At 40.7% G+C, this 121896-nt stretch overlaps 4 protein-coding genes across 5 annotated transcripts; 2 read left to right on the plus strand and 2 right to left on the minus strand.

The window, feature by feature from the left end:
* Positions 1-18586: 18586 nt before the first annotated feature.
* Positions 18587-30917, minus strand: mmp16b (matrix metallopeptidase 16b (membrane-inserted)). The gene is made up of 10 exons (XM_070918206.1): positions 30789-30917; positions 28682-28830; positions 27972-28088; positions 26604-26908; positions 23746-23907; positions 23163-23380; positions 22914-23052; positions 21442-21592; positions 19491-19606; positions 18587-18948 (listed from the first exon to the last, which is right to left on the minus strand). Exons 1-10 carry the CDS (start codon positions 30915-30917, stop codon positions 18587-18589), a joined length of 1848 nt encoding a protein of 615 aa, XP_070774307.1.
* Positions 30918-37969: 7052 nt separating this feature from the next.
* egfra (epidermal growth factor receptor a (erythroblastic leukemia viral (v-erb-b) oncogene homolog, avian)) lies at positions 37970-75471 on the plus strand. The gene is made up of 28 exons (XM_070919071.1): positions 37970-38051; positions 57866-58017; positions 58932-59118; positions 59233-59364; positions 59501-59569; positions 60178-60296; positions 60686-60827; positions 61333-61449; positions 61915-62041; positions 62138-62211; positions 62299-62386; positions 62539-62738; positions 62922-63054; positions 63507-63597; positions 64284-64441; positions 65188-65226; positions 65365-65527; positions 65677-65799; positions 66989-67087; positions 68329-68514; positions 68914-69069; positions 70491-70566; positions 71384-71530; positions 71684-71781; positions 71882-72049; positions 74285-74332; positions 74448-74541; positions 75126-75471. Exons 1-28 carry the CDS (start codon positions 37970-37972, stop codon positions 75467-75469), a joined length of 3612 nt encoding a protein of 1203 aa, XP_070775172.1. The 3' UTR covers positions 75470-75471.
* Positions 75472-78708: 3237 nt separating this feature from the next.
* Positions 78709-93460, plus strand: npc1 (Niemann-Pick disease, type C1). The gene is made up of 25 exons (XM_070918477.1): positions 78709-78786; positions 81117-81245; positions 81404-81510; positions 81938-82083; positions 82311-82478; positions 82642-82891; positions 83036-83118; positions 83236-83606; positions 83816-84042; positions 84437-84537; positions 85078-85180; positions 85283-85472; positions 85607-85789; positions 85931-86045; positions 86222-86349; positions 86663-86797; positions 86995-87084; positions 87274-87464; positions 87694-87809; positions 88488-88617; positions 88814-88999; positions 89543-89774; positions 90217-90330; positions 90597-90759; positions 90881-93460. Exons 1-25 carry the CDS (start codon positions 78709-78711, stop codon positions 90961-90963), a joined length of 3819 nt encoding a protein of 1272 aa, XP_070774578.1. The 3' UTR covers positions 90964-93460.
* A 3878-nt stretch (positions 93461-97338) lies between these two features.
* Positions 97339-117274, minus strand: cables1 (Cdk5 and Abl enzyme substrate 1). Of its 2 annotated transcripts, XM_070918611.1 has the most exons (11): positions 116971-117274; positions 116636-116913; positions 109848-109919; positions 109607-109699; positions 108372-108449; positions 104909-105014; positions 103700-103856; positions 103479-103582; positions 100353-100459; positions 99995-100202; positions 97339-99119 (listed from the first exon to the last, which is right to left on the minus strand). In XM_070918611.1, exons 1-11 carry the CDS (start codon positions 117217-117219, stop codon positions 98979-98981), a joined length of 1593 nt encoding a protein of 530 aa, XP_070774712.1. In that variant the 5' UTR covers positions 117220-117274; the 3' UTR covers positions 97339-98978. The 2 variants fall into 2 exon arrangements, with proteins under 2 accessions (XP_070774712.1, XP_070774711.1); XM_070918610.1 differs by having other exon boundaries at positions 116636-117274.
* Between the last annotated feature and the right edge of the window lie 4622 nt (positions 117275-121896).

Raw genomic sequence — 121896 nt, forward strand, 5'->3', positions numbered from 1 at the left:
CAAATGTTATAGATTATAAATATTATTATTATATTATTATGCTCTGCTGCAGTTTTCAGAAGGTCAGAGGTCAAAGGCTTTCATGCTGGAGGTGGAAAAACATTATTAATTACTTATAATTTGTCTATAAAACATTAGTGAATGATTTAATAACCATTTATAAAGCAACTGGTTACAACTAATAAACCCTTTATACAACGTTCAGCCCTGTAGGCACAAATCAAGTCTTATTACACAATTAAAAGCAAATAGATAACATATAACTGTAATTAGCTGGCATTTAAAAACTGGATGATATCAGTCTTGAGATCATGTGAAGATGATGCAGAGCTTGAGAGACAGACTGTGGCTCGTTCTGTTTCTGTGCTCCTCACCCAGCAGATGGTCTCCACAGCAGCATTTGGTCTGCTGTTGCAGGGAAACTGCCCTGTGAATAGTCACCATCGCACTGACCATCCCTGCAAATGGCCGAGCAAATGAATATCCACATACTGTGGAGCCTATGCCGTCCATTTGTCAGCAAGATGACTGGATAAAACTGGTTTAATTTGCTACACCATGGTGAAATTAACCTGCCAGGAGGAAGAACTGTAGGACTCTTGTGCACCCATCTATGGTCTTCTGATCAGGGCGTGGTGTTCCTCACTCCAGGCTCAAAACTAAAAGAGGTCTTTTGAAGTTGTGGCTCCTAAACTGCAAACACTTTTAGTAAGAAGCAGCTCAAAACCCACCAGTTTAGACTTGCTTTGTTAGGTTTTTTTAATATCTGTTCCCTTTATAACTCTGTTATATGTCTGTATGTTATGTCTTGCTTTTGTTCTTTGTTGTAAAGCACTTTGTGATGTTTAATGTATATGTAAATTAACTCTCTTTCTTATTAACCTACCTTTATTTTGCTGTGTGTCAATTATAGTTTGTAGGAATTTGTCACAAATGACATCAGGAATATGTACAAAATATAAAACTTCACAATCACGAAGATCTGCAGTACTAATATATTTAAAAGAATCAAGCTACACTACCGATGATAAGCTGAAAGACAAAATCAATCCAGTCACACAGAAAAACACAGACAAACAAAGCAATAGGGATGCAAAATTGATTTGCCAACTCAAAAATGAGACAGAGGTCTTATAGTAAATGAGTTTTTGGAGTGCTGTTATTCATACGTCCAGAGTACCATCCCACTGCAGGGTTCCTCATTAGTGACAAGAGATTGTCACTCTCATTCATCTGTGTGGCATGTTTCAGACGGACTGGAGATTCAAAAGGAGAGGGATGACTAAAACCACCTCTCCCATGTGGACAGACCTCCTGAGACGCAACTCAGGCGTTAACAAGAATTTGAGATTGATGCATAGTCCGCATACTATGGAACCATGTTATTATTTATTGGTATGGGTTTATTTTTCAGGCCTCTTATAAGAGCCATTAGATTTGATAACTAAACTCACCACTGAACTCACTTTAAACACTTCATTTTCTTTGTTCCTTTCTGCATTTATATATTTTAACATTTTTCTTCTGCAATGCACATCTTCATCCAGGTAGACAAAGTTTGCAACCTGAAGAGAAAGAGTCTGAATGTCCCAGTGACTGCTAGAGGGCCTGCCAGGATTTCAAGGCTCGGCCGAGTGTTGTGGTCTGGTGCCCTCTGCAGACAGAGAGGAGGCATATATTTTGCAGTTGCAGTTTTATGTCGCCCCTAGCAGTAAAATATCAGATTTTTCAAGTGACACAGTGTAGCCCACAGTTGTACTTAAAAGCAGAAATATGCACATAGTACATCATGCCTGAGGGGTGCTTTCAGTCAATCTAAATGACATGAATGACAATAAAAGCCAGTGGTTGACTGTGGTGTTCTGGTTGTTGTTCGTGGTCTTTTATCTAATTTTCACGCTGATTAGGCCGTCCAGAGCCTCAAGCGTTGGGAATCAAAAGGCGTGTTTGTTTCAATAAATAACAGTGAGATAATGAATTATGAGAACAATGAACCCGTGATGATTTGCAAACATCTCCTGTAATTACTACAGCATTTAATCAGAGACACATGTTTCCAGACAGGAAAATGTGACTAACATTACGCTTCAATTCCAGATTTATACAGTTAAAATGTGGGAGCATTTAAAGCAACTCTACTGTAACTTTCTGCTTCTGTTAACTACAGAGAAACACATATAAAGACTACAACGTACAAAGATTATACAGTAAAAGAAACAACAGATATCAATCAAACATCAGCCACAATTAGAGGGGAAGAAATCTGTTTATTGTCAGACAACTTAGCTTATACACTTCACCCCAATACATCACACTTACATGTGATTGTTGACCATCTAATTCCAAAACCATGAGCATTAATCTACTGCGATAACTGCCACCAGTCTTCTGGAAAGGTTTACCACCTGATTTTGGATCCTGGTTCAGCCACAAGAGCATTGGCCACTGATGTTGGGCGACAATGCCCCGCTCGCAGTCTGCGTTCCACTTCATCTCAAAAGTATTAGATATGGTTGAAGTCAGAGCGTTGTGCAGGCCAGGTGAAGTTCTTCACCAAACCCCTTTTCTGGATTTCTACACGGACCACACTTTGTGTAGAGATCTGTGGTATTTTAGTGGTGAAACAGGAAATGATTCCTCCCCAATCTGTTGCCACTATTTTCAGACATTTTATAGACTTGATTTTAATCAAGAAAATAATCTCGATAATGAAAATAGTTATCAGTTGCAGCCCTAAAACAGACATATTTAAAATGTCTTATTTTATTTGGCTCAGAATAAAGCAATGTATTGCAGTAGTAGTATCATTATGTTTAAAATGTCTAAAATGTTTGAAAGATGAAGAACTTCAGACAATTAACTCCAGTTGGAGGATGATCAAACAAATAAATGACAAAATAAAGACGTTTTTTTTTGTTTTGTTTTGTATATGTTCCTGAAAGTACAGACATACATAGGCTTTTTTTCTGAATTCCCAGAGACCTGTGCTGAATCCAATCTTGTTGGTGTGAAAGACACCATGCAGTTCCTGCGAAGTGTCATGCAAATCACTTTTCCACGGTTCCACATGACAAGCCAATGGTCTTCAAGTGGCTCCTCTTCATGAAGTGTTTTATATAAACCCTAACCGCAGAAACCTACACACAGCCCTGTGAGAACTCTGGAACAAGAAACAAACTTCATCATGGCTGTGAGGACTTTGGTTGTGGTCTGCGCTCTCTTTTTGGGAATGTGCATCATCACGAGCGGCAAACCAACTGAAATAACACACGCCTTCTGCAAGATTGTCTGGTAAGACTTCAACTATTTGTGATCAAGTGTTAGTTAGATTTGTTCCTTTAGCCGTGTTTCACACAGTGTGGACGCGGAGGGGAAATGAGATATAATAAGCCAAAAAAGTATATAAAAATACAAATAGATAGATAGATGGATTTACAATGATAAATTTTACTCTTTCTGTTCCCAGGTTGCTTGGAGTGCCGTGTGATCAAGTTAACATGGCCATCGTGACTCAGATTAAAGCCATGGGCTCGTACAAGGTGAGAAACTCGAAGAGGAATTTAGTTTCACATGGATTTATTTTGGGCCATGCAACTATAGTTTATACTGATTTGAAAAATCTTTTTCTGGTTCTAAACCAGCTTGGCCCAGTGACTCCAGCCCTCATTCAGGCCAACCACAGCTCTGCAGTCGGCCAGATGGAGAGTGTTAACTTCACCATGATCCCCACAGCTATGGCCCTGGGCTGCCGTGTAGAGGTGAGTCAGATACCTTTGCAGCTAATGCGCCTTAATTACCGTCTGTAAAAAGATATTCATTTTAGAGGCAATACAAAGAGTAATTTAAAGACATCTGTTAGTCCAAAATGTCATGAACATGTTTTATTTGGTTGCTGTTCAGGGTTCATCCATGTCTGCATTCTGGTACAGCCTGTTTGATAACGGCACCAACTACTGTAACCTCCACAACGTAATACAAGGTAGGTGGTTTTCACACACTGAGCAGGGATATTATTGTTGACTACTACTGCTTACTCAATTCTATATTTTATATTTATGCTTCCTAACTTGCAGTACCTTCTTTATCTTTCTTTATATTTTCTACTTACTAAGTTTATTGTTATGCACCAATATACCACGGCCAATTCCTTGTATGTGAAAACCTACACTGCAATAAACTTGATTGTGATTCTGATGTCGGCAATATTCTTACTCTTACATGGTTGGAAGATTTTCTAATCAGAGTCAGACTGTCTGAGGATTGTTAATCATTGTCTTTCTGTTTCCTGTCCCTACAGGAAGTGGACTCACCAAAGCTCCAGGCTTTGCGGAGTTCACCAACGAGTGGCTCTGCCTTGGATTTGGACTTTCTGCCTGTAAATAGAAACCGCTGTGAAATCTGAAATGCGTGTTGTGTCACGGTTGAAATTTCTGTCCTGTCATACAAATGAAGAGAATGGATTTACTAAATAAAAGCTTTGTTTGTGATGAAAAATGTTGTGTTCTGAATGCATGGCATTATTTCTGTTTTTAAATGATCAATTTGCTCATGGGACACATAGGATATAATAATATGAACACATGGAGCTGACCTATAGTGGTTAGATGTAATGATTAAATGTAATTACAGTACATTGTTTGTGAACTGAATTGCAAAATAAGAATTTACTAATTTTACATAAGTTTTTTGCTGACAACATCAGCTGATGGTGATGGCAACAATGATCGCACATCTAAACTTGCAACTCTGTAGCAGTTAATATTTGGCACCCATGATATGCTACTCAAGGAAGTGACTCACACAGGCCGCTATAATGTAAGTTCAAAGCGAGCCTATAAAGCGTGCAGACAGGAAACGTTACTGTTTGAATAAATGTTGGACTTTGAATACGACACCATTCTTGTTGCAAGACCTGCCAACGTCTCTAAGTTTGTGGTCGAACTTTCATGAACTTTACAGAAAATGGTGCAAGAGGCTAAACAAAAAAATAGTCCAGATGTGTGAGGAAGGAAAAATGTGATCAGAACGCTAATCGAGCAAAACATTTCCAGGGGCTTATCATGAAAAAGGTACTTAGGTAACTACTACTACTAAGTAAAGGTAGTAGTAAAGAAAGTAAATACAAATATCATTATATCAGTCTAAAAATCTCCAGTAATTCCGTCTGCTTATCAAGTCAAGGTTGAATAACTCTGTTCATAGGTACTTCCATTTTATCTTCATTTTTTAATGGAATCTGGTGTGATCATTTCTCTGTCCTTTCTTCTTTTTAACTAGACTGTAAAACAGGGTTAGACAAAAGGTCGCCCAGAGAATGACTGTTAAGTGATTATTCATACAAAATCCATGCTTTTGTCACGCTATCCACAAGACTCTTGAACACTAAAACTATTATTCATGCTCCATTTTCACTGTTTTGCTTCTCAAAAGAATTCCTGTCACCTTTAGGCCTCGTTGAGCTCGCTGGCTGCCCCAGCATGTGGAGGAGGTTGATCAACCGCACAGGTGTGTTACAAAAGGTAACTACTCACTCTTCTCTCTTTCTCTCTCTCTCTCTCTCTACTCTCCATGTTGAAAGACATTATATATATTTAGCTCATTTTGAAATATCAATCCTTGTTGTCCACAATAACAATATCCATACTACATTATGCAATTAGTTAATTTTTTTTATTTTTGCAAACATTCAGGCACATGTTTCCAGTTTACCTATAGTTGTTTTTATTGTTTTCACATTGAGCGGGTTTGAAATATCTATATATCTTTTAGCCATTATGTCCAGCTGCACAGGCTTTCTGTTTGTTGGTGATTCACTGGTCCTGATGTGTCTCAGGGGGAATAAAGAAATCATTGAATGTTACAAATCACATGTTTTTATAATCCAACATATGTAGACATCCGCTGCCGTCTTCTGCTGACTGTCAAGCCTCCTGATTCTGTGACGTTCCGCTTTGAGTCCAGCCAGCAAGGGAAAGTCATCTGACTTGTAAATGACCATCATAGATTTCACCATGTAAATCAAGAATATAGTGATTTCACAGAAAATATAAGAGGGTGGAAAATTTTTGAGAATGCATTTGTTGTTATTACCTCATGATGTTGATGATGATGCATGAAACAACACTTGCTATGTCAACAGGCCTATATATGCACACATGCTTGTTTTTAGATCTTATTTTTTTGTTTTGTTTTTATGCACTGAATTACATTATTTTCATGAATTGTATATTATATAACAATATGTGTGTGAATTAATTACATTTAACTGTATTCAATAAGAACTCTTACATTTCACATATCAATGACAAAAACATGAGTCAGACGTGCAGAACAGAGTCACAGGCAGAGGGTCTAATCATCAGCATGGATTAAATGTTTGCATACATTTTCAAAAGCGTAAAGCACGATGCAGCAAATGCACCATAAGAAATATATATTCAGTATAACTGCCAGCTTGTTAGTTTCTGCAGGTGGCGAATCCGTAGCCAAGGCAAGCCCATTCATTGGTCATTTCCATGAAGCCTGGAGCTAAGTTGAGGCCACTCGCTAAAATCAAAAGATTCATTCACATAAACATTGTTCAACATTCATGTAAAGTATTTCGTTTTCATTTGCACACACAGTGCATCCACAAAGAGAATAAACTAAAGTGTTTAAAGGCTCATTTTGGAATGATAACAGCATGCAGATAATTCATCTCTTTTAGAAAAGGACTCTCACCTGTCAACAGGTCGTAGAGGTTGCAGTAGTTGAGGCCACCATCAACAAGGCTGGTGAATGTGAGAGAAGAAGACTCAGCCTGTTTCATAAAAACAAAATATTTGAGTTTATATGTTATACTCTTAGTGATGGCTTGAATATTAGTGTGACTTACAGACACGCGGCAGCTGCTGGTCAGGATGGTGGTTTGAAGGCTGAACTCTATGCTCTCAATGTGCAGGTTGTCTGAGGAAGTGTGGCGGGCCTGGATAGATGCGTTGGTGGCTGAAACAAGCTGGAATGGAGGACAACACGGGTAAATATAAGTGGACGAGAGTGTCCACATATGTTTGGCCATACACTGTACTCTATGTTGGATACGTCAAAGGGAAAATCTCTGGCCAACATATTCTTTAGAAGAAGCAATATCACAGCGAAGACTTAAAATAGAGATTAAAGATTCATAGATGTGCTTTTAAAAGACTGTCCCCTGCTGTTATGATTAGTATCAGGAACAGTTTACATCCTCAACAGCTAACCTTAAAAACACAAAAGAAAGACCCACTGACAAAAATGTAATACACAAACTTGACCTTAACTTGAAGTTATTAATAACACTTATGATAATAGTTTTTTCTCATCTTAATTAAGGGTCTAAGGATACAGGTTGTTGTATGTTGTATAAACCCCTTTGAGGCAAATTTGTCATCTGTAATTTGATTTTCATTCAATAATTCAATAATGTTTGCAAGCACAGGCTAGTATCTTAAATTATGATGAGAGGAGAAACAGAAAAAGGAATGTTTCAACATCTGTATAAGTAAAGTATAAGTATATAAAATGACTTAAAGCCTCCAGAAAAACAATAAAACAACCAAACTTACTGTATAGTGACATTTTTCGCAGCCATTCACAGGACTGAAGGCTCGAATCTGTTCCAACAGTTTGGTGCCGACGTCAGCACAAGGCATCCCAAACAGCCTGGAGCAATTTTCACAGGACACATTATTCTTGCAGCAACAATTTGCCTCTGGCTGATGTTTTTATAGACTCTAATGTTTGGCATTCCTAGGTGACAGCAATTCTTTCTGAGCTTGAATACAAAGACACAAAGAAACCAGTGATAAAGGCAGATAAGTGAGTCTTACCAGAGAGTCCTGCAGAAAGCATGGTAAGGAACAGGTACGGGGCTGGCAGCTGGAGAGCCAAACAGTCCTGCAATGAGAGCAGAGGCCAGCAGCAGAGGACTCATGGTTGCAGTGAAGCAGGTTTCTTCAACTTGGAAAGTGAAAGTGTGCTGGTTGCTCGCTCTACAGAGTGAAGTATCACAAATCTGAGCTTGTGACTGAGCAAGTGGATACATTTCCAAAGAAAAATTAGATCTAAAAGGCTCGTCACGAGGGCCAGCGAGGCGGATTGAAATTGATCAGATCAAAGATATGAGCGATTCGTCTCTCCTCATGCCTCAAGTCACAGTGATAAGAGGTAACGCAAAGTTATGTGTGTTTGTTTGTTTGTGTGTTTACAGTGTTACATCATTTATAAAGGCAATAATGAAGCCCTGGGTCTGAGATGCAGCCCTGATAAAGAACTGGTATTGTAGCTTTTATACTATGGTTAAAGCACCAAAAATATTTTCTCTAAAATAATAATTATGTGACTTAATGAGCAAAAGAACAAAGCCAAAGTTAGAAAAAAAACACCAATGAAACACAAATAAAGGCACCACTTAAGACAAGAGGAGGCTGCCTTTTATTATCATCAGGATTTTACAAGGTATTCATTCAGTTTAGTTTTGTCTCCATAAGAGGCCATTTACATAAAAAAGACAAGCCTGGTAAATAAAAACTGTTTGTCGGCCCGTCATCTGATCGCTAACTTCCGTACAATCAACTGCATGTTACAGCGTGTCGTCTTGAGGCCGCTTGTCAGTGAGCAGAGAGGGAGGAGTTGTGAGAGCCGCACTTTAACTGGATGACATGCTGTTCAATCAGCGTGTCATTGATGTCATGTCACCACAGAGTAAAGCCAGGTCCTGTCCCGTATTACTGAATACCAATGCTTAAATATGGAGCATTGGCTACTTTTTCCTCTTGATTTTTGCCCTTACATCTTGTAAAACATATAAAATTAGTTTTAGTAAAATATTCAACCCAACTAAGTAATTTACACTGGAAATCAGCAGTGTGGCATGAAAACCCTGCGATATTACTTTGTACATGTTGTCAGGATCATAAGAGGACACTAGTGCAGCAACAGTCTAAACGATCTTTCCAAACTCTGGTAAAAATGAAATGCACACATGAAGAGAGCAAAATAAAGTTGAAACATTTTATTTGTGTATTTCTAGGGTACATACATCTTCTACAACAGAGTCTACTTAGAGGGGAAAGTTTCTAAAGGTTTCAAATTCAAATTGAACAAACAAGTAATCTCAGCATCGAAGCTTGTTAGGCTTTACAGGTGGCGAGTCCGTAGCCCAGACAAGCCCATTCATTGGTCATCTCCATGAAGCCCGGAGCTGAGGTGAGTTCACTCGCTGGAATCAAGACATTCATTCGCAAACACAAACGGATGGAAATTAGATCATTTCACGTTCATGCTTGGCATTCATAAAACAAAGAAGTCTCTGAAGTTTATATTTCAACAAAGCAAAGTAGAAGCACACTGATATAAAACATGAAAATACATCTGAAATAGTGTCAGCAGTCAGTTCATGTTGTCAAGTGATCCTGGCTCCTGAACTCACCTGACAGCAGGTTGTAGAGGTTGCAGTAGTTGAGGCCGTCATCGAGAAGGCTGGCGAATCCAAGAGAAGAGGACTGTGCCTAATAAATAAGAGAGTAAATTAAAAACAAAGACATGGCACCAATTTATACTAGGGTGTATGCATTGTTGCTAATGATTTCATCAGTGGTTTTCAGTTTTCAAGTGGAAGTTAAAATGAGCCAAAAGGTCATCAAGCCTGCAGTTATATTAAACATTAGAACAACAGTAACATGTAACATGTGTGCTTATTGTCCAGAATTATGTGACGCCCTCTTCCAGACAGAAGGAAGGTAAAGTGACAATGGTTGTTTTGTTGGCAACACACCAACTAAAGGAATTACTTAACTTTTGCAATAAAACTTTTCTGAGCAAAAGAGTGAACCCTTTATAAATACATCTTGTTACAACTACAATTTTATAAAAGCAACATACTGGTATATCCCTTTATATATACAGTATAATGGAAGTCACTGTTAGCCTCACTGATACTTACAAACACCCGGCAGCCTCCACTCAGTACGGTGGGGTTGAATCCGAAGATGATGTTTTCAGTCTGGAGGCCGTCCGGGGAAGTGTGGTTGGCGTTGATAGAGTTGGGGTTGGCTGACACAAGCTGAAACAGAAAACAACAAATCATTACACTAAATGTATTCATTCATTTTATACTGATATTAGACTTGATTTCTGTTCTTTTTACCCATCTGAAACATCATTTACATCAACAGAAGAGAAGTTCTTACCATATACTGACATTCAACACAGCCAGCCAGAGGGTTGAAGGCTTGAATCTGTTGAACCAGTTTGGTGCTGATTTGAGCACAAGGTGTTGCAAAGAGCCTAGAAAAAAAAGAGAAGTAATGTGTCAAACTTTCTTTTGAAATCATAGTATACTGAACATTCCTGACACTCACGTTTAATAACTACACATGAGACATAAAATGACTTTGTCAGAACCAGATCAGCAATCCTAACTCACCACAGTGTCCTGCAGGAGGCATGGTAAGGACCAGGAACAGGAGCAGAAACAGGGACAGCAGCTAAAGAGCCAAACAGTCCTGCAAAGAGAGCGGAGGCCAGCAGCAGAGTCCTCATGGTCACAGTGGAGCAGGTTTCTTCCTCCTGTGGAGCAGTGCTGGAGTGTGAATGAGTGCTGAGAGGATTGGTTGAGTGGATGCCTCCCTTGCAAGTCAATTTATACAAAATATCAAGCTTGTCATGAGGGCCAGTGAAGATCCTTGAAATCGATTTGGTGAAGGGTATGACTTGTGTCTTGTGTTGTCCCTGTTATTGTAAATGCTGCCTATTCTCCGGTAGAGAGTAGTTCAAATGAAAACTGCAAAAAAACCCTCTTTCTCTGTCTCTTATTGTTTCTGAATGCAGCACTTGAAGCAGCTCAGCATATTTGATGAGGTCCATGTACTTGCATGATTCTTGAAATTTTAGGATGGTATCCACACTTATTGTAAGTCGCTTTGGATGAAAGCGTCACCTAAATAAATGAAATCTAATATCTCCAAACCGGGGCAGAAAAAAAACAAAACTATCGGCATGACTTCATATCACAAGAGGGAAGTGTGAAATGTTTTTTTTACATTCATAACAATAAGAATAAAAATCCCACCATTTGCAGACAGAGGCCTGCACAGTAAGAAAAAACACCAAAGAACACAAATACAAAAAGTAGCTTATATTATCATCAGGATTTTAAAACTTATTCATTCGGTTTAGTTTTGTCTCCTTAAGAGGCCATTTACATGAAAAAGACAAGCCTGGTAAATAAAAAGTGTTTGTCGGTCCGTCATCTGACCGCTAACTTCATTACAATCAACTGCATGTTACAGCGTGTTGTCTTGAGGCCGCTTGTCAGTGAGCAGAGAGGGAGGAGTTGTGAGAGCCGCACTTTAACTGGATGACATGCTGTTCAATCAGCGTGTCATTGATGTCATGTCACCGCTGACTAAAGCCACATCATCATTTCCTGTAATTGGTTACCAGCATCAGTGAATACCAATGCTATTCAAAGTCTATTCAAATCAACAAAGCTAAACAGTCACCTGTTTTGTTAATGACCATCAGGCACTCTATCATTTGATATTCATGTGGTCACTGTGACCAATAAGCACTCGGATGTAAAGCAAACAAAAGTCTTTTGATCTGTGAATGACTATAATGACTATTGTGCAAACTACTGTGTAATCGAAGAATCTCTGGTCACTGAAAAAAGCACACACACACACACAAACACACACACACACCTCACAAGTATACGCACGCATAAGAAATCACACACAGAGACATAAAACCCCAGCTCACTAATCCAATTCGAAAAAAACTAACAAATTTACAGGGATGACCCACTTTTGCACTGTGTTCTATAATGTACAACCTTTCAGCAACTGGACTCAAAAATGGTCACATCTGCTACACCAATGACCATAAATACATGAATAAAAAAACTACAGAGCTGCTTATGTAACTGCCCCTCCAAAAACCACTACGGTGGTGGATCCCAGGTGACGGGCCGTAGCTAAGAGTGATTCAAGACCCCTGATGATTGGGGCTGAGCTGGTACCAGAGGTGGTACGATACCAATCAGATATTGTCGGGCCGATTGCCAAGAACCAAGCTCCTGAGTAGGGACTGGACTCCTTCTTTTCCAGAGTGTGTCAGGCAGGTGTGTCGATACTCACAAGAGCAAGTTAACTTAAATTAAAGCTGTACTGATTCCTATGTCTCTTCATAGCTGTTCAAAATATGATCTGCCAATCAGGGGTTGACCCAAAGAAAAGTTTAAAAAAAATCACCTTTCACATGACTTTCCTGATTATTGTGTTTGGCCACTCAAATCTCTCTGTGCTTATTTATGTCACAAGTTCTGTGATTAACTTTTTGTCAGTAGGACTCTTGAACTGTTAAAGATCCCATGAACGCAGCCATATGAGGCATCTCTTGCCGTTGGCCATCTCCTCATGATCAGCTCGCCACCAGCTGCTCAATTTATCTGCCCACAGGCAATAATAGGCAATAAGAGTGGAAAGTATTTGCAGTTATTGGTGGCTTCTCTGGATTTTGCGTGTCTCTGCCCTCACTGTAACTAAAAAGTCTGACAAATGAAGTCATCACAAAAGTTTGTGAGTTTCATCAAATCAAACTAACATCCTATTGGTTAGTGACCTCTTGGTACCATGGAGCCTTTAAATGTCTAATGAAATGATATAATTACTTCTTTTACTAAGTATGTTTAGGGCCATATTAGAGAGCACACAGGAAATGAAGAGAGAGAGAGATGAGAAATAACATGCAACAAACGTCCACAGCTGTAATCTAATGGGGGAGCTGTGATTACATGGTCATCACCTTAAGCCATTAGTCCACCAGCGTGGGACCATAAGAGCTGATAGTTGTGAAAATAAAGGCTTTATTAGTTTCACCTCTTAGTTACACCCAGTGGTGGGGCATTAAGTAACCACTGAAGATGCACTGTTTTCTTGTGTCTTGTTCAATTGTCAATTTCATGGAAATTTTTAAATGGCTTGAATTTTTGCCCTCATGTCTTGTAAAACATTTAAAATCCTGCATTACCTTTTCAAATTGTCATTTTAAGGAAAGGTTATGTTTAGATTTAGTAAAAAAAATCAATGCTCTTATGTATCAGCAGCATGTGGCAGCTGATACATAAGCAGCCACACGCGGAGGGCAGCAAAGTCACTGTTCACTCACTCATGTCTTAATTCTAGAAGAATAAAAACTAAAAACCTAGCTTTTGTGCTGTAGCACTGAACACACACACACACACACACACACACACACACACACACACACACACACACACACACACACTTTTAGTTTAGTGAACTGACCCTTTCATGGATGTTATTTTCGCCCCTCTTTAATTTCTTTTCACTGATGTACATACATATCTAATTCAACAAAGAACTAAATAGTCACCTGTTTTATGAAAGACCATCAGGCGCTTTTCACTGTCAATGAAGGATTTAATGATTTCATGCACATGTGGTTGTGAGTTTTAGGAACAGGAGGTGGAGCCCCCTTGAAGAGGGGTGGCCCCGGGAGGGGTCATTTATCGAAAAGAATGTATTATATACATTTATTCTAGTAATTACTTTCAAATGGATTATCAGCAATCACATATCATTGTTCTCTTAGACCTGAAGTTTCTTGATGAACATATGCACAAGCATATTTTTTAAATGTGTTACTGAATTTAACGCATAATAACACATAAATAGGAAACAACAACTACTTTCGGTAAATCTGTTAAATTGATAAATAATTAAATATTACTATAATAAATTAATATATACATATAGTAGAGTTTAAATGTATTAAGACAAAGACATACATGTTAATTTAAAAAGGAGAAGAAAAGAAAAACCCTGAAATGCATATCAGGCTTATTGTATAATATTACATTATACTGACGCTCACATATGGCTATTTCTACAAATCAGCACATTTCAGTCTGTGCCCCTGATTTTAAAAAACCTTGAAGGTTTGAAGGCTTGAATGTTTATCATAAATCCACTGTATTAAAAACACGTCATCTAGCAGCAAACAAAACAATGAGCAGTTTTTAAATTACACAACTCAATTCATTCATTCTTTTGTGGAAATCATCTTGATGCTGTTGAGGGATGGGACCTGATAATGATATTCTGGAAATGTTTTGTGACCAAAATAAAACGCATGATTTATGAGCTGAATGCTGATAGTGTGAGAATCAAACTCAGCATTCAAAAGTGTCCAAATGACTACTTCCTCCTCTAGAATCGAATGGATGGTATAAGATTCATTTTGCATACATATTTACAGCAGCATTTCAGAATAAAATCTAAATAATTAAACTGTGTGACTGTGTTGTGGATATACCAAGAGCTGGATGACTGAGAATCTTCACTGTGTCGTGTACCTTATCCATTTTTGAGCACTTATGTATGTTGTTACTCAAAAAGAAAGGGGACTGACCCAGAGTTGATCAATATGCAGGTATCAATATCAAGGATTTATCTCTAGTTTCCTTAATATATAAACATGTGATATGTACTTTCTTTCTGAGATCAAGGCCCACAAGAAATGGTTGAACTTTATTGTTTGTGCTGCTTGATTTCTCATTTCTGGTGTGTTTTGGGGTTGATTTGTTTGTGTAGTCCCCTCCCCTTGCCTATTGTCCTCCTGGTAATGGATTACAGTCTCAGACCACATGGGACAGGACAGGCTTAGGGTCGTGTACAAGCTGTCTCAGCACGTCAAGCCCAACCAAGCTCCTGCTAATGGTGTAGTAAAAGCTGCAACCAGTACAACATTTCATTTCATCAGCAGCGTGAGACTGGCCTATGTTCCTCAGGGAATACAAAGGCCCAAGTAAGTAAGTATGTATATTGTACTCTGCTGTATCTGTTTGTGCTGAACATTGACAAAATAATATGGTGTTCTCTGTCTATAAATAAACTGTATGTTGTGCAAGAATGAATCCAAGTTTGGTGAATAAATAACTTCTTCAGTGTTGCATCTTAACCGGCTTGTTGTTGTTGTGCATCTTCAGGCTGCCACTTTGTTGGAGAGGATTACTCGGGGTGATGAACTATAAAACTTTTCACCAGCGTCTGACTTGAATGTTTGTGTGTGAGAGCATGATACGAGGACACACTTCTTATGCACTTGTTTTATTTACAACACACAGCATTTTCTTTATCCATTGAATGGACGGATTAAAAACAAAATTCTCCCAAGCAGACAGTATACACTCTTTATGTACATATTACGCAATATGTTTACTTCTCATAAACTATGCCTCGGACTATGCTGCACGTATCTGTGTATGAGATCTTGACTGCAATGATTGCTCCTCGTCTCTTCTTCCGCACCCTCGCCTCTTCGACGTATCGACTGCTGTCTAATCGGCCCCATCTACTTCCTTTAATGACTAATGCTTAGCAGCGTGTGTCAGTGCAGACAAGAAAAGCACTGAGGAGTCTGGAGATAAAGAGGGACAGGTCAGAGCATTGAGACTTCCCACTTACACTCAGCCCACATTTAAAATGTCAGGTATTTCAAGTGATTTAAATGTCAGAGACCTGCGTAAATGTAACCTTTTCAAGTGATTTACCTCTCAAAGATGGAAAAAACACTCACACCAGATGAATTGTTTGTTGTTGAGGCAGCAACAGAGGGAGGAGGATTACTCAGTAGTGACTAGAAAAAGAAAAAAACATTGCATTTCAAACCCACTTTATTGACAGCTTCTTGCCCTCAGTACAATGCAATGCAAGATTTGAGGTGCTGAGCATAGAGGAATAAATACGGCAATAAATATAGTACCGACTCGCCTCACTGGTCTGTCTTTAATTCACGCTCGCTGGAGCCATCAGACCCTCAACACAAACACACAAACTGATAAGACATCACACACGACACTGAGCCAAAGGTTTTTTGCCTCCACCTTGAATTACAGTGGCCATGGATCAACACATGGACTGATATGCGATTCAGCACAGCTTTAGGAAATGTTTGCTCTCTTTTAAAATGTGCACATTTTCTTTCATCATTTTGACATTCGCCTGAAGATTGGAGCGCGGGGAAGGACAGACTGGAAGCTAGCAATTTCACATGGTTCATAAAAAGATGACAGTTTGGAGCTGTCAATGCATCCAACAGAAACCTGCAACGCTGATCACTTCATTTAACCCTAATGAGAAAGACTGGAGAGTACAAGAGCATCTGAAATGATCCAGCAGCTCTGAAAGAATTACATCTCAGCTTAACAACGGCATGCATCGCCCTTATGTAAGATAAAACCACATCTAATCAAGGTTCAACCCGTCACTCTCCTTCTGTAGATAATTCATAGATAAGTACATTTTAAAGTCGCTAATTCCTTCTGTGATATGTTATAAAATGTCATTGCCTTGATATCAATGGAAGATTATGTCAGATATCCTGTACAGTTGATGTTGATGACCATTTAAAGTAAAAGAAAAAAGGAAAATCAAGGAGCACAAATATATAAAACAAAACCACGAATGCTCACAGGTCATCTCTGCCAGATGACACAACCACATTGTCACGTGTATGGCAGCATTCAAAGGCAATTGCAGGGCAATATATTTCATTAAGATCCAGGCAACACATGGGCTCCTGCTCAGTTTAGCTCCATCTCACCTCATAGAGAGTCTGCCTCTTGTTATGTCATCAGTTAATTGTTTCTCAGCTGATTAAACTCTTTGAAACATATTGTGGTTTATGTATGATGTCATATATATTTGTAACATCATAGATCATGATATATACGTGACATATTTGTCATCAGACTTAATTTAGCTGGTTTTGGTTGTCCAATACACCTGTTAATTCCAACAATGTTAGAGTAGTTTTTATAAACATTTATTAGTAATTTGTTAATATAACATAAGTATATATTTTTGTGTTGGATAATTACAATTACAGTGCATATAACAACCTGGTTCCATTATTGAACACACAGGCAAAAGCGGTTTAACTTGTTTTTTTCCTGACATCCAGAATTCAGTAAGTTTCTTTATTTCTACAGATTCATTCTTGTTTTTGTTTAGACATGTTTTCTTCTTTGCAACTTTTGCATTTCCTTGAAAATTATTTGCAATAACTTGGTGAGAAGATGGAGCAATCTGGGCAAAAAGCACTGGCCACTGATAGAAGGTTGATGTTGAGATACAGCAATGACTATTTTTTTTAACGAGAAATACTGTATGTGTCTCATTTTAAAAATGGGTACATGTAGTAGTTTTTTTTCCCTCCTTTCTCTTTTCTCTCCTCCTTCTCTGCATCCCGTGCTATGTGAAATATTATGTAAACTTACAAACATTGTATAAAAGTTGGGGGAAAAAATATGGATTAGTAAAGCTGTTTAAAATGTATGGACTGACACTGTTTGGAGTATTAGTGTCCAAACTTGGCAGGAAAAAAAAGAGGGGAAGCAGGATGTTAGCTGTTCAATAACTGACACTACAGTACAGCACAGTACATATACAGTGTGGGTAATTACTGTCTCTTGCACACACACACAACTAACCTTCCCTTTCTCTCTCATACCCTCCGGTGAGGCAGTACATGAAAGCTGATAGCCTACTTGCCATCAGGTATTTAGCACAGCTTAGCACATTTTTCAAGCGCAATGAACCCATTGTGGATCAAACTGTCCTTAATTACTGGTTTTGAAATTGCATCATGGACAGTAATTAATGCCTTCATACGCTGTTCTTATTCCTACTGTGTCATTCAGCATCCAGCTTCCTGACCAGAGAAGCAGAGAGAAAGAGAAGGGAGTTTAAGCAATCTGTGATTAAGGCAGTCTCATAAATATTGCAGAGAGGTTTTTGGCCCCTGTTTTGGAGATAGACTGCCACCACAGTCTTGAGTTCCTAGCTCTTACTAACGGCTGCTTCCTATCCCCACAGATTACAGAGCAGACGGGTGGATGTGAATACCAATGGCGAAAGAAAATCTGAGTATGATGCCACAATGTTCGATCCACGGAGGAAAAATATCCCATCAAAAACAACATCGAGCAGTAATCCTCTTTGGAAGAAAAGGTCATATTTGGTTTGTGTATCAGTCCTCCACACAATGAATAATCTTTTACAGGGACCCAAATGAAAAAAAAAGCACAGCTCAGAGCGATTTAATTAAAAAATGAAAGTAAAGTAGAAGCCTATATCTAATTTGTCCACTGAAGTTAGTGCTAAGGGCTTTTTAAGCGGCGTGCAGAGACGGGGATAGACAAAGGTCCCACTTACAGTAGCTTAACTCTGTCTCACTTAATTGAGTTCATTCCAAGATACAGAAAAAAAGTCAAAGCAGATACATACATATTAGTTGGACATAGGGGATGTGGCTCCCTCACTGTCTTCAGTGACGCAGAAACGTCCTGCTGATCGTTTCGCTTCCTTGCAGCTTGCACGTTACGAGTTCAAGCAGTTTTAAAATCTGCCAACACGGCGGTCCTTACAGTATGTACTGTACCCTTTACAGTGCTTCCAATTACTGTACTCAGGGCTTCAAGTAATAACTAGACCTTTATCAGAGCTTCACACCCCTCGCTATACAGTGCAGTAACAGTCCCTCAGACCCACTCCTGCATGGAGCGCTTGCAGTACAGTATGTGGCGCTGTGTGCTCTTCCTCCTGAACTGGAAAACGGTGTAGAGGAGGACCATCATGCACAGCGCCAGGACACAGGGGATAGCGATGGCCACTGCTTTCTCCGTGCCCCCCGCGCTGTCCAGTTTGATGACAACGTCCACGTCGCCGTTGTCGTAGTGGCGCTCCTCCGCCACCGGGGGGCTCCAGTCCCAGTCGGGGTCGGCAGGCAGGCCGTCACAGCCCATGAAGTCTCTCAGGATGGACCTCGGGTAGCTAGGCTCCACGCGAAGCAGCTGGTTGTTGAACTTCCAGTACTCCTTTCCCTTGTAAAAGTAGGTAAAGCCTGGAGGGAGGTATTGTTGTTGTTATTGTTATTGGACACAACAGCTTAACTAAAGAGCATAAGTATTGTGCAGTCGCATGTATCACTTTATCGTGCAGCCAAATCAGTGACTATGTGTTAATGTTTCTCTATATTCTGTCCATGTTGTGTGCTTTTGCTTGCTTATAAATGAAGCTGCAATGAAGGGCTGCAACTATATTGTCATTATTGATTAATCGTTTAGTCTAAAAAACGTCAAAAAATATATAATTTACAATCATGTATGATACAAACAAGCAGCACTTCCTCATATTTGCGATTGCATACATATAGTTTATACATTTAATTGAATTAGGAAATTACAGCGGAAGTTATGGTAAATGGCTGTTAGAGAAGTAGACAAGTAGGCATTCAGGACAACACATTTGAAACCAAACCAGGTCTCTCTACAGTATTTGAAGTTGTTTCTCTTGACCTTTTATAAATGTCAATAGTTATGTGATGCCAGTGTGTCAAACTACTGATCTCACTGACTAGTTACATGGTCCATAAAGCTGGCATACCATTGGCCTTATCCACAAAAGCCCCCTGTGGAGAGTCAGGGATGCCCTTCCAGATGGTGATGGGTTTGGGATAACCTGGATCCATGGTCCTCATGTCCTCATTGTACCTCCAGTATCTACAGACAGGACAGACAGAAATAGCTTTATGAGCACAGCTGGTCTGTGACATGTACTCCTATCAGACACCTGACCCTGCAGTAACAATGTGCTGATTTAGGTCAATCCCAAGTAGGAGGAAGTTACACATTCCTGCAAGTATGCACAAATCCACACAAACACAAATCAGCACAGAGTTTAATTAATCCAACACATGGACACAGTTACCAAATCCACCTACGCTGAAGCACAAGATCTATTTGTCAATCTTCCAGAGTATAAAGAGGCTATTAACTTCCCTATTCTATTCTGTCAACCATCATCAGCATCCAAATCATCCTGACAGACCGCCTCAGTGTCCCTTGAACAGGACCTCAAACTCGGGACAAAATCAAACATAGTTAAGAGAAGCAAATGTGAAAAGGGTGTGCATTCTTGAATCCAGGCTTTTCAAGAAGTAGTGCCAGGTGTGTGTGTGTGTGTGTGTGTGTGTGTGTGTGTGTGTGTGTGTGTGTGTGTAGCCAAGATAAAAAGTCCCATCGCACGGGAAAAAAATGATCACACACTGACAAAGACGAAGGTGACCAGATGTGAAAAAATATCAAAGTCAAAACGTCTGCGCACTATGTTTACAGTGACTGTCTGCTGTCTGTAACTTGTAGTCAAACTTAAAAAACAGTCATCACTACAGTGGCCCTGAGAGCTCGACGCACTGCAGTTTAAGAAAACACATGCAAATAGATAAAACGCAAGCAAATTAGGAAAACACCTTCATCATCTTCATTTGACACCACATGCACACAATAGAGAAAAACCTTCTTCACCCTCAATCTGACCATTTAATTATAAGCAACTGAATTCGAACGACCAGAGAAAGCGATCAATCAATCACCCGTACTGTGTTTAACGGCCAGGTGAATTTTTTTTCTGCAGGTTGCTGTGATTGATCTGCTTCTCACACGCCGGCGCTCACACACATAAATCTTGCCACACTGTGTCATTTCTTTGAATAAGAACAAACACCACCCTGTCACACAGAGAGAGATGAAATCACGTTTGGGACGATGGACAGAACGTCCTGTTTGTCATGATGTGCAGCAGCAGGTTGAAGGATGACAGTATCATGACAAAGCATTTTGTCAGCTTTCACCACAGGGTCCCCTGACCTCTGAGGACATGATTTATCATGACAGCTGAACAAACATGTGAGTCACACTGGCATACTCTCAAACTTTAAGACCCTTGCAACGCAAACAGATAAACGACAGATTCTCTGATTTGGTTGTTTTGGAAAGAATCCCTTGTTTCAATTCACCAACTGCAGGTAACTAACTAACAAAACAATATAAATATTTGACAGAAGAAGACTTAAACTCTGAAGGAATGTAATCTTCATTACAAATGTTGCTCTAACATTCTGTCATAATGGGTTGAATGCCAATAAGCAGCATTTGTCAGCTGTTAAATAGGCAATCAGCATTTTCAAAGCAACATGTGACAGCTTACAGCTAATCTGTGACAAAATTGACGACGCATCGATCAACAAACCTGCAAAATTATTAAATATCTCAAGGAAAACAGTCCCAAAAATAATTAAATGTTCCAAATACAGACAAACTGCATTGATAAAGAGGATCAGAAGGGAAGGAGCTGACAAATATGTTTTATTTTATTCTTTTGTCTGTGGGATCCACTCCACAACGTGCTGCATTTGGTAACACAGAGTCAATTCATTGGCTTTAACAAAAGACTAATAGAGATTTCAGCCATAGATGGTCTTCATACTTGTTTTTCGGTTTCAGTTCTTCCCAACTGCTTGACTTCATAACAGTACTAATAATCGTTCCTCACAGACCTGTCTCCTTTGAAGAAGTAGGTTTTGGCGACATCCTCCCACCAGACAGCTGTCTCGATGCTCTGAGTGGGCATGCCGCTCCCGAACAGCGAGATGTCCTGAGGGTATGAAGGCTGGAGAGTTGTGTCCTTGAAGACCCAGAAACGGTTTCCTAAAATACACACACAAAGATATTATCATAAAGATGACCTCAAAAATCGCGCTAGACAAAACACTGCTGGGCTCTCAACTCATTTGAAGCCCTCTGAGTGTGTGTGTGTGTGTGTGTGTGTGTGTGTGTGTGGTTTTTTTTCCCCAGCAAGTCTATTTATTTCTATTCCTGTGATTTCAAAGGTCAGATGTATCACCTCGTTTACAAAATATCTGCACCGCAGAAAATCTATGCAGTGTTATCTATAATACAATAAACAGCAGGATGATGCTCTGAAGGCAGCTCCGCCGAGACTCGTTGTTTTCAGTTTTATTGGAGCTATTGTTGCATTTAATTCAGTTTGATCATAAGTGCCTGAGGCATAGCAGGGAGAGCTGCTGTGGTGGTGTGCTTGCAGTAAGTAGCAAGACACTCACACTCACACTCACACTCACACACACACACAGTTAAGTCCCCCTGAGTGAATAAATAAAGCATGAGGCACTCTGATCCCACTGGGTGACAGATGTCATGTTAATCTGCCTGATGGACGGATGGCTGTACTGGACCTGCACCCGTTCTGTTGCCGTACAGAACCAAAACAACCTCAAAGTCACCTGGTCAGATGCTATACGATGAAATATTACTGTGTGTTTAGAGCGCTCACATACACACATTCATTTGTAGTGGTGGTATGCAATAAAAGAACACTTCTATTACTGTCTTTTTTGTAACTTCTCAGTTATTACATTATAGTTTAGAATTTCAGAACTGCTATATATTTGTAACTATGGATAAATTGTTAAAGATAATTTGTGTAATCTATTTTTATTTTGTTAGAAATTTTTTTCTATTTTTTTGCGGATTAACTTAATCTATTTTAAGATTGTGAATTGAATCTAGAAAAAAAATCAAAAAGAAAAAATAAGGGTATCCGAATGTACTTCTAAACAAAAAAAAGTTATGTTTACATTCAGCGTTTTCACTAAAATGCATTGTGTGTTTGACAAATGTGTAGAAAGCATTTCCTTCCTCATAAAACATTTTCAAAGCTGATTTTTTTTTTTAAATATGTCAAATCATTGTTTGCATCCATTTTTGCTAGCTGGCAGTCTTCTTCATCCTTGCCTTTGTTGGTGCATTGCTACATTTCTTACCACCACCAATTGTCAATCAACGAAATAACATGAAACCGCTGGCAGAAATGCGCATCACGTCGCCCGTGTACTCTCGTGTGTGCATGTGCGTCCTACTGAGTTTACTAGTGGTCAAAAACTCCACAGTGTACCATTAATAAATCAAAAAGTTATCCAAAAACAGAAAATTCTCTTGCTTTTGTTACCTTTGAAAAAGACGAACTTCCCTTCACTGTTTTCATACACGGCATCAATTTTGGGAGGCAAGCCTTTCCAGAAGTAGTTGATCTGCATGGGGTAGCCAGGGACGACTGAATTGTCCCGTACCCTCCAAAACCACTGGTCCTATAGAAATGGACAAGGTAGAATCATCATCATCATCATCATCATCATCATCATCCCAAACTGCTTTAAAACCAGCAGCCATGTTCACTCAGGCGGATGATCTACTCTACCTTGAACACAAAAAGCTCCTGCCGGAGGATGGCCAGGGTGTTGAAGCCTCCATCACAGATGTTGGGTTTGGAGTTGGGGTTGGAGGGCTTGGCCCCCTGTGGAGGGCGATGGGGTCTGGCGGGGCGGTCATGCTTACGGGGGTCTGATGGAGGGTGGAAGCGAGGTGGAGGGACCGTGGGTGGGGGCCTGGTGGGCTGGGGTGCTCTATCTGGTGGACCTAGACAGAAAGAAATATTACTTCATCCTCCTTCAACACTGTTCCTTTTTGTCTGTGCAGTTTAAGTTTACAGTGTCGATGTTTTGATGAAATGGTGTTTTCTGACATTCAACCCAACATAACTGGATGTTACAGCAACATTTGTAATGGTGGCCAAGTTACCTTCAGGGATTCATTATTTATAATATTTTGGAATAGAGCTTCAATTAAGTGTTGGAACGATATAATACATATGCAGCATTGCTTCAAGGGCTCCATCTCACCACTTTCTAAGTACTAGAATTTAGTTTTTCTTTGTTCAACTTCTTCATCATCTCTGCTGTACTTACTAAAGAGAGAGACTAATGCATGAAGCAGAGGGTTACCATAGATTTTCTGGATGCCCTGCAGGTCATCGTGAGGTAGTTTGAAGTTCTCTGTGTCCATGTACTGGTAGAAAGGAGCCATGATAGCCGTGGGGTCATTAGAGTGTTCCAGACCGAGGGCGTGGCCCAGCTCATGCACAGCAACCAAGAACAGGTCGTTTCCTGGAGAGGGGAAGAGGGCAATGTGAATGCAAAAACACTCCATCATATATGGCATACAGTACAGTACATACAGTAGATACAAGAGGTGGAGAAGAATGAATGTGACTTTATGGGTGCCATGATGAAACAGAGGAAGAAGAAAACACACCCATGCACAGACACACTCATTAATACAAGAGACATACACTAAGAAATAAGATTAGTATGGAAATATTTTTAATTACTAGGCATCTATATAACCAGCTGTATATTCTATGAATCATTGTTTTCCAACTGAAGCTGAGCTCATGGCTAAAATGTGTTCATTCCAAGAAATGTAGACATGTAAGATAAGACATGTGGGAGCATATTAGGCAGGCACATTAAAATCAACTTTCTCTCAGGTCTTGTAGTGATTACTTGATTAGTCAAGACTAATAGATACTTTGTGTTCTCAGAGCTTGTGATGTCATTTTTTTTTTGACATTTCATAGACAAACCATTAAACACATAATAATTGACAAATAACCGCTCGATTAATCAACAATGAAAATAATCATTACTTGCAGCCCTCTGGTCCAGACTTAACTTCCATTGAGCTAATGTGGTGCAATGTAGTGCAAGTAAAGATTACTGGAGGTAAATTGCAAAGCATGAGCACTTTTCCTCTTTTGCTCAATAAGAGAAGATAAGCCACAGGCACACACACACTCACGCTGCCCAGGGCACCGGAAATATAATGCACCTGAACACATACAAATGTCGGCATAGCACAGGGAAACATTGTGGGTCTAGTTCGTATCACATTCAAAGACACACGGACAAATGAAAAAAGGAAAAATGTCGCGGTCAGTGTCTATGGTCAGCACTCAGCTCATAGTGTCAACCTGATTTAGAAAAAAGTACACCATTTATGTACAGCTTGTGACTGAAGCTGTCCCCAGGAGATTGTTGCCCTTTAAAACATGATATCCACTCCTGCCAGCAGCACAGCACAGAACAACCACTGACCCTGAGCCAGCATCTAAAAGGTTACACCTCCCCCTCCTCCATTTATCTAACACAACCAGCCTCTTCCACCTGACCAAAAATGTCCCATAAGGACTCCCAGGAGACAGGCCACAGCTACCATTAGCGCACATGTCAACATGCAGCATTTACAATTACACTGCTGTGAAAGCCCATTAAAGGTTGCACAGCTTTCCAGACACATAAACTGAGACAGGAGCTTTTCAAAATCAGCCTCAGCACTCAACATGGATAACCATGGGACACTGTGCAAGGGTGAACATGAATTTGACTTGGGAGTCTGAGACAATTACCATTAGAGTACGAGAACAAAAGAGAGGGAGGGAGGGAGGGGAGCTGATGGGTGGCAAGCAGTTTCCCAGAACAAACACAATGTGAGCTGTTACCCTACTCTTCCACTAATGGGAGGATAAAATGTAAGCATATGGCATGGGTATTAGTGAAGTAGCCTGGTGGTGCTCTGACAAGCCTGGCGCCCTGTAGGTAGGGTAATTAAAGTGTGTGTGGATGCACGGTAAGAAAGGCATCTTCTCTCCCTCTCTGGTCTGCTGCACCCTGCCAGAATCCACAGGGTGGCCCTAATGTGGGCCACCCTGTGGATAACCTAACCATAATCTATCATAACATTACCCAATATTAACCTATCATATTCATAACAGTTTAACATAACACAGCACAACACAACTTAAAATCACATCACATACGATGAAACAATATCACACAACATAACTTATTTTAACCTAACATAATTATGTGATATGAGAGGTCATAATTATTATTATAACATAACATAATTATGTGATATGAGAGGTCATAATTATTATTATAACATAACATAGCATAACGCATCCCAACACAACATAAAACAACATAACATAATATAACATAACACAGCACAGCCCAACACAACATAACCAAGAATAAACAAACCTAACTTTACCTAATATCCTCACAACAACATAGCATAACACAACCCAAAGATATAAGACAAGACAACGCAAAGACATGACGTGTTGTTAAGACATGACATCATTTTTTTTTTTCAATTTTGTAATGATATGATTATACAGTGTATTGGGCACTTTTCTGTTGTACTTCTCTTGAAGCACACCACTGAGCTACATCAAATCCACTAAAAACAGAATAGCCATAATCATGTGCCAGCAACCAATGTCTTAAAATAGCAAAGCTTTCTATCCTGTCATCTGAAGAGCTTATTATGCAGAAAAAAAGCATCAAAATCCTGACAGATGGGGTGATGCGTCTTTACAGAGCACAGCCCGATCAAAGACATCGCTGCATTCTTTGTTTTTGGTTAAGCATCCCTCATACCCTGCCCTGTGATACCATCTCTGTCACGTTGCCCTCCTGCCTAGCCATCTGTATTTCCACTATTTGCTTTCCATCAGTCCTTATCTGTCTCCCCTGATGACTGCCCATTTTTCGGTTTCTCAGTGCTTTCCTCACTCCTTTTTATTTACTCGCCAACATTCTGCATTTAACAAAGTGTCTTCCTCTACTTTCTTTTCCTTTCTTCCCCAATAATCTTAATCTCTTCCTTTGATAATTTTCTGTCCACTCTCCTGCTGTACTTTTTTTCCTTGGTGGCTCTTTGTAACCATCTTTTCCCTACCACCACGTTCTCTTTCTCTAGATGTAAGTTTACACCTACTCTTTCTTTCACTCACCATCATGGTTGGGGTTCCCCAGTGTCCAGGGTTCATCTGAGTCAAAGTGTGTGTCCCCTCCTATGCCTGGGCCCGGGAAATAGGCGTGGGCGAGGAATCCCCCCTCCCCATCGAAGGGCGAGCTGTCGCCGTGAAAACCCGAAGCGAAGATGATGGTGATGTCCACGTCACGCCTGCCAGTCTCCAGGGCGCTGTATGGAACAGCCTCGAAGCGTAGGGGAGTCACACCCTGCCACACATCAAATGCCCGCCGGATGGCATCGTGAGTCTCCCGGGCACCCACCTTTGGCGTGACATTTTTTATGCTGTGTAAAGAGCAAACTGATTTAAAAGGCTGCTGAGAGGTAGAAGCTATAATGCTCTGCAGGTTGTAGTTTACATACTGTGCTCATAGTAATAAAAGACATGGATGTAAATGGCGCAGCAATCATTTGAAACTATGGGGGAACAAAACATTCAGGAGAAGTGGAAATAAAATACATACCGCATCAACCCAGTGCCTCGTTATCCCATTAATTTCGAGTGAACATTTTTGCTTTTCAAAATGAGGAGACACTAAAAAGAAAAGTTGCACTTGACACAACTATTTCAAGCCCAGCAGCTTTTACTGAACTTTTAACACAGCAGTCGTTATCAGTCCCTGGCAGGCAGAGAGGAATGGGAAATCTTCTCCCTCTCTCTCCACTCATTTTCATGAATAAAGTGCAGTCAGCAGCAGCACTGGCTCAGCACTGATTGACATTCCATTAGGAGAGGTGGCTCATCAATTCAAATTCATGGAGGAAGGAAGGATTTGAATAAATTGACAGTGTTATCGTCTATTACTGCTGTAACCTGTCAATTTGCAGTTGTGCCAGAGTCCCGTTTATCAGTCCTCCTCAGAACCTATTAAAAACTGGAGCTTAATCAGGCGAGATAAGATGAGAGTTTGAATATTTCTGCTGAGATTACGGACAATTTACACTCAGGATCTTCAAACATATTATATGAGGGAGAGGAAAGCCTTCAATCTTCACGCTACTCAGCTGAAATGGTTTGTTTTGTTTTATGAAAAGGACAGAATAAATGGAAGAGGGTTAAAATAACTGCCAGCAAGCTATTTATACACTGGAAAGTAAACATAGCACACATGGGCTGTGAGTATGTGTTAACTTGGATGTGTGATGTTGACTACATTTATGTGTGTGTGAGCCCACATATGTGACGTATTTGTGCAGTCCCTATGACAACAAAGAGCATGTGATCGCGGGCGGTTAAAGAGGAGCGACAGAGGAGAGTTGAGAAAATGAACACTGGCACATCTGAACCCTACAATAAGCGCTCCAAAACTGAATGGTCGCTATGACAACTGCCTCCACTATCTCTCACCTGTAGGTGATGTGTGTACGCTGCCACTTCTGTCCCGTCAGCGCGTATCTCCGCTTCCGCGACCTCGCAGCACTTTTAAATTTGTCCGGAACTCCACAGCGAGGCTTTTGCATCCAACTTAAAGAGGAGAAGAGAAGAGAAAAGACGAGAAGGGAGGGTGACTCTAGTTTGCTTGATAAAAGTTGGGTGGCAAACACCATCACAAGACAACATAAAGCACTGAAGTGAACTCAGTAGTTCTCTTCCTGACAGGTGCCAGATAATCACAGCCGCAAAAAAAGTGCACAGTACCACTAAACTACTCCAAACTACAATCAATACGTAGATCAGAATCTCAATGGCAGCTGAGAGGAAATCATAATGTTTTCTCATTCATACCACAGCAGATCATCACAGGTACAGAACACACATAATACATAGGCAAAACATCAATTCTCACCTCAGCGTGATATCACTGCATCATCATGCAAAATGAGAAGAAGGAAAAGTGTTAAAACCTTCACCTGAGGTTGTTTCAGGCAAGGTGATGGGGGGGAGGGGGGGGTGAAATGAATCTATTTCTGTTCCTTCACTAATTCATTGAAATATTGATAGCCATTCCTTCTGCATTTTAAATGAATGAGCGTTTGCATTAATGTGACATCACTGGCCTTGTGAAAGTGCATGTGCACCTCAGCTAGTGTTTGTCCATGGCATGCGTGTATACTCACTCCTTGGTTTTCTCATCCAGTGTCCCTGTGACATTGAGACCATAGACGCGCTGCATGGCAGCGATGGCTGAGTGCATGGTTTGGGCCGAGCGCAGGACAGACATTCCCGGTTCTGTGCGGGGAAGGTAGCCATACCTCTGTAGCCATCCCTGCGAGGGCGAAGAAGAAGGAAAAAGATTTGGGTCTTCACATCGTGGCTATTTTAAGACTTGTTTTAGACTCTTTGCCCTTATTAGAAAACTCAGGGTAGAGAGAAAACGAAAGGAAAGACATGGAGATGACATGCGAAAAAGGTCCTAGGCTGAATCACATCCAGGTCGTTGAACATTCACATTTTGCAAGTTTGTTCGGATAATAAATGAGTTAATCATCTACTACAATGTTCATGTATCAGCCGAGCTGTTGTGTTGTGTGCAATACATCAAAAGTGAAAGGCTATAAAAGACATTCTCTTCTTGTCTTCCCATTAGCTGCAGCTATAAACTTGAATCTCCTTCATTTTGTGTTTGATTGAATTTGGTCCCACATGTAACTATTCCAATATTTCCTCTTTTTCACCACTCATATTTCACTTAACGCTTTGAGGCTGTCTAGCACAAACACAGACATCCCTCCACAGCAGTGACTGGGGTACCTTGTTCAAGGGCACCACAACAGAAGCTGTTTAATGAGGACAAAGTATTGTTTGTTGAGTTACCCTACCCACTTCTTCCCAGTAAATGGCCAATCCCATAATAAAAATCAACAAGAATATGGCTGTGCGTCATTCATTCTGCTCCTCACAAAAGGCTGTAAGGTGACTAACCATTGCTACAATGCATTTTTTATTATTGCAAGAAAACAAACTACACTGAGAACAAGCTGCTGTGGTTATATTTATATTTAACGCCACAGTGTGGATGAAGCGTTGAGAAGCTTTAAAGTGGTACAATTTGCATGTAAATAGTCTATTGTTTGCAGAAATTGTCTATCCAGCAGTGGTTTAGGTTTAAATATGTCTGTTTGCTCAGAGGCTCCCTGGACACCAGTGCATCTGTTTGTATTTGAATCCCTTCTAGTGACCTTAGTCAGTGTTTGTGTCTTGCGGCTGCCGGTCAGTATACATGTGCAGGACTGTGGCCCTGCCTCCTCTTGCCCTACAAACCGAGAGTGCGGCTTGGTACAGAGGGGAGAGGTGAGACCGAGCATCATCCAGGGGTCACAGCCGGACTCAATCCTGAAGCTGAGCTGCCACGAGGTGCCCACGCTTACCCACAGCTGTCCACACGCGAACCAGCTGCCTCCTCATCACTACACAGCCTATGAGATATGCTCCAGCTAGCTAATCTGACTAGCTGTCTCCTCTGTCCGTCCCTCCCCCTTCTGCCTCTATCCCTCTTTCTGCTGAGCTAAACGCCTTGTTTATCCTTCCTTTTTTTCCCCTCTCTCCTGTGGGTGTGTTTCCTGTGTGTGTTGTGTTAGTTCAAAGGCACAGATCTTAGAGAGATATCGGGCAGATTTCAGTAAGCCATAAAATTGAATAATGGTGTGTGTGTGTGTGTGTGTGTGTGACTGTCAGCCTCAGCATTTAATTTCTTCAGAGTGGTGGGAGGGGAGCCTGAGGTGAGGATGAAAATGACATCAATTAATAAGGTACAAAAAACAAATCCTATTATGCAACTTGTGTCTGTTATGTTATGTTTAATCCCCTCCAACACTATGATGCTGCCAAAGCATGTCTGACTTCATGACGGCCTGTCACAAAAGTATATCTAGCAATCAAAACATGATGCTGTAGGACAGCTCTGTTGAAATAGACCAATCATATCTAGGCTGCACATTTGGGATCGGTGGGCTGGAGCGGCTCAGCTCATGGACCGCAGTGTAATAAAATGAGCATCCTTCTGTTTCATTGCACTCTACAAATGAGGAATGCTCGATATTTTCGCCGTTAAGCGCGTGAGCCTTCCTGATAGGCTTACAATGTATCCATGTTATGCGTTATGGTAATTGTGCCCACGGATAGCGTGGGAAGCCAATATATATGTTTTTCACGCTGAGGCAGATGATGTGGAGGAGAGAGCTCGGTCATTTGTGATAACCGGGGAGGGAAGGCCATTTATCTTACCTCAACGCTGAACTGATGATCCTCCTCTCCGGACACGGCACACGAAATCCAAAGCAAAAAATGCAAGCAGAATGCTGCCGCGTAAAAGCTATCCGATGGTTTTCTTTTACTGGAGGATACTAAGGTCATAATGACCTGTTTTTCCCGAGTGTTTATTAGAAGAAGCCGCCCGTCTGCTTTTGGCTCTTGTGTCAAATGAAAATCATCAGGCGAGCTGTCAAGGCAGGATTCAGATGAAAACGAGAAAAGGGCCACGCGTTTTATAAAATCCCGATGGCGGCGTACAATGTTCCGATGTCAAGCAGAGATAACGCGGCATGTTAGACCCGCTGCCCTCGCCATTCTTATTTACATCAGGGGCTACATCTATCCAGCAGCATCAATGGCCATGTAGTACCCAGTCTGCGCAAGATAGGCTCCCTCCCGACTCGACGCCTGCGCTTTGATTTCTCACACAGCGCAGCGCTGCTTGGCAGCATCATGAGAGCTGCCCTACAGAGTGCATGAGAGATGAAATGCCATTCTTCAGAACTGCCTGTACGTTTGACTTTTACACTGCAAAGGCCACGGCTCTGTGCAATTTGAAGCGCACATGTGCAGTCAGATGGTTAGATCTTACATTCCTGATAGTAAACAAAGGCCTACATCCAGATTATGGACTGTAGCCTAGATTCCTCTGCTAATGCCTTTGTAAACATAAAACAAAATATCTTTATGTGCACTGGCAACACTGCGTAGTAACCCTATAATAAACAAAATAGTGCCTGCGCCTTATTAATAATGGATGCATGGATCAATTATCTGATCTTCATTATCATTAGCCTGCAAAGTTAGACATCAGGACAAAAGCCGGCCATTAGACTTATTACGCTCACTTATCTTCAAATATCTGTCCAACAGTTTACAGCTGTGTTGATCTCTGGCCTGAAGACCAAAACAGACGAAGCTGACAGCTTCCCAAGACATTTGTGGCTCTTACAGCTCTTTACAGCCCAGACATGCTACAAAGTGAGCCACAAGATGGCGGTGTTTCATTGGGGACTGTGGCCTCCAGCTGTTTTCCTTGCAAACCCCTGAGGACACAGGACGCACTGGAACCTGAATCCACCCCACATGAACTAATGAGCCAAGAAACTGATCTGACATTGATTTGATGTGAGAGGCAGGAAGGGCATATGGAAAGGAGTGAAGAAGAAGTTCATGAGATCATCTTTGTCACACTAAATGTTTATGTTTACATGCAGCAATACATTCAGGAGAGAGGTTTGGGCACTAATATGCCAAATAAATCAGGAATTGATAACATAAATAACACACTAACATTTTCCATCCGCCCTCCCATTTTCCAATCATTTATCTGTTTATAGTGAGGAGGAATCAGGGGAAACTGAGTGGCCCGGTTAACATTTAAGCCTTACAGTGTGTCAGTTGGGTCTATCCTGTCATTGGACCAAGCATTTCAAAAAGGAGCCATCACAACTGTCCCTGCCTCTGACGTTCCCCTGGAAATAGTCTGGCTACCTGCAGGGAAATCTACATTTTAGCTGATTACACCCATGGTCTCATTCTATCAATCACTTGTACAAGAGAGAGTTGGAGTGAATATCATCTGCCAAGCTGACACATTTGTGGCTTGGCAGTTTTTTCGTGACCGCAGTCCAATTCAAAAATCTGCAGCCAGTTTGCTAACGGTCAATCCTTTGATCCCTTTTATTCCCACTTGTGAGTGACTCAGGGATTCCTGTAGTGGGGGGGGGGGGGGGGGGGGGGGGGGGTTCTCATCACTGATTTGAATGGATTTGATGGAATGGGCCAAAACCAAAAGAGAGTCATGGCACCAGTCTTGGGAATGCAGACCCTCACCCCAACTGTGCCACAGCACCAAACCACTTCAGCGCACTCAAAGCCCCATCAACCATAAGGACCTCATCAAAGATTAGAGACACCTTAATGAGATTAAACTCTCCTGACCTTGATGGTGGATCGTTATCCTGTCCAAGAACATCATAAAAAGCATTTTTTTGACTGAGTCTGATGCCCACATTTTCTCTAGATGACTGGGGACCAAATGTATTGCAGCACCTACATCACGCCTGAGGGAGAATGACTCCCTTTAATGACCCCTTTAAAGATCCTCAAAACACATGAAGAACTCTGTCATGAAGATTTCTATCACTTATAATAATTGTTATAATAATATACAGTTATAATGACTGTTACATGTATTTATTTATTTATTTATTTATTTATTACTTTTTTAGCACAGCCGTAACAAGGATGCACACAGCATTTCATTTCAGATATTATGTGACAAATAAAACCCTTCAATCCTTGAAAACTCTGGAAAGACCTGCCTGATGCACAAAATCAGTATCTTCTTTAAAATCGCTCCTGAAAACCCATTTTTTTCTAAAGGCTTTTATAATTCAATTTCGACTGGCTAACATTAGGGATCTCTCTTTATATGTACATATATGTGTCTGTGTGTGTGTGTGTGTACTGTACATGTATGTGTCTGTGTGTGTGTGTGTACTGTACATGTATGTGTGTGTGTGTGTGTGTGTGTGTGTGTGTGTGTGTGTGTGTGTGTGTGTATTGGTAGTTTATTAGTCCTGTCCCTGCATTTTCTTCTTAATATTTGATTAAACTTTGCAATACATTTTTGTTTTATTGCTTTATGTTTGACTTTTTAAGTGCGTTATAAATAAACTTAATTACTATAGTTATCATAAGCATGACATGCCAGACACATTTTTTTAAAACCAAAATTGCTAAATTACGTACTCTTTGAAACCTGAACACACACAAAACTCCAGGAAATGATTCACATTACTCATAGCTGCGGACAAGGTGTTCCACGTTATGGAACAGGACGTGACTGGTTCAGAAGTTGAGAAAGGGATTCCTATTGGATTAAAACAGGTTCATTCATTTACTTTGAGGTGTTTACTGTGTAACCCCACAGGCTGCCATGGAGACTACATGCTCTGGCAAGTGAAAATGGCTCAGAGCCAAAGACCCGGGGCCTCATCAGGAAACGGCAGCAATAAGGAATGCCCATGTTTTATCATTCTTCATAAGACGAGAAAACAAAGTGTGTGTGTGTGTGTACTCGCTGTTACAACAACAATCCATTCATACATTCAAATATTTGCCTTTACTATTTAAGTTTAGCTGAAGGAGAATTTCCTTCAGGGGGGCAGATGGTGAGATACAAGGTAATCTTGCTGGCTTCTCTAATTAAACCTAATTAATTGGTACTTGACAGTTTGTTCTCAACGCCTGAGGCTTTTCAGCCATACCGCTGAAAAACAGGATTTACAAAGCTATTATTAAAGCTTTAATGGATCCAGTCACATCTAATCCAAGTCTTATCTCACATGTCAGCGATATGTCAGCCATGATGAGTGCCTAAAATAGTGCAAAATAGTTCCAGCAAGGATGTTTGGAATTTAACATTTAATTTAGTTATAAGTTTAATTTGATCCATTTTGGAAACAACATCACTCAATATAACGTACAGTTTAGTGGATCTGTACGAAGGCGTTGTTATTCTTCCAGGCTTCAGCATTTTGTTTTATTTTTTTGTATTAATTGTTCCTCTGAGCAATAATGAAATACCTTTGCTAAGTACCTTTCAAGATACACCGAAATACATGAACATAATAAATGTTCAGCCAACATCAAGTTAAATTTTTATCATGTTTTATATTTCCATAACGTTGTTAGGATCAAGGTAATTTTGTGTATGCTGATTGTTTTCTCTGGTGTTTTCTCCTTTCTTCTCCTTTCTTCTGGGCTGCAAAGCATGTTGTATCAAATGTGTTTTTCGCTTTTTCATCAAGATCTCTTTCATCACAATTCTTCAAAATCATAAGATTTATTATTGTGATATAACACCGTCCCATTGCTGCTTATTCCCATGGCTGATATGCACTTTAGATCTCACATATTTGTTTTCTGAAACACAAGTAGTGCGATGTCTGTTTGGGTGGATGCAGCAGATGTAGCACCTTTGAGTGACAGTGAATCCTCCATGATCCCATATGGTGTGCTCTTTTTTCCTGCTTCTGCAGCTCAGTCGCATCTCTGCAAGACACTGCAAGTGGTTGCGTTGTTTGTGGGGGTTGGTAGTTTTCCCCCCAAAAAAATGTCCTGAGATGTTGCTGGTCCATCTGGACCCTGTCATGCAGATCAGACTTCAGACCTTCGGGATAACGAGTTATCTCCCCTCACAACATGGTCACATAACCTTTCTGCCTCACTGAACCACTTAATAAGACTCCTTGTGTAAACAGTATCCTCCTAGAAGTTGTGTCTTATATTGTTTGGCTCTTACTGTACCTGAAAGAACTCGAGTCTCAAAAATGAGCTGCATTCATTAACACTTACCACTAATCCAAAATGTCCCTTCAGGTACGGAAGGCCAGTACTTACTGAACACAAGAGATGGAAAATGTGAGAATATTGCAAGGTGGGTATGTATTTACTTTGCCAGCCAGTAGCTGTCATCTCTCCTCTCTCTCTTTCACACACTTTCTTCTTGCCTCTCGTCTTTTGTTCCCCTGACTCTCTCTTTTGAATCCCCAGCGGTCTGGCCATTATTCTGGGTTTGTTTAGTGTTTCTACTCGGCTGACAGACAGCTGTGGAGTGAGGCTCTGGTTAGGCCTGCACAGAGCCTCAGGACAAGCGATGGATGGCGATATGAAACACCATAACAACTGTGACTTCTTTCTTTCTTTCTTACTGTGGAACGTTTCAAAATTGAGACATTGACCAGTGGTGGAAATCGGCTGCTGGTGAGAGGCCAGAGTGATTTCTTTCCTTTTTTTTGTCCTTTAACGAGCCTCCATTGTGGCTTAGTATGTGGCAAACCTTGGTTTCAAAACAAATCAAACCAAACCCTGAGTCAGATTCAAGTATATGACCCTGAAGTGACGAAATTAGGTTTTCACTAAAAGTAAAACTACAATAGACGTCTCTTGATCCTCTTTATGAAGCTTGGACCATTTAAAAATGTGTAACCTTGTGAGGGGAATAACCTCACTTAATGGTGCTCTTTCAGTTTCCATTTTTCCCCCTGACTTACTTAAATAACAAAGGCCATGTTTTTTTTTTTTACTGTTTCCCAACAGTACTTTCAACAGTCTAACTGACAGTTGCATTGCATCCACAGCACACTGAAAATAGCTTTCCGTGCCGTCTCATGTGAAACGTTACCCTCACATTAGGTAATTTCTCCTCGAGGAAAATGGTCATAATTTCACCCAACACAATAACCTCTTCCTCCAACAGTACAACCAAAGACGATTTGCTGAGCCATTAGGCTGCCGTAATGAAATAAACACCAGCGTGAAAAATGATTTCTATCACTCCTGTCCCCATAGAGTCTGATCTGTGTACAACAACAAACACATTTAAGCAGCTTGACATCCAATTAGACTCGGCTCCGATCAGACAGACACTCTGTCAAAAGTCTAGACGTTTAGTCCATTCAACCCCTGTATGACACTGTATGACACTGATACTGTGACGCATGCACGTCAACAAAAAAATAAGGGTGAAAGGGTGATTTTAGGGTGTCAGAACTGACAGTTCTGAGCTTTGCTGTTCATGGGCCAAATTCAATGAAACCTCTAGAAGTTAGGTTTGACATCCCGGGATGAGTCATCGTCATCCTTCATCGCTAACTTTCTATATCTAGGTGTTCACCTAAAATAGCTCCAGAGACACTTACATCTGATTTTGTGGAAAAAAAAGTGACGAAAATCCAACAAACAGTCGATAATTGTTTGTAAAATGACCCTGTAGTTACATCTTTAAATCTCTGGATATTGATCTCAGCTGTTTGTGTTGTTTTTTTCAGTCCTTACAGTACATAGACTTGACCAGTCTGGATCATTGTCTAAATAACACCAACTAGGCTTTTTTTCACAGCAGATATTTTGACATGACAAAGCAGGAAAAGCACAGGTGTAATTAATAATATTAAAAATTACTCCATTCCATTTAGGTGTTCCTGCTCCAGGGTCCTGACCATTAAAAGCAGGAAGAGAAGCAGGAAGAGAAGGAAACACAGTTAATCCATCTTTGTAGCAGCATAAAATGTTTTTAAATCTTGCATTCATGTTTTTGAGTTCATTAGTAACTCAGCAAGTAGCGTTAAACCCACAACTTACTGTATGTAAGTACAAGAGCTAGACAGATAGATTGATCTAGAGCTGGACCTGTGTATCGGCCTATATTAGCTTTTTGCATATATATATATGTATCAGCATGTATGTCGGCTGATAAGTAACAAGAAACTGCAGTACAGAAAGACAAAATATATGTTTCAGATAATAATAGGGACAGTTTCTCCATACATTGTTTGTCCAGTAGAGAGGTATAAACTAGGTACAGAATTTAAGGGACCCTTTCCAAAAAACTTTTATGTAATATATAAATGTATTTGTTGACACATCTTTAACAGATATCTAAACTCTTAAATATTGGTGTCAGCCTCAAAATCCACCAACAGATGGGATCTACATCCATACTCAAAAAGACTTGATATAAAACCAGAAACTTTTTCTGCAGGTAAAAAAGTTGGACAGTGTGTTTGTCTGGCTTGTCCATCCTTCACCCAATTTACTATCTGAGTATCTAAGTTGGATGATTTAAGGAAACAGACCATAAATTCATGCCTTTCTTCGAGACCTATTGATTTTTGTTTACTATAGGAAGTTCATCCAACTCTTCATCAATCACTGGTCACTGAGGGATACGTAAATAACTATATCTGTATTAATTGAATGTTCCAGACGTTTTAATACACATTTTGTATACTTTTCCATTCTGCAGACCATTTCCCAAAAATAGCGTTACTATATAACTGTACATAATGTTTTTCCCTCTAAAAGCCCTCCATGCTGCCTCTACCTGAGCAGTCTGAGAGGCGCATCTGTCCTCCCTCTTGCTGACGTCAGTCAGCCAGTAGTTTGTCCTCGCGCTGCACGAGCTCGGACTGCTGGAGATATCTGCGAGGAGGAGGAGCTGTCAAAGTTTCCCAGAGAAGGGGAAAAGTCTTTTACTTAACGAGAAAAACCTGAAGATTTTTTTTTTGAAGTTTTCATAAAGCGGAATACCGCGCGTGGTTGGCATGGACTGACACCTTCTCACCACGAGCTCCAAAGTCACAATGGCAACCCGTTTTCTGAAGAAGTGGATCAGTATCAGCTCTCTGCTCTGCCTGGTCTGCTGTGTTCTGGCGGAAAAGAAAGGTATGTCAGGGAGGCTACCACAACACGTACGTGGCTGGGCTGTAATGCTAAGCGGGTTTTCGGTTTCCTCTTTGCTCGTGCGGCATTTACGTAAATCTCACAGAAATCTCAGTCGGCTCCAATAAACGCCGCAGAGAAACTTGATCCAGCGTGGGAGAAAAGTTTCTCACTGTCTCGACATTCAGCCTGTGAGCTCATCCAAAGCGACAGACAGGCTCCGATAAAGTTTCGCGTTCAGGATCAATGCGGGATAGTTATTGATCATGAGTTTGAGTTAAAGTTGAGATTGATTGGCCAATTAGAAAACTGCGCAAATACGCAAATCTCTGCCACATCCCGTGTGAAATGTCGATGACCCAAAGTACGCACATTTGCACCACGTTGATGATGATGATGATGCTGCAGGGAGGGGATGTGGATTGTGCAATTTACTGGCATAGTTTATTTTCTAGTTCCTTTAATGTTTCTTTTTTTCCCCTTTTTTATTTTGATCTTTTTGTGAGAAGTGTGAGCATTTTGTCTTTAATGCTTTACGCAGTGTTTGACCTATTTGTAGACAAAATTAGACTTAAAATGAGGTCGATGCTGTCACCCTGAAACACACACCAAAAGCTCATTTGATGCATTTATTAACCATTTCTTATACACAACACCTAACATCAATTACTTTTCTAATTTGCCTTGCTTATCCCTCTGTTGCCCATGTGTTTATTTTTATATGTGTTTTGAGCATCCTGTAACATGAAAACTGGTGCATGCTCCCAGTGTGCATCTGGCCTTCAAAGGAAATTAGATCAAAATGTGAAGACAGTCACTTCATCCTACTTGCACAAATGATATGAAACAGAGAGTCTGGAAAGTGGTGAAAGTATGAAAACAAGGGCTGAAGTAGCAGGAACAAGTTTCTTGGTTTCTCTTGCTCGGCTTGTTTTGGTGCTTTCTTTTGGCCCTGAAGTAAATGACATGCAGTGTTGTGACTGTGACTTCAATACTTTCTCGCCATCCTCCACAAATGATGACTTTTCTCATTTAATAGCTGGAATGTCAGTCTCTAAATGAACACCTCACTACAGGCCAAAGTGATATTTGACATAGATTAGTTGCTGCATCTTGGTGGTTAAATGAAATGTTAGTGTAAGATTAAAAACTTAAAAATGCTTAAACATTCCACATGTAGTTCGAGTGATTCAGACCTCATAAAGGCCAGATGTCAGGAGAGAAAGTGACCAGAAGTATCACTTTACTCCCTAATGACTTTAACTTCCTACTCTCATGAATCATCAGTGTTCACAGTCATTGCAGCGTTGTTCCTCCTTATAAGCAGATAAGCACAGTGTGTTCAGTGCCAGCAACACACGTGCAAGTTGCATCTTTCCTGTCGGCTCCAACAAGTAACAACCAGTGCCGGTTTTCAGAGAACCATAACAAATCAAAAGTGTTTGGGAGCCAAAAAGACAGAGTCCCTAAATATTTCTGGGCTTCTAAACAAACTGGACAGCCCACATTTCACGCAGCAGCAAGTCTCCCACAGTAAATAAGGATTTTTAGAATTTTATTAAGACAAGAGAAGATTAGAAATGAGCAGCTGTAATGATAGTTTTGCTATGCGGTGCAATTTAGTTTAATTACTGTTCATTTTTTGCGAATGATCAAATCCATTTCCAGGGAAATGCGTGCTCGGCCATATGGTCTGACAGTTTTAGAAGTAGTTGTTGTTGTTGTTGTTGTTGTTGGTTTTTGTTTTTGTTTTTGGCCAGGGGCTAAGACAGATGTTTCTATGTTTTCCTAGCACACGGTGTCCAATCATTGTCAAACTTGATTTGAACAAGATGTCAAACTCTTTTAATTATGTTTTTATGGCATCAAAACTCTGAAACTGAAAAAGCCAAATAACAAATGCTTGGATATGATAACCACATATATTAATTTTTGTTATTGATGAAAGACAGAGTAGCTGGAGGGTGCCACAGTGTGTTCCTGGGGTTGTGCCATCCAGTTTGCTGTTCGTTAACTCTAAATAAAATACTTAATAATTACACTTTGACTTCTTGAAATACTTCAAGTGTCGATTTGATGATGACAAACACTCTTGTAAGACTGTCACTCTCATGACCTCCATACATTAATGTCAAAAGTGAGCCTAATTTTTTCTAAAACTAACAGAAATATTAGATAGTTTTCAAAAAAACATCTGTCCTTATCTAAACATATGAAGAAAGCCACACAACATTCTGCTGAGAAAGTCTATGCTCCACAGCTGTATTTGTAGGTATTAGCGTTGTAACAAATGTTACAGGTTTTGAATTAGGTTTTACTTCCTGAACATAACCCAGAAGTTCGAGTTTCACTTAGCCTTTCTATTGGATGTTGATGTTACTGGTGGGCTGATCATGTCTTAGTGAGATTTGGATCGATATCTGTAAAAAACACAACAATACTAAGTGAATTAAGAAATTATTGTCCAAATAGACATTAGATAACTTTTATTTTGAAAATCCAAGGTGTTATTTTCCTGTCTGGCAGAATAATAAAGGATTACTGGTGCTGACTGAACCTGTCTGTGTGTGTGTTAGCTGCAACCTGCCTGAAATGAAGAAATGTAAATAAGATTTCTTTTACATTCTTAAAATTTTAAGTAATTAAAATGGTACGGTACATGAGGTACTGCAATATAACATCGCTTTTCAGTGAAAACAAAGTATGCCCAAAGTGTCAAAACAAAAAGAAAAACAGTCTTGATCTAAGCTTAGTGACAATGCATTTCTGAGATAATCCAAAGGGGTTTGAAAGGGTTTTATAAGCATTAAGAAGAAGGATAATTTTGTCAGCCCACAAAGGAGCATGTAATCCTTCGACTTAATTTAAAATCACCAAACCGGGAGATACATGGTTTTCAGGGATGGACGACTGTTCAGTCTATGTTAGTAGAGTCTGTTTGACCTGAAAGTGTTTGTGTTGCTAGGAAGCAAGTGAGAACATCTGGTCAGCTGTTTACACCAATAAATGGCAAAAGATTTTCAAACTGAGAAAAACTTGAAACTGATGGAAGTCATGGGTGAAAAATAAACATGTGCATATCGTTGTGTATTTGGGTGTTCTCTTGGGAAAAATGAAATTATTCACCATGCGTGGATCAATGAGCTGAAGAGAGAGGACACCATCGTCACAGATACTCTTACAGAAACTATTAGTGGAGTGAAATATGTACACACATTAACACAAACGCTAATTTATCACTTTATAGCTATTGTACAACAACTGGCAAGGCAGACCAGTCAAGCTTTGGGTTTCTCCACATGTGGAAACAGTGTGCATGGAGCTGTGGTAAGAGTGATTTAAAGAGTTTGGAGGGTGGTGTCGATGAGGGTTGAAAAGTGTAAGTTTACGGGTTACAGTTTACAAAAAAAACCCATGTCATGATAGCACATCCACTGTGTAGTGTTTCCCCGATGTGTGGAAGCTGGTAGTAATGGTAATGTTAGCCACTCTCTCCTGCTCTATCATGTATGTAGCCATCAAGTGCATTTTCATGACCACTTTCACAACATTATCATTTTAGGCAAGCCAGCTGAAAACTTTAAAATGTCAGCGGAGATGGTGTTTTCAACCAACTCATGGAGCTAACATTAGCATAACTGGCTACCGCTGATACAATATGCAAGCAACATTTCAGCCAGAAAATCTTAGACTGGTAAATCTGTCGCTGATAACATTGTAAACTGCATGTGCACTGTGGGATTACAGAAAACCTGACGGGTGTAGCAGCAGTAACTACGGGGCCATGGAGAGCAGTCAATTTATTCATAATTTGCCTTGACAAAATATCAAAAACAGCTGCACCTGATAATATCAAAGATGGTTTTTGCCAATAAAAGATAAAGGCCCAAAGGTAATGAATGATAATCATACTTGGGAAATAAGCAGATTCTTTACTAGGATAGTCATTTAGCCTACCCCTGGTTGCAGTCCTGTTATGGGAAAGATGTTAAAGTCTTTTTGAAATGAATTTGAGATTTGATAATGCACCAGGCAGCGGGCAGCCTCTCCCACAGGAAGCCCACCTGTCAGTCCGCCGCTCAGCGACAGCTTGCCAGGGTGTGATGGCTTCTGTGGGAGTCAGACAGGACTTGCTGAATAATAGAAAAGCTCCTCGTCCCGCGCGCTGGCATGCTCAGTTTATTAACTGTCATCATCTGTGGGGAGGTTGTAAATAATGCCCACAGCTTCATCCACCAGCCAACCACAAGTAATAACTGTGGTGATTTATTTCCCAGATGAAATGCTAAATGGTCTGGGAATCAATTGGATTCCTTCTGCTTGTGACTGGAGTTGGACTGTAGAGGTGATGATTAAATTTTTTATTGTACGCTTTTGAATGTTGCTTTTCCAAGCTGCCACGCTACAGATATGAGGTGAACGTGCCCGAGATCCCCTCTAACTGGGCTATGATTTAACCGGTGAAGGATCAAACTAATCTCAGGGGCATGTTGACGGCTAAATCCTTAATCCCTGATGCGAGGCTCCCCATCTTGCTTTGTGTACAGGCCAACCCGCTTAATATGCTTTTTCAGAGTTAATGGGTTATTCAAGTTCTCGACAGAATGAGATTGGAAGATAATATATATGTAGGCGAAGTCCAGCTCCATCATTTCTACTTTTAAATGTGCTTGCACACCTGCAAAAGTTGAGCTGAATCATGACAAAATTTCACTTCTGCAGTGCATTTCAGCATCCTGAGTAAGTGCTTTTCCCTCTGCGTTGTGTTGGGATCTAACAAGCCAGCTTCCCTCATCAGTCATCTGTTTTTTTTCCATCACTTTCAGAAAACTGTGCCTTTTCTTTTCATTAAAGCCCACTCTCTGGGATTAGATGGATGTCGGTAGTGAAATATAGGTTATGATCCTGTGTAATCCTAGAATCTCTAGTTTGCGTTTTAAGGTCCAGAGTGGCCCTGGTGCTACTACTGCTGCCGCTGTGTCTTGCTGGTCCTCTGACGACCTTCCCAGACTTCCATCTGCTGCAGCCATTGTTGGAAATATGGCTTTTTGGTCTGGGCCGTGGGAGCTGGAGGATAAGTTCTTGCCGCCCTCCCTCCCAGCTTTGATAAACTGCACTATGTCTGAGTGGTAGAGAGAGTTTCAGAGAGTTGCTGGTGAGGTGTTGGATTTTGGTTTCACTCTGAGACAATAGTGCCTCTGTAGAGGGCAGGTTATCTGGCAGCACTGATACTTTTGTAGAGATCTGTGCTGTGCAGCAGACGCACCCGAGGCTAGACATGTATGTCATCGAGAAGGAACCAAAAAGTGAAGCAGCTTTTGTTCTTCTTACTTTCAACCGTAAAGACACATCTGAATACAGTAAATCTATTGTGAAGCCCTAAATATCATGTAGTGCTGCAGTTCCGTAACTAGTAATTATGTGTCTGGTTCCACTGTTTTTCAGTCAAAACAAACAATAGAGTTGTATCTATTGCTTTCATGTCTGACGTTAATATTTGATTAAGTGAAGAAATTCTGCCTGCTACATCTCTGATTTTAATTATTGAAAGCTCTTCTTTTGGCCTCTCATTCAAAGTGAACCAGGGTTTATTGTGTTGTAACTGCAGCTACTAAAATCCATTCTGTAGTTTGTATACATCCGCTGAGAACCCAGCACGGAATAAGTGAGTGAATGTTGTTACTCATTGAACTGATTTGCGTCCTTTGTTTGTACGTGGTAACAAAGTGATCCACTGCATTTATGGCCTTTCCATGATCCACTGGCTGTGCATGGAGTCTCCAGTGGAAAGAGACCCAGGAATTCAGCTTGGAAAAAAAGGGCCTTCTGCTATCTTCCCATCTCATCAGGTGCAGTGTCGTGTTAAAAGGGAAAGGAGACCACAGCTCCAATTGAGTTATTAAGCCTGTCTGTGTTTGTCTCCTACAGTATATCTAACTGAGGGGGTGTTGAGGACTGCTCATCATTTTGTGTGATTTCATTCTTTTGCCTTTTGCAGCCCCTGTTTGATGAAAGAAATGACCTTATCCTTAGAAAAACACGACTTACTGATAATTCTCACTTTGTTAAGGATGCACGATAAATTGATAATATAATCTAATAAATATAACTGGATAATAAATAGAAATTGTAAAAAGAATGAATGCACTTTTGTATAAATAACACAAGAGCTGAAAGGATTAGTCAATTATTTAATTAGTCGATCAACAGAACATCAATCTGCAACTATTTTGATAAACTGTAGGTTGGACTGTAGGTTGGACAAAACACGCTATTCGAAGACTTAATTAATCAAGAAAATAATCTGCAGATAAATGTATTGTTAGTTGAAGCCCTAATTAACACTTGTATTAAGATATAGTTGACATGTCTGAAAAGCTCAACCTATTTTTCACCTGCTTTTATACCCAGATTACAAAAAAATGCATATTAGCATTGGCATATGGTGTTATATATATACTGGACACAGTATATTAAGCATCCTCAAAGAAACATATTGGTGCATCCCCTTGTTTTATTATTAATCTGTATGTGCTGTATGTTTACAGTACGTACATATGTATACTAGTTTCCACACTGGACTGGTGACCTCAGAAAAATAGTGTGGGAACAAATGCATGACTTACTTTTAACTCAATTTATGGGTTGAAATAGAGAAAATAATGTTGTCTTTTGATGGCAGGTATATGTTTGCCAACGTGCACACCCTTTACATTTATGCCAGTTGCAGCAACTGAAATTTACCAATCTTACCAATTAACTTCTGTTGTGAATGAATGTTTGACAAAGCAGTTTTTGAATGTGTCCTGTCGGGCTGGAACTACTGAAACAGTAAGTCAGCTCTGGCAGTAAAGGTAAAGATGGAAAGTGGGCACCGAGCATGTTTCCATCCTGGAGGCTTTCAGCTTGGATGAAAACCATCACTCTAACCAGCTCAAGAGAATTTTGCAGCTCAGTTCAGTTCAGAAGGACAGTGAACAGGCATAGTCTGAGGCCTTTTTTTCCCTTGCAGATAAATAAGTTAGCGTATTTGTATTCAGCACTGAGCTCTATGGATCTTCGTGTCACAATGCAAATGTAAGAGATGTCAATGAGATGGACGGGGTAGGGCAAGGATTAAAGGAAGAATCACAGCAAGGGGAGAAAAACAGGAAAGTTGAGGATACACAAACAATCATCAGAAGGACGGGGTGAGATCTTTGACTTTGGTATTCGTGCCCTTGCTTAATCGCTCATCAAAGAGGCCTCAATCTGTTCTTTGTGGTTGCTGTTGCTTCACTTTGGCATCTAAATTTGAGATGAGAGTCTCTCACCATTATCCGAAAACCTCTTGTAGGTGTGGCATCTTCTCTAATGACCTATGGGTCATTCTGAGGAGCAATGTTTGAAACAGCACTCGCCCAAAAGAGGAATCCCCTACAGAGCAGGGAACAATAGCTTCCCAAACAAATCTCCATCTCAGAGTGTTTCAGAAGAAATCATTGGTTGAAGGGAGGTGGCTGATCTCTGAAACCTGCTTCCCTGAGAGCATTTTGCCTCTTCCTGTGTGGTCCATTGGCCAAGTAAACTAAATGGTGCGTTTTAAGCTGTGACTCACTGTTCGTGGTTTGGGCCTTGTGGCACATTATGGTTAATTTATCCAATTTTTGTAAATTAATTCCTGCATTTATCAAAAGCTATCGGGATGGCGATCCAGGATGTTTAATTTGTAATCCCCTTTGCAGTGTAAAAAGGAGGTGTGGTGGGGGGGTTGCTTCCTGCCTCACATCCTGATTATAAGGATGTTGAAGCTCTTTAACCTGAAGGATTAGGCTATTTTCCATTAGTTTGCATTGGCTCTGGTCTAGTATATTGCTTAAAGTTTTAGCTTTCTCTAAGCTCACACCTGTAAACAATGGAAAACGTGTTACATTGACATAAAAATTGTTCCACTTGACTTGACTTGAATTTACTGCACCTGACTACAGCATTCGAGGTGAATATGTTAACATCAAAAACAAGATCTAATTCACTGATAGAATACATAATTATTTATGCCTTCTCCTGATCAGGCTTGTCTGATAGTTTTCATCGCTCGGCTACCTATGAAAAAGCCTGTTTTCTTTGCCAGTGTGATTAAGGCATTACATGCTTCATAGCAAGGGCGTGGTGGAGTGTCAATCAAGACATGCAGTATGTAACTTTCCAGTATTTATTGAAAAGGTAGTAGTGGCGAGTAATAACTAGTCAAATAGAAACAGAAGGGACTTTGCCTTGTTTGGCCTTTGTGGTCATATACTGTATCCTCTGCAAGGAAAAAACAACAACTTCAGTGACACTATAACCTTTTATTTTGCTTTCAGCAGCACTTGGATGCCAGCATTAAAAGTCAAATGGCTTATTAACCTGCTGAATTGATATGTACTGTACTGTAGGTGAATAGGAAACTTTCTCACAAGCAAAGTAAACATCTACAGACATGCAGACATCACTTGTTAACTGATACCTGTATTGCCTCCAGGTTTATTCTCGTCTAGACCCCCTGTCACATCTTTGAATAGGCCTGGTATTGACAAGTTGCAGAGTGCAAAGCTTGAATTCTCAACTTACAGTGTGCCTTTTGTAGTAAGTTTCCTAACGGGAGTGTACATAGAATGTTAATAAGGCTGAAAATTAGCCAATATACATAGTGGGTGGGTGGCGGGGATCCAGATAGATAATGAGAGAAAATGCATGACTGAGAAACATATACAAAGAAAAAGGAAAAGTGCATGAGACAGATTAATTCTCATCCAGCCCCTGTGGCTCATGGGTTGAGCAAACTTGAATGAATGTCTCCTTCCCTGCCGACTCCCCAAGTCTTTGGACAAAAGGTTCTTTATTCAGGACGTTGTTGTCTTCTTTGACACAGGCTTATCTGTTTTCCTTGACCTTAACTTGCCATGTAGACATGACTATTCAGCCCTGTGTCAACAGTGAGGAGAAAGGCATCCCTTTTGGCTCAAAGTGATGAAGGCTGCTAGGGTAAGAGATTCCATTTATCTTTATCAGTTGCATAGCCTATGCCATGAAATGGTATCAAGATTAAGAGTCTGCAGCTATGCTAGGCCCAGCAGTTCTTTGCAAAATGCTATGGTAAACATTCTGAAACGCTCTCAGTGACAATGCTAACATGGTGAATGGGGACACTAGAGGAAAAGTCAGGGAATGACCAAAGTCATTAGGATTGACTCTCTAGGAATCATGAATGTCTGTACAAAGTTCTGTTCCGATCCAACCCGTACATGTTGAAATATTTTAATGTATAAGTGAAAACTTTGACCTGCTGGTGGCATTAGAAGACATGCTCGGGGATCACCAAAATCATTAGGATTCATCTTCTGGGCACCATGGACATCTGCACCAATAGTTGTTGAGATATTTCAGTCTGGACCAAAGTGGTCTACCAACCAACCAACCAACCAACCGATCTTTCTGTACTTAGAGCCATGCTGCTAGTGTGGCTAAGAAAGTGTTTTTTATTTTGCCTTTGTCTCGAAAGCTACAACAACTCAGCAGCAAAAAGGACACCAACAAGTACACCAGCTCCCCATACACCAGTCAAGTATAATTTTGGCAAGCAAATAACAGACGTCCCTCCTCATGACATAGCTCTGTCTGAATTACGACAACAATGATGATGCCGCTTCTGGCAGTGTATTGTGGCGGGATGTGTCAGAGGATGAAAAGAAGATGTCAGCCCCTCTCTCGCCATGGTTCCAGCTTTTTACAAGCCAACATCACCTCTCAGGGATTTCATCAGCATCGTAAAACGTATTTCATCTCAGCCATTTATAGATGAGATGACAGCATTGTTCATAATATTGTAGTGGTGGCAAGGCTCGGCTACGGAGTTGATCTGTGTTTTGTTTAACTCCCAGAGCACTAAAACATAATGTGCTCTAAACACAACGCACCTTCTGTAGTACCTTTTCTAATTGCCTAGTAAGTTTCAACAACACCAATGCTTCGTTGAGCTCAGAATTAATTTCCTGGTGGGACTTTGAGCGGAACATCTTCATTACCCTATGTTTTCATAATTGAAGCCAGAGGCCTGTAAAAAAAGAAGGAATTCTGTTTGCTTCACTTGCAATGTTTCCCTCCATAAAAAAGGTGGAACTGACCCTCTTATTGCAGGACTGCCCACTAAACCATTAGTGAAGGCCATATATCATGAGTATATTCCCATGCACTGCCTCATATTACAGCCCCATGATACTTAAAGCATCACTGATAAATGATCAATATCTACTACTCTCCTTTCATTTTCATAACAAACCACTTCAGCTTGATAGCTATGAGGCTAGGTGGAGAATGGGTTCCCTGGTAGAAATACCCTGGAGTGCATAGTTGGACCAGTGCCAGGCAAGGAAGGATTAGCCCTCTGGACCTGCAGTATATCCACTACATCAACAACCTCTTCCTGAGCTGATTAGAAGGCATATTTTTTAATATGAATCCCCTTGTTTAGTTTTTATCCGAGTATTATTTCCATAGGATTTCTAAGAGATTAAAAATACTGAAAATATAATTGGGTTTTGGGGTCAAAGGACATGTAAACAACCCACTGAACTTGATTTCTTTGAACAGTCAAGCAGGAAGTATTTGAAATATGCTCGTTAGGGGAAATGCCTTTCTTCTTATTGTTATTCAGGCTTTGCAAGGCAACATTTTGGATACTTTTTATGCACTCATGTCTTATGTTTCCAAGAATTTAAGCGATCTGTTCTGTCCAAGATTTATCCTGGGTTATAAATGCTTGGCACCTGTTGGTCGATTGAAAAACATCCGAAATGAGAGCCAGGATTTGGAGCTGGAAACATCATTACATCTGTTGAGCTGTTTGTGAACTTCACCACAAGGTCCATTTAGGAGCAGCTTTTGATCGTTTCACACAATCTTCCTCAGAAAATACCAGTTGTCATGGAATGGTAGACGTTCACATTTCCCTTTTTTCTGGGCACTTTAAGGTCTTCTTGTCAATGTTGGCTTAAAAATTGAGATTGAAAATACATTGTGACCATGGAAACAGTCGTTGACAAAACAATGTCACCATGCGGTCAGTTTAGTAGGTGTTCCAGAGCTTTCAATTGTAACACAAAACTTTCTCAGGAGAATTTGACCAGTTGTGCAAATGTCCTTTTTCTGAGCTCTTGAAGGACTTCTCATCCATTTTGCTTAAAAGTTGAGATTGATTTATTCTTGACTTTGGAAAGTGTAGTTGACAAAACAATCTCACCGCAAGGAGCGATTGTGTGATGATGGACCTTGTAATGATTTAACTAAAGTACTGTTTCCAAGGTCAAGAATTCATTTCCAATCACAACATGTTTGTAATGGTTGCTTGTGTGTAATAAAAACCAAATTGTCTCACCCCAACATTAAGGTAATTATTGCAATAGAGTTGTTTATATTTTCTGTCTACAGTTCAACTGGTAATGAGAGGAAGGAAGCCAGTTTCTCTCTTTCTTCCCTGGGTTGGACATTGAATAACTATTATGTTGGAAAGGTTTTGTATCCTGGCTTATACAGAGATTGTCCACTCTGGAGTAGTCATGAGAGTTCGTAGTGTGTGTTTCATACACAGTGATTCTGAGCGAGGGTCCTTGTGTTCAGCAGTGTAGCTGATAGCGAGGAAAAGGTCTAGCCTGCCAAGTCTGATGCCTTTGATGACTGATGCAAAGCAGCCAGGCCTTAGGTTGTGCAAAAGCCCCTCTGTCTCTGTAGTGAGGGGGCGGCCTTGAAACAACCGCCCCCCTCTGTCATAATCATCTTAAACAAGCTAACGCATTGTTTTGGAGCTTTGTTAACCATGTGTGATGTGCTTTTTTTGTCAGGAACAGGATAGCGCCCTGCACGTTAACAATGGATGAAATCTGAGCCGTGGGCTTGTGGGAGAGGTGTTTGATGAAAAAGTAGCACCATTCTCTGTCAGTCGTTGCTGTTCACACTATTTCAGTCAAGATAGAAGTGTTTTGAAAATACTCTGAAGATTATAACCGAGCACTCTGGGGCCCCAAGTACTTGGCAGTGGCACCCTGTCGCATTTCAAACATTTCAGTTCTGTGTGTCACCAGGAAGACGTAGCTAAATTCTTCCAAGCTTTCCTGTGCAAATTAAATTGGTTATGCTTTTGGCGAGTGCAACGCAACATGTAACAAAATACCCTTTCACAGTGTTGAAAATTATGAGAGGTCCTCGGCTGTACAAACTTATTCCCCAAGCTCCATTTGTCCCTGACTCTTGCCCTCGGCCAGTGTGGATAAGGAAGAAACTACTCATCAGTGGATTTAAGGGGCTGCTGATGTATAAAGCAGAGGTTGAAATGGTGAGTAAGGGCTGAGCAACAGAGTAAAGCTTACTAACGCAAACCCCAGGGCTTTTGGAGAATATTCCTTTTATGGGGTCTCTCTCTGTGAAGACTCCAGCGGGGCAGAGTTGCTAGAGACGTGACTAAGGCAGTAACAGAGTTGTTGGCAGGCAACGCTGCGAAACAGCGGTTAGACCTACACAGAAATGAGCCTGTCAGCAATCGGGCTAAAAATAAGAAACCCTTAAGCCGAAAGGCTGCCTCAAAGAGTGTCTATCTGCTTTGTTTAGATGAAGTGAGGAGTCCAGTGAGTGAGAGTTATCTGTCCTCTCTGTTGATGTGCTCCAACCTGGGCCCGCTGCACTGCACTGGGAATGCTTTAAACCAACAGGGGATTCCCGAGTCACAGCTGCTTTCTCCTTCTGGAATGATGTGTGAAATGTGTGGGTTTCTTTGCTTGTGGTTGTTGTTTTTCTTTCTCTGCGTCTCTTCCTCCGCTCTTCTTTTCCAGGCATGGCTCAGTGACGGTCGGTGGAGGGGGGGGCATTGAGCAGTGAGTTAGCAGCACTAACCTTGCCGCCCACTCCCTCTCCAGTCTTCCTCTCTTGCTTCCTGTGGGATTGAAGAGGAGTATGGTTTTAACAGGGAAGGAGAAAGAGGAAAAAAAAGAAGGGGAGGTGGTGGAGGGTGGGGGTTGTCTTGGCTAGAATGGGCTTCAATAGGGAGAATGTCTGGACGTTAAAGAGGAAGTGGGTTAAATGTTGGAACATTTCAGGAGAATGGTGGGTGCATTATTGGAATTTAAATGGGGCAGGGGCTAACGGAGGTTGTGTGAATTTTGGGTAACAGGAGTAGGATTGTTTGGTGCCTTTATGGAGGACTAATGGACTTTCCAACAGGGCTTGTGGGAGATTTGTCTGACTAATGACATGTATTGCTTGATTATTTGGGCCATCATGTTGGGCCCATCGTATATTGGTCGCAGCTGGAGAGTAATAGGAGTGCAGTTGTGTTTAACTCACTCCAATAAATCAACTCAGTGCCCAGTAATTTATGCATTTTTCAATGCATCTTCTATCATTTATGGTTTATTTGTCTCTTCTGTCAGGGGTACTGCTATTGTGTAATGAATGCATCATTAACTATTGAGATAAATGTGCAGTATGTTGATTATTCACAGCAGTAGCTCAATCGATAACCAGCATGAATGCAATGAAATATCCTGTTGTGAGTTAGTAACTACATAATAAATGAATATTTTTTCTAAATTAAAGGGTTGGTTCACTGATATTACAGAAAAGCATACTTTGTCACTTATCTCTGGTGGTCTGTAGCATTCTGCCTCTAGTTAGCAAAACATTGTCTAATTACACGTGCAGCTGACACGGAAAACATTACCACTTATTTGATGTCGTGTTTCAGGCGACCTGGAAAATATAACTGTAATATTCACTCAATTTTTAGCTCTGTTTTGATTTCCTTCCATCTGACTTTCACAGCTAAATGCTCCACTATGTCCACCAGCTAGCTGCTGCTTTTTCTGTCTACGGCAGGTTGCTGGAAACAGTTGCCTGCTGCAGCTGGAACCAACACTGATGAGCGGTGAGAGTGAACCAACACAGTAACAATAAAGGCCAGAAAACCAAAACAATGAGCTGAAAGACCCTTTAAAGCTCCCTAGAGCTGAGGTTGAACTGCAGTTGGGCGATATTTCTCTGTGGGTCACATCACAAATAGTCGTCTGACCCATTGTTTATATACAGATGTTCATTACTGCAGCTTTAAAAAAAAAGGAAAAGCAACTTTTTTCCAGCAACAATGTCCCTGGCACCATGGATAAACCACAGAATGTGAGCAGTTTTTATTGGAATTAGTTTCTAGTGAAGAATTTGTTCCTACGAAAACTGTTGTCTGTATATATTGCTGTTAGCAGCACAAACAAAATTCATTTAATCTCCAGTGTATTGGGGTGGCACTTATTTTTATTTGGGTGAATTGAGCCTTTAACCCCATGTAGACCTATAGTATCTATATGCTCTGTATTCATTTAAGCCCAAGAATTTAAGAAATAAATAGCTCTAAAGGTCTAAACTGGTTCTGGTTCTTAAACAAGGCATTGTAGTGAACTAGTCATGCCTTAGGTCTTAAAAATGCTGATCACAGTTTGCAGGAGTGTGAGTATACATACTGTATTCCTGTGTTTGTGCAGAACCTAAATCCACAGTTTCCTCACACTGAGGTGGAGAGTAAACATTATGATGGGCCCAGCCACAGGTATCTGGAGTGTCTCACTGACTGGTAGAGAGTGCTCTTCAGGAGCGGAGAGTAAACATTACTTTTTGGTCTTTATTTGGTCACTTTAACAGACTAAACTTCACTGACTGAGCTCAAACCCCGGCAGGGCCAGTGAGTATCGTCACAGGGGTTGAACTGTTTAGAGGACTTGTGACGTATTTGGTGGAATGCTTCATTTGCTTGTGTCCTACAGCTGGCTCCTCTGATGCTTTGTCCCCTTTTGTTAGCTTTCAGGAAAAGGTCAGCAATGTTCATACATCAAGTGTGAGGCTTTACACCCCCTTTCCACATTTTGACCCCACACCCGGCTGCTATGTCCCACATCTGCATCTCGGGTTAGCTAAACCACAAACCACTCCTGACTCTCCTTTTTTTTCTCCTCAGTTTCTTTTTTTCCCTTGCACTTCCTGTCCATCAGTCCTCCTCCAATAGTACATTAAGTTAAGATTTTCCTCCCGTCCTCCTACTCTGGAGATCAGCTACCATCTGGTTCAGCATCGCAGGGTAGCCGTCTGGAACCAACCGCCGTGCAAAGATCAACTTCCTGAGATGTCAAAGGGACTTGTGTTGTTGCATTGACTGGGGATGGGGAGGGAAAGTGTGTGTGTATGTGTGTGTGTGGGGGGGGGGGTATCCTCTAGTCCTTACTGGCCCCTTTTTTCTTTTCTGAGGCCCCAAGATGTTTTCTCTAAGGGACTGGCGCATCTCCCACGCAAAGGAAGATTGCGTTTCCCCTGTACAGAGAACAGGATATCAGGATTTTTTATGTCAAACTACAAAGTATGTTTATACAAACACAGTACACCACCAAATAATGCACATATGAGTACTTGTGCTGCTGGTTTTGGCTTTATATGACATTTGATCTCCTCCTGAATCTTAGCCAGTCAGAAAATAAAAGAGCAGGAAGTCTGAGCTGAATGCACAGAAAGCATCAAGTAAAAGGCTTTTTTTCTCTCTTCATTCACTGATAGTGGGCTTTGAGAGATTTATGCTTTCCTGAAATCTGAAGGTCTGGAAATTTGAGTTAACGCAACCCCAAGTGAGCCCCGGCTTTAAACTGAGGCCAATAAAAGCAGGACATGTGTGTTTTTTTTCCCTCTTATCAACATCCTCTTACATACGTCTGCAGAGACATATAAGGGGGTTAACCATAATTTACCTCTAAATAAGGGAATTAATCTTGGCATCGATTTGCTATCAGTGGAGGAACACTGTAGATTGAGTTACATAAGATAGTTTGCCGTAATGCTGTTGACTTGGAGAGATAAATAAACAAGTCATGTCAGTTAGCATTGTTACTTCCCATTAATTATGTATAAGTTTTCAGATAATGTAATTAGCAGACTCTGGACACGGAGTAATTTAATTGCAGGTAGTGAATGAGAGGAAGAGAACGCGGCAGGGCCATTTCTGTTGTCTGCAGAAAGGTATAAAGCATTACGATTTAAACGTATAGTAGATGGTTCAGTGTACCAAAGGAAACCATTAGATTGGTTAGAGAAGTTTTTGCCGTGTCTCTGGAAAGTTTGGTTTGCATTTGTGGACATTCACTACTTCCTGTCATGGCCAGAAGTTTCATCCAAACATGTAAATGAGACCTCAAAATTTATGGCAGACTTTGACCTTTTTCCTTTGGTTGGTTTTGGTACTCAACATTGTACATTCGATCTTACCATGTTTAGTTAATGTGTCTCAAATGTTTACTGTAAATTTTGTCTGCTGTGACTTTGGTTTTATATCCTGCTTCACTCGTTCCCCTTTTTCTCTGTCAAATAAGTTTTTCAGTTGCAAAGTTCAAAGAAAAGGTTTATATTTTACAGTTTCATACATACTGAAGGAGATGGACATAATAACACAAACACCTGTAGCATATATGCAATCCAATACAATAGGTAAGCTTTTAAAGGAAAAGTTTTTTTTGTGAAACCTCATATTCACTTGCTTGCAGAGAGTTGGATGTACTACAGAGCCAGTTAGCTTAGCATAAAGACTGGAAACAAGGGGAAACAGCTAGCTTATCAGCTGATAGATAGCCTATCAGCACCTCTAAAGCTCACTAACTAACACATTATACCTTGTTTGTTTAATCCGTACAAAAGCAAGCAGGCTAGCTGTTTCCCCCTGTTTCTTATCTTTATGCTAAGCTAAGCTAACTGCCTGCTCGCAGTAGCTTCACATTTACAGTAAAGACATAAAAGTGGTATCAATTTTCAATTTCTCAATTAAAATGTTGTTGAGAGAGGTGGTCAGAGAGATGTCGAGTCAACTCAAATCTCAGCTTTTTCTTAGGATTTTATTTTGTGGTATTTTTGTGTTGGATGGCAGTATGTATGGATGTAATGTGAATTCTCAGCTTGAGTGTGATATTTTAGTTTTATTGAGTTTGGACCTGAACAATGAGCTAATTATCTCACAGAATTAGTGTAGGCAGTTTCTTTTTCTGTAGTGGCGCAGATCCTATAGCCTCAAGAAACAAATATCTACCACACACCCTTGACTTCCAACACAAGTCCCCAAGTAAACACAAAAAGAGTGATATGCGACCGCACATTGCAACAAGCTTAGATGACTAATGATCGGGTTTATCGAGGCTTTTGTTGAGCTCTGACTGGGTGCTGATCAGCGCAGCGCAATCCACGGACTGGTTTGTACTCCTCACACACATGCCAGTACACCCACACACCCCCCCCCCACACACACATGCATACAGTACTGAGGCAGCAGAGATATACCAGACCTGCCACTCCTTGCTCCTAGAGTTACCTCCTGGACATTTTGTCACGACAATACAGCTGGAGGAAATGAAGCAATCGATAATTAGTCTTTGTCACACTATCAGCTACGTCACTGGCAGGCCCCACCCTTACTTTTAAGCAGATCGCAGACAGTAAGGTGTGTTTTTATGTTTGATGAGTCAAAATTGAATCAGATGCTATGGAAAAACAATGTTCCCAGTATTTTCCAATCTGCATAGTCTTTTCCACACTAGCTGTTGTCTGTCTACCAGCAGAAAGGTAGTTTGTAAGTTGCGCAACCTTTTATGACACATTAAACTCAGATACTGTACATGAGAGTCATTTTGTAGAAGGCTAGGTAGAAGCAATCTTCTACCTATAACTACCATGTACCTACAGCCTGATCTTGTTTCTTTCTCGTGTTGCAGCCTGATGAGGAAGTCAGTTTATGGTCGTTGAATATCAGGTCATTTACCACCTGCAACGGAGTTATGAAATCAACAACTGGACTGAGGAGAATGTTTACAGTGGCTATACTGCTGCTTGCTTGAGCAATCAACGTTCTTTCTTTCTTTTTTTTCTTCCTTGTGCACCACACAAGGAAGTGTGTTGAACCTTTAGTCACCAGCCTCACGCAGCCTTTACAGCTCATCATAAATATTAGTTGAACGTTCAGACAGGAAGCAGGCTGTATGTTTGCAGCCGGGAGATATACTGTACATAGATTCACTGTATATGGTAAAACAACAAACTAATTAACCATAATCAGCATCCCTATTAGCAAACTGTCATTTGGGGATGTCCAAATCAGGCTGATTAATATTCACAGCTGCACAGTCATGACAACCTTTTTGTTTATTACAGTTTGGTTTCTCAGTCTGAGTAATAATTAGGGGGCTAATTACATCTTGCATGGCTCCTCTAATTAAAACGGTCAGCTTGCTTTTGCTAGTCTGCCTCTGTTGCCTGGGCGTTAGGCTGCTGGACTGCAGGGTTCATGTCAGGGAGATCCCTCAGGGACAAACTAATGAGGAGGAAGAAGAGGAGGGAGGGCGGGAGGCAGCTGTTTGTGCCTAATTCTCACTGATTGGGCACCCAATTGCTGTTGATTTGTGTGAATTCAAAACAACAATGAGTAAAAGGTATAAAACATTGGCCTTAGACACTAGTTTGACTTAGCTGAAAGATGATATTACGTCTTTTTCTTCAACGTGGCAGATCAGAAATGCCTCGGTGAAATTAAATTAACTGTTATGTGCAGTGTCGTGAGGTGTGTCTCAGAATTTGGAACGCGTATTTTGGCTTTCTTCGCATTCAAGAGCAGACACGTTGTGGAATGTGACCCAAGAGACATTACACCAGCACCATCATTTCTAATTAAGTTTTTTGTTTTTCTGAACCTCTTGCTCAAGTTAACCCATAAATTAAGACTTAAAAGAGAATCAATTACATGCTTATTATGTGTAGGGTGTGCATGTAGAGCATTAGCGTGTATGTATGGCTGTGTGTGTGTGTGTTGGAGGGTTGTCACAGTGTTAAACACAGCTGACTCCTTCTTCAGTGCCAGTCAGAACCTGTCTGACCAGCTCAGGGGACGGATGAGCAGAGGAAGACAACCTGCTTTGTTAAGACATGCAATCTTCCTTTTAAAACTACATTCATTTAAAAAGAAAAAAGCCTTGTGTGTCTCCTGCACTTATCAGTAATAATACCGCCTTCCTTATCCAAGCACTTTATTGCATAACGCCAGATAGGCTACATAATCAGCCCATAATTGTAGTCCTGTGAATCTCTCTATCAATGGCTTTGTTGCTATTGGAACTGAAAACTGCACGGATCAGCATTTGATTTAAGCCCTAAGTTGTTATTTAGTCATGTCAAGAACTTGCCCTAAAATCAGATATGCTTAAACTAGACTGAAGTTATTGAGGCGGTTATTAATCAACAGATTTAGAGAACTAGTTCCCCCAAAAGAAACACACTCACAAATCTCATGGAATCTGTGACACACCAAATCTTTTCTCTGAAATGACACAATGGGCCTGGAGATGCTGGTCGTGGCGGTTGTTTTAACTAGCCAGCTTAGCAGTGGAAAGATTCGGGCCTTTGCCAGTATAAATACAGCCAGCTCACTTTGACTCATGAGCCAGAATTTGCTTCGTTGCTGAGATTTGATTCCTATTGTAGATGCAACCCAGATTGTGTATTTTCACATGAAAGTTGGCCAAGTTATGACTGCGCAGATCAAATTCACAAACAGAGACACACACAGAAAGTCTTAAATTGAACCAGCGTGTTACATAAGCTGTGAATGTTTCTGACTGATAGCTCTGTGGCCTTTGGATAAATACTTTTGTGACATTACAGATGATGTACTACCAGTTTGCATCTTCATTTAACTAATTCTTACAAATGCTCCAATTGTTTTTTTGTTTTTTTTTTGTCTTTCCCTGCAGTATGCCAAGGCATCCACAACCGTTTAAACCTTCTGGGTTCCAAAGAGGACCACTACCTGAACATGGTTAGGACCTACAGCAACTGCACTGTGGTCCTGGAGAACCTGGAAGTCACCTACATGGAGGAACACCGTGACCTGTCCTTCCTCAGGGTAAAGACTGTGCTCTGTTAGCGGTGGAGGCTAAACATGCACATAACAGATGGGAGAAGGTTCCTATCATCTGTTTTTTTCAGTTGTCTCTTTAGTGGTCTGAAGCCAGTTTGCCAGAAAGGCTCCTCACTGCTCTTATTGCTTCAGTACAGATAATTAAAATCAGTGGAGAGTGAGTCCATAGTGACAGATGATTCAGTATGTTTATGACCTCTGGCTTTGCGTGAACCCCAGCTGTAATGGCAAGGTCATGAACACTGGGCAGATGTGATGAGGGACGACACACACTAACATGCAAGCTTGCTCAAACAAACACACATATCATACAGTCACAGGCAAGGCTCCCTCACTTCCTATTTTTGTCCCCCTCACTTTTACATTTTCAGTTTGATAAAATCTTGAAGATAAGATCTCTTGAGTCCGCTTACTGTCCAGCTGTCATAATCCAGATGAGAGAAGCCCTCAGCAGGGGGGAAAGATCATTTGATTTGTATAATAAAGTACAGGCAGTAAAGTACGGTGTTCTATACAGTAAAGATGTTGAAACAACTTTATCTATCATTATGTATCAGCAGCCTGTTGCACCAGCTGATCATAAGTTTGACCATAAGTTTGAGAGTAAAGTCAACACCATCTCTCAAAGAAACTAAATATGATTTCATGGAGGGCTAGTGGATTATTAATACAGTAGTTGACATACATTTGAAATTATTTTTTTATACCACCTTTATTATGGACGACCAATTTCACCATTGCTATAAAGCTGATATAAATGTCTATGAATGCAGGAAATAGCATTCACGTAGGTTCAGTTTTACTCTATTTCATGTAGTTTTTTGCTTGGAGGACCCTTGCTTATGCATATTAGCTACTTCAATTTACAACAAGGCTCTCTCATTTTTTTCCCTCCACAGTCTATTGAAGAAGTGGGCGGCTATGTCTTGATCGCCCTGAACACAGCCTCCAGGATTCCCCTGGAGAACCTGCGCATCATTCGAGGTCATTCCCTCTATGATGGAGCTTTCGCCCTCGCTGTCCTCTCCAATTATGACAAAGAAACAGGTCTGGCATCCAGGGCGCTTCTTCTGAACAGCCTGACAGGTCAGTCCACCTCTCCATTTTTTCAGTTTGACTGAATTTCTCACAAACTCTCAGCATCATTATAAAGCTTTAAAAATATGTGTAATTCTATCAAATTTGCATTCTCTTTTGCAGAAATTCTTAAAGGAGGTGTAAAGTTTGTGACCAGCCACCTTTGCAATGTGGAAACAATACAGTGGTATGATATCGTCAACGCAGACAACAAACCCAAAATGGAGCTCCCAGTGGCCTACAGAAATCCAATTTGTAAGTAATACATTTCATAGCAAAAGGCAAAGACTGGAAAGTAACTCATTACATCACCTGATTTGTTTATTTTTAAGGAATTTCAAGGGTGGGAAGTAAACATTTTACCCTGTTTATTTCTTGTCTGTTTTTATAGGTAAAAGATGCCACTCAAGCTGCTTCAATGGTTCATGCTGGGCACCTGGTCCTCAAAACTGTCAGACCTGTGAGTCATTCTGTGATTTAATTTCATCACTGAAAAAAATAAACAAAAACTCAAGTACATATGCTGTATTAACACTGAAATCTGTTATGTTTTTGATTAATATATTATTGAGTGTACAATACATCCATTTAAAATTGAAATGCAGGTGTTGCAGCACAAGGACAGAAATAAGTACAGATAAATAGAGGAAGTGAAAAATAAAAAATTAAAAGTGTAGATAGAATATAAATAAAGATAGGAACTAAGAAACGAGAGCAACCTAATAATAAAAATCAGTGCAACAGAGAGACAATGGAGAGGAAGAATAGTGTGAATGTGCCAGACACTCTGGGAGGGGGTGGTGGGGCAAAGCTGGTTGGTTAAAGTGACAGGCATGTCACTGTCTGTGGTCCCTGCTGCTGTTGTACAGTCTGATGGCAGTGGGCATTACTTGGTCAGTCATTAACATTTTCACTGCATACCAACAACAGCAAGGGGAAAAACATTTGCAAACATGCTCCATTGTTTTTACCATAATTTGAACTTGCAAAATGTTTAATATGTAATAAATATAAAAAATAAACTTGCTACATGTCATTCCACTGACTTTGTCCTCCTCTTACTTCCAGTCACAAAGCTGAACTGTGCACAGCAGTGCTCTAAGAGATGCAAAGGACCTTCACCCAGCGACTGTTGTAATGAGCACTGTGCTGCGGGCTGCACAGGACCGCGTCCCACCGACTGCCTGGTGAGCGAAAGACACCTTCTTATGGGGGACAAAAGTACTGATATGATCAAGGAGCTGGGGAGGAGACAAGCTTAAAACAACAAAACACACTGAATGTTTCATACTTCTGCATTAAATCTGCATGAGAAGCCTCCAGGAAAACAAAGCCCTCACTCAGCAGCATCTGTTTTTTTGATCAGAATTATTGTTATTGGTTTCAGTACCAATGAGACATATAAATGCTGATTAAATCTTTCATTTGGCAGTGCCTCAAGTATCAGTGTCTGCTCTCCCTCTCTGTGCGGCTCTGAGGATTAAGCCAAGGCTGTGATAGAGGAATGCAGTGTTATCATTAGTGTGGGGCTCTGTTATGGTCCCAGTTTACTGGATGACTGTTGTTTGTGCTGCAGGCCTGTCGGGACTTCCAGGATGATGGGGTGTGTAAGGACTCCTGCCCGGGCCTCATGCGCTACGACCCCAACCTGCACCAGCTGGTACCCAACCCACATGGAAAGTACAACTTCGGGGCCACCTGTGTCAAGAGCTGCCCACGTAAGAACGGCTATAAATAAATACATTGCTTGTATTTTTAGCCAAGATTGATTCTTAACTTTTCAGCTTTCTTGACACCCATTTATTTATTACTTTACAGAAAAGCTTGTACTCTAGCTGTTGCATTGACCGTCAAGATAAATAAAATAAAACTAGTAGGCTTCACTGGCCAATATTAAAAACATCATGCGTGATTATGAGCCTTTTCACATTGTGGTATGCTGAACGTGGTTGTCCTTCCTGTTAGACATTCAGTAGTCACAGTTAGTCTCAGTTTAATTATAAACTGTATAAACACGGAAAGAAAATGATTGAGTTTCAGGGCGTGTTAATGCAACACTGCTCTTTCTCAGTTTAACGTCCACAGGTCTGTCGCCGTATTACTAAGTCTATACTGTATGGCCTGCAGCATTATTATGTGCCTGTAGTCGTGCATATTCAACCTGTAAATGTTGAATATTACACAGTTACGAAGTAAACAGCGTGTATTTTGCAATCATTCCAGATAACTATGTTGTGACTGATCATGGAGCGTGCGTGCGGACATGCAGCGGTAACACATACGAGGTGGACGAGGGAGGAATCAGGAAGTGCGCCAAGTGTGACGGACTGTGCCCAAAAGGTTAAGCTATCACTATGCAACCAGCTGACATACTTCTGACTCATATACACAGTATAGTTTGTAATGGTGGAACAAAACTAACAAAGTACATTTACTCAAGTACTGCGCTTTATTACAATTCGAAGGTACTTGAGTTCTTCCATATTATACTACTCAAACTTAAGCTTCACAACATTTTAGAGGGTAATATTGCACCTATAGTTTTGATGCATTGTTCTAAATTAATCTACTTAGTAGTATTTAACATTGTTCAAATTAGCTCCACCTTGACCAGCTAGAACATGTTAATGCTAATTCATCACTATGAATAATCCAATATCATAATATATAATAATGTAACAGTTTAAGGGAACATACTGCTGGCATAACTACTTTACTTGTAGTAGTAGTAGTAGTAGTAGATTTAATAATTAGTACTTTTATGGTACTTTCTGTACTTATGTTTGTTTTCTTCATTGTTTGCAGTGTGTAATGGACTTGGAACCGGCGACCTGATTCACACACTCTCTATCAATGCCACCAACATTAACTCCTTTAAAAACTGCACGAAAATCAATGGTAACATTGCTGTCATCCACACATCGATTCATGGGTAAGTCAAGGACATTAACAGTATTACAGCCTTCATGTTTGTCTATATCAACTGCGCCTCTACCAATGATAACATGTACGCTCTTGTTATTTCTAGGGATACATATACCAAAACACCAAAGCTGGAACCTGCCCAGCTTGACGTGTTTAAGACAGTGAAAGAAATTACTGGTAAGACTGCGTAAGAGCTGAGTAATGCATGACACACTAGATGCACACTAAAGAGTTTCACAATTAACAATTCATTTGTTGCTTCAGGATACTTGTGGATTCAAACGTGGCCAGAGAGCTTGAACTCACTCAGTCCTTTTGAGAATCTGGAGATCATTCGAGGACGAACTAAACGGTATGTTCCTTGTAAACACCCCCCCCATAGATTCATAACCACTGGATCACCAGGAACAAATTAGTTTTTCCAAGAGTTGAGTAGGCTGTCATAAAACCTTTCCTTTTTTTTTTTCTTCTTCTCTTCTTCTCTTCTTTTTTTGTCTTTTGTAGTGGTAGCCGCACTGTGGTCATGGCTCACCTCGGTATCCACTACCTGGGCCTTCGCTCCCTCAAAGAAATCAGCGATGGAGACGTGGTCATCATTAAGAACCAGAAACTGTGCTACACCAACAAAAGCCACTGGAAGGGGCTCTTCAAATCAGAAAGCCAAAGTGCTACCATAGAGGAAAATGCTGATGCTGCCACATGTGGTAAAATCAATTTTTGTTTCCCACACTGAATTCAGTCAGATCCTTTTGTTCTTTTGTTTTGTAACTCCTGATTACGCAATGCACAAACCAGATTTGATAAATTAAGTCTAATTTCAAAATTGGATTATTATGTGGGAAAGATCTCTTCTTGAGATTGAATGTTTTGTTTTGTTTTTTTTACAGCTCAAAGGAACAACACTTGTGACAGGAAGTGCTCTGCGGACGGCTGCTGGGGCCCCGGCCCGGACATGTGTTTCGCCTGCCGTGACTACAGCCGTGATGGGAGCTGTGTCGACTCCTGCAACATCCTGGAAGGGTAAGGAGGGAATCTGGGTTTTAATGCCTTTTTAAGCTCTGCAATGCGGTGTTCCTTATTTTAGACAACAAACAGGCTGAACATCAGATCTGTGTGCTGTACAGTTAACTCCTTCAAAGTCTATTTTCATACCACCAGCATTTCCAGACTATGACATTAGATGAGTTTGGGGATTTGTTATTTAAGCAATTCTAAGAACAAATACGAGGTCCATTCCAAGGTATTTTGAAGTTAAACCTCCAGTACATGTAAGACAAACATTGTAGCTGAAATGGCACTTTCACTGACATCTGTTTATCTTTGCAGATATCTGTCAAACATTGAATCTCCACATGCTTACAATTTAACTTGTGCCCTCAAAAAAGGGATCGAGAATTTCACTTCACATGTCACTGTTTGAAATGTGGTGCACCAGCGGAGAGAGTCTGTCAGCTCTGTTATTGTTTTTGCAGGGAGCTGCGGGAGGCCATCGTGAATAAAACCTGCATGGAGTGTCACCCCGAGTGTCGACGCATGAATGGGACTGCAACCTGCAGCGCGCCTGTATGTGTGTCACAACAACTAAACTATTATTATAAACGTCCATATAAAAAAAACAAAAAAAAACAAAACGCTCTTGTAGAACAGCTTTGTGAACATTATTTATGAATCTAAAATGTCAGCAATAAATGTCATGTTTTTGCGGCAGTCGCTTTGAATCAAAGAGCACCACAAATGAACAATTACGCAGCATGAAATCCATTCCAGAAGTGTTAGTGCTACCAATTTTCCCATCAACCGCAGCCTTAATAGACCACAATGCAGTGCAGCCACAAGACATTTTGGATAAGGGGTGTGACTGTGTGATCTAGTTGGCGCACTGTCTACTTTTATACACTTATAATCACTGAAAACAACAAGTTCAAGCCCCTTTGAGGGGGATGAAAGTAACTCCGGGAAATGTAGGGGATCATTATTGAAAATAGAATTAGACAGGTTGAGAGAAAGTATTATATTTCAGCAACTGATTGCAATAAGTGTTTCAGAGAACAGAGTTGTACTGACCTAAACTAAAGCGCCTAACATTTCTGAGTGGGTTTTCATTGCTAAACGTTTGCATCTTTATGAGGAAGGTGGATGCAGCTGGCATTGAGAAATTATTACTATGAGACAGTGCAGTTTACATAATATTTACTACTCCTCTCAAGAGAGTTGTAAACATTATGAGTGTTTTTCTTTTTTGCTTCCAGGGTTCTGGAAACTGTACGAAGTGTGCCAACTTCCAAGATGGACTGTTCTGTGTGTCCCGATGTCCCCAAGGCGTGCCGGGGGAGGGCGACATGCTTGTGTGGAAATACGCAGATGAGGAGAAAGTGTGCCAGCTTTGCCACAAAAACTGCACTCAAGGGTAAAAGCATTGTTCAGCCGACCTGAGAACTGGCACTACTTTACCCCGCGTTGCAAACATTTGTCTCTCGTAATGTTGATGCAGTAACTTAATCCAAGCCAGAAGGGTCAGCTGTGGTTGTGTTGGCACGTATTGGAGAGAGAGGCCGGCTTTCAACATGAGGCAATATTTGCTGAAATGAATGATGAAATTGGGCAATTCAGGAGGGATGCTGTGGACTAAGATTCAAGGAAAATACCAGTGATTTTTGCCCATTTACTAAAACGTGATATATATTTCACATCACTTTCGCTCTTTTTCCAAAGCATGCCATCATTTTGTAGACTGCTGAATGCTTTTGCCATTGGTTTCCATTAATTTCAGTATTCAATGGATGGAAGTCTGCACTGCATTTTAGAACAGAACAAAAGCTTTGACAGAGATGAAACCAAACCTAATGTTCACATTGATGGAGCATCAACATTCAGCCAAGGTGGTGGCTGGTTGGTATACTGATGAGTGAGGAGGGAAGTGGTTCAGGGACACCAGAATCTCATTTACATCACTGCAAGCACATTGTGTTGATGGGCTTTTATAACCGTCTCGTGCAAGTCATTATGAGATAATTTTGATGAAGTATTTCCACCACCCTCACTGATTGCAAAGATTTTCCCTGATTATTTAGCGAAACAGTGGACATATGATGACTTTGTGAGTTTGAAAGCACAGTAATGCTTACTTCAGATTCCTTGCATTGATTTGTTTAGGTGCCATGGGCCTGATCTCAAAGGCTGTCAGAGTAAAAGGTGAGTAAATACAGTAACACTGATCACTGATGCTGAAGTACACACTGACTTTGCCTGAGCTCCACATTCTAATCTCATCTCTCCTTCTTTATTGAATTTGAAAATGTGCTCTGTTTTCTATCTGCATTCTTAAATCAGCTTCCACCTGTCTTTCAGCGCCTCTGGTCTTTCCATGATTGCGGCTGGTGTGGTCGGTGGACTGCTGGCTGTTCTTATTGCGGCCCTGTCTGTCTTTGTGTTGCTACGCCGACGCCACATCAAGAGGAAGAGAACCATGCGCAGACTTCTCCAAGAGAGAGAGGTAAGACGAGGGAACTGAGTCACCACGCTTGTAGAGAGACATCAAGATGTTGAGAGGAGTTGTTTTTGAGATGTTGGGGTTGATTTACAGAGATACAAGCTGTGCTGTTTTCGAGACAGGATGTAAGATATCAAATCCTTCTTTTCCAGCTGGTTGAACCTCTGACTCCAAGTGGAGAGGCACCAAACCAGGCTCTGCTGCGGATCCTGAAGGAACCTGAATTTAAGAAAATCAAAGTGCTGGGATCAGGAGCTTTTGGTACCGTTTACAAGGTAATAACATGCTTCAGATTTGTGTCTCAAAACACCTTGTTGTCAAAATCCCACTCGAGCGTGGAGCTTTATTGAAGCTGGAGCTCATGAGAACTGTTTGTGCCAAGTCCACATAACCAACACCCGTCAGTGTTTTCGCTCATCTACAGCTGTTGTCAATTTTTCAATTAAAAGACACATTTTTAACTTGCCAGATCACACACAAGTGAGAGTGACTCCACTCTCACTTTCAGTGCTGTGTGTGTGTGTGTATATATATTCTTGTATTGATAACATTGTGGGGCTGTGTGGGGACTTATGTTCAAATGGGCACAAAAGGCTGGTCTCTGCCAACTTAACCGTCTATTTTAGGGTTGCTTTTAGGTGAAGGTCAGAGTAAATCCCCAGAGAGGGAATGTAAGTCACCACAATGTTCTTATTAAGTACAAAAACAAGTGTGTATGTGTGGGCTCTTGAATTTCTATCTGTGTGAGGACCAATTTGAGTTTCAGACCTTGAGAGTTTGGACATTTTTGGAAAGTAAGGACTTGTGAGGGTTAAGACTTGGCTATAGAGTTAAGATTGAAATTAGGTTAGCTTAGGTAAATTATGGTTAGGGTTGGGGTTGGGGTTAGCCAGTTAGTTGAGAAGGATAAGGTTAGGTTTAGTCAGTGGTGACAGAAGTATTGACATTTATAGTTAAGTCAAGTTACCAATATCATGTTGTAAAAATACTCCTTTACAAGTAAAAGTCCTGCATTCATAATTTTACTTAAGTAGAAGGACAAAAATACTGGCAGCAAAACGTACTTAAATTAGTATTCATTAGGCAACAGAGTGTTAAATTATATTATTTGATTGTTGATGATTTATTATACTGATGCATTAAGTACGAGTAAAAAGTATAACATTACCCTGTGAAATGTAGCTGAGAAGTACTATAAATTAGCATAAAATGGAAGTATCTCAAACTTGTACTTTAGCACAGGACTTGAGTAAATGTACTTAGTTATTTTCAACCTTTGGATTTAGGGGGAATTAAGGGTCCTCACAAGTGTAGAGGTGGGGTTGCACTCATGCAGTACATACAGTACTTTTCAGCATTTGTAATTGGACTGTATATTCTGACATTTGTATGTATGCACTCGTGTTCATTTCCTGATGCAGGTATAATTAAAGCATGTCAAATAACAAACTTGTGTCCACTCAGGGCCTGTGGGTTCCAGAGGGAGAGGATGTGAAGATCCCAGTGGCCATCAAGGTTTTGAGAGAGGCCACATCACCAAAAGCAAACAAAGAGATCTTGGACGTAGGTTCACTGATTTATGTGGTACATTTTAGGACTGTAATATTTCATCAGGACTAAAAAAGCCAGTCATTTCAAATGTTCTTTCCCAAACTACTTCAGTAAAGTGTTTGCTGCTGGTGGGAAATGACAGTGGAAATATAAAGAGTTAAAAACTCACACATTTTTTTAGTAATTATCATAATATTCTGACTTGATTAAAAAGCCTCAGAAGTGCCTCAATGTGTTGCTCACAATTGAGGGAGAATTATTACTTCCCAGATGTCAAGTTATCTGTAATATATCCTGTAATTTATTGCACATGCAACTTTATTTGAAACTAATGACCACTTATTTTCCTTGTAATGAAGAACGTGTCATGTTTCTACACCGTGACCCTTTTACGGGGCTGTAGGATATAGGATTAATTCAGTGGAGGCCTGTGTGTGGGCGTTGGTGTGTAATCCAAGGCTGAGGTGTTCTGGAAAGGAATGCAGTCCTGCAGCCACACTGAGAAATCTGCCTGTTCGAAATGCAAACGGCTGAATGTCTTAGATTCTGTGATTCTGCGGTCGTGTTGTTCGGTCACTGTACATCTGGAAGTTGTGGTGGACATGCGTGTCCTCTGAACTGCATGACTTAAGGGCAGAGGCCTGCTTTTAAATGTGCTTTGAAGCCTCTTCCTCACCAGACCGAATTACAGAGCTCCTGACAATCAAGTGGTTATTTACTGAACAATGTTGATACTGTAATAGGCATGTAGAAAATATTTGGGGTACAGTTAATGCACTCATGACAGGAAACCTACTAAATAAAGCTCCGTTTGAGTTTGTTTGCACGCATCTCTTTGTAGGAAGTCTGTTGTTGGTGACCAGTGTGGATTATCCCTGTGGTTTTTTCTTTAAGTCGCTTTTATGTTATGACGACTGAGCCACACAAAATATGCTCGGCTGAGTATGACGCTAAGAAACTCATCATCCAACACTGGGTATCCACACAAATGTTGTGTTTCTTGAGCTATCAGTTTCCAGGATAAATGTGGACACCATTGGCTCAGTGGAAGATGGAATAGGCTGTGAGACCGACAATTTATTTTTTGTCTTCGCACCTTTAATCCATCAACGTGAATGATACTATTTTCTTTTCCCCCCATGCACTAGATAATGGGCTTGTTTTGCTGTTTGTGTCACTTGACTGCCCCCAAATAATATTAAACATCGACTGACCAAAAAAACCGTTTTCGTATGTCTACATCTGCACTACAGGAGGCTTTCGTGATGGCCAGTGTGGAACACCCCCATGTGTGTCGTCTGCTTGGCATCTGCCTGACTTCCACGGTTCAGCTCGTCACCCAGCTGATGCCCTACGGCTGCCTGCTGGACTATATCAAAGAGAACAAGGACAATATCGGCTCTCAGTACCTGCTCAACTGGTGTGTGCAGATAGCCAAGGTAAGAGAGAAACCTTGTAAAGACATCAAGTTACATGGGTTACTGTATGGGGCTGTAGGTGTTTAACTCTCCTAATTTTTCAGTGTTGTTTACTTGCAATAGCAATGCTGTTTATCCCATGTTTATGTGAGTTTTATAGTCATACAGGGCATGTGAGCATTTCTGCAGAGCAAGTCCAGAACAGTACATGCTGGTTTTAACTGCTAACAAATATTGTTGAATGATATGACTTAGGTGATGATGATAAGTCTATCAAAACAGAACTTTTAGATCTTTTATCATGTCTGAGCAAGCAGTGTTTCTATGTTTTGGCACTGTAGAATCTAGCCCTGTCAGACAGCTAGTGAAAAATTGCACTGCGCTTATGCAATAACTTGTACTTCGTTTGTTTGACAAAAGGGTATGAACTACCTGGAGGAGTTCCACTTGGTACACCGTGACTTGGCAGCGAGAAACGTCCTGGTGAAGACTCCTCAGCATGTCAAGATCACTGACTTTGGTCTGGCCAAACTCCTCAATGCAGATGAGAAAGAGTACCATGCAGACGGCGGAAAGGTTGGTTGGAGATTAAATTGGTCTACAGTGTCAGCAGGGTCAGCCTGTCTGTCATGAATATTTCAAAAAGATAAGTTCAGATTGTGCCCTACACCTTGAATTCATTTTTTAGTTCATCGGTTGCACACAAATAAGCCTAAATATGAACAACCTTATTTTTGCATTTCTAGCCTAAACGGGTGCTTATTAGACAGTTGACTTCCTGTAGATGAATGGATTTGCTCCATGTCATGAAAAATTGTGTTTTTGCATTTGTAGTTTTGCTCTAGATCTCAGATCTTATGTAAGTGATGTAATATAAATAGTTCTGTCAGTGAACTGAGTTCCAAGAGAAATGACAAATCAGATAAGTTCTTTCTCTTATCAAAGTTTCTTTGTGCAATTGAAAGCACATAAAAAATGTGCAGCACTTGTTTACTTTTAACTACAGGATGGCCTGTACGCTTCTCTCTGTAGCACCTAATAATGTAATAATTTTCCCTTAATGTAATAATTCTCAAATGTTTGCGTTCTTTTGTTTAACTTGGTCAAAAATCCACTGATATATGATTGATGTATTACCTCATTATGTTATCAGAACTCCACTACATCTGTGATTTATAGTTTTGATATATAAAATACAGATGACATAATCATTTTGACTGATAGTGTAATACAATATTCAATTTCTGAGATTGTATTGCTTGTCCTCAAAGAGGGGCAGATGTGGAGACTGTCCAGTTCTTTGAAATTCATCTGGACAAAGTTGGACTGCGTCTCAAACATAGACTGCTACTGTTGAGATTTCCTTCATTTGTTGTACGTAAATGCGTTGCTATTCGGAAACATTTTGTTAATTAAACATCACAGGACTGTTTTCCAGACAGGGATGAAGCTTTGTGTCAGAGTAAAAGACAATCGAGTAGAGATAGCCATTGAAAAACATCTGTAGAGGGACTAGATTTAATCCTTATGCAGGAAATCACTTTTTAAGCAGCATACTGCTTCTCATCTCCTGTGAGTTACAAACTGTACTGAAAAACTTTGTTTACATTTCTAAAATTGAAATCCATGTTAAATGTTAGCATTTTCAGCTTCATGATAAAATGTGGATTTGTTGTGTCTGTGACTGTTGCAGTTCTGCACCACTAGGTGACAGTACAATTACATTATATGCTGTATGTGTTTAAGACAGTAATGGATTTCAATTTAAGAAAGTACTACAGCACTTTGAGTAAATAAGCCAAACTTGACTGGATGTTAGTAAGATACAAATTAAGTTAATACTCCTTTAAACAGACAGAGTTCGTTGGCAAGTGTACAGCTGAGGCTGCTGTCTTAGTGAGCTAATTAACCTTCTCCAAACACCCCTGCAAACACAGGCATGTAAAGTGTTACTGCAATATTTGGAGAATATTATATTAGACATTTATTCTCCACAGGTACCGATAAAGTGGATGGCTCTTGAATCTATCCTGAACAGAACATATACACACCAGAGTGACGTCTGGAGTTATGGTAAGTCTTGTGCTTTGTGAACACATGCTGTACCTCTAACCCAGCGAGCTTGCAGTGTAGACTGAGCTCGGATCCTTGTGTAACTTCAGATATGTAAAACAGCCGAGCTTCTGTGCTCCTGAGTATTGGCGACAGTCTCAGCGGAGAAATATTTATTCGTTGCTAAATAAAGTGTTTTAACAGCGAGTGAGGCAACGAGAGGGAAGGACATTTTGAAGATTCAGTTGAGATGTTGTTTTTGGATCTAATAAGGCTTGTCAACATTTTAAAACACAAAATGAAAAAGAGAGAACATCTTGCTAGAATCTGCGATTTTAGGACACTGGTAGCACACACCTACACACCATCAGTCTCAGATGGACAAAATCACGTCACAAGAGATTGTTGCCACAACCCACATAATCAGTTCTTCCAGCCCAGGAGCACACATATGCACAGATGCCTACACACACACACACACACACACAGAAACGCAGTACAGCTTTCTTGTTGTGGGCCAGCTGCCAAATCTTCTTTTCCCGAGGGTTTGATCATGCCTTCCGCTCAATATGGCAAAAGCATCAGTAGACCCTGGCAGAAGTGACAGGCTTCCTATCCTCCTTTTCCCTTCTTCAGTTCCTCCAACACAGAGATGCATCCTGCTAACTCCCACTCCTGCAGGCAGAGCCAATTTGTCAACATAGCTATTTTGAAACTGTGTGTGATATTTGGGGAGCTTACATCCTGTCACTCTCATTTCTTCTCTTTTATTGGGAGCAAAACAAAGCGAATAACAGCCCAACAGACTGACATGTACTAACTGTCCTCCTTTCTCCAGGGGTAACAGTTTGGGAGCTGATGACATTTGGGACCAAACCGTATGATGGGATTCCAGCCAGTGAAATAGCTGGGGTCCTGGAGAAAGGGGAGCGACTGCCTCAACCACCTATCTGTACCATAGATGTCTACATGATCATGGTGAAATGTAAGCTTGGTGGAATGCTGGTTGAAGCCTTCTGCTTTTCCAAAGTGCATTTACATGATACTTTCCTTTTTAGAATCTACTAAATTTTCCCACAGATAAAAGTTTCACTTATCTTCCTGTCTTATGATGATATTTACTGATTTGTCTGCACAGGTTGGATGATTGATGCGGATAGCCGACCTCGTTTCCGGGAACTAATAGCTGAGTTTACGAAGATGGCTCGGGATCCTCCTCGTTATCTGGTCATTCAGGTATACTTTTACCTCGGATCTTAAATCTTCAGTTCATTTGATGATGAATTTTAGTAACCTATTGGACACAACAAAGCTGATAAATTCTGTTTCTATTCAGGGTGATGACTGCATGCACCTGCCGAGTCCCGTAGACACTAAATTGTACCGCAGCCTGATCAGCGGGGAGGACATGGAGGACGCTGTGGACGCAGAAGAGTACCTGGTGCCGCAACATGGCTTCTTCAGCAGCCCGAGCACGTCCCACACCCCGCTGCTTCATTCCACAGTAAGCTACGTCATATAAAAAACAAATACAATCAAAGGTTCTGTCTCAGGTGACATCTGTGGTGCCACGGATCAGATTTGATTTATTATGCATCCTGGCACTAAAAAAACCAATTAAAATTAAATTTTTGTTCTATACCACAGTTGATATTTCAGAAAAACTCTGAGGTATTAATAATTGCTAAAAACTGCTTTGTGTTCAGGCATTTGAAATGTATGTGATTAAATAATGAATCGTATAATTACTGTAGGCAAACAGTCACGCACTGAACAGCCAAATAATGAAGTGAAGACAGACTGCTTCCTGTAGATGCTCAAGGTGGCGTAGTTTTACTCAAAACGCATCCTACGGTACTTGTAAACATCACAAGGTATTTTGTATGATTGTCCACCTACAGTATTACTACAAATTACAGTGACTGGCCTAATAATGTGCTGTCATTAAGACACTAAGACACTACTGCAGTGAATGCTGGGAGCTCAACAAAGGAAAAAAAGTGTTAATAAAACCAAAGTGCTAGGTAAAAGCGTAGACAGAAAAAGACCCATAAAATGAAATATACTGTATACACTATAAAGTATACATATGACAGTACTTCTATATCAACTAGATTAGAAAATACTGGGCTACAGCTATAGCAGCTGTTGACCTGGTCCACTACATGTGCTTATAATCATATACACAAATCTGAGATCCAGAATATTGTCACAGTATTTTACACGTGAACTTTCAGCTACTATAGAGTCAACTGAAAAAAAGTTAATCAGTACATATAATGAGGCCCAGATACCTTTTACTGCAGACGCACACACCAGACTCACTCACACTGACCTTCTCTATCCAAACAGTGAAAGAGGAATACCAGCTGTTTTGGAGGCCGGGTGAAGTTTCCCAGAAAAAGCAGCATTAATTGATTAAGAAAGAGAGCAGAGCACCCTGTACCAACATGCAGTCAACTGTTAAAATGAAATTGTGCTATTTTAACTGTGTTTTGGGAAATGGGATTTCTGCATAAATCATTACCCCGTGAGTCAGGATGGAAATAAAGGCAGAGTAATTTTTTTTAGCTTGTTGAAAGCAATTAGCTTTCACGAAACAGAAGCAGAACTCTGACTGCTGAACTGAACCCAGGCGATCACACAGCGAGGAGAGTTCAAGTGTTTGTCCTGACTTGAATCTGAGTGGCCAGTCGTACCTGACCTGGACCCTGCTGACCCCAGTTGCCCTCATTCTGTTTAACTGCCACCACTGGGACTATTTCCCCCGCTTCCTGACCCCTACCCACTCTGCCTCATCATCATCCCCTCTCCCACGTTTCCTCCCAGGTGCTCTTTGATTGATGAGAACTGAACGAGGAGAACTCTTCTTCCTCAGGTTCAGTGAAGGCCATGCGTAGGTCTGGCTCTTCTGCCTGGGATCATTGCCGGCCACTGACAGCCCGGTTAGCTCATACGAGCTTTAAAGTTTGATTACCTTTGCAGGCGAACTTTTTAAAATCTTTGTCCAACAAAAGCTTAGCATAAGCCTGCTTTTGTAATATCACTGTTGGGGCATGGCCCACTGTGGGTCGAGAAGTTTTTTTACAGATGGTCGCTCCTTCGGCATGTTTAATTTCCTTTTCTTGTTGAAAGTAATTACATTGCCACAGCTGTCACTCTCTTCTCTTTATTCGCTCAGTTTCCATGGTTTTAACGCCGTTCACAGTTCTTTGACTCGAGAATCTGACAGACACAACAAAGCTTGTCACATTGCCTGAATGAATATGAATCTGCTCGCTGGACATTTATTTAGATCCTCATCAGCTTGTTCGGAGATGACAGCTATCGTTCCTCGGGTACCATAAAAACACATTACTATCACTATTCAAAGGGAACTCACTGTCCTCTGAGAGGCTTTAAAATAAATCACCATGGCCGTGAAGAAACACACACGTTTGAAAAAAATACTATGAATAAAAGGAGGAAGTCATAAACAAAGACGACCAAAGTGAAAGATAACAAAAATAAAAGATTTGCCTAAACCCGAAATTGAGCACAGCGGACCGCCGTTGTGTTGTGCAGTGCACTGAAAATGCCCGTTTAGTTACATTTTAAACCTTTCTTTCTTAATGTCTGCTTCGTGGATAATAGAGGCAGGTTAAAATGTGTTATGGATCTATAAAACAGTTTCTTGCTCTGCATTCGCTGTGGTGTCATCACGAGGCATTAACTCAAGTTTATGTTATCTGTTTTGCAGAGCCTCAGCAGCAGCATTGGAGCGTGCCACAGCAGAAATGGCTTATTGGTAAGAGAAAGCCAATTCTTCACATTGCACATAGAGAGAATTACTTTTCTCTTTGTATTGAATTATTCGTATTTTGTTTGCTGCAGCCCTAAAAACCCCTGTCCTTTTGTTGCAGAATGGATTCCCGAGCAGAGATGGGAGCCTGGTTCTCCGGTATATTCCTGACCCCACAGACAAACTTTTAGACAACGCCTTCCAGCCAGCTCCAGGCAAGTATCTTTCAACTTTAAAACCCCTCCCTTGCATTTTGAAGTCATTCAAATGAATGACGAGTGGAGCTCGCCCCGTTAGATTCAGTGAGAAAGGGGGACATCTAGTGGCCAAGAAGCGTATTGCTGTACTTATTGCACTGCTGCCCCAGCTGCAGAACATATGCCGTCTACCATTTGGTGTAGTCTTTCTTTCAGTGGTTTTACAGCAGCATTAGTGCATACGTCTTTGTAGTGGGGGATTTAAAATGAAGTAGTGGCATTAGGGCTGTACTCAGGACCACAAGAACATGTATTGTTACCATCTGTGTATTACCTACCCCCTTTATTAGATTTTCCTAAACACCATTTTTACTTTCATGAAAACCTTTTAAGTGCACAAACTTCTAAATTCTCATAGTCCTTTTCCTTTTCACCACATCTGTGAGTGATGATTTTCCACCTGCTGCCATTAAATGGATACTCAATACTAATTTAGAATTGACCATCATGGTCTGTTCAGTTTATAAATGACCTGCTGGTTTCTATTTTAGCTGCGTATGCACTTAATGAGAAACTGTCTAATGTCATTGTCTTTCTTACAGACTACATGAACCAGAATGGAGTCTCAGATGTGATGAATCCCATCTACCAGCACCCTGGTCCGCCTCGCACCATCCTTCCCACCATTTCTTCAGACGACACAGAGACAGAATACCTGAACTGCTTTAAAAACGGGACCAACGGACCCGAGTACCTCAACGAGGTCCCGTCCCCCGCCATCCTCCCGCTCACCTCCAACGGCACGGTCCACAGCATTCAGAAGTACCAGCCCCAGCATAGCATAGACAACCCTGATTACCAACAGGATTTCACTCCCACCTTCAAGACCCACGCCAACGGACACATCCCAGCGGCAGAGAACGCAGAATATCTGGGCCCAGACTGAGGACTTAGTGGATACAAGACAAGACATAAGAGACAGTTTGCTGTTCCTTTCAGAAAGGACATTGATGTCTTGGCTGGGAAAGCATAGCTAAGTGGTACCATCAATTATCTTATATGTTGTATCCTGTCTTACGGAGTCACATGACACTGCAGCTTCCTGTGTTGTTTGCATGCAGTCATACTTGTCACGCAAAACCCCTCTCATTCCAAAGAGTTTCTCTTTGCTACCAGACTATAAGTGACTCTTTCTTGATGAAAGCTGGACGGAAGCTGACATGACTCAGTTGACCTGAGAGTTGCTAGACCAGATACATACATGTTGTAACCCCTGTCAGAAAGTGAAAGTCTCTTCTCTAAAAGTTGTGCACAAAATGCTGTATGTGATCCAAATGTGTCAGCGGAGGACTGCTATTAAGAAACGATGTCAGCGCCTCCATTGTTTAGGAGGTAGAAGCTCTGTTGCGAAGAACAGAAACTGGCAGCTCAACCCGAAACACAACCTAAGGTACATGTGTTGTAGAATCACAAGTTAGATACACGATCAGTCAACACTATTGATGTGTGCAATTCAAACACACAGTGGTGCTTTCACTTGACGCTGATGTGAAGCCTCAGAACATTTCTCTGTGGTGAAGTCGAGCTGATTAAAGGGAGTTTTTAAGAGTCGAGGCTTGACGGTTGGAGTCCTCAGAAGCCTGACGACACTCATCCTGAACGATGAGTCAATGAGGAAACTAAATATTGCAATGTATAGTCCGTTTAAAGGGGAATACTGTTGAATTGTAGTTTAAATATGTTACCTTTATGCTCAAGACAGTTCTGTATGTATTACAGAGAGTTTCCTGTGTCCCCTGATGTGTGATATCACACTAAATATGTAGAGAATGTAACGGTAAATATACCAAATGTGATTGTGGTTGTATTTACTCAGCTGTGTTTTGCAGCTCAAAACCTGCAGCACTCCCCGTAGCATGAAGCATATTTGTGTGGATCCACAAAGTTAGCTAAACTCTGAGCTTTATATCAGCATGGCACATTCATTTGTGTACCCAGGAAGCGTTTTGCGGCCCTTTTTACTCATTACTTCCCACAGATGGTGTCTTTTGTAACACTACGACTGCACTCATCGCTTATCAGGTTTTCAGTGGTCAACAAATTGACATGACAGCAAAAGACTTTACCAGGAAAACTAAAAAGCTTCGAAAAACAGCACCACTTCCAAATGCATTTTAATAGAGTTTTCACTATTTTTAGGGCGTTTTTTTTCTCTTGTTTGAAAAATGCCAGTTGAACTGTCCTAGGTCATGTGAGAAAGTAGTATTTCCCTGTAAACATTTTTTGAATTGATTTGAGTTGTTTTATTTGAATGGTTCTACGTCAAGTCAGAAACTAAGAATGTTTCTCATCTTTGTGGTCTAATGTATCTATATTATTACCTGTAGACTTGTCTGTCTCTGTTTGTTTTTTTAATAACAAAAGTGTAGACTGTGTTGTTCCACACAGGGTGTTGACACCACGTCAATGAATCTGCTCCTAGCTTTAAAGTCTTGTAGTCTTGCAAGAGCATTAACATTGCAAATATTATTCCTAGTTTTAAAGGAATATACTATTGTAGCAACCTGTAAGCCTACTTTTGCGGATTTTACACAGGTACATGTTCAGAAAATAGTGATTATGCTGTAATATACCCAAAAATAGTCACCTATAATTTATACTCAGTACACGGTTTTGCCATATCATACGTGAAATATGCACTTATTCCTGAATTGTGATTATTTCATTCAAAAGTGAACATGAATAAAACTTTTTTCTATGGAAAACCTTTTTTTTTTTTCCCCCACAGCTTTAACAAGTTAAGGGCGAGATACAGAAAGAAGGACTGAGAGCCCGAGGATTCACTCATCTTTTTTATCTTGATGCCTGCATCACATCCAGTAACAGCTTAATGAAATGCCTTTAGCAGATATTGAGCTGAGCGAGAGCAGCATCCTCCCTGACGCTCTGCTGTTTCACTAGAAATGATTCAAATAAAAAAAATGAAAAAGTTCGATAGCTACAGTATGTCAGTGTGAGCACCAGCCTTTGACCACCATGATGTGACCTGAAACCACCGCTGACGAGATAAAAAGGGGCTTGATTGAGAGGACGAAATCTCTTTGTATACATTATATGTAACGTACACAAAATTAGATAATGGCTTAGAGCTCTAGTTGTTGTATGCTCCTAAATCTGCCCTTACATTTCTGATTATACTGTTTGACTTCTATGTGAGAACACATATATTAATATTATATTAATCCCTAATAATAATTTATATTTAATGTCCCTGTTCTAGGAGGAAATTGAGCAATTCATTGAAATAAACAAGGGGTTTCTTAATCACCAGGGCAAGATATGGTGCTGTCTGCTGTGTTCAGGACATAAGAAATTAGAGAAGAAATTAAAATTTTGACCTGAGGGGAAAATTGTTATATTAATCACTGCAATTGTGATGAGCGGCAAGCTCAAAGAACTGCCAACACGGCAGATTCTGACCAATTTAAAACTTTAGAGTGGTTAAATTAAAGATGGTTAAATTAGGTGTATATTAAAGGTGTAATTAAATAAGCAACGGTCAAAATTAGGGGAAAAAAACATCCATAGTTGATGAAATGAAAGTTTAACACAAAGAATTGTCCATTTAACACTCAGCTAATCTGCTTCATCAGGACTGTTTTGGTGTGCTTTGATCAGATTGATTGACAGTTTTCCCAAACTTTATTTAGAGAAACAAATCATTAACAATAACAGAAACCAGGAGGACATGTTCACATGAAAACATCAAAAAAGGAGCTCAGGTTAATTGTTAACAGCCTGTTTGAAGGGGAAATTGTGTCAATTTAATGTTTGATTTAATTAATGAGTAATAAAGATAAGGGTTTTGAATTGTCATATTTAGATTAGTGGATATGGTATTTTTTTTAATCATTTTTGAATTAATCAAATAAATGTCTTTCACATTAAGAGGGTGGTCGATAAAATGGGTTTTCAGGGCCTATGAATTACAGAGAGTAGACTCATGTAGTTACATGGCGTTTAGATGTAGTGCGCCTTCAGCACCGTGTGGTGGCAGCACTGAGTCAAAAGTTTGTCTCCGCCCCAAACAAATAATCCGTGGAAGAAGAAGCCACCAAACCATCAACAAGATATGCGAAACTTTATGTGGACTGTCACTTCGATTTGATCTCTTCAGTAAGAGGGATGGGAGTCTTACCAGGGAGATGCATTTTATGTATACTTTTCTACATTATACTCCTGTCAGAGGGACGTTTTCGATGGGTAAGTCGAAACTTAACGTTCGTGTTCCCGTGACTAAAACATGACTCAGCTCGGTCTGCAGTTGTCCGTGTGATGTTTATTTGAGGCGGCTAGCGAAACTAAGATTCAGGTCAGTTTAGCTATTTGGGGTTTCGACTCTTTTCATCTCGGGTTAAAATAGCGTCAGCCAGTAATTGGCTTAATTGCGGCTCAAACATAGTAGCTAGCGTTAATGCTAGCGTTGGAAACTGCACCAGCCTGGTAACGTTAGCAAACACCGAAAATGGATGATATAAGACGTTAGCTTTGACATTCCTTAGAGACGGTTAGTGTTGATACAGGTTGCATCCTGGCGCTGTCGAAAGAAGTTTCCTTCTGTCATGTCCTGACAGAAAGGAAACACCGCACAGGTTATTAAAATAAAGCTTGGATAAATCTGTTCCAGTTAATGTTGTGATTATCCCAAGCATGAAATGTTAACCCAGTTTAAATGGCTCACGAAACTGGAATCAAAAACTGAAACTGCAACGTTAGCAAGTTATTTAGCAGGCAGACGTTAGATGGCTTGGAAGCTAGAAAGCTAACTGTTAGCTAAATTAAGTTGACTATCACTGTTTGAAGATGAAATGTCTTTTTTTTATGTGTGAAGTTCTCTTTTTATTTGGATTTACTCAGTGCACATATAATGTAGTAATGTGATGTGTAATGTGAGGCTTGAGTGTTAAACAACTGTATTAAAGGATAAGAATAAAAATGGAAACAGTAATAATAAATAATAGTAATAATAAATGATACATTAACAAGTGCATAGAAAAGATTCAGATTAAAGTAATGATGGACATGACATAAAGATGTAATATACAAGATCCACCTTATTCCATAATTTATGGAATGGAATATAATGTTATTCTTTCAGTCAATTAAGGGTATTTTTTGGTGAAGATGTCATTTCAAAACAAACACATGTGTCCCTTATCCATCCATTTGATTTGATTTAATCAGATGCAGATGATCACTCACTCACTTGCTTGTCATCAGTAGTCTCTCGGCTCATTTAGCTGCATTGTTTACAGTCCTACTCATGAGGTAATCAGGCCAATCCACTGCAATGCTTAGAATTACTTAGAAACTATGCTAAAACATGGGATCTGAAACTGATTAATCATTACTGTTTCAAGATAAGATATCAGCATCCTGGTTAAAACAACAAGGATGTATGATGAGTAAAGATATTGATTATTTGGAGACTGCTGGGGATAAGCAGAAAGGATTTAACAGAAACTTGTGTGTGTCATTTTCTTTTGTGGGGTTGGGGGGGTCATACATCAGGTTTCTGTTATGTTTATGAACCACTTTAAACAAACCTTGCAGGGTTCTGGTTGTCAGTAAATATAAACAAGTCTTTTACTAGTTTTGAGTCTTGCAAGTGGACTTTGGACAAATAGTTGGTACTGGCCGAGTCTGCAGCTGCATTCACTCCAACTGAGGAAATAATGACATTTGAAGGCTGCTCTTGAACTCAATCCCACAAGACACAAGTAGGACAGAGTGTAACACTGGGCTTACTCATAAAACAGTTTGTAGAGTAAGTGAATTAACTTCCCTAAGTCACCCCCTCCCAACAAAGAACATGTGAGAGCTGATGCTGAATAGACATATAACAGAAAACTTTGATTGCAGAAGACTTAAATAGTATTAAAAATGGATTAAGCCGTTTTAAACAATGGTAATTGTATGGTATTGTATTTTCTTCAACATATCAGATTTAAAATAATTTTTTTCAGGTGCTCAAATTGAACTTGGTAATAACTGCAGTGTTGTTGTGTTACCATAGAAATCTGACCACAGTTCTCCTTTTCTGGTCTTCTTTTTTGACGCTGAATGTCAGATTAGTTAAGGTAACATTGCACGATGTGACTGAAACTGACCCTCTATCTGCATTACAAGGCTTCAAATGCCAGACTGGAAAGAAATGTTTTTGCAGAAGTGAAATCTTTATTTTCAGACATAGCACGAGATACTAGAAACACAGGATATGAAACATGCCCAGAGGTTAAACTTAGCAAATACAAAACCTCAAGGTAAAAAAGGTACAGCTTTAACCTCAGATCAGATCGTTTTTAGCAGTCAACACTAAGTCACATGGTCTGCTTTAACCTTTGGAGGATCTTGGTGTGTTTGGGCTAGCTATGATTTGTTGGCAAGACCTTGTTTTTGTCCTCACTAGATAAAAAATAGAAGTAGGCTTCTGTCAGTAAAAGGCTACCTAAGATTTAACAGGCCAAAATATTTTATAATGCTCTATCACACTGCACAAGTGATCACTGTGTTTTTTTTTGTCTTTCTGTCAGGTTGAGGCCCAGCAATGTGTGTGGTATGGTGAGTGTGGGGAGTCCGAAAAGGTGCCTGGAAAAAAGTACAACTGCAACTACACTGGTCCTCCCTTCCCGCTACCCTCCGAGGGTTACGACCTTCTCACGGTACATACAGTGTCTTGACGATTTTGTCCTGTTATTGCTGACATTTGATTCTCAAACCAATCTTTTATAACATACTTCTGCTTTCCAGCTATGCTTTATTTGGCACTGTAGAAAAATTCTGACAAAGTGGCGTCATCCGTTTTTATGTTTACATGCAGGAGCTTTGTCCCGGGTATGACTATGACAACCGAAGCCTCTGCTGTAATGTCGACCAGTTGCGCACTCTCAAAGGGAGTCTCCAGCTGCCCCTTCAGTTCCTGTCTCGGTATGCACTGCGGTTATAACATTAACTAATGAAGCACATGACATGCTTGGAAGGGCATTATCTTTCCCCTTCTAAATTTCTAAACACAAAGAGAAAGCTATCTGCCCTTTTTGAATCTGTCAGTATTTGTGCTGCTCAAATGTTATATGTTGTTCTAACATGCAAGACGTAGCGTTTCATGTTCCAAATAATGGGTTAGAGACAGACTGGCTCACAGGCCAAATTACTATGATTTGACTAGGTTGACATGTTTTCTTATCTTTGTAGATTTTATTTACTTCACTACATTTGTTACTGCCTTGTTTTTTTCCTTGAAACTGTTATACACTCTTAAACTTTAACTTGTTTTATTACTCTGTAAGCTATGCAATGATCCTTTTCTTTCTTCTTAAACTCTGCTTCTCACACTCACTACGTCTGTGTGCAGGTGTCCTGCCTGTTTCTTCAATCTGATGAACCTCTTCTGTGAGCTGACATGTAGCCCCCACCAGAGTCAGTTCATGAATGCCACCAAGTTCAACGAGTCCAGTGTAATTGAAGTGCAGTATTATATTGGACAGACATTTTCTAATGGTGAGTTCACAGTCAGATGTCAATTTAGATATGAAAAACAACTTCACCCTCATTAGTTTCGTGATGTGTCACATCTATTGAGTAAATTTCATCGGTTCCCTGCTTAAACATGAAGTCTTGCTCTCGGTTGTGTAATTTTGTGGGTGACTAATGATCATAACTGTTACATTTTTGGTCAAATAAACTAGGGGATGGGCAATTTAACTGAAATGAATTTTTTTTTTCAGCCATGTACAATGCGTGTAGGGACGTCCAGGCACCATCCAGCAACGTGAAGGCCTTATCGCTGCTGTGTGGGAAGGATGCAAAGGACTGCAATGCTACTAACTGGATCCAGTATATGTTCGATATTAACAATGGACAGACTCCCTTTCCTATCATCCCAATATTCTCAGGTAAATAATTCTGTAGTTTTGTATATTAGGTCATGATCCTGCTGCAGAAAAATATCCCTACTACTTCTTTTATGTAGGTTTAATAGATGTTTACCTTTGCTACATCTGTTGTGCTTTGTATGATTAATTCACCATGCTGTGTTATGCCATTTCTTTGCTCTAGATGTCCCGGTGTCTGGTTACACTCCCATGAACAACAAGACATATGCCTGTACAGAGGGCCTCGAGGACGGTTCAGGTCCCTGCTCATGTCAGGACTGCACAAAGGCCTGTGGCCCCAAACCTGTACCTCCCCCTCTCCCCCCTCCCTGGACAATCCTTGGTCTCGATGCCATGACTGTCATCATGTGGATCTCTTACATGGCTTTCCTGCTTGTCTTTGTTGGAGCTGTACTAGGAGCTTGGTGTTACAGGTGAAGGACTGATTCTCTTATGATTCATGTGTTATACCTGCAAACCCTTACCCACTGTGAAAGAGATTTGTGGATGTTTGATGTTCTGATGCTTTCTTTAGAAGTTAATATCAAACTGGCTTGTGTGGTTCTCTGTGCTTACAGGAAAAGGACTATCATGTCAGAGTATGGCCCCATATTGGACAGCAATAACCCACTGTCTCTCAACAGTGATAATCCTGACCAAGGTATTGTAATGCATGACAACGAGTCAAATTCATGATTGTAATTGCATTGGCCATTAGGTGTAATTCAAGTAGTATCATTGCTGCATGGTGTAAACTAACTCCCGTTTCTCCTCTTAGTAAATGCATCATGCTGTGAAACAATGGGGGAACGCTTTGAGAATGCGCTGCGGATCCTCTTTAGCTCCTGGGGCTCCTTCTGTGTGCGGCATCCCTCTGTGGTCATACTGGGAAGCCTGATACTGGTGGTCGCCTCTTCTGGGGGCCTGGTCTATATGCGCATCACCACAGACCCCGTCGAGCTGTGGTCGTCTCCCACTAACCAGGCTCGTCAAGAGAAGGACTACTTCGACAGCCACTTCGGACCCTTCTTTCGAACTGCGCAGCTCATTATAACATCTCCACTCAATGACACTTTCATCTACTCTCCATACTTTGGAGGATCAGATGTGCCATTTGGAGCCATCCTGGACAAAGACATCCTGCACCAGGTGGGTTAGTAAGAGAGGTGAATCCAGAAGATGTATCATTAGCAGTATTTTGTCATGAGAGCCACTGTGTGTTTTGTATGAAGAGGTATTGTGTCTGTTACCAGATTTGATAGAAGCTTTGCATGTGAAGAGCAGCTGCATCTCTGAAAGTGTGGTTCATTGGTTCTCCTTTCTTTTTCTGCTTTCATTTTTTAACCTTAACCAACCAGGTACTGGATCTGCAACTTGACATCGAAGCCCTTGTAGCCACATACGAGGGCCAAAACGTCACGCTGAAGGACATCTGCTTAGCTCCACTGTCCCCGTACAATACCAACTGTACCATCTTGAGCGTCCTCAACTACTTCCAGAACAGCCACGCTGTGCTGGACCACAGCATAGGAGACGACTTCTTTGTCTATGCTGATTATCACAGCCACTTCCTCTACTGTGTCAGGTGATTTTCCAATAAGCCAAAACCGCTGGCACTCATTTTCCTCAATTTGGCCTTTCTTTGATTTAATTGGCACCAGAAATATATTGCAGGGCTAGGAAAAATAGTAAAAAGGTCAAAATCTCTAGAAAATACATCGGTGTTGAAATCTAACACCTGCAGCTCACGAGAATCTATTTCCTCTAGGTGCTGGTATCTGAATTTTCTAAGAACTGTGTCTTAAAAAAAGCACAATCACACTTCCTCATAGGTTGTCATGCAGCTGTTCTGTATCTGTTCTTCTTAACTGCACTACAATGAGGTCAGATAATGGCAAAATCTGTACTGATGAATGGGTTAATCTAATAATGACTGTGACTTTTCAGGCTATTAACTCTGTCTGCCTTTTCTACCACAGTGCACCAGCATCCCTCAATGACACCACTCTCCTCCATGACCCCTGTTTAGGCACCTATGGTGGCCCCGTCTTCCCTTGGCTGGCCCTTGGTGGTTATGATGGTGAGCTGGATTAACACTTTTAGAGGACAGAGAAGTAGAAAACAGTGGTAGTTTTTACATTTACAGCAGTTACATAATCTGTTTTCAACCTCTGTCAATTCTTTAATTGCATTAAGAAAAACAAATTGCTCTTTTGGTCACTGAACTTCTTGCACATTAACCTGCCACTGTAATATATATAGAAATTACTCCAAAGTAACACCTGACATTGTGCTCATTTTCTGGCGTTGCCTTAGCAGTCGGGTTACTAGTGTTTGAAATGATAATATGAATAAAATCAAGAAGAACAGAAATATCCACTTCTTCCTCTGATTATCATAAGAGCTGCCATAGCAACTAACCACAGCCATTAAGCCATTAAGAGGCGACTTTTAAGTGGAATTTGATCTGTGCTGATGTTGTCTCTCCACCAAGGGGAATGCTTAGCTGTAGCTGCCAGTTCGATAATATTTATTAATGTGGTTGATAACAGGATTGTTTAAGTGATGATTGCCTCACTTTTACAATTATGATGTATCTTTTTTTCCCCCAATGTTACAGAAACCAACTACAATAATGCCACCGCTCTAGTGATCACCTTTCCACTCAACAACTACCTGAACGACTCAGTCAGGCTGGGCAAAGCTCTGGCATGGGAGAAAGAGTGAGTCAACAATCTGTTTCTAAAATCCATCAGAGAGATCTCTTTTAATGGTTAATGATGTCTTTGCGCGTACTTATGGACATTTGCTTTTTTGGATTTCAGATTCATCAGGTTCATGAAGAAGTTCAAAAACTCCAACCTGACCATAGCCTTTAATACAGAGAGGAGTATAGAAGATGAATTAGACAGGGAGAGCAACAGTGACATCAGCACCATAGTAATCAGCTACGCTATCATGTTCATCTACATCTCCCTGGCCCTGGGTCACATCCACAGCTTCAAGAGAATCATGGTAAGAGCCTAAGCACTAATTCCCTCATGCATTTTGTTTCAACAAAACTAGTACAACATGCTTGACAACTTCCTGCCACTCAAGAGTAAAAGGGAAGAACATGACTGATCCTCCCATCTTTTTTGCCCCTACAGGTGGACTCTAAGATTTCTCTGGGTATAGCGGGTATCCTGATTGTGCTCAGCTCTGTGGCCTCCTCACTGGGGATCTTCAGCTATTTTGGTATCCCCCTCACCCTAATTGTGATCGAGGTCATTCCTTTCCTGGTGCTGGCTGTTGGAGTAGACAACATCTTTATTGTAGTACAGACATATCAGGTAACCTACTGTCAACTGTGCTTGTCTTCTTGTATGCAGGTCTTTTAAAAAGAGATCTTAATTTCAATGAGAATATCCTTCTTTTGCGTGCTGCCAATGAAAAATGTTAAACCTGTGATTTCCATCTGTATTTCTCAACAGAGGGATGAGCGGATGCCCCAGGAGGAACTTCATCAACAGATTGGTCGTATTCTTGGAGACGTAGCCCCGAGCATGTTCCTCTCCTCCTTCTCAGAGACGGTGGCCTTCTTCCTGGGTAAAATCACCTTTTTAGTACACCCTACATATACACAGATGATGTTAATGACACCATGTGTATTCTAAATGATAATGTTCCACCTTAAATTAAGAAAATCATTTTTGTGGACAAAATGTGCCGTAGTTTCCTGGTGAGTCACATGCTGATAAAGTTGCTGACTTTGTCTTCTGCAGGGGCCCTGTCCAACATGCCTGCAGTGAGGACTTTCTCCATGTTTGCTGGCTTGGCTGTTTTTATTGATTTCCTGTTGCAGATCAGTTGCTTTGTCAGCTTGCTCGGCTTGGACGCCAGAAGACAGGAGGTGAGACTGAGGGAAATAGTGGTGACATAAATGATGATACTGGATTGGTTACAGATGGCTGACTGTGAGGTTTTCGTGAAAGGGATTTCCTACAGATTTAACATCCTCAATTTAATGTAATGCAGATATGTGACTTAAGTTTTCATCCTACAAATCACTGCACAAGCTAATTTAACTGATTAGTCCTCCTCTCTGGTTTGCAAAGCATTGTAATTAGCCAGTGCCGTGATTGTTTGCAGTGAAAACTTAATTGATTCAACCTTCAAATTAGTGAGAGACTTTCAAATGCCGGGTTGTCTGTTGTGTTTAACAGGGGAATCGACTCGATATCCTTTGCTGTGTGAAGCTGCCAGAAGGCCAGGAAACCAAGACGGACAGCTTCCTCTTCCGTTTTTTCAAGAAAGTCTATGCCCCATTCATCCTCAAGGAGTGGGTGCGACCAATCATAGTAAGTACCTCAGTGACACTCTGCCAGTCATGCACGTCTGTCTCTAGAGTTTCCACTTGGACAACTCCCCCCACCATGTATTATTCTAACGTGTTGATGGATTTAGTTGGACTCGTATTTTTCATTGAGTAGAATATAGTGGTTGTTGACTACATTATGTTTTTCTTATGGATGTTTTTTTTCGTCTCTTTGTTTAGGTGGCAGTGTTTGTGGGAATGCTCTCCTTCAGTATTGCTGTGGTGAATAAAGTAGAGATTGGACTGGACCAGAAACTCTCCATGCCTGATGTAAGTCTTTGCATTTTCTATCACAACTGTGTGATCATGGATTGCGAGTGGACATTGCTTGAATCTTGAAACAGACAACATAAACATTACATTTTTGCAACAGTCTTCCCCATACATCATGCATAATAGCCTTGGCTTGCATCCCTGTACACGTGGAGGTCTATTCTGACGATCTGTCTCTCCATCTAGGACTCATACGTGCTAGACTACTTTAAGAACATGAGCGAGTATCTCCACACTGGAGCTCCAGTGTACTTTGTGGTGGAGGATGGTCTTAACTACACTAGTCCAGAGGGCCAGAATTTTGTGTGTGGAGGAGTGGGCTGCAACAACAACTCTCTGGTCCAGCAGGTCTACGCCGCCTCACTCATCAGCAACTAGTAAGTCTGAGCTGTGAACAAACAAGATCACTGATGGTTTAATTGCACAAAACATGGACCTGTTTGATTTAATTTTAATTACGTTTACATACATTTGAATGTACATGGCAGCCAGGCAACGCAACCTGAAAACTTGGGAGCTCACATTAGGCGAAGGTCACGAAAGGATTAAAGTAAAATTTATGATGATTATATGATCGATTCAATTTCACTTTTCCTTTACTCCCAGCACAACCATCGCCTTTACACCGTCCTCTTGGCTTGATGACTACTTTGACTGGGTGAAGCCCCAGTCCACCTGCTGTCGGTACTACAACACCACTGGGGCCTTCTGCAATGCCTCAGGTAAATTTTTTATCCAATGTCAACATGCCTTGAACCCTTGCCTCCCTTGTGTCACAAGCTGCCGCGGTCAACATTTCTGTCAGTTTTTTATACATAAAACGCAGTGAAACAAGTCACATTTAAGGGCATAATCCATAAAAATAGAACAGCAGAAGCTAATTGTTCTAAAATTCAGGTATTGCAATATTAAAACTGTAAGAGTGACTTGTGCAAACTAATTCAAGTTTTCATCTTAACAGGATCATAGTATTTGTGGCATTAATCAGCGCTAATTCGTTTATTGGTGTAATTATTAATGCAACAATTTGAGGTATTCCATTATTAATCGATTCCTAGTCAATAAAATGACTCGTGTGTTGTTAAAAGTCACCTGATTATCAGCAAGAGGCAGTTTATTTGAGGAAGTGGGAAGCAAATATAAGAGAAAGGAGGAAACAAAAAAAACAGAAAATCCTCGCCCACATGATGAATTGTGTCGGACAATTCAGTGAAATAAAAACTTTTAAGAAATAAAAAGGTTTTGGGTTTTTTTTTTGTTGCCACAACCTTATAGTGCAACTTTGAGGTCATTTGTTTATTCATTTGTTTTCAGTTCATGGCTTTGTTTCAGAGCAAATCTGTATATTTCTCCAGTCCTGTTGGTTAAATGGATGAATATATTCCCGTGTTGTTTTCCAGTGGTAAATCCCTCGTGTGTACACTGTCGGCCCATGACACCCAGCGGAAAGCAGAGGCCAGTAGGAGACGACTTCATGCGGTTTCTACCCATGTTTCTGTCAGACAATCCCAACGTCAAGTGTGGAAAAGGGTAACTTAATAGCTCTGCTGAAATGTTCTTTTTTTTCATGTGGTTTCAATAAAAACCACATGACATGCCATTGGATACTTTCACTTTAACTTCTGTTTGTGTTTTAAGAATACCTCATCACAGTATACCAGTTTCATTGTGGTTGGTAATTCTCCCCTCTTTTTTTCTCTCTCACAATGCGTTGACGCTCCTCCAGCGGTCATGCAGCCTACGCCACAGCAGTAGACCTGTATCCCGGCGACACGGGGGTCGGAGCCACTTACTTCATGACTTACCACACCATCCTGAAAGAAACCCCAGACTTCATAAACGCTTTAAAAATGGCCCGAATCCTGGCTGACAATATCACTCAGTCCATAGGCCACAAAGTTTTTGCTTACAGGTAAGTGCTGTTGTGTTGCATGTAGTGCTCTCACCTTTGCTTAATATGCTGCATAAATTATATTGTAGTCATTGTGACAGTAATTAGGTGTTTTCAGTTTCACCTGCTGCTTTGGGGTTTTCTATGGTGAAATACTTGTAACTGAAGTTTTGCTTGTTTTGAACTCAAAGGTCAAGGGTGTTGGGAGGAAAGTAGGTCAAAGATAAGCACACAGCAAAGAAACATTATAAATGGCGATGCAGCTCATGTTTGACCTTAAGTACTGAAATAATCTTCCTGTCCCCTGTTTCCTATTTAACAAATAGGGTCACTAACACAAATATTCCAAGAAAAAGTGATTTGAGGATACAAAATTAGATTTGCTGTGTCTATTTAATGTCAAGTTGTAATGCGTGACAGGATAAGGCAACAGATAGTTGGCTTTGATTGAAAGAACATTAATATCTACAAATAAAGATAGAAAATCACGGCGCAGAGTATAGACTAGACACATGTCGATTTTCTGAAGTGGTGTTCACTAAAAAATATTTTCCTCCTTTACAGCGTCTTCTATGTGTTTTACGAGCAGTACCTCACCATTGCCTATGACACAGCTCTGAACTTGGGCGTGTCACTGGCATCCATATTTGTGGTGACGACGGTGTTGTTGGGCTTAGAGCTGTGGTCAGCTGTGCTCGTCAGCATTACCATCGCGATGATCCTGGTCAACATGTTCGGCGTCATGTGGCTGTGGAGCATCAGCCTCAACGCAGTGTCCCTTGTGAACCTGGTCATGGTGAGGAGCGACATCAAACCCACTTAACATTTACACACATGTGATAGACAATATAAGCATGGAAGGAGACTTTAGACCCTTATGTCTATCAGGTATGACAACATTTTACTTCCCATTTTAATTGCTGTGGTCTGGGAACATGGCAGCATCACTAGAACGTGGTGGGCATCACAGATTGTGACTTCTTTAGAATCCGTCTGGTCGTCAGACCACTCGTGTTGCTCACCCTAAGGGACTAACAATGTCTCCATTTATGTGGTAGAATAACATGTTGTCATACCTATCAGGAAATGTTCTTTCTTCAACTCTTAACAACTTGCCCTTCATCAGATTCACTGATAAAATATTTACTTTGAGGCAACCAAAGCAAACTTTAATAGTTGGCTTTTATTCAAGCATTTCCATGTTTTGGTGCTGAGTTGTTTCCTGTCCTCTGTTGCAGAGCTGTGGTATCTCGGTGGAGTTCTGCAGTCATATTGTGCGAGCCTTTTCCATCAGTGTGAAGACGAACAGAGTGGAGCGGGCTGAGGAGGCCCTGGCTCACATGGGCAGCTCGGTAGGTCTCACTTTACCTCTTACCAAATTCACAAGACAAAGCTTTTTCAATATAAGTAAATAAGGAGCTTTTTGGGTTGAATTTTGGATATCAGTGAAAACAAGCTGGTAGGGCAGGGTAAAGCGATGTTTTCTGAGGAAAAACCTCAATTACCTATCTGCCGTAGCTGGTAAAGGTCAAGTTTAAACATTTTGACATAAAATCAGTTGTCAAATTATTTTGGTCATCATCACATGACATTTAATGACACTGGTTCATTTCTGCAGGTATTCAGTGGGATCACTTTAACAAAGTTCGGAGGTATCCTAATCCTGGCGCTTTCCAAGTCGCAGATCTTCCAGGTCTTCTACTTCAGGATGTACTTGGCCATAGTGTTGCTTGGAGCAACACACGGGCTCATCTTCCTCCCTGTACTGCTCAGTTATGTCGGTCAGTAAAGTCACACATGTAAAGGAAAAGACATTAAGACAACCAGATTTAAGGACATATTTAATGCTGTTTTACTATCAATAAATTATTATTATTAATATATTCTGACTTTCTTTCACAGGTCCTTCAGTGAACAAAGCAAAGGTGTCTGCTGTTAACAAGCGCTACGTTGGTACAGAAAGGGAGCGCTGCCTCAACTACTAGTAGGCCAATGATTCATTGGGACAATGAACAATGAACTAACTATTTGTCTGGGAGGGACTGTGTGGGAGTGAGCGCAAGCCGTTTCTGTGATTACTGACACACTCATCGTTGCCACTACTATGCACGGATTTAACTCAGGAATATACTTTGGAATAGGAGTGCCAGAGGCCTTGTTCAACTGCATATTGAGTTTCCTCAGAAGACTTTGGACCCCCACCATTCCTCCTCCTCCTCCGCCTCACACTACAGGAAGAGCCTGACTTCAGTATTTAAAGCATGAGGGACACACTGAACCGAAAACGCCTCTTTGACAGTGTGGAAGTAGGAGAGACGCCACCCCCAACACAAGTTGATAGACAAACTATCAGTCAGTTTCATATGTTATGAGCTATTTTGATTTGGGAAAACTCAAAAGGGTAAAACTTTTTTTTTTTTTTTTAAATATATACCAGAAAAGAAAAACTTGTAAAAGGACATTTTTTTGCAAACGTTTACTTACGTGGGACATTTTTTTAGAACAATTTGATATTATGAATCATTTAACAATCATTTTGACTGGCACACCACACACACTGGAGCAAACAGTTAATGAGCTAACATTAATGATATCATAGGCCCTCATAATACCTGGCAATAACATGTATCATATCCGGGGGCTGTGTCTACATACTGTAATATATAGCAGGCCAGCTAGTGGAAGCATTTTCCCAGAGCAATAATGTGTTTCCTGTGCAGCTTGTAAGTATTTGGACTGTAATGTTTTGACTCCAGCACACTGGATTTGAAATGAACTTTGAGGTTAAAGTGCAGACTTTAAGAGCAGTGAGCAGTGTAAGAGTTGTAGCCCCTTTTACCTTTGAGAGTATGCAGGGAAAAAAAAGGCTACGAAGCTGAAACCTCATTGTCATTGTTTCATGTGAAAGTCAGAGAACTAGAATACAGAGCCAAAACGCAACAGTCCAAGCACTTGTGCACTCTGCACCTCAGGTGTTGCATGTTGCTCTCCAAACTGCATCCCGCCTTGTCTTTTATTTCCACATTGGAAGCTAGTCACATGATCTGGAGCAACATTTTATATTTGAGCTAGTTTAATGTATCTTAAGTGTCCTTTAGAAGTGTTTGCATGACTAGATTGTTAGTCCATCATTTATAAATGGTCACAGCAGTCAAGGTACATGTTGATGCCAGGTGTAAAGGGTGCTATAATGCTAATAATGGTTTTTACATTGAAGTGTAAATGAGACACTGCAGTTACTGAACAAAACATTTGTTGCATCAAGCAAGGTGAAGGTGAAGGAGATGAAGAGACAAAGCTTTACATTTAACTGTAAATAGCTTACACAGGACTAATTTGGATGTATTCCTTGGTTATCTAGAGTATGTTGATACAGAATACTGTAGAATGAGTGGATAATGGTACAGTTTTTTTTCATTCCTACACATTTAAGTTATTTTTTATTTTAACTATTAACTTTTGTTAATATGCATTGCTTTCCTAAAACTTCCTTCCAGTGTCCTTGCAAGTACGTCCCCCAAAGGAATCACTTTGTTTTGAAGGAACAACTAGTATAACGTTACATCCCAGGATCACTTGCATTACCTGCACCTCAACATGTCTGAGACTGTAACTAGTCGAGATGATTGCTCATCAAAGCTCCCACTAGTTTCATTTGAACAGGGATTGTGACGTCGCTGGAAGAGGAAGCTAACATTTTACTCAAGATGTATAAAACTTACTGGGACCTTTTTAAAGGAACAGTACCATTCCTTTTTTTTTAGTTTTCTGGTGTTTTTTTTTTTCTTCCATGATGCAGTAATATTTGTTGGAACATAAGAAAGAATTGTGTCGATGAAGTTTAACCTGGATATGAAAAAAAAAAAAAAAATTGTGCTTGTTAACAGTGCTGTACATTGACATGGACAAGTCATCTGACATTGAAGAATGATTGTGGAAAAAGAGACTAAACCATTGGGATACTTAGTTTTTAACGGTTTTTAACACATTAAATAGCTCTCAGAAAAGTATGCAGTGGAGCCTGCTTCTCCTTGTTATTTCTCGAAGGTTATACATTAATCTTTTTATTTGCTAATGTACATTTGAATTAATATAATACTCTTGTTAGAATGAGGTACGGTTAAACATAAAAAGCCACAGTACAATGTCCTCTTAAATCACATGTCATTTTTTAGCTGGTGCCTTTAACAAAATCTACAGTAGTTTCATTCTTTTCAGGTTAATATAACTGCAGCAGATGCTTCTGTAGCATAAACCACACATAGTTGAGATTGTTCAGACTGACCACAGTGTGGCGCCTGAATCCATTCATGGAGCTCTGTCTGCATCATGCTCTCAGTAATGTAGTGGGAGTGACCTAATTTGTTATGTCTTGAAGGGAAGCAGTTCTTGCCATGCTTTTACATCGTCAGTGAATTCAGTTTCTGCAGAGTGCAAGTATTTAAAATACCATCGAGTCCACCAAGCATATTAAAGCATCTGAATGGAGCTGGTTGTTCAGCGTCTAAATCTGCAGCCTCGGGATATTTACGCCAAAACTTCAGTCTCTCACACCACATTCGAAAGTGCCAAACCCCGAGCTGTGTACTTCCTCCCAGCATGTGTTGTTGTGTCTGTCGGTCCGGCCCTGTTGTCACACAAACCTCCAGCTCATGACTTATTTATACGCGGCCCCTGTGAGAGCGGGGACTGTTCTTTGAATCTGGCTGAGAGATTAAAATATTAATTTCCTCTGCAGGTCTGCTGTGTGTCTGCAGGGGGGAACATGCAGGTTGTGAGAGTACTATTATGTAAGATGTGCACGGCTTGCCTCTCGCTAGACTCTGACCTGTCCTCATCACTTATTATGACAGACGCTCACATGATGCACAGCAAGGGTGTTCAGTAAGGTATGAAAAACATTTTAGGAACAAAAAAAAAAAACTGAATTGAAATTACAGTTACAGTCTCTGCTGACAAGTGTAACTGAATAAAATGAACCCCACATTTTTGGCTAAAAACCAATCAGGGTTGAACACATAAAATTAGTAGCTCTGCTTATATGAGTACTGTGAAGATCGTAAAGTCAAACCAAAGTGAAAGCAACAAATCCTGGTCGAGAAACGAAACTTAAGACATTAATATCAAAACTGAAAAACAAAGTAAATGTAATTGTAATTCACAAAAGAGATCCTGAAACAAAGGACCAGCAGTTTAGTGAAATTATAGTTTTGTTTCTATACAGTTCATTATTGATGCTCAGTTGAGCCTCAGAGTTGTGTATATATAGAGTACACGTGCTGCATGTGTAATCACCTGCATACAAAGTCACACAGGATAATTTATTATGAAAGAACTTCTCATTTCATTCTGATGGGCCGACCAACTGAATCTCCCTCCCTCTGAACGTCTGTTGTCATGACGGTGACCCTGGATTATCAATCCCTGGAATTAAATTTTTTTTTCTTAGATAACAGGACTAATCCAGAAAATAATCGGTCAATAATCAGGTACCTAACACAGCTCAGGAGCTCTAATTACAACAATGATTTTTTTTTAATTTAATGGTTATGTGTGGGATAAAAGAAAAAGGGTCTTGTATATCTAGAGTAGTTATGCAAGTGTCACTCCACCTCCACTATCTAACTATTACTACTGTTTAAATATAAGTACGGGGATCACAAAGTGATATAACATTTCTTTTCTCCAATTTCAAGAATTGCAGCTTGACTGATTAACAGAGTTGCAGTTTTTCCTGATGTTTGGACAGAAAAAAAGACAAAGAAATAATAAATTTCAACAACATACTCCTTTAGAAACAGAAATGTCATGTACATCATCACATCCGTCACTGAAACTAATTAGTTTAAGTGTACTGTACTCTGAGTACTCTGTTCAAACCCTATCGATGTTCACTAGTCCTTCCCTATGTGCTCCCTCCAACAGTTGTCCTTGAACTCACATTGGGGCCTCCACCACACCCACTTAAACACGTTGATCTGTGTGTTTTTTAAAAGATCCATCAATAAATAAGTGTAAGAAGCATTTGAAGTTCTGCTTTGCGTCACTGGTTTTCTGTTACAGTGGGCTCAGCTGTCTCTGAAATAGACTCTCGGGGTGGAACAAAAGGGATTAGGTAGCCTTGTCAAACATGTCGAGAGGATCAGATTTTCAGGTCCACCTGCAGTGCTTTCCCCTCCTGACCGGGGACCAGCGTTAAAACATTGCAGTTACTGATGAAAGAAGTTTGTGGATTTTAACAGATAGACTCACCTGTTCCCACTCAATTATTTTTGCAGTGAATATGCCACAATCCTCAGTGTGCGCAACTTCCTTGTTTACAAACTACTGTAAATGGTGGAAAAGCCCTGAGTCACAGTATCATGACAGGAAAGGGGCAAAATGCCGTTTCAGCCAAATGTTGTTATTTTAAAGGGAAGGGCAATAGACCGCAGCTTGCCCCAAACGATGGTACACATATTTTCACAATGAGGGTCACTTATGTGTGAGCAGGGCTCAGGAAGGGCTGTCAATAGACCCCTTTATGAGGCGCCGAGGGGGGAATTAGGCTGTCAATGGAGGGGACTAAGCCACGTATGCCATGTGTCCACACTCGGCCCTGACCTGTTTGTTTTGATGGCAGCACGAGACTGGCGTGACTGCGGGCCTTGTTTACATTGGATATGTGTCAAGCAGGAGAGTTCCCACTCGATGAGAAACCGACCTCTCAGGTTGCATCAGAGCCACAGGTGCAATCCAGTTCCAGTCGAGGCTGCAGGAGTCGCCCTCATTTACTGTACTGAAGTAATAAGTCCTGACAGTTTGATAATCCGAGTTATGGATTTGCAAGACAGAGAGGGGTGTTTCATAAACGTGGCTCAGAAAAGCAGGGCTTGTTGTGAAAAGCTCGTCTTGACAGTCAGTCAGTTTAAGATCTGCTGGTTCATGAACTTGAAAGACAGACTAAAGACATCAAGCACAGATCACATCAATTGACAATAAAAAAAACAGAATTGTAAAGACAAAACCGTGATGTCTGTGGCCACACAGCAGTATATATTAAACGTATCCTATGGAGAATAAAGTAATAAAACAAAAATGAACACAACCACTGACATTAATAAAGCACAAGAGAACATTTGGCAGCATGTTATAGACCAGCAGGGAGCTCAAGTTCCATGTGAGTAATGTGAATTTTATGTGTATTGTGCGTGATGGAAATTAACATGACATTGTGCAACTCTGAAGTATCAAATAGGACCTCAGACGAGTAATGTGTATTAATGGTATGAATTAGTTTTTACAAGTGACATCAGAAAGTGAAAATACTGTAAAATATCTTCATGTCTGCCCCTTTAAGAGAGAACAAACAGCTACAGCCATGGGTCAAAGTTAATTATTAGCTCTATTATAATTACAGTGCATTTTAAAAAAGCACATGGGATTATTGTACAGATACTTGAGACTGAAAAAGCTATGAGCTCATATTTTAAGTATGCAATAAGTGCAGCCTATGTCAAAATGTGATAAATGTAACATGTCTGCGAGTTGACAATGACATGTTCTGTGAACTGTTCCCAGTGCAGCAGTTAGACAAACCTTGGGGGAGGGACTTTCAGTCTGGCAGATTGATTGTAACACTGGTACAACCTGACTTGAAGCTACAGTAAGCTTGAAAACCAGGACCAGGCTAGTCTGGGGAGGTGAGTTTCTATAGCTACGTAGATCAGACTTATTCAAATCACCTTTATGAAACAGACTTTGCTGTACATAAGGCTGGTTTACTGAAGTAAGTCTTAACTGGTAATCTTGATTTATGAAACACACCACATCTTCTCGAGTCTACAGTGCTGTGAGCATCTGTGATGTGTTTAAAGGCGCAGGAAACCTATTTTCTTAGGTAACGTAGTATAAATCATGGGTTCATGAATGAACACACAATTTTATGCCGACGTTAGAACAGTTTTGGTTATTTCACATGAGACATTTCTGATTATGTCCTTGCTTTTTCTCACTGGTTTGAAGTGGGCGGGGCTCAGCTAGAAAAGGGTGACATCACATATTTCCATGCACCAATCTGGGATGAATTAAAATCTGATGACAGTTGTGAGGTTGTTTTCTTAGGTTACCAGTACCTCAAACAAGCCACACCCACTTTATTAATATACTTAAAGAGACGAGTTCAGTCAGAGTTGTTAGCTAGGTTACAGCTAACATCTGCACAGTGACGCCAGACCAAAATTCACATACGCTTTCTCTATGAACACACCTTCAGACTATAATACCACTTAAATTCCAAGAACAAACAGTCCAGTTGTTTACGTTCACTCAATGCATGCTAGATTCATGTGAAGCAAAAGGATGTCAGAGTCTTGTTTTGATTGAACAAGCAAAGCAATTTATTTACAAACATACATCGGTAATAAGTGTCGCCCATGAGTCTTTCCTCAAAGAGTATTTAGTGTGCATCTTATCGTGAAATCTTTGGGCTTGCAAACAGAAATAAGCTCAGTATTTTTTTTCACCTTAAATCAGCATAATCATGCTTTTCTCATTACAATTTGGTTTAACGTTGTGATCATTTCAACTCAAATACCATCAATACTTGGAGCAGCATCAAATACCTCTCATTTTTTCCTGTGGGCCACATCATCAAGTTCCTGATTCAGTGGCCTCTCAATACTCTGTGGTATTGTGTGAGACAATTTCAAGGTAATAATAAAGCAAATCAAGTTGAGATACATGCCAACTAAATAATAATACTTGGTCACATTCGTAACCAACATCTTCGATTTCAAATCAACAAATGCTGGCTGATTCAAGTTATATGCAAATGTTTGATCCGCCATTGATCCCTGTTGGGATCTCGTTTAGGTTATTCTCCTCCTCAGTGAGGTCAGAGGTCAGGCCATTTAAAGAGAAGTGTCCTGAAGCCTGTAGGGCTCAAAGACACCTCAGCAGGTGACGGACATTTTCTCTCAAGACTCGTGCACCCTGCTGCTAATCCTGATCAAAACTACCTTCCTGACCCCATTACAGCACTGTAAATGTGCTAGCAATACACTCTAACATAGAGCACAGGAAATTCGACACTGATAAAAGTGGGTCTGGTCTCCATAAGTCCAAAGCAAGCATCTGACTGGTACAAAATGAATGGAATACTTCAGTGAAAATAGGAAGTCCCATCTTGCCTGCAAGTACCTGTGTACAAACAATCATTACTGTTCATGCGGATAGTTGTGGCTAGAAAAAAAAATCGGGAATAAACCATAAGAGAGAAAAACTATTCAAAAGGTCCATTCAAATGACTTGTGTGTGGTGCTTATGAACACAGCTTATTTTTCAGGGTTAGTTCCCAAGCTCATTAAAAGTCTGAAAAAATGTCCCCCCCTTCCCACATATGTCTTGCAATATTCAAAAAGTGCACTTTTAAGACGATGACTTGCAAAAAGATGAGTCATTCTGAGGAATTAAAGTCCAGCCAAAACCAGCCACTTTAAAAAGCTTTTGTTTAAATTTTTACGCAGGTCAGGAGGCAACCAATCATACCAAAGTTTACAAGAAGAAGATTAATGAAAAGAGATGATAAACATGTTACAATCATTGGTTGCTTTCACTGAGAAAAAAAGTTCACCATCAGATTCAAACAAAAAAAAAGGCTCTCTTAATCAACAAGAGAGGTCTAAAATATACAAAATGAAGATGAAGACGTGGAAACATGCAAACTACTTGTTTGCAGACGGTTTAACCCTTTCTTTCAGAAGTCTGTGTAGTGATGATGAATGTAGAAGTCAAACAATGGAGGAAAGTTTTAGAAATGTGTCCCTTTGGCTGATTTCAGGTCTCTGAGAGGAAGAAGAGTGCGGTCGGTAGCGAAGAACGACTGCAGTTGAGTGACAGCCAGCGGTACCTTAGAGCTGTCAGACGGGGGACGAGGAGAGGTGGTGGGACGATGGATGCCGTGGGAAGCAGAGGATCAGGAGGAGAACCTGGTGGTCGTCTTCCTGATGGGTCACTAATGCTAGGAGGTCTGCAGCAGGCGTCTGTAGTGGGGCATGATCTCGTGCTCTGGCAGGTGCAGGTTGAACTCCAACGCCACCAGGACAGGGAACTCGAAGGCTATCAGCTCTCGGCGGTTCACTCTGAACCTCTCTTCCAGTTTCTGCCAGAAACAAAAATGAGAGTTGCTGCATTCCTAATCGCTTCTCAAACACTCACAACCAAAGCCGCTTATTGTTTAACCAGCATTTCACTTACTTGACCGGGAGGGTGCAAGGAAAGACACTATTGAGCTGCATTATGGGAATTTAAGGTGCAATACAAATTCACTAGATTGCCCTTTGATAGTTGAGCATATCAGAGTTCCAGACCCAAAATGCTCCCTGCCATTTATGGGATTTGGAAACCACTAGCAACATCCTGTTTTTAGGTACATATTAGATCTGACTCCTAAGATCAGCTTTCCGGATATTGAAAGTTTATGTCAACACTTATTTCTCTTACAGCTTTATTTATTTCAAACTGTGACTGCAATATTCTTTCTATTTTCTGAATTTTGTTTTTTGTGCATTATGCTTTCACTGTGTCTCATCAACTGAACCTTGTGACATCTGTATCTGTTTTTTAAGATCTGAAAGCAATGTCAGCAAAATCTTATATTTGAGCATGGGCACCTCACCGGTCATTTAAAGGTTCAGTTTACCCAAATCATCCCAACCACGCACTGCTTGTGGTATGTTGTCATGCCAATAGTTTTGGTTTTATCTCGTCGTGTTATGATTTATCTGCTGTTGAGACGTCTGCCACCACCTCCAGTGGAATTTTGTTTGTGGTGCTGACAGCATTGAAAAATGACATTTGAAAAAGAAAATCTTAATGGAAACAACGTCCTGCTTAGTCAGAATAACCCACAGACTTCACTGCAGACAGTTTTCGCTATGTTTGATTTGAGTAAACTGACCCTTCAATAATTCATAATCAAAGTATGATCAAGTCCTTGAAGTTATGATTTCCGGGGATGCAAATGAGGAAACTTACGTCTATCAGGAGCTTGACCTCGTGTTTCTTGAGATCACCACCAATCTTGGCCGCCAGAAGGACACAAGCTCCAGCACAAAGTTTACGGTTCTGCTTGTTTAGTTTGCCTTGAAGAACAAGTTTTTCAAAGTAGACGAAAGCCATGGCCACTGTCGGTTCCTCATAACTGCATTCGTCCTGGGCCAACTTTCTTATCTCCCTTTTCAAGCTGCAGGGAGGTGAAAAAGGGACAGAATGCGGAAGGAAGAGAGAGCAAAGGGGAAATAAAGTTGATGTTAAAGAAAAGAAAACAGGTCATGGTGAAGTTCTTTACTGTAAAGGAAACTTGCTTGACACATTCTATACATTTCTGTTTTACCTCCTAATCTTGCTGAGCGTAAGCCTTATGTGGGGGAATTTCTCCTTGAAGGTTTCGTTCATGTCCTTCTTGAGGTCAGAGGGTTTGACGTATTCGATGACCGTAGTCTGAAAAGAAAAACCAGGGGTGGTGTCAAAATGACCACACTTTCAACACTGAGTGAGGTGACTGGATCCTCACACGCTAGTGTTGGATTCCACCGTCTCACAATGAGGCCTCACAGAGAGCTGGTGTTACCCATGACACTTAAAGGATAAAGCTAGTGATATTCTATATTTCTCTTATTGTCAACAAATCCCATGAAAAGACCAGAACCAACAATGGATTGATCCAACTAAGACACATCCTTGTGTGTGTGTGTGTGTGTGTGTGTGTGTGTGTGTGTGTGTGTGTGTGTGTGTGTGTGTGTGTGTGTGTGTGTGTGTGTGTGTGTGTGTGTATCCAAAGCCTCATCCTCTGTGCCGTGGAGCTCCATTGTTGTCCAAAAACACCACATTAAAAACACCAACAAGCCACACTGTTGCACTGGGTGACATGTTCTTTCATTATGATGAATGAACATAACACACCCCATTCTGCTGCTGTAAATACTCACTTGCACACCAAATGTGTATCAATCCGCAGCTGAAAATAGTCCCCAACCAATTCATTATTTACTCCTGTTTGAGTAACGTTTATTAAAAGCTACACAGCTGCACAGCTGTTCTGAGCTCTTTTGGGCTTGAGCTCGAGTGCCAGAGCCAGAGTATGGATGTTAAAAAATATTGAGAGATGGCCCACATTGTTGGTGATAATCTTTTTATAGGATTTATTGGTGAAATGAAAAAGATTATTGCTAACCTTTTCCTTTAAACACAAAACATTTTGCTAACTGACCTTTCCATGTCTTCATCAGGCTTCTATTAAACAATCTTAGTTCTTGTTATAATATGCTTTGAGTACCAGAAGGGTGAATGACATTAAGACAGTATAATGAGAGTTTGGGCTTAGAACAAGATCCCAGAAGAACAAAGTTAATCTCTAGCACTTTGTGGAATCCACAATTTAAGTTTAAGATGTTCTAGAGACTTTACTGCTAGATGTGCAGGATATCTCTGACTTATTACAATACAGGTCTTATATTTGTAGATTTAGCCATCATTTCTCTAAGTAACAACAACATTACAGTTTACAGACCAACTTCTTGGTTCAACTTTGACCTACCATACTTGCTGTAGCTGTGCATGTGGGATTATACAACATTTTGGCTGCACTCACTTTCAATTTGACCTTCAACACTTAAACCAGATTATCTAAACCACTTTATCTGGCTTGTTGTATTTATTTATTTTCTCTTCCTGCTCCTTCTATCCTGCTTTATTTCTTTTCTCTCTCTCTCTTTAAACCCTCATACACTCAGACTGGCACATCGAAACGCACACATTACACATACATTTTGTATGTGTTGTCCAAATTCCACCAAAGTACACTACAAAAAAATGATATAATCTTCAAAAATAAGAAATAATAATAATAATAACTAAGTGTAGGATTGTTTGCAAACTATCTGATTGTCTGTCAGTCCATTTCTTTCCCAGTCGGACTGCAGCATTGTCGCTGTGTTCCAACTTTAGTGTAGATCTGAAAAGACAATTTGATTAAACGCTAGTCCATTGAAAGAAAATGAATTGGCAACTCGATTTATCATTTCAGTCATTTTTCAAGCATTTGCTGGTTCCAACTGATGCTTTTCTTTAACAAAAACGACAGTAAATAAAATATCTCTGGGTTTTGGACTGTTGTTCAGACATTTTTCACTATTTTTTGACATTTTATAGACAAAGCGATTAATCAACAATAAAATAAATTGCTGGTTGCTGCTCTTCTATAGTGAATACATCGTTTTCCTAGCTGATAGAAAAGATGCCAGCTGTACAGAAATAAGAAAAAGCAAAAAATGGAATTATCTTATAATAAAGTGTCCACTGAATAAAAGCGATTACGTAAGGACATATAGGGATGACTCTTAATATGCATGTATGGAGTGGAGTGTGAATAATGGCATCCACCCTGAACACCATGCTGCTGATCACAAACCATGAAGGAGAACGAATGCTTATTGATGGTCGTAGCCCTGAGAAATGAAAATAAAGCAGAACTACTATGACTATGTTTCCCCATACAAGCGTTTCATTATTCCATGTTTTTACCGTGAGGATACACAAATCTACAAGCCACCAAACAATCACATTTAAAATGACTAAACTAAGGTTTTCCTGGCTTCATATTCTAGGTCATACAAGTTTCCTCAATTGCATGCAGAGTATAAAAAACTATTATCATCCCCAGCTTGAACTTGGAAGTTCAGTTAGAGAGTCATGTTTTCAAAGCAGCCGATGTTCAACCAGAGAATTTACTTGTTCCATTCCTGTAGTAAACACAATAGCTATTGTTGTGAGACGCTGGGTTTTGTAATTGGAGGAAGAGGAAAAATAAAACAAAAACACATAACCTGGCCTTGACTGAACATCTCAACTATGTCAGTCCTTGTTGTGTATTCTGCCAGTCTCCGTAACAAAAACAGAGCTCAGGAAAGAATGAGGCGGGAGTCTGGTGAGGTTTGTTTTTCTTTTTTCCCACCACGATAAAACATCCGTTCTTTTCCGGAAAAAGCGCAAGAGCGATACAAACACTACACTAACTGTTGCTCTGTTTAATAGCTCCTATTCAGGTCCCAGAAGGTGGGAGAGAATCTCTGCCAGTGACCTTGCTGATTAAAACCGTCTGAAACATCCTTCTGGCTGCTTTTCAAAAACAGCTGATAAAATTCAGGAGGTTTTATTTTATTTTTTTTTTAGAAATAAACTGTTGGGGCAGACAAATCTTTTCACAGTGTTATTGCTCTAGTGGTGGGAAAACTGAGCACAAAAGGTCCATAATGGCAAAAATAACCATTGGAGGAAAGAAAAAAACATTAACACTGAAATATCACAGGACATTTCAACAAAATATGTCAAAACAGAGGTGGATATGTGAACAAAAACAACCTTTGCATTCTGCTCTTAATAGGACAAGGCTGCATTTGCTTTTGGTATTATTGTTGCTGGTTGTGATGATGTGTTGGATGCAGCTAGAGTACTTTCTCACCATGTAGGAAGGGAAGATGAGGACTCTCTTGTGTTTTCCACAAGGCCACTGGGGGTCGTCCAGCAGATTGGGGTCGTACTCGCGAAAGTCCCCCAAATCATTCCCTGCCACGAGCACAAAGACAGAGGTTGAGCCAGAAGTAAACATTTGCAATATATCTTTAAGAATAAAAATATACATTCATTATGAATACGTTAAGTACTTGTTGGCAGTCGACTAACCTGTGTCTAAGCTGCTCTGGTTGCTGTTGGCTCGGCCCAAACTGAGGCTTCTATGGCTGGCGTTGCGAGACTGAGAGAAGGACGAGGTGGAGTCGATGGTGTTTCTTCGACCGCCCAGCACATTAGTGGGATACAGGAACTGGGTGTAGGACACAGTCTGCAGACACAAGTGTAGTTATAATGTCTGTTTCACAAAGGCTTAAAAAATCTTTTTCACAACAACATTTTGTTAAAGCGCAGGTGGTACCAATAACATTAACAATGGCTCAGTTTCATTAAGTGCCCCAGTATATCGTACCAGTGAGTCAGCAGGCACATTAACAGGAGCCAGGAACTGACTTGCCTAAATGGAATGCAGTTATTAATAATAAATAATAAAAATAATTACACCTTGGGTTTTCCTGCTATGACATGTCAAAATGCTGCTAGGAAAAAGGCATATTGCCTGGTTCAAATACGCCAAAATCTGTGTTGATTTGTGGGAATTATCTTTCTGAATGCTACATATTAAAACACAAAAGTCTTTCAAGTTTATTTTTTTTAATTTATCTCTCAACATTGCGCTGGGTTTTTTATAAAGTATTTAACAGCAAATAATTTGGCTCACTAGCTAGCTTAGTATCATTCTAGCCACTGTAGCAGCTATCAACAAACAAGCTAGTGAGCTAGCTAATGTTCCTTCAAAAGTCAAGCATTGGTGAGCAAATGTTTAACACACTAAATACATTAAACACACTTATGAACGAGAGGGTACCATGGAAAATAGTTTTAGCATTATTTTGCATTATTTTAGGAGACAGACAGGTTAGGAAGTAGCTACTATACTGTTAGCTACCAATTTTAGAAGGAAAACAACAGTATAAATGTTTTTGTTTAGCACATTACACGACTGCCAGTAAATACAGTTGTCCTATTTCCTCTCAGTAGGTGCCTTGCTTTTTTCATGTGTAGAGTAATTGGTACCTTTGTTAATTTAATTTATAGAGCTTCCCCAAGACTGAATGAGAGTAAACCAAGACTCATGTGCACATCCTCCTAATTACACTCTGATGATGTTGAAGCAAGCTTAATCATAATGACATCTAAAAATGCATTTAAAACTGCTTTAATAGTCACAGTAAGTACATTGTCTTATATTCATGTTGTTATCAATAATGATTAGATGGTTATATCCCCCCTCCACACAGCCCACTTCGGCTGGCTTCTCACCTTTCCATCAGCTCCTAACTCCACCCCCTCCAGCCCGATCACCATCTCCTTGGCACTGACGCCTCCTGACGGGTGCCGCTGACGCCCTCCTTCCAGCTTTACATCCCTAATGAGCACAAGACCTTTAGAGCTTTCGCTGCACAAATCATCCTACAGCTTCTTTTAACTCCCATACCTTTCCTTAACCCTCTTACTGAGGCCTGCTCTAGCTCACCTCCACATCTCAACCTCACAGATGGGGCCCCGTTATTGATCTGCGCTCATCAGCTGGCCTAATTTCTGTAATTGCCTGCGTCTTTGGGTGCATCTCAGGGCGATCATTAATGAAGAGCACCTTTGGGAGGAAGGATGGAGGAGAGTACAGTTTCGTTCTAGCAGGCCAGTCTCAGCTGCTGCTGCCTCACCAGTGCCTGAAATGCCATACTGCTGTGGGAGATTTGAAGGAGGTCAAATGCTGAAGTAGCAACGGACGACGGGAGAGTAAAATGTGTCAGTGGAGCAAACAGTGGAGAGCCCTCGACTGACCACATTTTGCATTGGCCAAATATTTCTGTATTTAACGTCTGCTGCTGAGAACGTACACGAGACTGGGGCGATCTCATGCTAAATTAAAAACCATGTGCCCATTAAGTCATTTAATTGGCTTTTCAATGTTTGGACATGGAGGATAAAACCACTGCAGCAAACTAAATAGTAAAATATACCAATTAAAGTAAACATTTGTTACTGCTATGATCTAACATGCTATGATTTAACTTCACTTGCTGATTTTAGGTCACTGCCAGTAGAGTCTAATGAGTGTGTGCACTGACAAAGAAGATTACATGCCTGCAGTCCACTTTATTCACACTCTGCCATATTTAATAACTGATACCACAGAGTTGATGGCAAGCTGAAGACTCGCGATTAAAAAGGTTGCTGGAAATTAAAAAGGCTGAAAACAAAAAAGGCAGAACATTTCCCGACTAAACTAAAAACTGAGAAATATTTTATGTGCTGAAATGTATTGTAGTGAAATGTCTCCTGGACTTTCATATCAAAGCAAGAACAAAAGAAAGCCAAATATCCATCTGCATTTGTGTAATATTAACTTGACAGCAGATGTTAAATCGTAACCCTGTCTTGTTTCTACTCCTCCCTTATGTTCCCTAGCTCTGTCTTGCTTTCCGTTTTAAACATGGTGACCGGATAAATAGAAGGGACACAGTTGAAATGACACAGTGGGCCTTCACATGACTCGCCCAGTGTTTTGATGACATGTGGGGCCAATCTGTTATAATGAAAACAGTGTTATCTGGCAGACAAGCACGTCAGGACACAATGTTGACAGATGCATCATAGACATGGGAGATCCCGAGGCAGCTGATGTCTCACAGAACAGTGGAGATTAAAGAAAAAGGGGGAAACATAAGAGACGGAAAGCTTTCTAGGGAGAGAGCTTTTCTATGAAGCGATCAAGAAAAGAAACTGATGTGCTTCAGTCTGCGGAGAACAAGGAGCAATGAAAGGAAATCATAAGAAAAGCTGACATTGCTTAGTAACATGCATGAAGAGGAATCACTGGCTTCAAACATCTGTATGTTAGTGGTGTTATAATCTTTGAAAAGTGCTCATCATGCCCTGCCAAATATTTCCAAATCTAGAATAAGGTGAACCAAGAATGAGTATTAAAATGACTATATGACCCCTGCTGGCTATTTTACTACAAAAAAAACTTTACAGCTCACATAAACACTTTAGGATGGGGTTGACTGGCTTGTAATAATATCCCTCCACAGCTTCACCCATTACATTAAACCTATGAGTTTTATCAAACCTATTTTATGAATCCCTGTGAGAACATTTGTCCCCTGCATTTGTCCCATCTAACTTTTTACCCCAGAAGCCCACTTCAACTATGCTCCAATGCCAGGAGCATTACCTGTACATGCATGTCTTTTAGGATCTGAAAAACTGAAGTATAGAAGGAAACCCATGCCAACACAGGGAGAACATGCAAAGTCCACATAGAAAAGCCACAGTTGACCCGAGCAGGGTTCGAACCCAGAACCATCTTGCTGTCACGAAACAGTGACGCCCCATAGGATGATGAACAGGTGTCCAATTAAACTGTCTTTTAGTCAACATCCTTTAATGTTTTACTTCCCTGAAAAGGAATACTCGCCAACAGCTAGATGAGAAGATTAATGCCACTTTCATGTCAGTACGCTAAATATGAAGCTGGAGCCAGCAGCCAGTTAGCTTAGCTTAGCATGAAGACTCGAAGCAGTAAGCAAACAAAGGTAAAGAAATTCCACCTACAAGCACCTCTTAAGCTCACTCATTAGCACATTGTATCTCTGTCAATTCCATACAAATTAAACATCAAGTTGTGGTTAGGGTTATGTGCGAGACAATTTTTTTTAGCCGAGAGCAGTAACATAAGGACGTAGATGCAGAAGAAAAACAGAGGAAAGAAAGAGGAAAGACCGTTTGGGCCCAGTCGTCTAATGAAATGTTGTTTTGCAGTTACAAGACTTGACTGAGCCAGCCAAAGTCTGACTGTAAACATTAGTAAAATCAATTAGCAGCAGCTAGCAGTCAAATGTGCATATTAGATAGCCCTGGGGGTTTATTAACCCTTGACCTTGCACTGATTGGCTGGCTTAGGAAATTCCACAAACGGATTGAGCCTTTTATGCTCTTCACTAAGCCCCGGTGTGGAGCTTTTCTTTCGGTGCATTGTATTCTCTCGTGTTTATCTGCCCCCTTTCTCTTTCACTTCCTCCAAAACACACCCTTTCATGTGACTGGGGGGGCGTCAGAACCAAGGCCGTACCAGAGCTATCCCCATGCAAGCCAGGTGGGTTCCCATTACATGGAGCCCTGAAACGCTTAAAAAAAAAAAAAATAGAAACAAGCGTTGTCTACAGATAAGCCAGACACATGTTTTCTGTTTTAGCACCAAGACATGTAAACTAAACCGAGGCAAATTAATCAATAATTACAAACTGTCATGACTGAACAGAAACTCCCATCTGCCAGCATCATGGATAAATAGACCAAAGACATCACATGAAAATGATGATCTAAGAAGAGCAGGAACCCCGGGAATCTTAAATGCTAAAACAGTAAAGCCAGCGACAGTTGCAACAGACAAAAATGGGTTGACTTGAACAAAAAGGATGAGTGCCCGAAAGCCACCGGAGCCATTATGGGAAAAGCAATACAAGCAACAAGCACTGGGCTACAATATAGTCAATGTATATATGAAATTAAGCCTTTGAAAGCCATTACCGCCCACTGTTTATTTATTCATTACACCTTAATGGTAAAAATGCATCCACCAAAACCAACCCTTAGCAATGTATGCACCAGTCAAAGGAGAGTACATCCACAGAAAAAGAGGGATGAAAAAACAAAGGGAAAGAGGGAGCACAGGCTGGAGGAAGTTACAAAGTTCGGCATGCTGTAGGATACATACCCTGCTTGGCTACAATCTCGATAGGGCAGGACAGAAAATACACTATAGAAGGATCTTCTGCCACTGATAAGGACTATCCTATAAAAACAAAAATAGTAAACAAGCTAATCAATATCTATCTGACAAGATCCACAGGTTAAAGTTGGAGAGAGTGTGCAGTAAAAATGAGAATGAAGAGAATGAAAATTTGGTGTGTGTTGTTGTGTAGTATTGTAACACATGTTGCATGTAGTCAGTGGTTTGGGGGCAACAATGATGCATTTTTTTGTCACAAGATCTTATTTTATGAGTTACTTAAGTTAACATTTGTTATTTTTAAACTAAATTGCCTTGTACTTGTGTAAACATGCAAACAGCATCCAATCAGAGATGTTTCCCAGTGAATAGATGTCAACAGCACAGAGAGCAGAATGGCTCTGACATTACGTAACACTACAACAACCTTTTAATAGCTGCAACTCGCATACACATAATGAATCTCACTACTCAGCCAAAATCAACATCAGGACATAAACAACACGTGAGTTGTGGGTCTGGACATGAGTAAAAACAATTTCACTTATCGGGTGACCTTATTTAACAAGTGGAGCTTATAAAGATGGTACACTTGGTTGTCTAAACAAGAGATATTGTACTAACCTGCACACAAGATCTGCTTCTCCATAATCAGCCAAATGCTGAATAATAGAACTGAATATTATCAAATACATCTACACTTTTGATTTTCTCAAAAAGCACCAGAACTAGACTCTGCACCAAAAACAAAAAAAGTAAACTGAATTAGATTTCAAATTCAAAGAATGTGACATTGATATATAGTATAACTCAAACACTTTCTAGGTCTCCTGGTCTACATTAAACAACCATCTTTCCTTTGGTTACATTCTGCACACCCAGTAAAACATCAACTTTAACACCACAATGTTTTTTTTTTATATATTCAGGGATTTGTGTGCTGAATACATGCTTGTGTAAACTGTGACACAATGATAGCTTTTAGTAGAATAAACAAATAAAAACTGAAAACAAAATTCAATCAGATTAAACTCTGGACAGGATTCTCAATCAATTACATTTCATTTAGAAGTCAGAATGACATGCAGTGAATGGGCTAGGCCTACGATGTGGCTTGAAATGTGAGAAACATCCAAACTGCAGTTCATTGACTGGGGCAGCCTGCCATTATCCACTGAGGACTTGTATTGACTAAAGGATGGCGTTGTTTGCCTTCATACCTTCCATTGCGCATATCATGTTGCCTCATGTTCTTTATGAAGTGGATCTTCTTGAAGCTCTTTGGTCGGGGTGAACCCGATAGGGTCCGGCATCTAAGATGTAAAACAAACAAAACATCAGTACCTCAAAAACAGTTCAACTGTAACAGTGGGATACATTACACTGAGCTGAATGTCTCAGTTCAGACTCACAAAATACAGTAGCAGACAATGTGAACAGTATTTCTGTGCAGTTCGCTACCTGCGCAGAGGAGCATTCTCCTCAATGTCCTCTAGCGTTTCAAGCGAAGAGCGCTGAGAGATGAGTCTTCGTCTGGGAAGACAGACAGAGGGGAAGTTTGAAGTTAGGTGATATGAAGAAACATCATCACACCAAACACAGGACCAACTGTCATTCTGCAAAAGAGCTTTTAGAAGAACTAACTCTCTATAATCCTTTTCATGATCTTTTTTTTTTTTTTTGCAAAACACATGGGCACATGGCCCAGGCTGCAAAGCAATTTGATTAAAAGGCATAGCACTAAATCAAAGTCAATTCCACAGCACTACCTATAATGGCAAGAGTGGGCACTGAAAACCCATCCACTTTCTTTACAGACTGAATCAGTCTAGCTTTAAGAATAAAGCAAAGCATCAGCATTCACAAACAGTGCAGGGAATTTCAACCAGCATTTCCATCTACCTACTTAGTGCAAAGCAATGTGTCAATAAGTGGATGAAGCCGCTATCCATCTCAATGTACTTGTGCACGACTACTGAGAAACTGAAAAGCATGGAAGAATATACTACTATAAAACTATTTGTGGGTAATAAGTCAGGTATTGTTTGACATTTGTGCCAATACAATACCCAGGTTTCAGTGTGACACCAAAACAATACATTTTTATGTAACCTTAGTTTGGGGAATAGACGCATGTTTAGCTTGTTTAAGTTTGCCTAAAGAAAATGTTTCCTAAAGTTCTAACGGTTTTGTGATTTAGTCAAGGGTCTGATCAAAGAAAGTAAATAAGCCTAAGAATTTGACCGTGCATTTGATGCCGACTTTTGATACGTGACACTTTTCAATGCTTGATGCTACAGACAGATTTCAGATCAGTATTCAAAAAGCATTAAGGCTTGATAACCAGCCCTGGAACAAAGTATGTGTGCAGTCACTGCCTTACTATGTTCTGTAGTTAATTTACAAAAACAGGTCTTGGACGGTCGAGTTATCGTCATCCATCAACTCCACTGTGTGCCTGTGTGGTCAATGATCGCTCCTCGATCACTCATAGATCACAGAGAATTTTCCAGGATCAGAGCTGCTAAGAGGATAACGAGCTGGCTCTGCAAGCACTTTGTGTAACACATTTTGTCACAGATGGCCTTTATTTTACACTTTAGTTGCACGACTCAACAGGCTAATTCTGCTGGACCGCTTTGATATGATCGGCTGCCAGTTTAAGAAACAAACCCACATGTGATAGCTGAGCTGTTCCAAAATTAGGTAGTAATTGCATGTTTAGCGACACAATAACAACATAATCCAACTCATTAGTCCGCCTTACTCAGTGGCCACATTTAAAAAGTAGTGGATATTAACACATTAGTGGTCAAATAGCAAAAACCGGACACATTCTCCCAAAGGGTCTATCCGTCATCAAGTACTAAATAAATCTGCAGCGGAGTCTTACTACTCAGCGAAGCCAAGTAAGGGCGCAAATAAATGACTGTTCTCACTATTCATACAGTATATCATCTTGGACTATTTAATTATTCTCACAATTCAAAATGTAATGCTGCAGACTCTGCAAGACAAGCTCATGACACTTGACCTGACCCCACCCCCTCTTCACTGAGCATGTCAGCCAAAGGGGGAGACGGCAGAGCGTAAAGCAGAGTGGCTGGTTAATAAACGACAGAGCATGAGGACAGATTAACAAAAGATGACTCTGTCCTTGAGGATCTCCCAGGGTTTAAACCAACACAGGCTGAGTGAACACTGTATAACGGAGGAGACGGGGTGAGATAAGTGTTTACATGAGGAGCCAGACTACTGAAGCAGACAAGAAACAGAGGGCCATTATACTGGCTAACCTTCTGCACTGTATATTATGGCCCTTATGACCATAACATGGAGGGAAGAACATCAAGCTCTTTAGTCCGAATGATTACAACAATGGGCAGCTGACATCCACACCGTCTCTGCTAGTGTGAGTCGAAAGGGTCATAATGAAGGGCCGTGACCTCTGAAGGTCAGATGAGTGGGATCATGTGATTTATGGTCTTACGTCATCCTTCTCCAGTAACAACCCTGAGAGATGGATTGGCTGGATAAGGATCTGAGGCTACAGGCAGTAAGAGGACAAGGCTTCTAGTCTTCTCTGATGGCGCATCACTTCATTACTAAAACTAATGTATGTTAGATTAAGCTTTTGGAACAATTTAGGTAAGAAGAAAACATTTCCAAGGTGTCCGTATTTTGATGTATTTAGAGGTGAAATGGAACACTGCCTTCAGCTACATAAGAAAGTAAAAACTGAAATTCCGTCTTTGTGTGGAGGAATAGTAGCACAAAGATGAAATTTCACACTAAAAAGCTTGCAAACTTGGAAGACACCCACTTGATTTCACTAACTTAGACTGCTGAAGCCTCACATGAGCTTCGGCTGAACTTTTGCAGGAAAGGACTAAAGTAGAAAGTTGTCATGTCTCTTACAGTGAGGGACTGATTGTTTTACAGCTAGTATGGACAAGAGAAATGATTACAGTCACCAAACGCGCTCAAGATACATATCAGCATGAGAATTGTATTTACTCTGCAAAGAGTGTTACACTGTTTCCCTAATCTGTGCCAAAGAGGAAATAACCTCTTCTTGTAACCATCTTGTCTCGACATTTTGTCATTTTTCCAGTCCAAATCTCAGTGAATTGTTTAGTTATTCAAAAATCATTGACCAGTGGGCTGAAGGGCATGTTTCCAGTTCATGAGGACACAAATGAACTTGTGAGGACTTTGATCCAGGCACTGTAGATGAACGGCAGCAGCCGTTTTTAATACAAAAGGATGTTTTCCAGGCCGGTACAGATCTGGGAACCAATAACACAGGCCAGGCCACTCATTCACTTCAGACAACCAGGGTTAGAACAGTCAGTTTCTACCCGGTTTGACATTAACAAGGCCCGGTCTGAAGCTTCAAAGAAGCCTCAGTATAAATCAGTGGCAAAGGAGCAACAACAAGCATCCCTCAGTATCTCCGACACAATTGTCGCCTCAAGTGACTTTGTTCAAGCATGTTTCATAAATGCAACCCATGTAGCATTAAGCTATTTAAACAAATCTAAGACACAATGCCATCCTCTTTCAATGACATTTTTTTCAAAAAGCTATCAATAATCCTGCCCAGTGGTGCCATCCAATGAAGCTATAAAACTCAAGTGGACTATTTAGATGTGGAGATTACACGGTTTCACACGTACGCCCTGCTGGCAGCTTGCCACAGGACATAGTCTTCCATTTTGCCGGAGAGTCGCGGAGTGGAAATAAATGTAATGTTCTGGGCTTCTTCACACAATCACAGCCCAGGCAAACGGAAATGTGATTATTCAGATAAAAAAAATAAAAAATCCAGTCTGAGCAGCAGTTCAGCCTCTCTGATCCTCAAACACACCAGGGACAAATGGGATGTAACAACAGATTTGTTGAAGAAACGGAAATAAAATAGTTCTGGTGTGTACAACAGCAATTTATGGCACTGTTAGCTGTTAACTAGTCATAATGTGGAAATGTAACTCTGTGGTCCAACTTGAAACTGCATGAAGTAAAACACATGCTGACCCTTGTTACTCTGTCTTGACAAATCTTTTCTGAGTGTTTGTTGACAACTCAGACACTGAGAGACTCTGTGAAGGAAAATGAAGCATTCTTATATAATCCTGTGATTATGCCAACCATGACCTCAGCGAACAGCAATCAACCTCATAACCAGAAGTATGTGACCCAATCACACACACAACACCACAGGACCATTATAATGGCTGGTGCTGCCTGTTTTCCAGCCACAGCCTCTGCCGCCTCATGCTAAAAAAAGAAATCTTGTTAAAATACTGTAAAGTACATGACTCTGCACGACCTCATGGTGATGGGAACGTAACTAAAAGAGCACATGAGACGACTTAACCTGCATACGTTTTAGGGGGGAAAGGATGAAATGGAAATAGTTCTACACCTTAGGCAGACAAGGCCAGATGGTAATAGGCGTGCTATATTTAAAGTGCAGCAGCTCTTGGCATGCTGATTCATGATGGATGAAGGCTGAGGAGTGGACGGAAAGCTGAATATGAAATCATCCATCATTTTCATGCATCAGATTCTGATGAGGATATGGTCTAAAGCAGCTTTGGCCTCAGAGAGTCTATTTTGGCGGAACATCAGAGGCTCTGCAACTTCCTGAATGGGAGCAGGACTGCAGGCCAAAAGTCTGAGGGGAGAGTGTGTCTCTGATGCCCCTGGGAGAGGAAGTGGAGGACAGAAAATACAGACCGTAGAGCCAGGCTGCTTCTCAGAAAGCCTGGGCATCCTGCCTCTCCCAGCCAGGGACCTCTGGACACGTTTCCACCAGCTGCCCTCAGAAAACAAACCAGGCACTGTGCAGAGCGCTCGTCTGTCTGCACGCCGGTGGAATATGGCCGCGCTCCATCAGCAGGTTGCTTACTTCTCGACATTAGGATTCATTTGTGTGTGGACATCCTCCAAGCACATTCCAAAAGCAGGGTACAGTCCGGGTTTAATAGCTTCATACTGTATATACTGACTAGTACTAAAAGCCGGCAGAGAATGTTTTGAGTACACAGTTTATGAATAAATCATAATTTTGATAATTGTTGACCGTATTTTATTCAGTTCTCGCACTTTTGGCTTCTTTTGTATTAAATATATACAATTGTCTGCCCAAACTGTGGTGGCAATAGAGCATTTAAAATGTATCCAATGGTGCATTTTTGTAATAATCCAATTCATTACTCATACGCCATGTATACCAATTTGAACCAAACAATTTTCACTTTAAGACTGAAAGTTCAGTACTGAACTTGAAAACAGCAGTTGACAGAACAAGCTTACCACAAGGTCCATTTAGTGTTCGTTCTGGAGCTTTCAGTCGTATCACACAATCTTCCTCAGCAGGTGGAGTTTGCCCAGCGATTGTAGATTTTCACATTTTCATTTTTCTGTGCACTTTAAGGACTTCTCGTCCATCTTGGCTCAAAAGCACAGCTACTAATGGACCTTGTGGCGAGACTGTTCTGTCAACTGCTGTTTCCAAGGTCAAGAATGAACTTTCAATCTCGACTTTTCAGCCAACATGAACAGGAGATCCTGTAAATTCAAAACATCTACAATTCCATGACAACTGGGCAAACATCGTCTGTTGAGGTAGATTGAGTGATATGATCCAAAACTGAGGCTGTTTTGTCAACTGATGTGAACTTTATTTTTTATGTCGCTTCAACTCTGTTTATTCTTGAAGCTGTAGTTAACGGTGTTGTACCGGATTGTGCTTCATTGTAAGGTGTGTCTGTTGTTTTGTTCATTGCCTTTACTTTTGAGCGTCAGTAAACTATAAATGGTCTCTCAGAAAATACAGAGTGCATACAAAATGTATGAATGGGGTCTTGAGTGTTACATAACTTCTTTAATGCACTTTCACTATCAAAAAGTACAGATTAAGACTTTCGGAAGCCGTTATTGCACTTTCCATGGAGGTCAGGAAGGGGAACTAAATGCTTATTGAGTGTTTCACCATGAAGCAGAGCTTCCTGAGAAGCCTGGCAGAGGCAGCAGAGGGAGGAGAGGATTTGGGTAAGAGAGGGGCTCTGAATGGGAAGCAGAGGATTTGACAGCAGGTTCTGAAAGTGAGAGGACCATGAGACAACTGTTACTGACAGCTGTCCCGCTGCGAGGTGAGACCCTCCAGACTATCCTTGTGCCTCCAATGTGAAGACCAAGTGGACAAGGAGGGCAAATAAAAGACATTCACATGAAGCAGCAAGCCCCTGCTGTATATGTAGCTGAACAGGGGTGTAGAGTTACAGGATGTTTACAGAGGAGGAGACAGCAGGTGTGTGCCAGGTTTTGGAATGACATTCACGAAAAAATAATTTGAGGTCTATAAAAGAAAGAAAAAAGAAAAGAAAAAGAGCATGAGAGCAGAAAGAAAGAAACTGATTAGGTGTGCTGCTGCGTTTCCTCTCTGGGGAAACTAAGCAGCTGCTGGATCTGTGATCATGCAGTTTCTATCTGTCCCTGTGCAGACCAGTGAGTCATAAGGCTACAACCACCTGCATGGAGTCAATATACAAACAGCTGATGTTTATCCTGGGCAGACTGTGTTGCTAAGAACCGAAAGTACCTTTTCAAAGCAGCGGACTGTAAAAAAAGAAAGAAAAAAAAAAGTTCATTCATTCAGGGCCGTGGTAAATGTGGCTGTGAAGAAACAAAACACAAACAACTTAACCTATTGGAAGTTCCAAGTAAAAGTTCATTATGTTTTGCACCTTTAATAACCGATTTTCCTAATTGTGAAATGCACAAGGAAACCTGCTAATCTAATAACATTTAACACATTAAACTATAATATGGCAGCTAGTGTACCCTGTTGGTTTGTAAACAAACAAATCAAATTCAATAGGGGGTTTGTCAGTGGCATCTTAACTAATAATGGTTATGCAACATGATTTTGAAAACAAATGAAATCTTGACAGTTGTCTGCAGGGCTGATGAGTAATTTTACCAAACATACATGAGGACTGACTGCTCCTATACGTGCTTGCAGTAGCACGCGCGCGCCTGTGTGTGTGTGTGTGTGTGTGTGTGTGTGTTGGGGGGGGGGCATGTTTAAGGTTTTGTTTGCTTGCTATGATGACATCAATGTGCAGTTTAATAGCCTGACAGAGCAGATCCTGCAGACAAGCTCGAATCTTTAACATCGTCGTTAAACCAGTCACACTGTACAGCATGTTCCCAAGTCAAACCATTGTTCACACAGTTACCTTGACCTCTGCAGCTCTATCGCAGAGTTGGCTATCTGTCCGCCCTCCAGGCAGTAGTTCTGGGAGGATTGCCTGGAGTAAGGGGCAGGTAGGATTCCCTGAGTGTACGTCTGCAGCCTCCCTCTCGTCGAGGCTGGGACCGCGGAGAAAGGCGAGCTGAACGTCGAAGGCGCGAAAGCGTCGCCGTCCGTGTCTGTACTCGTCGGGGCAGCTGCGGGACCCGTCCCAAAACTGGCCCGACTGCTGGCGAGGAGAGCCTGGTTTGCAAAAGCGAGCGCCTGGGCGGCCGTGGTCGCCGCCGCCGCCGCAGCTGCAGCAGCAGCAGCTCCGGCGGCGCCAGCAGCTCCGTACGCCGAGCGCTCCGAAACCAGGCTCTGTCTAGTCCTAGCCTCAGGCGAGGTATCCTCTTCGTTTTGATTGTCTGCATCGTCTTGCACGGGTCGTCCATCTAGAGATATGTTGCTGAGAAAAGACAGCGCCGCTTGCCTCCTCCTCGGGTCTATGCGTTTCCGCGTATGCTCGATACTGGAGTGCTTGATCTGTAGCGTGGCTGTGGATGTGTTGCTGCTCGTGGCAGCCGCCATGGTCCACTTCCAGTGATCCGAGTCCCCGCACCAGCGATCTTACCTTGCTGACATTAATACTGTGTTAATCGTGCTTGTGTGGCTGCATGGTAGTGGCCTGTCTTTTAAGTACATGCGTTTAACTGGGTGAAAACAGGGAGGTCACGTGTGTGCTGTATTGTGGCAGCACAGGGAAAATTTGGACCAATGGGCTGTCAGGAACACATGCGTTTTTTTTCCACCTTTTCCTGACTGCTGAAGCCTCCACTCGCTTCTCTGTCAGGGTCTGCCAAAATTACACAAACTGAGTACGGTGTCTGTGAAACAGTTTGACCTGCACGATATTAGTCTGTAAGCAACATTTTCAGTCTTTTCCATCGATTTGGATATCACATTCCTACAGGGCGTGTTTAATTTGAGGGCAGCTTTCCCGCATCACACTTTTCACTCAAGCATGGCGAAAGAGCTGCTTCCTCAATCAGCACACGCCGCAGTAGTGTGCCCAGTGATCAATGGTGGCTGACAGAATGGGGCCTGGCTCTGTTTGTTTTGAGAAAATAGATCATTTTCTGAACTGTACAAGTCAGCATCTCTGCAGCAATTGCGCCATCTGTCTGCTTGACATGCACTGCGTGTGCTGTTTTTGGCCATAACCCCATTATTAAATATGCCATCTAGTGGTTTTTGGGTGACAGCTGCAGTAGCTTATGCAGGGGAGAAACGAAGACGCAGGGTCAGGGTTGGGGGATAATCAGGCTTTGGACATTTTTATTGAGGGTGTATTCATGTTTGTATGTGCTTATATATGTTTCTGAAATCTAAGATGAGATAAGACCTCATTGATCCTCAGAGGGGGAACTCACAGCCTCTTGGGGAATATTGCCCACTCCCCAAATTAATTATAACTTTGTTGAAAAGTTAAAATGAACAATCCAAAAAAGGAAAAAGGACAAATGCAGCCCAGACGAAATGTGTTTGTTGTTTGCCCTTTTCTGCCCTCCCAGGCCTTGAAATGAAGTGATCTTAAACACTCCCTGCCACGGTCGGATTAAACTGTTTGGCGGCCCTGGGAGAACGGGCCCCTGTTGACTCCTGTTGACCCCTGATATGTACCCTGTTGAGTGTTCCCACCACACAGTTTACATCTTTAGCTTCTTTTAAATCCCTTCTTAAAACTTTCTTTTATTGAAAAGCTTTTATGAATATTTAATTTGTTGCTGGGTTTTTATCTTCCCACTCTTGCCGTTTTACAGTTTTATACCCTCTGGTGTTTTATGATCCCTGTGTTGTTTTTATTTTTGGGTTTTATCTGCTGTTTATTTCTGTAAAGCATTTTGTGACCTTGTTAAGAAATGTGGTATATAAATAGAGTTGATTATTATCATAAGTACAGTGAAAGCAGCAAAACAACCAATGCCCCCTGCTGAAAATTCGATCAGGTTTTCTGTTGGTCACTTTGTGTTAATATGAACAAACACAACTTTATTTAGGATTAGACACCATGTGAATACAATATTACCTGAATTAATAAAAGTCTTAGACTTTGACATGGGGACACAAGACTGCACAAAGCCACACGATTAGGTGATATTGCAGGACCAGTATGACACAACAATTCAGAGGTGAAAGTTACCAATCTAATTTGCAATTAATCAAATTACCACAAACTGACAGACAGCAAACCTCAGGCTTTGGGGGCAGTCGGGGGTCTGGGGCCACAGGGCAGGGCTGTTGCCTGCTTTGACAAATTGATCCCTGCCATAGAACAGGGGACAGGGGGGGTGTCTATTGCCACTTTAAATTCCTATGTAATGGGTTGCTTACAGCCAAATCTAAATGTTGCAGATGTCATATAGAAAAGAGAAATAGCTTGTAATAGAGAGGCCACAACACTATTAGCCCTCTCCCCATTTACAGAATTATAATATAGACAATACATGTTAAATTTGTCTAAATTGAATTAAATCTAAAAACAGACATAAAATAGACATATGGCGTATGAACATGCTTTGTAGAGACTGCTAACAACATGGCATTTCTTGACCACTAGAGGTCTCTGTTGGACCTCAAATCTGCACTGTGCTGCATGTTTCCTTCATTCTGCAGTACACAGAAGAGCACATAGTAGCTGATGTTTATAAAGCCCCTGGGTGGATGTACATCATAAAATCAGACCTAAGTGCATACGTACTTTGAAACCGCTGGCAGTGTTTTATTTCAGAAATACTGTAACTGACACAGGTTAGAGGCACTGATGAAATACACTCTTTAATGATTTTAATCACTCATTCTATAAGGCATTTAACATTTAGCTTTGGGATAACAACCGATGCCTTTCTGTGGACTGCCTGGGCAACAATAAAGTGTAGGAACTGCAGGTTATTTGGCCCCAGTTAATCAGAGCGGCCCATCAGTCCCTGCAGCGCCGCGGCAAAGACTCCTGCCCTCGGTGAGAAACACTGAGCTTCCTGTGTTTGTGTGAAGTTTCCTACTCATGAAGTACTTCAGCACCTCATTGTGAGGCTTCGTGCACATGACTCTACTATTACTTCACAATGATTAAAGACAAACATGCCAACATGCATCATAAATTTTCCCTCACTGCCCTAAGAGGTAGAAACACAATACTGTAGTCCCTTAATGGATATAGCATTGTGCCGTTGTGAAGTAATTATGGCCGTAGTAATAAAAAGGAGAGGTTTGAAAGAAAAATGGGATTAAGGTGAAAGGATAGAATGTGGAAGGAAGAGGGCAAAGATCAGAGACGACAATAGGAAAGTAAAATTTAGTCATTTAAGTATTTATTGTTTTATTAAAATCATGGAATTTAGCTCTCACTGGGAGAAAGTCCCTGCCAGTGACTTGCGATTCGTGTGTATGGTCATCCTACGCAGGAAAGGCTTCACCCTTTTGTTTTTTATACCAACAACATTTTGAGCCATTGCAGGGTAAAGCAATTAAAATGCCTGCCATGCTATTTCAGGGGTGCTAATGTCACTGCGCGCCTTAGTTGGTATTGCTGGGACACACTCTTTACATGCATGTCACACACACACACACACACACACACACACACACACACACACAAATATAGGGCCAGGAAAGCATGACAGCATCACACAGAGTGCCATAGCTCCTACTGCACCCAAGCAAGAAAACTATACTACACTAATATACTGTACAATATGAAATGCTTCTAATTTAGCAAATCCGTAATACCTGACCCTCTCTACATTGGTATAATGAAATGGTTTGTTATTGTTTGATTTTTGACACTGAATTCTCCCATATTCCCCTGAGGAGAATCAAATCTATCAACATTAGCAGCCGAGGTCAGATTAGGTGTGTGTTGATGAAGGATTTAGATAAGAGCGAGTGTGTGAGGCCAGCGCTGAGCTCTCACACAGGGACGGCTCGTCTTAATGGGACCCGAGTCTTATCAGAGGAATCAAAAGAGCTCCCTGAAGTTCAGCTCAGTTTAATTGCAGACCTTTTGGCCTGACACTTATATAGCCCAGTGATGTACTCAGTGGAGAGGACCATTCACTTTCAGAAGAGCGAAAATCGTGGGTAAATTTAGGTGAAAACATGTTTTTATTCTATGCGGGAGTGTTGATGAGTCAACAGTTCATCAAGTCTGTGAGGAATATTATGAGGAAATAATCGGCACTGATATTTGGGAAATCCGATTCATTGTTTTCTTGCGAAGAGAAGATTGATACCACTTTCATGTCTGTAGAGTAAATATGTAGCTGGAGCCAGCAGCAAGTTAGCTTAGCTTAGCACAAAGACTGGAAACGGGGGGAAAAAGCTAGCCTGGCTCTTTCCAAAGGTGACAAAATCCACCTACTAACACCTCTAAAGCTCACTAATTAACACGTTATATCTCTTTTACAGGGAGCTATGTGCCGGGCTATTTCTTGGCTGGGAGCAGTGACTTCCTGGAGTCTTGTCGTCAGTGATGTTGCCAGGTAACTACTCTCTGCAAGAAAGCAAACAAGCGTATTTCCCAAAATGAACTTTTTCTTTAAGAGAGGCAGTTATATTGAATAAGGAATGTGTCAAAAGTTTGCCATCTCAGAGTCTGCCTGTTTGTGCCTGACACAGAAAGATATGCTTATCCTGGTGAAGTGCTCTGTGGTCAAGAGGGCAGGGCTGGCTGTGGTCGGGTCCACTGTTAAAGGAGGGGTGGGGGGGGCAGGAGGAGGGGACCGAAGGCGTGGAGAGGTGGTGGCGTCTGTGGCTGTGGCCTGGGATTGATGACTCTGTTATAGGTCATGGAGAAGGAGCCCACCCGCGTGCCACAGCCCCCCAACATCAAACATGCCGTATTATGTTGATCTATGGAGATGGCTGGGCAGCACTTTCAACTGAGTCAGGCCAGGTCCATCAAAGGATTTATCTCTTCACAAGATTAAAGGGGGCCAAGGCGTCTGCCAAACAAAGGCTAACTCCGAGGGTCAGCCCAGGTCCTGAACTGAGAGATTTACACTGAGACAACCTTCAGATCGTAGTAAGACAGAGAAGAAGACATTTCAGGCTCTGTGACGTCTGCCTTAAATTTGACAGCTGGTAAATTCAGTTAGCAGTTAGCTCGCTGATACTCATATCATGATTGTCCACCACGACTGACAAAATATCCATAAATCTGATTTTATTGTAGATATCTCAGTATGTATACGTTGTTGCAAATGTTCG

The sequence above is a fragment of the Enoplosus armatus genome, chromosome 14 (assembly GCF_043641665.1).
Source record: "Enoplosus armatus isolate fEnoArm2 chromosome 14, fEnoArm2.hap1, whole genome shotgun sequence".
In the NCBI taxonomy this organism is placed as follows: Eukaryota; Metazoa; Chordata; class Actinopteri; order Centrarchiformes; family Enoplosidae; genus Enoplosus; species Enoplosus armatus.

Coding starts and splice junctions, on each gene's coding strand:
- cables1 (XM_070918610.1), bottom strand. CDS start 117,219: ATGGCGGCTGCCACGAGCAGCAACACATCCACAGCCACGCTACAGATC. Junction 108,450..109,606: donor CATGATATGCGCAATGGAAG/GTATGAAGGCAA, acceptor TTGTTTTTATAG/GATAGTCCTTATCAGTGGCA. Junction 103,583..103,699: donor CCAGAGCAGCTTAGACACAG/GTTAGTCGACTG, acceptor TGCTCGTGGCAG/GGAATGATTTGGGGGACTTT.
- npc1 (XM_070918477.1), top strand. CDS start 78,709: ATGGGAGTCTTACCAGGGAGATGCATTTTATGTATACTTTTCTACATT. Junction 85,181..85,282: donor GCTCTGGCATGGGAGAAAGA/GTGAGTCAACAA, acceptor TTTGGATTTCAG/ATTCATCAGGTTCATGAAGA. Junction 85,473..85,606: donor ACAGCTTCAAGAGAATCATG/GTAAGAGCCTAA, acceptor TTGCCCCTACAG/GTGGACTCTAAGATTTCTCT.
- egfra (XM_070919071.1), top strand. CDS start 37,970: ATGGCAACCCGTTTTCTGAAGAAGTGGATCAGTATCAGCTCTCTGCTC. Junction 59,365..59,500: donor GGCCTACAGAAATCCAATTT/GTAAGTAATACA, acceptor CTGTTTTTATAG/GTAAAAGATGCCACTCAAGC. Junction 63,598..64,283: donor CTGCAACCTGCAGCGCGCCT/GTATGTGTGTCA, acceptor TTTTGCTTCCAG/GGTTCTGGAAACTGTACGAA.
- mmp16b (XM_070918206.1), bottom strand. CDS start 30,917: ATGACCTTAGTATCCTCCAGTAAAAGAAAACCATCGGATAGCTTTTAC. Junction 28,831..30,788: donor ATCATCAGTTCAGCGTTGAG/GTAAGATAAATG, acceptor TCGCCCTCGCAG/GGATGGCTACAGAGGTATGG. Junction 18,949..19,490: donor TTTTGTGGATAAGGCCAATG/GTATGCCAGCTT, acceptor ACCTCCCTCCAG/GCTTTACCTACTTTTACAAG.